General features: G+C 46.6%; 3 protein-coding genes and 1 pseudogene across 15 annotated transcripts in view; 3 read left to right on the forward strand and 1 right to left on the reverse strand.

Annotated features, from left to right (window-relative positions):
- Positions 1 to 3929: 3929 nt before the first annotated feature.
- LOC142586053 (ankyrin repeat domain-containing protein 16-like) lies at positions 3930 to 115524 on the forward strand. Of its 6 annotated transcripts, none has more exons than XM_075697303.1 (9): positions 3931 to 4239; positions 4301 to 4459; positions 4855 to 4977; positions 5041 to 5192; positions 43642 to 43793; positions 55941 to 56099; positions 56163 to 56241; positions 57885 to 58088; positions 62521 to 67602. In XM_075697303.1, exons 1-8 carry the CDS (start codon positions 4034 to 4036, stop codon positions 58040 to 58042), a joined length of 1188 nt encoding a protein of 395 aa, XP_075553418.1. In that variant the 5' UTR covers positions 3931 to 4033; the 3' UTR covers positions 58043 to 58088; positions 62521 to 67602. The 6 variants fall into 6 exon arrangements, with proteins under 6 accessions (XP_075553422.1, XP_075553418.1, XP_075553423.1 ...); XM_075697304.1 differs by having other exon boundaries at positions 3933 to 4239; positions 5041 to 5138; XM_075697307.1 differs by lacking the exon at positions 55941 to 56099 and having other exon boundaries at positions 3930 to 4239.
- LOC142586056 (INO80 complex subunit B) lies at positions 4963 to 78493 on the reverse strand. Of its 4 annotated transcripts, XM_075697317.1 has the most exons (5): positions 77355 to 78488; positions 62866 to 63054; positions 37563 to 37645; positions 9898 to 10025; positions 4963 to 5099 (listed from the first exon to the last, which is right to left on the reverse strand). In XM_075697317.1, the coding sequence occupies exons 1-4, from the start codon at positions 77781 to 77783 to the stop codon at positions 9917 to 9919; spliced, it is 810 nt and encodes a 269-aa protein (XP_075553432.1). In that variant the 5' UTR covers positions 77784 to 78488; the 3' UTR covers positions 4963 to 5099; positions 9898 to 9916. The 4 variants fall into 4 exon arrangements, with proteins under 4 accessions (XP_075553432.1, XP_075553430.1, XP_075553433.1 ...); XM_075697315.1 differs by lacking the exons at positions 4963 to 5099; positions 9898 to 10025 and adding an exon at positions 17128 to 17383 and having other exon boundaries at positions 77355 to 78493; XM_075697318.1 differs by lacking the exons at positions 4963 to 5099; positions 9898 to 10025 and adding an exon at positions 36542 to 36946 and having other exon boundaries at positions 77355 to 78487.
- Positions 88087 to 88204, forward strand: LOC142586411 (5S ribosomal RNA; annotated as a pseudogene).
- A 17608-nt stretch (positions 115525 to 133132) lies between the features above and the next one.
- The window catches only part of LOC142586060 (uncharacterized), a 4271-nt gene continuing 336 nt past the window's right edge, over positions 133133 to 137067 (forward strand). Inside the window, exons 1-6 of one of the 5 annotated variants that reach the window (XM_075697321.1) lie at positions 133178 to 133701; positions 133791 to 133893; positions 133959 to 134092; positions 134343 to 134837; positions 135570 to 135900; positions 136075 to 137067. The exon at positions 136075 to 137067 is cut by the window's right edge and continues 336 nt beyond it. In XM_075697321.1, coding sequence (XP_075553436.1) covers positions 135572 to 135900; positions 136075 to 136774 — 1029 coding nt within the window. In that variant the 5' untranslated portion in view covers positions 133178 to 133701; positions 133791 to 133893; positions 133959 to 134092; positions 134343 to 134837; positions 135570 to 135571 and the 3' untranslated portion in view covers positions 136775 to 137067. Of the gene's footprint in view, positions 133702 to 133790; positions 134093 to 134342; positions 134838 to 135569; positions 135901 to 136074 lie in introns of those variants that run through there. The other 4 variants (XM_075697320.1, XM_075697322.1, XM_075697323.1 and 1 more) reach the window with 4 other exon arrangements.

A 137067-nucleotide genomic window follows, 5' to 3' on the forward strand; every position in this document is an offset into this window, starting at 1 on the left:
GCCGGCGGAGAGGAGGTTGCGCTGCACCTTCTGTCAATAACTTTCTATTTTTTGCGTGTGAACGCCCGTGATAGTTCGTGAGGTCGTGCGGGACGAGCTGCTGGCGCGACCCCCACTCGGCGGCCCCGGGAGGATCGTGCAAATTGATGAATGCCTCCTTCGCGGTAAGCGAAAGTACAATCGAGGCCGCCTGATGACAACGTTCAGCCGAGCCGCCAAAATCACGGCGCCATTGCAGGTCGTGTACCATGGGTATTCGGCATGATCTGCGTGACTACCGGGCAGCTCCGCCTATTCAAGGTCGACAGACGAGACGCGGCGACGCTAGGCCCCATTATTGCAGCCAACGTTGAACCGGGGAGCACCATCCACAGTGATGAATGGGCCGCATACAACTGCATTTCGAACTTGGCGGATGCTAACGGAGCGAGCCTCAATCTGCAATGGGAAACTAAACCACACCGTGAACTTTGTGGACCCGATCACGGGCGTTCACACGCAAAAAATGCAAAGTTATTGGCATGCAGAAAGGGAAGCGCCACCTCCTTTCCACATGCGCTGCAAACATTCATTGCTGCGTTTGTTAGAAGCGATCGCTCGGCGCAACCCAGTGTAATGGAAAACAAAGCGCAATTTTCTGACCCTTTGATTTTGTATGAATGTTTCCCTGCATTGCTGCACACTTACATACACGGTACGCCCGCGGCGCAGCACTTCCTTATATATAAGCGCGACTAGCGAGCGATGTGTTCAAAGACCAGTGCACAAATGCAGGTGCACACGAAGTCTGTGCGCCTGCACCAAGCCGCGCCGAATCAAACCAGAGGAAATGAAAACAGCGACAAGCGATCGTATATAAGCCTAAAAACCAGACGCACACCAATCTGCTCTCGGAAAAGCGATTGTGCAAAAGCCTAGTGCAGAAACCAGGCGCACATCAATCTGGACTCGCCATAGAGTTTCTAATATACTAATATGAAACTCTATGGGACTCGCAAAAGCGCGCGCAAGCACGTAGCGACCCGCGCCAATCCAATCCAGAAGCCAAAGAAGAGGGGGGGGGGGGGGGGGAGTAATGTGTGACCACACCAGAAGGCACAAAGGTAGAGGGAGAGGAAGCTCAGGAATATATTAGGTTAACAATAGAGGCAGCATTTGCAGAGCCAGTGGGTAGCAAAATGGAGAACAATGACCACAGCAGGACAGAATTAGAGGAGGAGCACAGAGGGATGACAAGTAAGGAATGGGACCGAATTGAACACAAGGTCCCCGTGGGAACAGCGACAGGACCTGATGGCATACCTACGAAATTGATAAGCATATTAGGCCAGAAAAGTAAATTAAAATTACGACAACTTATTGAACAAATACACTCTAAGAACAGTTTACACCCTTTGGCTTGCCCCTTCTGCCACACAAAAATAATCGTTATCTGCCTTGATGCGTTTCCTTTCTTTATCGCTGCGAGCGCAGAACTTTCCAGTAACGAATGGCACGCAACTTATCAGCATAGAACAGTTTACACCCTTTGGAGTGCGCCTTCTGATAACGCGCGTGCCGTTCGTCACAGGAAAGTTCCGGGCTTGCAGCGATAAGGAAAGGAAACGCATTAAGGCAGATGACGATTATTGTTGTGTGGCAGAAGGGGCAAGCCAAAGGGTGTAAACTGTTCTTAGAGTGTAGTGGAGATGTTCCACAGGACTGGAAATCAAGCAGAATGATATTAGTTTACAAAGGTAAGGGAAGCAAGGACAACATTAAATCCTACAGGCCAATAACTGTCGCATCAGTCATATACAGAGTAGCAATGCAGATGGTGAAAAAGAGAATGGAGGAATGGGCAGAACGTGAAGAGATCTTGGGAGAACTGCAGAATGGATTTAGAAGGAACAGAATGCTAGATGATAATTTATTTGTTATAACACAGTGCATAGAGATAGCGGCAGCCAGGCAGAAACCACTGTGGATAGCTTTTTTAGACATTAGAGGAGCCTATGATAATGTAAACTGAGAAAAGTTATGGAGCCAGTTGAGGGAATATGGTCTAGATAGAAAGATGATTGGGTTCCTACAACAAGTTTATACAGATCGATAATGAAGTAGAGATAACATGGGAGGGGAAAACTACAAAGCCAGCTAAAATAAGAAGAGGTCTCGGGCAGGGCTGTCCATTGTCGCCTCTGCTTTTTATGATTTACATGAGCCAAATGGAAATGAGACTAGAACAGAGCACAATAGGAACCGACATAAGCTATATGCTGGAAGGGCAGAATAACGTAGCTCAAGTACTAGCCGGACTGATGTATGCAGATGATATTGTACTGCTTGCTGACACCCGAGTAGGGCTACAGGAACTAATGAGCATATGTGGAGAGGAGGGAGAAAAATTGGGACTGCAATTCAGTAGAGAGAAGTCTGGGATAATAGTATACAATGAAGAAAGGGGGGAACCATTGGAAATACAAAGCACTAAGATTGATCATGTTGTAAAATACAAGTATTTGGACATATGGCTAAACGAGGGCAAAAAGTACTTGGAAGAACAGAAAAAAAATATGATTGAAAAAGTGAAAAGGAACTCAGCTGTAATGAAACACAAGGCACTATGGAACTATAATAGGTACGAGGTGGTTAGGGGCGTATGGAAAGGGGTTATGGTACCTGGCCTCACATTCGGAAATTCAGTACTGTGCATGAAATCGGAAGTTCAGGCATGCGTGGAAACGAGACAGAGAAGTGTAGGCAGGTTGGCCTTAGGAGCGCACGGGAACACCCCTAATGAGGGAGTGCAGGGGGACATGGGATGGACATCATTCGAAGGTAGAGAGGCAATAAGTAAGCTAAAATATGAACAGAGACTCCCAGCACTGGAGGAAAAAAAGTGGGCAGGTAAAGTGTACAAATATCTATACATGAAAAGTTTGAACACAAAGTGGACACTCAGAACGAGGAAGCTGAGGGATAGATACCTACAGCCGAGGGAGAAGGAGATTCTTGAATATGGGAAGGAAAGGTTGGGGTAAAGTGCAGCGCAGTAACTGTCTCTCAGCAGAGGACACCTCAACCGCGCTGCACAGGGGGTAGGGAATGAAAGTAGGGGGAGAGAAAGAGCACCAGAAACAGCAGCACGCCGCGGTAAAGTGATGGAGCTAAAGGCGGTCGGCGAGGCCGACAGCCTCGGCGAATGTCAGGAGCGCACGTAGAAGTGTCCTGTGGCGTGAAGGGCAGCCCGAGGGGTGCAGGAGTTCAGTCACGGTGTTGCACGGCAGGCCGTGCCCGTGCCGGCAGCCGAGGGAGGGTGCCCAACGTGGTTCTAGTGTGGGAAAGGAGGTGAAGGAGGCGAAAAGAAAAATGTGGGAAGAAAGAATGCTCGGAAAGCCAGCGCTATCTATGTATAGGTCACAAAAACAGGAGATTAAGAGAGAGCTCTTATTTGATAACTCGCGGGGCAGCTCACTATCATTCGAAGGTAGGACGGGGGTTTTCAGAACTAAAACATACAGGGCTAAATTTGAAGACGTGGACCTTTGGTGCACAGCTTGCGGAGCCGAAATGGAGACCACAGAGCATATAGTGCTGAGATGCACAGACCTTCGCCCGACTCTGGCAGAGGGAACACGTGGTAGATATGGAAGGGGCATTGGGTTTTCCCGGGGAACGAGGGCAAATAGACGAGAAAAGAGTGGCAGTAACGAAGGGGAGGCTAGAGGATTGGTGGAGGAAGTCAAGGGAGAGATAATACCATAAATCGGGGAGATAATGTTTCGTATACTTTTTTAGATAGTTATTTTGGGGGGAGGAGGGGAGTAAACACTAGTTTAAGGAGAAGAGGATATAAAGAAAAAAAAAAAAATAGGAGGGGGAGCAAAAGGCTAGGTGGCGCCAGCCGCCGCCCGTTACAAAGGGTATAGCCGCCATCCATCCATCCATCCATCCACTAAGCTCAGTGTTACCGGGCGTTGGGCGGTTGGGCCTTCTAGGTTTGGTCGTGCTGTGCATATTACATGATATTACACCCGCTGTCGTATTCGATATGCTGTACTGCAGCACAGATCAAACAAAAAGGCTTATGGAGCATGCACAGCGTGATAGCATAAGTGATATGAGGCTCATTCTCAGCAAAGAATGCGGGGACAGTGTCGAACAGATTGCGCAGTACTTGCAAAAAATCACCTACGAGAAGTCTGGCGACACGTTGGCTCACGTTGCATCTCGATGCGGATCCCTGAAAGTACTTCGGTAAGGCAGGGGCGGCCGGGGTTGCGAGCTACGACTAGAAAACAAATTCCTTCTGTTGCAGATTCATCTGCAAGGAAGTCAATTGCCTGACGCTCCTTGAAAGCCAAAACCACGACGGCAAAAGGCCGTTACACGAAGCTGCTCAGTCATCTCGACTTGATGTGGTGCAGTTTCTTATTCATCAAGGATGCCAGATAGATCCTCTAAAGAGGGCTGACTGGTGAGATATGGTTCTCAACGAGAAGTTCTGTGGTGTCCATGCCACCACATCGCTCTGTGTCGTTTAGACTTTATTGTTCCAGCTAACACATGCACTATTTACTCAATGACTACACCGTGTATGACCTCATACGCGCTTTTCGTTGTCAAACGATACGGCAGCGCTTTTCGTTGTCAAACGATACGGCACTGTAAATTCTAAAGTTTTTACTGTTACAACTTATATCATTTTCGCTCCGCCACTGTACTCTGAATAAATGTAATGTTAAATAATGCTGCAGACTATATATATATATATATATATATATATATATATATAGAGAGAGAGAGAGAGTGTGTGTGTGTTTTTCTTCAAATGCCCTCGGAAAACAGTACCTTATTTTTATTTGCCTGCAGGACGCCACTTATGTTGGCATGTACAAAGAATCACTTGGAAGTGGTTCAAACACTAGTTGCAAGGGGTGCCAATACAAACCTTCGAAATAAGGACGGTTGGACGCCATTTCACATCTCATGCAGGTGACATTTTAGCCACAGCTTTATTCACTTGGCAGCTCTGATGTGACCCTCTTCTTCTTGCAGGGAAGGCCATGTACGTATAATGTCCTGCCTCTTGGACATGTTTCCAGATGCATGGAACACTAGCAGCAAAAACAAAAGAACGCCGCTTCACACAGCTGGTATGTGTCTGTGCAGAACATGCTGTAAGATTAAACAGGAGTGCCAAGTCAAATGTGAGCATGCATCATGTATTTGAGATCCACTGAGCGTGGTGGCTTTAAATGAGAAACGGATGCCAGCTGGGTATGACTGGTGGGAGATGTGAGTGCTTTTCAGGTTGGCCAAGTGGTCATAGCAAAATGTTTCGCTTAGTCTGCTTGAGAGTTTGCTGCCTGTGTGGTAGTGATTTATTTATTTATTTATTTATTCATTTGTTTGCTTCGTCACAGTACAGTGTAACAGGAGGCGGAGGGAAAAGCCATTCAAATGACGGCTTGAGGGATCCTCCGTCCCCTTTGTGAACAATGGCAGCAGCTGAAGGACGTCACAATATCATAGCAATTTTTCTTTTTAAAGTGACACGTTGTTTTACGTAAAGATCAAGACATAAAGGAAAACTGAAAACATATTTTATACATAGCTTATACAACGAAGAAAACTGCTGCAATCTTCTGCATTTAAATAAATTTCAACATAGTTTATACAACAAAAAGATCTGCTAATTCGGTGACACTTAAATGAGGCACATCTATACCTTTGCTAGTGTAATTATTTAGAATTTGCGGAATAGTACATTGAAGCATCTGAAAGCCATAATTAGTACGAAAGTAAGGAACGTTCCACATTTCTGTATTTCTTGTTTCATAGGCCTCCTTTAAGCAAAAATTTGCCATCTCCACAAATAAAAAGTTTGAGCGTTTGCAGCTAAGACAGTACTCTCTTAGTAGTCTGTATTGATATAGGTCATTCACTTTGATTATCCTATATTTTTTAAATAGTGGGTCGCTAGGTGCTAGAACTATAGCGTTGTCTATCAGCCTCAGTATTTTCTTCTGTATTCTCAGTAATTTCGTTAAGTTTGTTTCTGTAGTTGTTCCCCAAACCAAATAGCAGTAGTTAAGAACTAAACAGTGATTTGTATATCAATAACCTCACTGAGTTGAGGATAAGGTACCGGATATGGCTTAATATTCCAGTTATCTGACTTACATTTATTTGAATATTATTGACGTGGTCATCCCACTGCTAAGAACTGGAGGAATGTACCCCAAGTACTTTCACTGACTTCACTATTTCTATATCTGAGCCTCTAAGTACAAGGTTATTCTGGACGGTCACTTGTTGACCTTTCGAATGAAAAACTACGGCTTTTGTTTTAGTTGCATTTATTTTTAACTTATTGTTACTTGTCTAGTTGTCTAACTTCTGTAAGACGTCTAGTAGACTAGAAAGAATAAGATCTGATGCTGAGGTGACAAATATATTCATCTATATCATCATCTATCATCTGCATAATATATAATCTGCATAGATAATAAACTTCTGGGGAGATATGGACTATGCCATTAATATATAAAGAACCAAGAATGCTCCCCTGTGGTACATTTGAAATTGTCTTCTTATCTGATACGAAATCATTTACAGAAACAAATTGACATCTATGCACCAGATAGCTTTTAAGTAACACGAGTGGGAGCCCACGAATGCCATAATAGTTTAATTTTTCAAATAAAATACCGTGGTGAATGTAGTCAAATGCTTGTGTGAAATCCACAAAAATTCCGACTACATTATTTTTTTGTTCAAACTGTTGTACGATGTATTTTTTTTGATCCAGTAGGGCGAGTTCTGTAGACTTATGTTTTTGATAGCCATATTGCGATTTTGTCAGGACATATTTGGTGCAAAAACAGGATAAGCGACTAAAAATAATTTTTTCGAAACCTTTAGAAAATACGGGGAGAATAGATATCGGTCGATAATTGGCTACGTTATGCTTGTTCCCCTTTTTGTGGAGAGCTATTACGCGTGCCGTTTGCATTTCCGAAGGAAAAACCCCTGTCGAAATACAGAGATTAAATATGTGTTTTAGTGCTGGACTAATCAGATTAATAACATATTTCACTGGTTTTATTTGCATGGCATCTGCGTCACAGCAGCGTCTGTTTCTTAAGTCAAGGAATACCGTGCGGACTTCTAGTTCAATAGTACCTGCCAAGAAAAACGTGTTTGTAGTTTCTGAACCCAGAGTTCGGCAAGCAGCGGGTGATCTGTCGTTGAAGTATGTGTAAACGAAGTAATCATTAAGAACATTGGCCATATCCTCTCCACTGACCAAGTTTCCATCATGGAGCACCTCCTTAAGTTGTTCTCGGATTTCGGCCCATCAAAGAGTTTATTTTAGTCCATAAAACAGCTGCTCATTTTGAGCACGAAGTAAATGCTTGTATGTAATACAGCTCCTTTGATTTCTTCATTTCTTTACTTAAGGCATTTCGGAACTGCTTGAAAGCAATTAGGTTCGCCTCGACGCACGTACGCATGAATTTCCGGAATAATCTGTCTTTTTTGTCAATTTTACGTAGGAGTTCGCACGTCATCCAAGGTTTACGACAACCTTTACGTTTATTCTGTTGTATATAAGGGAAGTGTTTTTGTTTATACAAATAAAGGATTCTACAAAAGCGTAGGCTGTGTTCGCATCATTTGAGTTAGAAACTTTGTCCCAATGCAAAGTGCCAATCTCTGAACGGAAGGCATCTAAAGCGGCTGGCGAGACATGTTGATAACTATAAGGAATGTCACTCTGAATTAACGTAGGTGCACCTGTTTTTACAGAACAACATATCGGCATGTGATCACTAATAGGATACGTAAGGACAGCACAGGTCACACACGACAGATCACAGTTTGTGATAAATAAGTCTGTGGTGGTCTCTGAAGACAGAGTAATTCTAGTGGATCTATTTATGATGTTTTCGCAACCATTGCATGCAATAGTAGTTTCAAAGTCACGCTTTTGCGTGCCGTCATGCCCCATGTCAGTATTGAAATCACCACCCAATATAACGGTGTATTGGTGTTGATTTACAAATGTTAAGAAAACATCTAAAAATGCAAAAAAATCAGACAAGTTACCATCAGGTGGCCGATAACATACAGCAACTATGACACCTTGAAAGTGAACCCACAACATCTCATAATGAGCTGTAACTAAAATAAAATTTTCGAGCAATACGGCTGGTAAAGAATTATCAAGTAACATAGTGACACCACCCCGTCGACGACTTCACCTAAAAACAGAGAATGTTTTCATATTAGGTAGTTCAAATTCTTCTGAAATATCCGATTGCCAGGTTTCTGTTAGCATAACTACATCAAAACAGAAGCCAACAAACACTGACACAAAGGACAACATAGGGGAAATTACTTGTGCTTTTATAAATGAAAGAAAGAAACGATAAATTAATGGAAATGAAAGTGGATGAAAAAACAACTTGCCGCAGGTGGGAACCGAACCCACAACCCGCAGGTGGGTTCGGTTCCCACCTGCGGCAAGTTGTTTTTTCATCCACTTTCATTTCCATTAATTTATCGTTTCTTTCTTTCATTTATTAAAGCACAAGTAATTTCCCCTATGTTGTCCTTGGTGTCAGTGTTTGTTGGCTTCTTCTGATATGACTAATAAAAATCGGGCCCCTCGGTTAACCCCCTTTCTTCTCGTTGATTACATCAAAACAACCTTTCATTTGGTTAAACACGCACTCGAGTTCATTTACTTTGTCTCCCATTGATTGTACATTTAAATGGAGGCATCGAAGAAATCCTCTTTGTACACTTTCAAACTGCTTCACTAACTCACAAAGGGCGATATATCTGACGTCATCCATTTTACAGAGCAGTAAAAGAAAAATCTAAGGAACGCTTCAAAAACAAACATCAATTGCTCAACGCTGACAAGTCATCCTCACACCTGATGACCTGCGCACATTCTCCACTCTTTCTACGCACCAAGACCTTCCCATTTGAATGCCATGCAAAGTCATAGCCAACTCTCCTAGCCCAGGTTTTCGCTGCTACTAAGAGAGCCCGGGAACGCTTGGTCATATTCTCAGTTATGTAAATCATGATCTTGTTTCTGCCTCAAGGATTTTCTTTTTTCAAGCCACGTATCTTGACGGTCCTGGTGCACAAAGCGAAGGATCACTTCACGCTCTCTACCTGGCCTTGATGCCATCCTGTGAATAGTGTAAATATCAGTCGGAATCAAATTCATGGTTTTTGCAAGATCCTTTACCTTATTTAAAAGATTTTCACCTGCAGTCTCAGGAATTCCATGTATTTCAACATTGAGATGTCGGCTGCGCCACTCGAGGTCATCAAAATCAATTTGAAGCTGGGCGAGACCCTTAGCTGTATCCTCCTTCTCAAGTTTGTCGATCTTGCATTTTATGTTCTTTATTTCCCTGTCTTGCCCGCTCAAGCGTTCCTGAATTTTATCAAAGTTATCCGACAGCAACTGAATTGACCTATCTATTCCCTCTACCTTTTCATTCAAAGCAAGTAGAGAAGTTAATTTCTTTTCTATGTCCATGATCGTAATCTTAAGTTGAGCATCTCCGATTTGATCAGCGGGCCGTGTGGTACTCTTCGATACCCTCGGCCTGCAGGCCTCACACTTCCATGCTCTTGTTTTACCCAGCTTTTTCTTTTCAACATACTCCTGTTCACTTATGCCTGAGCATACTGAAGCATGAAAACAGAACTCGCACTCACTGCACACAATAGCACTCGCGACATCTTCAATTTCAGCTCTGCAACTGCAGCACTTAGTCAAGTTTGAGCCCCTAAGTAATTCGTCACCAAAACAAATCGCTTGGCAGCAGCGCAGCGAACTAAAAGTCCAAAAAAAAGAATAGAACGAGAAGTTTAACTAACCTGTAAAACACAGCAGAAGTTAACCGACGAGCTTTCCTCGCCGTCGCCACTGCCAAAGTGCTCTGCCAAAATCACGCCCCTGTGCAAAGTCTCTTTCTGTCGTGGTGCCGCTGCTGTTCGCTGATAATCTGCGCCGCAAAACGACGCAGTTACTTCCAGGCAGACAGGTAGAATGGGTGCGGGAAATTTGAAGTTCAGTCCAGGCGATTGTAGGCAAAGTCTTGGGTCGGGGCGCCACAGGAGATCGAAGTTTTCGAAGTCAGTGCCTCTAAAACACAGCAGAAGTTAACAGACGTGCTTTCCTCGCCGTCGCCACTGCCAAAGTACCGGTTAAGTACCGGTTAAACAATGTATGTCAATATTAATTATAACAATTTTAGATATTTTAGTATCCAGCACGCAAAGAGAGATTACTGCAGTCTGCAAGCATCCAAGCTTAAGTAAGTTGTTAACATTGAATTTTTATGACATTCATATTGCACACACACTAAGAAAATGATGGACAGACAGAGAGTAAAGTCTCTATGCTTCTTATTCCTTTAGCATATGTGCATTGTGAACATTGAAATGAAGGATTGCATTTTTAGTAACTGTCATTCAGCATATAAAACATGGCAGGGTTCTTGGCACATAGCTTCATAAGTGATGACAATCAAGGCAACCACTGCTAGTAGGGCTTGCTGTGTCTCACTGTGGTGACTCCAACATAGTGTTTCCAGTTGCAGTAGGCCTGGATAGCAACCTCACCGCCTGCACATAGCCACTGTCTAGGTTGCACATGTGCACAAGGGGTGCCTGTTTCAGCTGACTATGCATCCCTAGTGCCATGACAGTGTCATAGTTTCACGCCAAACTTACTACAGTTCATATTTAAGTGATAACCATGCTCAAACTATTTTGCTAAATCGAGAGGAACTTTTGTTCCTTTGAAATCTAAAATTGTAACGTAGTGACACACGAAGGCTACTGCGGCATTGTATTTGCCACTAATGTCGCCATCTGTTGCATAAACCATGAAATAACGAAAGTAACCACTGCTGTCCCAACTGAGGTGGTGTTGAGTCAACTGTTCTGTGCGTTGGCGTGGTGTGCAGCCTCGTCAAAATAAAACTAGAGATGTGACCATGACACCTAGATGTTATAATGTGGTAGCTTTAGAGCACACGCTCGAAGAAGAATTTAAATTTCAGCAATATGGAAGTGAAGGTACTCGACCGGCTGATACGCAAGGTGTATAAGCAAGCGCTCGGACTCCCACCCAGAACGGCTACTTCTCACCTCGAGGAGACAGGGTTGTACAACAACGCACAGGAAATTATAGAGGCCCACCTGGTAAACCAGAAGGAAAGGCTACAGTGCACTGCGTCTTGAAATGTCTTGGATATTCTATACGAAAGACCAGCGCACTGACAAAAATCCCAATACATATACAGGAAACTATGCATGTCTCACACCCAGAAACATGCACCCGACCTTCCACATCGGAGAGCAACATGCCCGAGCGCAGGCGCTCGCGAGGAAGTATGAGAACCACCCCAATGTCTTATATGTAGACGCGGCCAGCACCACAAGAAACACTGCACTTGTCACCAGCGTAGTCGACAATCACGGGACCAAAATAAAGGCATCGTCAGTTTCCAGAGCGAGTGCTGCAGAGGCAGAGGAACTAGCGATAGCGTTAGCCATCATGATGAGACTGCACTGGGAGTACGTCATAGTTCGGACGGACTCTCAGATGGCACACCGAAATTTTTCCAGGGCCACACATCGCATCCTGATTGGGGTGCACCAGTTCCCGCCATACATGCAAGTCATGTGGACTCTGGGGCATGAATCAATCCTTACGCGGTAATCAGCAGGCACACGCCTATGCCTTAGTGCATGTACACTGGGAGCCACATGAGGGTCACCCCCAGCAGTTCCACCCCGAGCCCATACCATTAACCTACACGCACATCCTACAACACTATCACCTTTCATGAAGAACACTACCATCACCTCATAATGCTCCGACGCGAGAGGAAACCATAATATGGCAAAAACTCCAAACAAACACATATCCTCTCTCGAGTCTCTATCACGCCATACACCCTGCACTGTATTCCTATAAATGCCCACACTGCAATCAATGCGCAATGCTTTGTCACATGGTATGGGCTTGCGCAAGCACACCGCAGCTCACACCCATAAAACACCCCTCCACACAGCAAGGGGAGGCTGCTCAGACTTGATGGACCAGCTCAACCTAGTCAACCGAGCGAGAAGGGCAGCTAAGGCCGCTGGACTTCTGGACTGAGGGGACCACCCACTGCAGAGCAGAAGAGCTACCTGCGCTCGTGTGCTCTTTGCTGTAAAATTTCGTCTCTCTCTCTCTCTCTCTCTCTCTCTCTCTCTCTCTCTCTCTCGAAGAACATGTACGTGTCAAAATTAGAAAGAAATCACCGCGTTTTTTCTCATTTATTTCACGAAAAACATTGTTAAATTGAGTTCGGCCAAGTTTGTTTTGTTAATTCAGGCTGATGGTAACATTGAACTCTATGGGTACCTGCCGGGGAATGTAAATTCCTTCATTAGATCGGGAACTTCGTAAAATCGGGTTTCGTTAGATTGAGTTCTAACTGTAGATGGTGAAGCATTCTGACTGCATGCCAGGGTGGTGTCCTTGTTATTGTACAGAAAGGCAATGCTGCTAGAAGTATTAGCAGTTTATTAAAGACAAAAAGGAGGAAGGTAATGAAGGACCATGGGCATCACAACTGTCTCACTTCCCAGTGGACACTTAAACTGTTCTGCGATTGTGAGAAAGAAAGAGGCTAAGGTAAAGATAGGGGAACAGAAGGTTACAATAAAATAAACATAAAAAAATACGAAGACATAAGTGAAAAAGGGACATAAAGTAGGTGACTATATATATGTACATATATAACATTTTTAAAGTGAAGGTTTCTTCTACTTTCCTATGTTTGACATGGCTGCCTGGCTATTTGTCACTATCTTGGCAGATATATTTATGGATATATTTGGAGTGATCACAATTAAGCTTCACAAATTTCTTAAAATTAGGCACTAGGTGGTATGTTGAAATCCACCTCTGCAAATAAGTTATGGGGCCAGGGTGACACAAAGTGAGATAATGTATTTTTGTGAATATAAGGCGAGATATTTTTCACAGAATCCTTAGCCTCGAAGTCAACCTCTGACTTATATGTGAGGTTGATAGATTCAGTTAATATTTCATATGGCAGCAGCAGCACCGCATTTCCAGTAATACAGATTTTGGGCGGTAGCGCAAATTGTAGTAACTTGGCAGGTAAGGCAGCATCATATTTTTGTGCATATACTCGCAACAAGAATTTGAAAATATATAACAGTAAAGGTGGGTTGAGGATTATACATAAGGTCCTCCATTTTCGGGTTTTATATTTTTCAAAATTCGGAGGGGGGGGGGGCAAAAATTGGTGTTACTTCTAAAAATGAAAACCGAAAAGAAATCGACAGCTTTATTGTCTCACAGCCTAAAGTTCAAGATTTTTCTAGCGACTTTTACAAATGATTAACACAAGCAATGGTCTTTTGAATGCAGCCATCGTATTTCAACAAGTGAAATCACTCACAGGAACAGGTAATGACAAAGACAGCTGCTGGCAAATAATGTGACAAACTCTTCTCTGCAAGTCCTCGTCAGGCATTGTTAATATATTTAGAAAAAACCACATTAACAAGAACTGCAAATTTAGAGGATTTTGCTATCTCTTCTTTGCTTTGTTCTCAGCACTTTTTAACAAAAGAAAGTAGTATGAAAACTATTGCGCACGGCTGGGAATCCTTTGCAGGAGGTGTGATGTTTTTCCTTAGCAAAGAACCCTTGTTTATGTGCATTGTCCTGTGTGTTCGGAGCATTCCTTTGTCAATCCTATACTTGTTGGGCCTTTTTTTTATGTCTGTTTTTTATGTCTGTTGTCATGTTTTGCTGGTTCCCTATATATGCTCTTCCAACAAAATCAAATAAATTAAGGCTAGACAAATCAGCCACCTTTTCTTAAATGTAACATGGTTGTGTAAAGGCCCTCACAACGTCACAGCTATTATTTGCAGTGCAGAGAAACGTCAAAGCTGCATTAATTCACTTTCTAGCACATTACCAGAGCTTACATGTATGCGGCATGTGGGAAATGCATTGCAATTCACCATTTCCCATAGGTCGGCAGTGTGGGAGAATACTCTCTCACACTCACTCACCATAATTTTTCCAGGCCCCGCACTCACTCGCACTCACCTACGCTCACACTCACTGGCACTCACTCACACTCGCACTCACTCGCACTCACCTCCACTCACACTCGCTGGCTCGCATGCGCACACACATATACTCACACTCACTGGCACCTGCACTCATCTCCACTCACACTCGCTCGCTGTTGCTTGCATTCACCTCCACTCACGCTCGCTGGCACTCACGACCACTCACACTCATTGGCACTCACTCGCACTAATGCCTTTGAAATGAGTGCTAGTGAATGTGAGTGCACTCATGAGTGAGTGTGCCGCTCACAATTCGTGTATATTCATAACGAAGCTTCCAATTTATCATCTGTTACATTTGTAGTGCACCAAGGCAGTGTTTTGGGCCCAGTTTTATTTTTTAGTATACATAAACGATTTGCCTTCCCGATTACATGGTAACATCCTTCTATTCGCTGATTGTTTTCGTACTGCGAAATTGATTGCAATGATGATCGCTATATACAAAATTCTACCTTTTCTTTGTGTCAGGAGTGAAACATCAATAACACTAACAGTAAGCGGAAAGAAACCGATATCTGATTTTACTTACATTATTAATGAAACACCTCTTACTTGTGTATTTCAGGGTAAATATTTAGGTGTCACTTTAACACGCACTCTCCAATGGGAAATCCATGTTAACAACATAACCTCAAGTGGAAATTAATGTACATGCTGGAGCACTAAAGCAACTCATCTTTCTGAGAAGACACCTTCGTCTTGCGTCCGCAGATACAAATCTGCTGGCCTATAACATGCTTGTTCGACCAGTGCTGGAGTACGCCAGTATTGTTTGACTTACGTACAGAAATGAACTCATAAGAGGGGGTGCAGAGGAAGGCAATAAGGTTCATTTATAATAAATACAAGTTAATGGATTCATTGAATGAATTATTTTAAAAAATCTGGTTTATTACCACGGCAAAGTAGGGCAGAATTAGCAGGACTAAAGTTGTTTCAATTTATTCATGATGACAAGACCGTTGACACATCCATTCGAAGTTCTTTTAATCGTTCTAGGTTAACATGCCACAAGCATTCTAGAACACCTAATGAATACATCTTTAACTTAGATTGCTTTAAATATTCATATTTCCTTAAAACGAATAGGGAATGGAATTAACTTAGTCCTTCCATTACTAACGCTTTATGTTTAAATAACTTCATGACTTCAAGTGGCCGCCAACTTGAACAGCGTTCGCTTGAAGCTTGCCCCCTCGTTGATCATCAAGGAGAGACGGCAGGTAGATGAGACGACGTAAAACAAACTGGTTTAATACATCGCTACAAACAACTGAGCATCAAGCAACAGAGCACCGTAGTGTATGCCAGCAACTACAAAAGTTAGAAGCAGAGTTCTTATCTACAGAGCAGCGCTCTCTCTCTTGATATCCTGTATGGGGTCCTGTCTTTACAGCACTGGAGTCTAGAACAAACAATTCCATTGCGTCCTTATGCTTGGAAGGACACATTGCCGCTATTTGTGTACTCGCGCTTGGTGTGCCATCCGTTCGGTGTGTATTTGAACGAAAAAAAAAAAATCTATTTCACGGCATAGCGCACGCACATAAAGAAGAATGCACCGCGGGCACAGGCAAAATAAAAAAAGAAAAGAGCAACTGTGCATGCAGCATGAGTAGGGAGCGGAGTGGGTAGCGAGCCGGACAAATCGGTACAATAATTTTTAAAAAAAGCTACTTTGGAGAAGAGGTGTTGCGTGGCTGCTGTTCCTGTTGCCATGAAGATGTAAACAATCATGTGCGCCACCACTTTCATAAAGTATCGCCCGCCCGCAAGGGCCATAACTGAAGGGCGCCTTGGCGCTAGCGCCGGAAAGAGCGCTTGCATTAACTCGACCAATGGGAGCCATGCAGAGATTCACACGGCGGTCTGGGACACGAGCATGGTTAGAGTCGTAGAGTTTCCTACAATATGCTAGAGGGAACTCTGGCGCTGCAGTCGTCGACCCACCATGGAATTGACGACATGACATGGATTTGTCTGATCTTCGTGCTTGTTGTTTCAGACATTCTCGTAGCTTTGTTTCCTACGCTTTACATGCCTTCATTGTCTTAGATTTCAGAGCAATCTATATTCTTCGAAGTGCAGAAGACGCTGCAAACATGCTCAAGGAGCACTAATTGCAACGATTGAGCTTGTCGAGATGCCAAAATCGAAACGCGCCAAGCATCTCAAGGCAATGGCACACTCGCGATAAATTCATAAGCATGTTACACATGCCTGTAGACGCATGCATCCGTGGATTAATCTTGAGTACATCTCCAATGTAAAAAAAAAAAGTGTCATATAAAGGATTTTATTGAGAGTGTGTTCCCTGTACCATTGTATTGGTTAATGTTTCAAGGAGCTGGGTAAGACATACTTAAAAGGGTTCAAAATATGTGGATACTAGCAAATGTTAAAACATTTTTCTTCAAGCTTCACACGGGAACCTTGCCTGTTAAAACATGTTTAAAGGAAAGGGGGGTTTATGTGCCATGGGGAAGCAAATGCTTTCTGTGCAACAAAGCTGAAACGATCGAACATGTTTTCATTGATTGTAATGATGCCATATTCTTTTGGGTTATATTACAGAGAACTTTAAAGATAGACCTACCCTCAATCATCATGGTATTCGTTTTTTGCCTGCTGAACGCGATTTTGAATGGATGGACGTTATGTTTTTACTCGGGCTGCACGCAGTCTGGCATAGTCTGCTAGCATATAGACACAGTGATGTTAAAGGTAGATCTGTGTATGAATATATCGTGGGAATGGTTGTGAAAGTATGTAACGTGTACAAAACGATCGACTGTGATGAAGATGTGGTGTCAATGCTGTATACCATAACACTGTAATGAAGAAAGGAAGATAATGACATCCCAATCATCATCAAGAGCGGAGGGCACGAGATTGGCGCTCGAACACCACCATCTTGTTCTCCCGACCTACTGTTCAGAGCTACCGCCTGTTTGTTGGACTCGTCCAATAAACCTCCTTACATTTGGTGGATCGTGCTGGGTACGCACATCGCCGATACCCTGGAACTCCGATCCCATACGTTGCACTCGACCATGCAAGCTGATGCTGCCCAACCGCCGTCATCTCTCCCGGCCGCCGTTTGCCCCGGCCAGGTTCGCCAGCAAGACCCCCCGGTATTTTCGGGTACGGAAGACCAGGACGTCGAGGACTGGCTGTCAGCCTACGAAAAAGTTAGTGGACCCAACAAGTGGGATGACGCTGCTAAGCTGAATACCGCGAACTTTTACCTGGCTAGCGTGGTGAAGCTGTGGTATACGAACCACGAATCTGAATTTGAGAACTGGCCCGCTTTAAGAAGGCACTATCTGCCGTTTTCGGTCGCCCTGTTATGCGGAAGTTACGCGCCGAGCAACGGCTGCGCACACGGGCACAGGAACCAAACGAAACTTTGACCACCTATATTGAGGACATAATTGATCTCTACAGGCGCGCCGATGCTTCAATGAGCAAAAGTGCCAAAATTCAGCATATTATGAAGGGCATCGACGACGATGTCTTTCAAATGCTTCTTGCAAAGTCTCCTGGCACAGTGTCTGAAGTGGTAACTCTGTGCCACAGCTATGACGAATTGAGAGGGCAGCAGGCTCTCACCCGACGTTCATCTCACACGTTCAGTCAGCCACTCACTGCACTGGACATCGTGCCTGACCAGTCATACCTTCTCGCACAAATGAAAGAATTTGTGCATGAGGAGGTGGCCGGTCAATTGTCTCTCCTGCCATTTGCTCAGCGTCAGGAGCTCCCACAATAGCAGCAACTGCTGCGACCAATCCCGTTGGCTCCCGTGCTTCGACACGTCATCCAAGAACAGATTTTCGAGGCCATGCCGGTGCCCATTCAGCAGCAACCTGTCGCCGCGCCTCTTAGTTACGCAGAGGTAGTAAAGCGGCAGCAGCTTCAACAGCCCTCACCGTCCCATGGTGTGTCGTATGCTGCAGCCCCGATTCAGCCATCCGTGACATGGGCTGCTCCCAACACTGCAAATCCCTGGCGAATGCACGACAACCGGCCGATCTGTTTTGCATGCGGTGGCCCTGGTGATATTGCCCGATTCTGCCGCCGTCGCGCGCCAGGATACTCAGATGCCCGTTCGCAGAACTACATGGATCGTCCCCGCTCTCGTTATGAAGGTCCGGGTCCCCAAACAAGCACGTCTTCACATGACTATCCGCAACCCACGTCTCGTCGCTCACCTTCACCCTGTCGCCGATCCTTGTCGCCCATGCGTCATCGATCAGCCCCTGAAAATGGGGGAAACTAGCCCCCGCAGTTCGTGAGGCAAGAACTGCGCTGTCGAAATGTTCAAGTCCTCAAACTTTGCCGTCGAATATCATCGAAATTTTTGTAGAAGGCACCCGTGCATATGCTCTTGTCGATACCGGTGCTGCCGTTTCTGTTATAGATGCCACACTTTGCCGCAAGCTTCGGAAGGTGACCACGCCTCTTGAGATGATGCCCTTACGTACAGCGAATGGAGACCCTGTTCGGCCTATAGCTGCCTGCACTGCTCGACTTATTATCGCTAAAGAGCACTACATTGTTGAGTTTATCGTCCTTTCATCCTGCTCGCACGACATCATACTTGGCTGGGACTTTTTATCATATAATCACGCCGTTATTGATTGCGCCAGATCTGAACTTGAGCTCTTCCCGTTGTGTGACCAGTCCTACAAACCCGCTCATCAAGCCGCACACAAACTAGTCGTAACAGAAGATACCGAAATTCCGCTGACAGCAGCTGTTTTGCTCCCCAAGTTCTGCAACAGCATATGTGATGAAGCTGCATTCTTTGAACCATCACGCCTCCTTCTAAGTCGGAAGCCACTTCTTCTGCCTTATTTGACCCTCTCTATTTCTAATGGAACACGCGCTCTCTGCCTCACAAATCCTCTGCCGTATCCCATCAAACTGCTTAAAGGTGAATCCCTTGTATGCGTGCAACCCATTGATATCGGTCAAATTTTTTCCGTGCAGCAAGATTCAGCTCGACGCGACCTCGACGTCGTCAGTGCTCTTAATCCTTCTGATGTACCAGCTGCCGACCTATTCGATTCATCGATCGCAGACAAACTGTCACCATTTGAACGCTCTGCTCTTCTCCAGCTGCTCTACCAGTTCCGCGACTCTTTCAATGTTGCCCAACGTGCCCTTGGCCGAACTTCTACCATTGTTCACTACATCGACACCGGCTCCAACTCGCCAGTGCAACAACGCCCTTACTGTGTCTTCACCGCGGAACGTCAACTTATTACCGACCAGGTTGACGATATGCTTAAACGTGACATTATTCGCCCTTCGCAAAGTCCGTGGGCATCACCTGTGGTTCTCGTTAAAAAAAAGGATGGATCAATTCGCTACTGCGTGGATTACCGGCACCTAAACAAGGTCACTCGAAAAGACATGTACCTGTTACCTAGAATTGACGATGCCCTTGATTGCCTACAAGGTGCCGAGTTTTTTTCATCATTAGATTTGCGTTCTGGGTATTGGCAGGTGCCTTTAGCAGAGGCCGACCGTTCAAAAGACAGCCTTCGTCACGCCTGACGGTGTATATGAATTTAATGTCATGCCCTTTGGCCTCTGCAATGCGCCTGCCACCTTCGAGCGCATGATGGACTCGGTTCTGCGGGGTTTGAAGTGGCACATGTGTCTCTGCTACCTCGACGACATTGTTGTCCTTGCGCCAGATTTCGCAACCCATCTGGATCGCCTCAACCATGTCCTGACGTGTCTGAAGACCGCTCAGCTGCAACTAAATCTCAAGAAGTGCCGCTTTGCTGCGCGAAAACTTACAATTCTCGGTCACGTCGTGTCAAAGGATGGCGTGCTTCCGGACCCAGCTAAACTACGTGCCATGACCGACTTCCCCAAACTGACAACTCTAAAGCAGTTACGAAGCTTCATAGGGTTATGCTCCTACTTTCGTCGGTTTGTGCGCAACTTCGCCTCTATAATTGCGCCTTTGACCCAACTTTTAAGCAGCGCCTCCAATCTTTCGTCATGGTCTTCTGAGTGTGACCAAGCCTTCTCCACCTTTCGCCTCCTCAGTGACCATGGCCGCGTATTTCTCTCTGATGTAATCCAAGCACTTCTCCACCAGTGCAACATTGTACATCGGACGTGTACTGCCTACCATCCTCAGACGAATGGTCTCACTGAGCGGTTTAATCGGACACTGGGCGACATGCTTGCGACACATGTTGCATCTGATCAGTCAAACTGGGAACTGGTTCTTCCATTTGTGACATACGTGTACAACACCGCTACGCAAGTCACAACCGGGTATTCCCTCTTCTTCCTTCTGTACGGTCGCCAGCCAACGCACACTATCGACACGTTGCTGCCATACGCACTAGATGCCTCAGAGTGCACGGCAGTGTCCGAAGTCGCCCGTTACGCTGAAGATTGCCGACAACTAGCCAAGCGCTTTACTACAGCCGACCAACAACGCCAGAAAAACGCTCGCGATGATGACCACTCTCCTGCCGCAACATTCGCTCCTGGAGCACTTGTGTGGCTGCTTGTGTAGCACCCTGCGCCCCTGGCTTGTCGTCCAAACTACTCCCAAATTATCATGGTCCCTACCACGTCGTCGAGCGTACTTCGCCCGTAAACTACGTCATCGAACCTCTTACGCTGCACGGCGACCGTCGTCGACGTGGACGTGATGACGTTCACGTAGACCGCCTCAAGCCGTACTTCGACCCTCTTGTCCCCACCTGTTAGATCGCCACGATGGCTCCACCTTTCTCGACGGGGGCAATTGTAATGAAGAAAGGAAGATAATGACATCACAGTCATCGTCAAGAGCGGAGAGCACGAGATCGGCGCTCGAACACCACCATCTTGTTCTCCCGACCTACTGTTCAGAGCTACCGCCTGTTTGTTGGACTCGTCCAATAAACCTCCTTACAACACATATAAAACAAGTGTGACCTGTGATCACAAACTCCTTTGAGGCTTCTAGCCAAGCTGGAAATAAAGAAAAAGAAAGCATCCGTTGCTTAATGATTTCAGTATCAGGCTTCTCTGCTTAGAGGTCCTGTGTTCGAATCGTGCCATCGGTCAATTTTCATAGTGTTCATTTTATTATTTATTCCACACTACATTGTTGAAAATGACGAGCTTACAAAGTCACAAAGCCGTTTGAAACCAGAATGACGAAGGTTAGGCAAATCTATGTACTTCCCATAATTCGCATGCTGGTACAACCGCTCCCACTGCAGCCCTCCTAAACACTAGCTCCAGAGTTCCCTCTACTAATTATTGTATGAAACTTTATGGTTAGAGTGGCCTATACTCGCGGCCAGCCTTCTGTGGCAGTGAAGGGAAAGCTACGAGCATGTGGCTGCTGCTCATGTGTCAAGGCACCAAGTAGTCCGCCAGCATTTGACAGCACTTTTGGCTGCTCGGAACAGACACTGAAACGACGCAGCTTCACGTGCGACAGTTTCATGGTTGCCCAGACATGGAAGGGAAAAACCACAAAATAAGTAAACTTTTAGATTCAGTGGTATGTTTTATCTTATTTAACTGTTGCTAATAAGGTGTCTCTTCCCCAGCTTAAACTAACGTGGATGAAAACACCGGACTTTTTTCAGAAGCGCTCTCACTTGTGCGTGCTTTGCCTCCGTAGCTTTCCCTTCGTTGCCACACAAATTTGTCAGCGAGCACAGAAGCCTCCTTGCTTGGAATACTGGAAGAGTGTCCAAAGCGCCGGCTCCCGCGTGAGGCTTTTGCGGGGAACTGCTGCGCCGCACCGCTGCTGTGCCGGACCTGTGGGGCTTTCTGCACTCGAGAAGCAAGCGGAAGGCCAGAAACTAATTACACTAATTCACCCTAATTAAATGTGATTACATACATGGGTGTACTTATGCTGACTCATTATTTTCGACTTCCGAGATGTACTGGGTGCATTTTATACCAAATGGGCAACAAGCGGTTCCCCTTCGGTCATCATCATCATCATCAGCCTGGTTACGCCCACTGCAGGGCAAAGGCCTCTTCCATACTTCTCCAACAACCCCGGTCATCTACTAATTGCGCCCATGTTGTCCCTGCAAACTTCTTAATCTCATCCGCCCACCTAACTTTCTGCCGCCCCCTGCTACGCTTCCCTTCCCTTGGAATCCAGTCCGTAACCCTTAATGACCATCGGTTATCTTCCCTCCTCATTACATGTCGTGCCCATGCCCATTTCCTTTTCTTGATTTCAACTAAGATGTCATTAACTCGCGTTTGTTCCCTCACCCAATCTGCTCTTTTCTTATCCCTTAATGTTACACCCATCATTCTTCTTTCCATAGCTCGTTCCATCGTCTTCAATTTAAGCAGAACCCTTTTCGTAAGCCTCCAGGTTTCTGCCCCATAGGTGAGTACTGGTAAGACACAGCTATTATACACTTTTCTCTTGAGGGATAATGGGAACCTGCTGTTCATGAACTGAGAATGCCTGCCAAACGCACCCCAGCCCATTCTTATTCTTCTGATTATTTCCGTCTCATGATCTGGATCCGCCGTCACTACCTGCCCTAAGTAGATGTATTCCCTTACCACTTCCAGTGCCTCTCTACTTATTGTAAATTGCTGTTCTCTTCCGAGACTGTTAAACATTACTTTAGTTTTCTGCAGATTAATTTTTAGACCCACTCTTCTGCTTTGCCTCTCCAGGTCAGTGAGCATGCATTGCAATTAGTCCCGAGTTACTAAGCAAGGCAATATCATCAGCGAATCGCAAGTTACGAAGATATTCTCCATTAATTTTTATCTGCAATTCTTCCCAATCCAGGTCTCTGAATACCTCCTGTAAACAAGCTGTGAATAGCATTGGAGAGATCGTACCTCCCTGCCTGACGCCTTTCTTTATTGGGATTTTGTTGCTTTATTTATGGAGGACTACGGTGGCTGTGGAGCCGCTATAGATATCTTTCAGTATTTTTACATACGGCTCCTCTACACCCTGATCCCGTAATGCCTCCATGACTGCTGAGCTTTCAACAGAATCAAACGCTTTCTCATAATCAATGGAAGCTGTATATAAGGGTTGGTTATATTCCGCACATTTCTCTATCACCTGATCGATAGTGTGAATATGGTCTATTGTTGAGTAGCCTTTACGGAATCCTGCCTGGTCCTTTGGTTGACAGAAGTCTAAGGTGTTCCTGATTCTATTTGCGATTACCGTAGTAAATAGTTTGTAGGCAACTGACAGTAAGCTGATCAGTCTACTTTTTCAAGTCTTTGGCGTCCCCTTTCTTATGGATTAGGATTATGGTAGCGTTCTTCCAAGATTCCGGTATGCTCGAGGTCATGAGGCATTGCGTATACAGGGTGGCCAGTTTCTCTAGAACAATCTGCCCACCATCCTTCAACAAATATGCTGTTACCTGATCCTCCCCAGCTGCCTTTCCCCTTTGCGTAGTTTCCAAGGCTTTCTTTACTTCTTCCGCCGTTACCTGTGGGATTTCGAATTCCTCTAGACTATTCTCTCTTCCATTATCGTCGTGGGGGCCACTGGTACTGTATAAATCTCTATAGAACTCCTCAGCCACTTGAACTATCTCATCCATATTAGTAATGATATTGCCGGCTTTGTCTCTTAACGCATACATTTGATTCTTTCCAATTCCTAGTTTCTTCTTCACTGCTTTTAGGCTTCCTCCATTCCTGAGAGCATGTTCAATTCTATCCATATTATACTTCCTTATGTCAGCTGTCTTACGCTTGTTGATTAACTTCGAAAGTTCTGCGAGTTCTGTTCTAGCTGTAGGGTTAGAGGCTTTCATACCTTCGATACAGCAGCATAAGCAACCACCTTGTTCAGCTGCCAATGGTGTTGGCATTGGCATCAGTGTTTCCGTGAGAAAACTACCTGTTCTCTCAATGAATGATCATAGCTGAAAGTTCTTCATTTATGTCTACTTTATAGAACACATAAATTGTGTGTGAAGAGACTACAAAGAATGACAAGTAGGCAGTATACAGTGTGTACTACATCACCCAATCCCTGTTTTCGAAGGTGTCCGGTCGCTTATATCAGCGTGACTCATAGTGATGTGACAGTGCTTACACATGTAAAATAGAATATTTTGATATGTTCTAACATTATTTGATGTCATCGATGTGCGGCTTGCATTATATTTCAAGCAAACCACAGGTGGTCGCTTTAGGTGCTTGTTTTTTGTAAACAAATGCACAGGTCATTGCTTTGGACTGTCAGCAGCATTCTTCCGGGGTGGAGTCTTGCAAGCCCTCCTCATGTGCAGATCATGCTGCTGCATCGGCATGTTCTTTGCCCATTATGCCACAGTGGCTTGGAATCCACTGTAACGTGATGTCGTGTCCTTGCTCGATGAGATGGTGAAGCAGCAGTCTGATTTCTAGAACTAGTTGTTCGTGGGACCCGCGGCACAAGGCAGAAACCAAACAATGAAGAGCAGCCTTGGAGTCACTGAACACGCTCCATTTATTGGGCAGTTCATTGGAAATTATGTGAACTGCACGACGAATAGCAGTGAGTTCTGTGGAAGTCGATGTAGTCTGGTGAGATAGTCAAATCTTTACGGTGGAGGTTTTTGCAGGAAAGATCACTGATCCTGCAGACCCATTCACCGTGGTTGAAGCGCCAGATGATGACGCTCATTGTATGTCTCGTACAGCAAGAGCAGTGAAAGCTGCTTGAGTGCTGGAGACAAGAGTTGTGCTTTTGTTCATATTCCTGGTACATTAGTTGAACTTTTGCTTCAGCCAAGCACCATGGGGGAAACAGAACTCTCGCTGGAGCTGTATAATGTGATGGAAGGTATGCACAATAGGGCAGGACTGTCTGACAAAAGGAGGCACGTGGTCGATCCTCTGGCAGTGAGGCTTGATGATGGGCAGGGGCTCGAGCAAGATGTCTTACGTGTGCTCTGAGCGCTGCCATGAATATATGGTTCTTGGCTGGGAAATTGTGTGCAATCGCGTTTGTTTCAGCCGTTGACGAGCACCACAGCAATCCAAGACACACTCTAAGTGCCTGGACCTGGACGCTTTTGAATGTACAGATATTAGTTCTGTAGGTGTTGGTCAGCACAGGCAAGCTGTATTGAAAATACCCAAGAAAGAGCGTCTTGTATAGTCGCATCATTGCATGTACCCATGCTCTTCCTCCAAGAAGCTTGAACACATTAGAAACATCCATCAGGCGCTTCTTTAGGTAGGCCACATGAGGATTCCAGCAGAGGTCACAATCAATGATTACACCTAAGAATCGGTGCATCCTGACATAAGGTATGCTTTGACCGTCGATAGAGACATCGTATCCATTCGCAAGAACAGAGGCAGGAGTGAAAATTTGTGTGCTTGCAAATGAAGCCATAAGATCTTTATGGAACACACCAAGCTTGAAGCACACACTTCTACACTGACTGGACCCATCCCTTCGACTTCGACCCCCATCTGGACTCTCACAACTTGAGACAGCAGTACTTTGCTGACTGTGCTTTGGTGTCCCTTTCACAAGATCTTTTGCCTTCCAAGTCTGTATGGACAAGAGCACGGCTTGCAGTCACTGCGATGGTGAGGAGACTATAGAACATGTACTTTGCCACTGTCCTCGATACAGTGTGCACCGGCTGTCACTAGCGGCCGTGTTGGCATGCCTTGATGAGAAGACACTTTCAGAATAGACAGTCTTGGATACTGACATGAACTGTCATGCAACAAACAGTGGTTTACCAAGCACTTAAAACAACTAGAAAACAAAAAGAAACTAGTCTCTCATACCGCCAAACGCAATGACACATCTGCTACATGGTAAAAATACTTCGAAGCCGAAAAATTCTACTTACTTTCTGTTCGTAACGCCAAATACACGTTTTATCACAACGGTTTACCAAACTTACTAATCAAGAATCCCAAGCAATTCTGGCAAGTTTTAAATCCTACGCATCCTCCTGATATTACACTGACGAATGACTCACGCGAGGCAGTTACTGACCATGATTGTGCAGAAATATTTAACAATGCATTCGCATCTGCCTTCACTACTGAACTTGACGCGCCTTCACAGCCACCATCCTTTAACTTAGAAACTTTCACGGCACCTGTCGCCTTATTCAAAGAAGGCATTTCATCCATAATTCAAAATATGAAGCTTTCATAGTTGGCTGGTATGGACCTTATTGATTCGAAGCTCCTGAAAGATGTGGAATCAATTTGTGCAGCATATTTATCTCATTTCTTTCACAGTCACTCTTCTCAGGAATTATGCCGCTTGATTGGAAAAAGGGCGAGGTCGTTCCAGTCTACAAATCGGGTAACAGACTCACTTTTGAATTACCAACCCTTGAATTACCACCCCATTTCATTAACTAGTGTGCCTTGCAAAATCATGGAACACATCATCTACTCTCAAATTATCAACTTCTTGGATTCGACCGAATTTTTTCATCCTTCACAGCACAGGTTTCGTAAGGGCTTCTCTTGCGAACCCAACTAACACTACTCCTTCACGACTTGCATACTAATCTTGACTGTAACATGGAAATTGACTGCTTCTTTCTTGATTTTGCAAAAGCTTTCGACAAAGTTCCTCACCGCTGTCTGTTGCTAAAACTTTCGAAGCTGAACCTACATCCTAATATTCTTATATGGATTAAAGAATTCCCAACTAATCGTTCTCAGTCAGTCTATCTTAACGGCCATCTGTCCAAACCCTTCCCAGTTACCTCAGGCATTCCACAAGGGTCTTTCCTTGGTCCCCTCCTATTCTTAATATATATTAACGACTTACCCCTGCATGTTTCCTGTAGTATTCAAATGTTTGCCAATGATTGTGTCATTTACCACACCAATACTAATTGTCATGACTAACATATCCTCCAGACAGATCTTAACAGCGTACTAAATTGGTGCAATGATTGACTAATGTCCCTCAATCGTACAAATTGTAAACTCGTGTGCTTCTCTCGCCGTCACAATCCCTATCGCTTTGATTATTCAATTTCTAACACATCGATTGAACTAGTACAATCATATAAATACCTAGGAGTCCCCCTCTCTTTCAATTTATCATGGCGCCCCTATATTAGTAACATTATTTCACCATCAAACAAAAGACTCGGTTTTCTAAAGCGCCACCTTTGCATTGCCCCACCACATGTTAAATTGCTTGCGTATAAAGCCCTTGTAAAACCCAAATTAAGATATGCAGCTGCCATCTGAAGCCCGCATCAAGCGTATCTAATCACAGCATTGGAAGCCGTTCAAAATCATGCCGCCCAATTCATTCATTCCTCATAGTCATACAATGTCAGATTTCATCTTTGAAAGCACAATCGGGACTACCGTCCCTCTCCTATCGTCGCTGCATTGCTAGCCTTGCCCTTTCTCACAAGTTTTTTTATTCTTCTCTCAATGAAACACCGTATATTACTGCTGCAGCATGCATATCCTACTGCACAAGTCATCCATTTCAAGTTGCCCATCTGCCACCGCACACTACTATGTTTTCTGCTTCATTATTTTTTACAAACTGGAATGGCCTACCCTATGACATCGTCCCCATCGCTACATCATCTATTCTTCAAGAACGCGTAACTGATCATCTTCAATGTTAAATAATCTTTGCTGTTTGTTTTTTGTTATTCGAAATATAATCCCACCCCTTATGTGACACCCCCTGAAATGGGGGCCTTTAAGAAAATGAACTGAACTGAAACTGAACCAGAGAAGCTACGTATCGCCAGGAAGGAGTTCGAGCATATGTTAGAAATCAGAATTGCTCATCCCTCCAGCCTTCACATGGTGCCCAAGAAGACCGGTGATTGGCACCTTTGCAGAGATTATCGTATGCTGAATACTGCTATAATTCCTGATTGGTGCCCTCCACGGAACATCCAAAACTTCACTGTCATTCCTTATAGTGCCCAGATTTGTTCCAAGATCGATCTAGCCAGAGCCTACCATCAAATTCCTATGGCTCCAAAGGACATAACTGAAGTAATGGATGCAAGAACAGGAATGAACGTACGTTTATTGAGTTAGTCGTTTAAGTAGCCAAACTCTGGCGTGACGTCATGTCACTCAGGCCTTGATGCACGCGCTCTTGGCGTGCGTGAATTGCTGACATCACATCAATAACGAAATTTAGGGTTGATCCCTCTTTCATAGGAATCGGTGGAGCACGAAAGTGAAGCATGTCTTCACAGAAGCTGTTGCATGTTTGATTTGTGAACTCACGGTCTGCTAAAGCGAACGGCGCACGATTTGTGGATCAGCGACCGTGTTGCAGGCTGGCTTGGCATGCAGCACCCAGCTGCCGAGTTGCTTCGGCGACAGTATGAGCATTTTGGTCCGACTATAGTGTCTTGGGCAGTCAGTTAAGTTGCAACGCGCTCAGCTTCAGGAATGCGAGTGGCAGAGTGTGCAGCATGCGCCACGAATGCGGTCTGCTTCATGCTAGCGTGTCTTGCCTGTCCAAAGCGAGATTTGCCCGTCAACACCGTTGTCTTTCTGCGCCGCCTAGCGCAGTAGTTTTCTTAGTTGCTGCCATCACAAGTGAAGCATTAGTTGGCATGTAAGCACTGTTGATGCATGTTGAAGCAGCACTCTGTAGGCAGCATAGAGCCACTGGCTAATCCAACGTGAAAGAGAAACCATGTGCTGCAAGTGCCAGCACCAGGCTATACCGCGTTGGAGTCTCCACTGCGCTGTGACTACCAGCGCTCCCTCTTGGCGCTCGTTCACCACTGCACTCTCTATCTCACAAGCTGGTTGCAGCACTGCCGAAGGTACGAGGCACACACAGGTAATATCGTTGTGCTGCGGTATATAGTTCCTGGTGTAACTGGCTGATTATTGGGTATACACCAGAGAGTTTTATTTTTGATCGCTATGTGATATGGTACAGCGATACATGACATGTTATTACCTGTGCAAATGCACATTGTATAACGACAATTACTGTGGCACTTTCTGCCATTAACCGTAATAGCCACCCTAACCATCATTATGCAGCCAACATGGCAGCACCCATTCAGCCCAGACCGCCCACTACGATCTGAATTCACGCTTGTTACTGGCTTTCTGTCCTGTCAGCAAGAAACAAGTGGCAAAATCCGTCATCTCATCTCTTCTCAAGCTAAGTTCGAATCATTAGACATGTTTTGTCTTAATTATTGAGATCGACTGTTTGTTTTCATGCTGCTAGAACTACAGACAGGGAACCAAGCTGTAAAACTTGTTTGATTTCTAGTTAGATTTTAGATTTTAGAACTTTAGATTTCTAGATGGCGCTACAGCATTAGTATTTGTGATGCGTTGATGGCGCCGAACGCTATAAAAGTGTAATTGTTCACTGCATCATTAATTTACTACCCCGCTCTATCATGGTATGTGGTGACAGTAGCGAGCAAATGCCAAGTAGACGGCGAGCAGATGCTCTGGCGAAAATGAACACTTGTAAGGGCATTCGCCTGTACTACTTGTGAAGGAGGGTGCAAGATAACTGCAGGAAAAGCATACAGGGAAAACAAAGCCTTGCTGTCGCATGCATGTAAACATAGCTTACGTTTATGGTGTCAAAACATTTTTTTTTTTTTTGCCAATCCACCAACCATGGAACATGTAACATGATGACAAGCAGATGCTGAGCAGATGACACAGCACGGATGAGCACATCGCGAGGCGCATTCGGCCTTCTTATTGTCTAAGAATTCGTGTAGCTTCCACAGTGCTACAACCAACCAGCTATTTTACTACTTGGCGCCGACTTTACATTCGATAAAGAAAGTCAAGCGTGGACCCCGACATAACACACTTTCGTGTCAGAACAGCCATCACAATGCTGTTTGATGTCTTCGAGTTCCTGCAGATGTCGTTCGTCCTGAAGAATGCTGCACAAATATTTCAGCGTTTCATTGACGAGGTAGTTTGTGAATGGCTGTTCATTTTCGCCTATGTTGATGACATCCTCGTGGCCAGTGCCTTATTAGAGACACACATTGAGCACCTACGGCTTCTCTTCCATCGCCTTTAGTCTCACAGCCTTGTCATCAACGTCACCAATTGTGACTTTAGTGCTTCTTCTGTCGAGTTCCTCGGCCATCTCCTGAATGACGAAGGCATCAAACCACTTCCTTCTAAGGTCGAGGCCATCACCAACTGTCCTCACCCCACTTCAATGTGGCAGTTACGACATTTCCTCGGTTTGGTGAACTTTTACAGATGTTTTATTCCATCTTGCGCAGCTACAGTCAAACCTTTGGAAGCTCTCAACGCCACCAAGCCCACATCACCTTAGAGCCAAGAGAAAAAGCCTTCATTCAGGTTAAAATGCAACTGGAAAATATGACTTTGCTTGTACACCCAGCACCCGAGGCCCCCACTGCCCTCATGGTGGATGCTTCCAGCATTGCTGTCGATGCAGTGCTTCAGCAATACATGGCTGGCATTTGGCATCCATTCGCTTTCTTCTAAAAAAAAATTATCAGTTAGCAGAGACAAGGTACAGCGCTTTCAGCCGCGGGCTTTTGGCAGCTTACCTATCCATCAAGCTCTTCCGCTACTTCCTCGAAGGCCACTGTTTCACCCTGTTTACAGTCCACAAGCCCCTCATCCATGATTCTGGCTCAAAGAATAACATACTCCCCTCGTGAAATAACAAAACTGGCTTACCTCACCGACTTCTCGGTGCAATTTCAACACGTCAAAGGAGCATTAAATATTCCAGCAGACGCGCTCAGCCGAGTCAAAGCCATTGCAACGATGGGTGCTTTGCATGAATTGGCTGTCGCACAGCAAAAGCACAAAGAACTTCAGCACCTAAGATGAACACCAAACAGGTTAGACCTGCAACATTTTCCATTCAAGGCGACGCTCTTCTCACTTGCAAAGTGTCCACTGGCCACTATCGCCCCTTCATTTCGTATCATCTCAGACGACGCCTCTTTGGACATTTACATTCTCTCACTCACCCTGGAATCGAGCCTTCCGAAAGGCTTGTCACTGTGCGCTACATCTGGCCAGGCATGAATGTCGACAGGCAAGCATGGGCACGCTTTGGTCTGGCTGGCCAAAGAGCTAAGATACATCACCACATCCAAAGTTCCCTAGTCATTCCTCCCACCCACTTATTGTTTCCAAAAGATTCACATTGATATCACTGGACCTGTTCCTTCATCAAAACAAAATTGCTACGCCTTAACTATGGTCAACCGTTTTACTTGGTGTCCTGAAGTCACACCACTTCCAAACATCCTGACAAAAACTGTTGCAGATGCTCTTATAAGCGCATGGGTGTCACAATTTGCTGTTCCATCAGAGATTACAACTGATAGAGGCCGACAGTTCAAGAGTGCACTCTTCTGACAACTTACTAACCGCCTCGGCATACACACATCAAAACGACTGTGGATAATTCGCAAGCCAGCGGACTTGTCAAGCATCTGCACAGGCAACTTAAGGTGGCAGTCATAGCCCATGGCGGCTTGGCAAGCTGGGTTGATGTCCTTCCAGTAGTACTTTTGGGTCTTCCTGTTGCTTTTAAGGACTACTTGCAGAGTTCCCCAAACCAGCTCGGTTGGGGTACCACCCTGCGTCTTCCGGCCAAATTCGCCCAGCCTCTCCCTCTCCACAAACTGGGACACACCTTCATTCCTCCAATGACTGCAACACTCGTTCACTGCACTTCGACCTGTCCAGCCCTGCCACAAGACTGCAAAAGCACCCTTTACCTTCAAGGACATGAATACGACATGCCATGTTTTTCTGCAGACCGACACCATTCGGTGGTGTCTGTCCACATATGGGACCACATCTTATTTTAGACCGCAAACCCAAACACTTCACAATCAACATCGGTGACAAGCCAACAGTCGTTTTCATTGACAGACTCAAACCTGCCTTCATCGACAACACCACCATTCACAATTATGACATTTCCCTGTTTTCTCCACTTCCTACTGCCTCGCCATCACTGTCTCCAGCCTCTCAATGTTACAAGCGCATTCACTGGCAAACAGAGTCCGTCTCTCTAGGCGGGGGCCCCTGTGGTGAAGTCTGGCCACGGAAGTGTGCGGTGCTGAAAAAACAAGAGGCAGCAAAGGTGCGAGCTGTGCGTTCGAAAGAAATAAATATGAGTCTGAAGGGCTAGCCTTGCAAGAAGGTGATGTCTCAGGTCTTTCCTGTTCTCAAGAGAGAGGCATTGAAAGCACACAAAATTGATGTAGTATGCTTTGTACTGAACTGAACAACTTATTTGTGAGTGGGAAATACTTTCTTAAGTATTGTAGGAATTTCATGTAAACTAGACGTTTATATGTCATATTTGTCTGCTTCAGATGCTCTAGCCAGATGCAGCTTACAGAACTGCAATATCTGCTTTTGGCACAGAGTTATTTATTTGTAAGCATTGTGGTTTAATATTTTTAACATACCAATTTCTGGCATTTTTTAAAAAAATTATGTGTGGCTCTGCTATTGCAAACACCTGAGACCAGCAGAGATGGGGGAAGGCCGGTAAAATAGTACCAAACTGCACACTTAGTCTAACTTTTGCTGAGATTCCCCCAGCTCCGCTGGTCTCTGGCGTTTACGATAGCAGAGCCATGCATAGTTTCTTCACGCGACCACTCTTATACACTGGTTTACACATCAGTCGACATTTTAGATGAACATTGATTGCCACGTCATCAGCCACATTTTGGGAAAGACAGTTCACAGTCTCTTGCACATGATTGGCAGATTCACAACTTGGCCATGAACACTATACTGCCCATTGCGAAGGCTGAGACTCCGGATAGACGTGAAGGGCAGATGAGATGAGATTAAATATTCCTCCATATTGTTGAGTTTTGGCAAGTCATTAGGTATTGAAGGGTAGCGATACCCATTTGATACACTCATGGACGGCACTTTTCCCTCCGGTAGACAAGTCTTGAAAATGTTATACACAGGGAGTTCATCGACGTCACGCTCGTCAGCAAAGATCTTATCGAGCATTTCAATTGCTTTGGTTTGGCTATCCTCGTTACGCACACTGTTAATCTTGTAAAGCTTATTACTAAACCATAGTCTGTCACAAACTTTACAGCTGTGGCCAAATCTTATGTTGAGAAACTTGCGTTTAAATCGCCCACTAGCGCCGACAGTCCCTAGTTGTTGCATATTGCGAAAGTTCCTGAGCACACGCAACCCAGGATCTTCCAGCATCTTCCGTTTGCTAGCGCTCAGAATTTTTCACAATGTACTGCGAAGTATCTCACAGAATTCAATCGGCCGCACTCGCAAGCTTCAGAATATTCTCTGCTCTTGCGACGCCTTGCTTCAACTTCCTAAGCGAGTGCGCAGGTTTTTATAGGAGAGCAATGATGTCGCACCACCTGTGTTCCCACCACACCGTTCCTTCTCCCCTGCTAGGCTCCACCCACCCTTGCTGCGTCACTATGCTGCGCGATACTATTTTTATACTCTGCTTTCGCTCTCTCTCAGCTCTCTCTCCCCCAGTTCGGCGAAGCTGCGGATGCCAAGAGAAACCCAGCGAGGTTCTAACAGCTCCACTGTAAAAAACTATGATGACATAAATCAAAATTCTGCTTCCTACTTTCAGTAGAATTTGGCATCCTCTCTTAAATGCAACAATATTCATTTGAATTGGTCCAACGTTTAACTTTCTAATAGGAAAAAATTAGTCCACCCTGACAAAAAGCCTCCTTTTAATGAATGTCTTTGCAGCACCTGCAGTCTTCTAAGAGCCACAAAACTTCTTTGTCTATAGGGTCAATGTCACTAACAGTTGGACAAAGTTTTGCATGGTCATCTGCCCCTATTACTCTCCAGATTCCCAAGTACGTCAATCAAAAGCATGTACATGCATATCCATTTTAGGCAGGTCTTATTCTTAGATGCAGCTTGCCCAATTTGCCAAATTTCATGCGTTTTCTGAGATATGCTCAATTTTATTTCTGAGGTCATTAAAAATATTACAGGCTAGGTGAAAAATAAGTCTAGATACCACATGTGGTGGAAATTGACTTAAGCAGAGCTTTCATTAGTGCCTGTAAGGAACACTGTTTTTGTTTAATGACCACTTGCAAATATAAAGCACATGACCAAGTTGGACACATCTTTATCAGGAAACACCTCACTCAAGATAAACATGTGGTGGTTAATCATGCGTATCTCACACTTGATGATGAAGGAATGATGACGATGCAATGATGACATGATGGTGCCATGATGAAAACTGGACGATGGTATGACGACGTTTGAATGATGATGACTGTATTGAGAAAACAATGATCTTCATCATCCGCCTGGTTACGCCCACTGCAGAGCAAAGGCCTCTCTCATACTTCTCCAACTACCCCGGTCATGTACTAATTGTGGCCATGTGATCCCTGCAAACTTTTTAATCTCATCCGCCCACCTAACTTTCTGCTGCCCCCTGCTACGCTTCCCTTCCCTTGGAACCCACTCTGCAACCCTTAATGACCATCGGTTATCTTCCCTCCTCATTACATGTCCTGCCCATGCCCATTTCATTTTCTTGATTTCAACTAAGATGTCATTAAGTCGCGTTTGTTCCCTCACCCAATCTGCTCTTTTCTTATCCCTTAACGTTACACCCATCATTCTTCTTTCCATAGCTCGTTGCATCGTCCTCAATTTTATAGAACCCTCTTCGTAAGCCTCCAGTTTTCTGCCCCGTACGTGAGTACTGGCAAGACACAGCTGTTATACACTTTTCTCTTGAGGGATAATGGCAACCTGCTGTTCATGATCTGAGATTGCCTGCCAAATGCACCCCCGCCAATTTTTATTCTTCTGATTATTTCAGTCTCATGATCCAGATCCGCGGTCACTACCTGTCCTAAGTAGATGTATTCCCTTACTAATTCCAGTGCCTCGCTACCGATTGTAAACTGCTGTTCTCTTCTGAGACTGTTAAACATTACTTTAGCTTTCTGCAGATTAATTTTCAGACCCACCCTTCTGCTTTGCCTCTCCAGGTCAGTGAGCATGCATTGCAATTGGTCTCCTGAGTTACTAAGCAAGGCAATATCATCAGCGAATCTCAAGTTGCTAAGGTATTCTCCATCTACTTTTATCCCCAATTCTTCCCACTCCAGGTCTCCGAATACCTCCTGTAAACATGCTGTGAATAGCATTGGAGAGATCGTATCTCCCTGCCTGACACCTTTCTTTAATGGGATTTTGTTGCTATATTTATGGAGGACTACGGTTGCTGTGGAGCCACTATAGATGTCTTTCAGAATTTTTACATACGGCTCGTCTACACCCCGATTCCGTAATGCCTCCATGACTGCTGAGTTTTCGACTGAATCAAACGCTTTCTTGTAATCAATGAAAGCTATATATAAGGGTTGGTTATATTCCACACATTTCTCTATCATCTAATTGATAGTGTAAATATGGTCTATTGTTGAGTAGCCTTTACAGAATCCTGCCTGGTCCTTTGGTTGACAGAAGTCTAAGGTGTTCCTGATTCTATTTGCGATTACCTTAGTGAATACTTTGTAGGCAACGGACAGTAAGCTGATCGGTCTATAATTTTTAAAGTCTTTGGTGTTCCCTTTCTTATGGATTAGGATTATGTTAGCGTTCTTCCAAGATTCCGGTACGCTCGAAGTCATGAGGCATTGCGTATGCAGGGTGGCCAGTTCTTCTAGAACAATTTGCCCACCATCTTTCAACTAATATGCTGTTACCTGATCCTCCCCAGCTGCCTTCCCCCTTTGCATATCTCCCAAGGCTTTCTTTACTTCTTGCGACGTTACCTGTGGGATTTCGAATTCCGGTAGACTATTTTCTATTCCATTATCGTCGTGGGTGCCACTGGTACTGCATAAATCTCTATAGAACTCCTCAGCCACTTGAACTACCTCATCCATATTAGTAATGATATTGCCGGCTTTGTCTCTTAACACGAGAAAACAATACAATCATTTAATGATGGCGGTGTGACAATGAGGCCAGGACTACAATGTCATGACGACCCTGAAATCGCTACAACAGAATGTCAGTACTATATAGAAGGATCACGACGGCACAATGACAACTATATGAAAATGACACAATTACGACGGCTCGCCGATGCCGGTGTGGTGCTGATATGACAATGCAGTGGTAACAGAGTGAAGACGGTGGAAGGGTGACAATGACATGACAAGAAAAGAATGATCACAGTGGCATGAAGGCGATGAAGTGACAACGACAGTGTGTCGGTGTTGGAGCTCGCATCCATTCGGGGTAAATTTGACAGTTGTAGGTGAAAGATGAAAAGGAGCCATAAATTCCACAAAAGGAAATTTATTGGACACATGAAAAGGGGACATAAAGATGACAAAGTGAAATTACTCAAAGAAGTCACCCTCAGCATCCATATTTGCTATGAGGTGACTCCGGGATCCGGTGCATGCTACCTTCACATTGTCTCCAGGGAGAGCTGCAAAGGCTGCCCGAAACTTCGCGATAAGCAGGGCCTTGGTGTTACTAGCACGATGATGGTTGGTTATCTGCTTCACCACACCCCACATATAATTCATAGGATTGCAATCAGAGTAGATAGGGGCCTGAAATTCTTGGACAACCACTTTTTCAAGCACTGTATAGACTTTTGCTGCCACACATGGGGTAGTCTGGTAGCTGTCCTCTCCACCAAAAGCTTCACAACAGTGTACAGTAGCTCCACATACTTATTCGAACTGAGCCCAAGTCCCTGTGGCAAGACAAGTGCGGGAATCACATTACCCTCACCGGAAACACATCCAAACACCATCACATTTTGATCGTCATGACATGCAGAACACAGAACATTATCTTCAGCCACAGCTTCATAGTCTTCATTCCACCTCTGCACTTCATGTCGTATCGCTTTTATGGTGTTCAAGGTAGATTGAGCAGCTGTTTTGATTACGCAATTTCACTGCCTGGCGCGAATCATCATAATACAAGTAACTCTTAATATTCCCTCGCTTTCATTGCAGTTCTGTTTTATTTGATGGGTTTATGAGAAACAGTAGATAAAAATTATATGCAAATTAAAGCAAAGTATGTTCACAATGTATATTCCTATTGAGTTATGCTGTCAGATTTACTCGGACTACCCAGTACATCACCAGTCACCACAGGCCACCTCATTTTACACTATATCCAGTACCGGCCAATCATGCAGGACAGTACCCATCAGGCAGCAGCTAGGAGCCAAGGATACGAAAAGTGGGGGAAAGAGGCAAAGAAGGCTTCGCTCAAAAACCTTACATTTTATCGAAAGATTACTGGACGACCTTTTCAAGTAGATTAAATGCCAAAATATGTACATATAGGGTAATTACCTTATGGTTGCCAACAGTGGTGGTGGCCAGGGAGAGGCATTTGCATGTGATCCTACCAAGATCATGCCGACGGCAAGGCCAGCCTATAAACAGAGTAGCGGAAGCCAATGTTTAGCAGAACTGAGTACCCTTTACTTCATTGAAGTCGCATTTAAATGTTGATTAGTAAAGTTAATTTTTAGTGATTTCGTTAGGAGATAACTAGACTTTACATGCTTGTATTTACAGACAGTTATGTACAAGTGAACACTGGATCTGACACATAAACTGTAATTTACTGTGAACTTATTGTCTTTATATTAATGTAACCAAGCTTCAATAGAGAATCAATTAGTCTGCGACGTGAGATTTAAAAAATAAATGGAGATGAACATTCAGATTGTTTGAGAGAAATTGTCATTTTGCAGAAGTGTGCATATTTTGATTTTTATTATATCATTATGTAAATTAAACAAGTGCTTGGTAAAAAATTGACATTTATTTAAAGGGGCCCTGAACCACCTTTCTTTAAAGCCTCAACAACACCTTGGAACAAGTATGGTGCCTCCCAGGAATGCACTAGCGAATTAATTCTTACTGAAATTCGAAACACATTGTCACTTACTTCAGCCAGTTTGGTCAACTGTGTCAATTAACATGCGCGATAACAGTACGAAAAAGTGCACTGATCCAAACTAAAGCCCCTTAAGCTTCGTAAAGTAGCGACACTCTCCTCCACCTTCACTTCTCCTCGTTTCTCCCCTCTTTCATGCTCCCTCCCCGACCGTGGCGCTGCCTACACCGCTTGAGCGTAGCAGACGACCTTTTGCAGAGTGAATGCACGCATGGCAAGGCGGTGGGCTTTAAGTGTTCACGTTGTTTTTCTAGCTCCGAGTAACTTCATGTACAGCATATATTTTCTAAACGGACAGTTATGCAAATTCAGTTACAGCAGCTTTCTTCTGTCTTGATAGCTTTCTTTTTTAAGTATCTGAATGAGCGCTAGTGCTGTGCCATGACGACCCCGAATGTATCGCGTGAGCTACAATTAGGTATGCAACATTTGTCAAATGCGTGTCACAAGATCTTGTTGCGAATGGTTGTAAATGACACATGTACAATCGTATGCCAACATCCTGACCTCCAGCAAGCCCTCAGTAGCCTAAATAATCCGCGCCGTCCTTACCATGTTTATTCGTGGCACGTATCAGCTATGACGTAAAAAGGACGACAGAGGGCACGAACAAACGCTGCTCTGAAGGTTCAAAAGAGTATTAAAAGCTATAGTGCCACCAATGTGTGTGCTTGCTAATCTTCTAAGCCCATGCCAAAGGCTCAGAGGCGGGTGCTTGTGCCATTATGTTTCTCATGCCTCAAAGTCAACAGAAATATGCACGGCCGATTATCGAGTCAGGATTCTACGTATATAGAAAATTAAATCAGCTTTTTTAGTATTCGTTCATGAAGCAGGAATGCGGGAACAGCGCTTCATTCAGGCTCAAACAAGTGCATTGTTTTTTCAGGTTAGTGACTCATCATGAATAACATTTCATAGTGCGTTAGCTCGTCCGTTCACGAAGTGACATACTTGTCGCGAACCGAGTTGCACTAAGGTGCATGCATTGAGGACGGTTGCGCTCACTCCGAAATAACATTTGTAAGATATGAGTTTAGTGAAGTGGTGACTGCGTAAAGAACTGCCATGCTATGACACGGCCGAAATCGCAGTAAGTTAAATGGTGCAGTCGTTCATATTGAGGCACCATTTGTTGTCTCATTACATGTGTCTAGAGGCATAGTGGTCAAATGAGCTAATAGTTGAACGAATGAGTAAGCAAACAACTAAACAAACCAGCGAATGACGACTAAACTAGCCATCGGACGAGCAAGCGACTGCACATTTTCTTTGCGAGTGCTCCACCGCCGCATCTTAACCTACACACACTTTAAAGCTGACAAGAATTAACACGTACATCTCAAAGACTTATGATGCTGTCGTTTGGCGATGAACGCATTTCAGGAGAGCATGCACACTTTTCCTTTGTATCGCAAATCTACCAGGCAACCACCAGTGACGAACACGAACAAAAGAGGTGAATAAAGCTATTTGATCTAAAGAAGGCTAGTGAGTAACCACAAAATGCAGAGTTGCTTTCCTAGGATGAGTTTTCATGCTCGAGCCTCAAATATTGCTGAATCCTAAAGGTTTCATAATCATGTTTTCGCATGCAACCTAGCTGCCCGCAAATTCAAGCCTGCTAGCGCATGCAATATGACTAAGTACGCCAAATGCAACAACGTACTGCTTAAATAAACAAAGTACACATCATGTAGGAATCGTGTTAAAGCGTGCAGACAAATGGCAACCTCCTCAGTGAACTGTGCAATATCTACTACGTTATGGCCCGCAACAAATTACGCAAGCCTGACACATACTATACTATGAGAGACTCGCAACTACTTCGTATAGTCGTGCGGAGAATGTTCGCCTAAAGTTCTCCCTCCCAATTCGATGAATCCATGTCTTTCTTCTTAACCTGTAGCGCCTACTAGACGGTATCGAGAACAGCTTCCTGTTTTTGCTGAAACTACACGAAGGCACAGCAGCTTATGGTGATAGAAAATGCCGTGAAGCGACGTCGCACTTGCGTCAAACTTAGTTCAAGCTGTTCGCAAACCAAAACAACATGGAACAGCAACAGTGCCATCATGCACTTCTTGCCACTCCGTAGACGCTTCTCAAGCGAAAATGGCGCTGATGCATGACTGTAAACAAACGAAGCCGGCGCAAGGGCCCATGTAATGCCATTAGGCCAATAGCGACGCGACGTCGGCCAGAGCGCACGAGGAGGAGGCGGTATTCTTCAAAGCATGGCGCTGCTTTACGAAGTTTAAGGCGCTTTAATCCAAACATCCTGCTTGCTTCATGTCCCATCAGCCAATGGCAACGCTCTGTGGGAATCTGCCCAATGATGTCAAGGGGCACCCACAGGCAGCCTCGAAAAGTGTGAGCAGACGGCCTCTGTTTGAAGAAAATGCAACGTCCTGCTCCACTTGCGAGCTCCACACACCACCCTCGACTGCAAAATTTGGCTTTGTTCACAGCAGCACATGCTATCAGTGGAGTATGTTTCTTCACTAAGTCCAAGGGGTGGTTCAGGGTTATTTTAAGGGCCAACAGCAACGCAATTTAACTTTGACTTAATTGGTTATAAATGAGTATATGCCAATAAACTTTCTGACCCCTGTCATGCAATTCCAGCCGACAGGAGACAGAAAGGGACACAGTAAACACGCATTAGTCATTCAATTGCCTAAACTTAGTACATCAAAGAAACACCTTAACAATATACAAAGTATATATACAACACATTTTTAGTCAAAATCTTGCAACAATGTTATAAAAACAAAACAAGCCTAATGAAGTTCAACACATTTACATCAGTTTGCTGACATCTTCGGTTCGACTCAACATTGCTGGCTTCAACATTGCATCATACTGTTTGCTGATGCATTGAGCATACTGGCATCTCTGCCTCTGATGTCAGCTCAGCTGGTCTTGCCCAAAGGTGAAGAAAGTGCGGGACTGATGCGCCTGAATCGCTCGGCCCTCTTTGCTAGGCCTGTCAAGGCGCTGTCAAGTCCTAGCTGCAGTTATCCTTATTTGTGCCCACTCAGCTCATGGGTCAAAGCCGCGGCAGCTAGGGCACCGCCTCCAACAGACTGCTGCCATCTCCATGAACCACTCCTCTCCTCTAGCCTCCAGCTCGCCCTTCTCTTTGCCATCCTGGATTGTAGCTGGGCTCGTTCCTTCTACATGTCCTTGTCTCCTTTTGGCGAAATAGCTTCCCTGTGCGTTTTCTCTCATTGTGTTTTTTAACAGCTTCGTTTCTTTTCTCTTTCTTTTGCCACTTCATTATTTTATCGCATTTTCTTTCCTTTACAAATTTCTTCCTTTGCCCCTTCGTGGGTTTTTGCCATCCTACTTTTTCCCATTTCATTTCCTTTTTTTTCCACTTTGCACTTATAAGGTAACTAGACCTTATATACACAAATCTATAGACAGTTGTGTGCAAGTGAACACGGTACCTTATGCATAAAACTCTGTAGAACTGGTGGTCCAGAGCACTGCTCCATCCTCCAGAACACTCCCTAGGGGTCAGGAGCTCCTTCCAAACCACCTCACAGCAAATCACGTCATGCCAGCGACCCGATTGGGTCAACTCTGATCTGGCATGCACACAATCGTTTATCTCTCTGCATCTTCTAGAACGCTAGCAAAAAAAAATAGTGGGGCAGGAAAGAAATTTGCCTTAAATGTTGCCACGCGTGTTTTGATGTTCTTAGCATTAGCCCATTGATGAGGAATGTTTGAGAAGGCATGTCTCTTATTCTGTTAACCATGACATATTTTTCCCCGAAACATCCATTGGCAAAGTGGCAACAGACACTGGACATTGCAGAGTCCAGTGCCCCCCCATTGCCGTGCGTGTGACGGAAGATGGTGCGCTTCCTTCCTTGCACACACGTGCGATTGAGCCGCCATCGTTGGATCACTATCGCATGCTTTCACTCACACATTAGCATATGGTGCGTGGCGACGGTATTATCGCCCTTGGGCTTTATACGGAACATCACGGCATGGTGACAGCAGAAATGCACCTGGAGTGTCCATACAATTGTTATTGCAATAAAGACTGAACAAGGCCTTCACACTGGACTGACCTTCCTCGCGCCTTCTAGGATCGCATTGAAAATTTTCCCGTCCAGTGTGATGACTGACGCTTGGTTTCCACATCATCACCGTAAACCCATGTCTCATCCCTAGTAATGATGCTTTCATAAAAATTATATCATCCCGCAAGCTTTTCGCTCACTTTCAGTTGTATTTGCTTGTGTTTGCTTTTGTTCATCTGACAAAAGTCGTGGCACAAACTTCGCTGTGAGGTTGCACATTCCCAGCGTGTGAGTAAGAATCTAATGACACAGTATTTGAGATGCAAACCTCTACACGTACTTCCCGAACTATCAGGCAACACTTGGAACGAATCTCTTCATTCAGATTGTCCACAATGGAATCGATTTTTGAAGTCATAGTTCTCCTGAATGATCATCATCTTCAATAGAAGTGTGGCCTTATTTAAAATGTTTCCACCACTTGTGCGTTGCAGTGCTCCCTAATGCTAAATTTCCAAAAGCTGTTTGTAGCATCTCATATTTATCTGTAAAAGATTTTCCAAGTTACACACAGAATTTCACGTAAACCCACTGCTCCACTGACTTGCTCATTTCGATATGACAGAAATACAGCCTCCAAGATTCACAGCACATTGTGGGTGGTTTGAGGTAGTTCACACCATGATTTTTTCTGTTTTGCAGCTAACCCCGAACCGAACCTGTATGCTCAAATCGTAACCTGATCTGACAGTAAGATTTCTTCTAGAACACTGTCATAAATGCACATTACCACAGAAACAAGAAATGTTTTAGCATCGGTATGCAAGTTTTTAGTATGCAAGTTTTTAGCATCGGTATGCAAGTATGCATCGGTATGCGGCATCCAAACATATTGCTGATGTACCCGCTGTTGCGAAGTAGTGGCTTTGGCACTGCGCTGTTATGCTCAAGGCTGCGGGATCGAATCCCGGCCATGGCGGCCACATTTTCATTTGAGAGAGATGCAAAAACGCCTGTGTACCATGCACTGGGTGTACGTTAAAGAACCCCAAATGGTCAAAATTAATTCAGAGTGCCCCACTGCACCGTGCCTCAAGGTCATATTGCTTTTGTGCATAAAACCCCTGAATTTAATTATTACTGACATTAGGTGGCATCACAGCTGTGCGAAGCGAAAACATTAGTCCATATTTCTGTCTACCGTGGTCATGTGCATAATGTAAATGGTTATAATTGTTCCTACTGGTGTATTTTTTGTCAGGATAACCAGGTGGCTTGATGTGTTCTAATTAGACATCCTTGTGTGAATTTTGGGCAGGGTTGCTGCAGAGTTAATTGATGACCAAGCAGTACACTACATATTGCTTACTGTTTCCCAACTTTACTGAAGGCTGCATTTTACCTCTTTTTTTTATGTTCACAGCCTTACATGGCCATGTGCAGTGTGTAAAGCTGCTTCTGAGCAGGGGCTGCTACCTGCCAGATGTGGCCGACAACTGTGGCACCACACCCTTCATGGATGCTGCACAGGCAGATCAGGTGGCCATCATGGACTGCTTGGCAGAGCTCCAAAAGGTGCATTTTTCTGCACTGCCATGTCATGACTGCTTTTCTATGCTAGTTAGTGCCACCCCAATCTGTTTTCTGAAACAAATTATAGGCCTGATGCGCTGTCCAGGCAGTGCTGCGGAAGCGCTGGTCAACAGATCCCTCCATGCCATACTTATCGGTTTTGGGTATTACAAAATGCGATGTTCTGCTGGTGAATGCATGGCACCGTGGTATATCTGCTCGTCTTAGCTGCACTGCCCCTGGAATTTTGGAGCATTTTGTGTATGAAAGGCTTTGTAGCATGCCTTCCGCCAGCAAGGGTGCAATGCACTGTGCTGAATGCATGCGCTGCACATGAGAAGTCACAGGTGGCATTTCGGTGCGTTGTCACTTTCATGTGTGTACTGCTTAAGTCACACAGTGCCAAGCTGCAACGGCAGACTGTTGCAATATGTGTCTATTCACTTAAGCATGTGTACAATCTCAGAACCGTGGCCCATTAACAATGAATGAATTAAGTAATGAATTAATCAAGCAGTCGCACAGTGTGCTGCAAATTCCAGCGTGTCACGTCCATGAACCTCATGTCAATTCACGCAGCAATAACGGCGGTGACAATGCTTGGGGACCGCGCACTGCTCAGTGTTGTCTGGCGTATACTCGCCTTGAGTTAATGTACACCATGCTACCAACTCACCGGGTCCGCCCACCTTCGGCACGGTTTGTCAGGCAAAAATCGCCCGCATTCCATGGCCTGTGCTGCATTCGGTAGCACAAAATAGACGGCTTACGCATGTATCCAACACTTTTCGAGTGTTAGAACTATGCACAGAACTCAAAACAAAGCACAAAACGAGCAAGACCCTCGTTACTCTACGGGACGGCATGTTTTCTGTACTACCCACCCAACTTTGTCGACCGCTGCCAGGTCATGTCACAGTGCGTTCAACACTTTCAGAACTCTAGCCCGTCAGCCCCATTCATAACAGTGGCACTTTGTGTAGCTTAGAGCTCAGCTATGATGAAGATTCTTGATGCTTAGTGTTCACTCAAGTGATAGACCTTTCAAGTAAAGCAAATTGCTGTTGTCAAAACAGGAATGGGACAGCTGCACCAGTTGTTCCAAAATTTTACCGGCATGGCTACTGCTGGGAGCTTGTGGCAGAGTTCTGCGGAGTGTCACCACCGGTGTCTCACGAAGTTTTGTGGTACTAGCGCAATCAGAGTAATAGGCAAAGCGCACAGTTTGCCATTTTACTTTGTGCTTGCTATTATTTGTGGCAGTGCTGTTGCTTCACCTTGTAGCTCAGTCATGACAAATTGCTTGTGACGAACAATTCGCTGAAGTGAAGAGTTGAACGTCGGCTGTATTTCGCATGTGACACACATTGTGCTTTCTCATGTATGTTTGACAGCACATGCTTGATTGGTCACGTTTCTGTGGTAGCAAGTTGCAAGCAATTGAGTCCTTTAGCACATGTGTGTGATTATGTAGCCCATTTCTTAAAAGAATGTGGACTGTACTGTGTGGGATCTTGACTCCGCAAGTTAGGCTGCAAAAGGAGGGCAGTGGCAGTTTGAATCACTTTGGTTCTCATTCATTCTTGAATACCGGTGCAACATGGGTGCTTTTGATGGCAATGAATCCTGATACAGATCAAAATTTTTGGTTGTGATCAAGAATGGTAGCTCTTGCAAGTTGGTTGAGCTCACTTAGAATTGTGGTGCAGATGACACTCTACGATCGCATTCAGATTCTGCTGTATCCGGATTTTGCAAAACCATAGTCAGAAGTGCCCGTGTAGAAGCACCCGATTCAGATTGGACTCTGCAATGCTCCAGTGTGCCTGAGCGACAAAGGTGTAAATTCATCATGGGTTTAGACACCTCAGGGACATCACAGTGATTGTGTTGCACCGCGATGCTAAAATAGTCTCTTGGTACTTGTGATGTGGCTTTCCACACATTTATTCACACTTTCTTTTGTGTTCCAAAAATCCTTTACCTCTTTCTTCGTTTTCGTTTTTAACAAGCAGTGACACCGCATCATGCCACTCCTGCTGATGCTCAGCGGTAGCACCCAGTGGAGGCTATGAGCCCTAGTTCATGCGAGCCCCCTCGACTGACTGCTTGATACGGATAAAAATTTCGCTTGCAAAAACATCAAAAAAGTGAACCAGTGTGATTTACTTCACTCTACCAAAACAGCAGTGGTACACGCTTGTCTCCTTTCTTTTTTGAGCTACCTGCTTGGAAATATGTAGAATTTCATCAGCGGGTGTCAGCCTTTCATGTTTGCCAGGCTGTTGTGGCACTGAACAGCAGGCTTGTGTGGATATGTGCACGGGAGACACAAACTCGCAGCCTGTACTCCCATACACAACATGCTTATGCAACTGCACTGCCTTGCTACTTATTAGTTTGCTCCCATGAGCGGTGCTGCTGAGCAGCATCCATTTCTTTTTTTCTCCGCAAATGTAATTCTGTGCCTAAAATCGGAGGTATTGTCGAAGTTGGATGTTAACCAAAGATCAGTGGGCCGGTTGGCTTTGGGAGCCCATGGCATACCACAAATGAGGCAGTGCAAGGGGACGTGGGTTGGGCCTCGGTTGAAGTCAGAGAAGCACAGAGCAAAATTAGTTTTGAAGACTGAGGAACATGGATCAAAATAAATGGGCAGCTAAAGTGCACAAGTATCTGTACCTCTAAGAGGTCAAGAAAGTTGGCAAAGAAGTACAGGGTAATTGAAAGTGAGAAAAACAGAGACAGCGAATTGGATGCAGAGAATGGAAATGAAAAAGACCGTGGAGACTTACAAGAATAAGAAAAAAAATTAGAAGGGAAAATCTGTATGTTAACACGAAGGGAAGTGCCTTGCTATTTGAGGCTCGAGCTGGTTGCCCAAGTACAAAAACATACTGAAGCATATATTCGCAATTAGATGAAGCATGTGTATGCTGCATCAAAAATCCGAAAGCCTCAGCACATCCTAATGGAATGCGAAGAGATTTACCCAGCGAGACGAGTACATAACGTACAACTTCCAGAAATGCTTGGATTTAAAGTAGACTGAAGTATCAACCAGTCAGCAGTTGAAATAAGCAAGAGACATTTAGAGTATTGGTGGTAAAAAGCAGGGAAGAGACTGATATGGCCGGATCCATTATAGACATAGGCAGCAGTACAAGGTAGATAGAGAAGGTTAGAGAGGTCTCAACAAGAAAAACTAAGTGCCCTTCCACTCTCTGAAGAAGAATGATCAGTGAAGCTGTGTATGTGGGTCCCTTAATGGTGAAGTGCACCTCCGCCGCGTGTTGGCCCGGCATTGTACTATCTTCAGGATCGGCGCGTATATGGGGAGTGCTTAACACATGCTTCACCTCTGCCACTGGTCGGCCCGGTATTTCACTATCTTCTGGATCGGCCGACATGTGGGGAGTTATGTGTCTACACATGGACACGATCCTGGGGGAACTAGCCTTTCACAGCTTTGCTGTAAAATTGGCTATGTCTTTGTGTTTCTTAATTAATGACGACGATGAACGCGGGAGTAGTGGCACAAGCGCGTTCGCACGGTTGCGCCGAGGGGCATTAACGAGCCAGCTGTGGAAGTGGACGACGCTGGAGCCAATCCTGATGATGACAGTTTTGAGTCTATGCATGGGCACGATCCTGAGAGAACTAGCCCTAAACAGCTTCGCTGTAAATGCTAAAAGGAAAAGCATTAATAGCATACTTGAGTAACTCAAGCAGGCTAGGTGACGATTTGTCCCCACCCTGTTTCAAAGGGATGCCAACAAATCATCATCATCATAGGGCTGCCTAGCAGAGGTCGGGAAGTCTATACAATTATTGCTTATTTGAGTTAAATAAATGAAAGATATCTGTCTGTGATTTCAAAAAAGACAGAAAAACGATTTCATCTTTTTACTGCTGGGTTAAACGTAACAGTTGTGGATTGCTGCATCTGCTGTGCATGGCCTCCGAGATGAAAAACATAGCGTAGGTCTTGCGTTCAACCTTTGGGCGGAGCCAGCGGTGCATTGCTCCCTTGAGGCCCCTTGCAGTCTCCCTCGTGTAACTTCCAGCACGCTAGCAGAAACGAAAGGAGACTGAAAGCAACTGATTGATCCAATAGCATTCCATCTAACTTCACTTGTGCTTAAAGAATTTGACATTTTTTTGCAGCAGGAGATTCGTGAGGCAACCTAATTTAATAGTAATGTCATTCTACGATTTGTTAGAAAATTCTTTCAGGGCCTCTTTAAGGGGGGACATGATGTCTAGAGCTACCTTATTTTTAGATCAAATGCAATTAGAATATGCCTCGCATTGTGCCTACCAAATGCACTTGTTTTTCATTGTTTTGGGTCAAACCTAGAGTGCTGCAGCTTCACTAAGTATGTTTGATAGGTGGACATTCGCATCTGCAGCAGTAAATTAATTTTACTTTTATTAATTTAATTTTAATAATATAACTTATATTTTTATAATATATTAGAATAAAATGTTTGTATAATATATTAATTTAATCATTAATATAATTTAATTGTTTTTGTATATTGCATCATTATTTTGCAATGCATTTTCATGTTCATAGTACACATCATTAGTCATTGCCATAATTTTATTATACGTAGATTGTATGCAATTTACATCAACTCTATTAGGCCCAATGCGTTGGCAGGCTAGTTGGTGCGAATCCACGAATACTTTGTTTAGCGCAAAACGACAGGCCCCTTTACAGCCACGTCACAGTAACTTCACAGAATCCATCAGTCCACTGCGAACTCATTAACACTAGCATGGTGCTATTTGCTGACACCAAACAGGCCACCATTGGAATATGAACCTGGCAGCGTTTAACGCTAGAACGTTATCGAGTGAGGCGAGTCTAACTGTGCTATTGGAGGAATTAGAGGGCAGTAAATGGGATATAATATGGCTTGTGAAGTTAGGAGGCCAAAAGAAGCATAGTATACAGTGCTAAAAAATGGGCACGTCCTATGCTACCGGAGCTTAGCGGAGAGACGAGAACTAGGAGTCGGATTCCTGATTAATAAGAATATACCTGGTAACATACAGTAATTCTATAGCATTAACGAGAGGGTGGCAGGTCTTGTTGTGAAACTTAATAAGAGGTTGTAAACTTAAAATGAAGGTTGTACAGGTCCATGCCCCTACATCCAGTCATGATGACCAGGAAGTCGAAAGCTTCTATGAAGATGTGGAATCGGCGATGAGTAGAGTGAAAACAAAATACACTATACTGATGGGCGACTTCAATGCCAAGGTGGGCAAGAAGCAGGCTGGAGACAAGGCAGTGGGGGAATATGGCATAGGCACTAGGAATAGCAGGGGAGAGTTATTAGTAGAGTTTGCGGAACAGAATAATATGAGGATAATGAATACCTTCTTCCGCAAGCGGGATAGCCAAAAGTGGACGTGGAGGAGCCCGAACGGCGAGACTAGAAATGAAATAGACTTTATACTCTGCGCTAACCCTGGCATCATACAAGATGTGGACGCGCTCAGCAACGTGCGCTGCAGTGACCATAGGATGGTAAGAACTCGAATTAGCCTAGACCTGAGGACAGAACGGAAGAAACTGTTATATAAGAAGCCGATCAATGAGTTAGCGGTAAGAGGGAAAATAGAGGAATTCCAGATAAAGCTACAGAATAAGTATTCTGCTTTAACTCAGGAAGAGGACCTTAGTGTTGAAACAATGAACGACAATCTTGTGGGCATCATTAAGGAGTGTGCAATAGAAGTCGGTGGTAACTCCGTTAGACAGGATACCAGTAAGCTATCGCAGGGGACGAAAGATCTGATCAAGAAACGCCAATGTATGAAAGCCTCTAACCCTACAGCTAGAATAGAACTGGCAGAACTTTCGAAGTTAATCAACAAGCGTAAGACAGCTGACATAAGGAAGTATAATATGGATATAATTGAACATGTTCTTAGGAACGGACGAAGCCTAAAAACAGTGAAGAAGAAACTAGGAATTGGCAAGAATCAGATGTATGCGTTAAGAGACAAAGCCGGCAATATCATTACTAATATGGATGAGATACTTCAAGTGGCTGAGGAGTTCTGTTGAGATTTATACCGTACCAGTGGAACCCACGACGATAATGGAAGAGAGAATAGTCTAGAGGAAGTCGAAATCCCACAGGTAACGCCGGAAGAAGTAAAGAAAGCATTGGGAGCTATGCAAAGGGGGAAGGCACCTGGGGAGGATCAGGTAACAGCAGATTTGTTGAAGGATGGTGGGCAGATTGTTGTAGAGAAACTGGCCACCCTGTATACACAATGCCTCACGACCTCGAGCGTACCAGAATCTTGGAAGAACACTAACATAATCCTAAGCCATAAGAAAGGGGACGCCAAAGACTTGAAAAATTATAGACCGATAAGCTTACTGTCAGTTGCCTACAAACTATTTACTAAGGTAATCACAAATAGAATCAGGAACACCTTAGACTTCTGTCAAGCAAAGGACCAGGCAGGATTCCGTAAAGGCTACTCAACAATAGACCATATTCACACTATCAATCAGGTGATTGAGAAATGTGCGGAATATAACCAACCCTTATATATAGCTTTCATCGATTACGAGAAAGCATTCGATTCTGTCGAAACCTCATCAGTCATGGGGGCATTACGGAATCAGGGTGTAGACAAGCAGCATGTAAAAATACTGAAAGATATCTATAGCGGCTCCACAGCCACCGTAGTCCTCCATAAAGAAAGCAACAAAATCCCAATAAAGAAAGGTGTCAAACAGGGAGATACGATCTCTCCAATGCTATTCACAGCGTGTTTACAGGAGGTATTCAGAGACCTGGATTGGGAAGAATTGGGGATAAAAGTTGATGGAGAATACCTTAGTAACTTGTGATTTGCTGATGATATTGCCTTGCTTAGTAACTCAGGGGACCAATTGCAATGCATGATCACTGACCTGGAGAGGCAAAGCTGAAGAGTGGGTCTAAAAAGTAATGTTTAACAGTCTCTGAAGAGAACAGCAATTTACAATAGGTGGCGAGGCACTGGAAGTGGTAAGGGAATACATCTACTTAGGGCAGGTAGTGACGGCGGATCCGGATCATGAGACGGAAATAATCAGCTCCACAGCCACCGTAGTCCTCCATAAAGAAAGCAACAAAATCCCAATAAAGAAAGGCGTCAGGCAGGGAGATACAATCTCTCCAATGCTATTCACAGCGTGTTTACAGGAGGTATTCAGAGACCTGGATTGGGAAGAATTGGGGATAAAAGTTAATGGAGAATACCTTAGTAACTTGCGATTCGCTGATGATATTGCCTTGCTTAGTAACTCAGGGGACCAATTGCAATGCATGATCACTGACCTGGAGAGGCAAAGCTGTAGAGTGGGTCTAAAAAGTAATGTTTAACAGTCTCTGAAGAGAACAGCAATTTACAATAGGTAGCGAGGCACTGGAAGTGGTAAGGGAATACATCTACTTAGGGCAGGTAGTGACGGCGGATCCGGATCATGAGACAGAAATAATCAGAAGAACAAGAATGGGCTGGAGTGCGTTTGGCAGGCATTCTCAGATCATGAACAGCAGGTTGCCATTATCCCTCCAGAGAAAAGTGTATAATAGCTGTGTCTTACCAGTACTCACGTACGGGGCAGAAAACTGGAGGCTTACGAAAAGGGTTCTATAAAATTGAGGACGACACAACGAGCTATGGAAAGAAGAATGATGGGTGTAACATTAAGGGATAAGAAAAGAGCAGATTGGGTGAGGGAACAAACGCGAGTTAATGACATCTTAGTTGAAATCAAGAAAAGGAAATGGGCATGGGCACGACATGTAATGAGGAGGGAAGATAACCGATGGTCATTAAGGGTTACGGACTGGACTCCAAGGGAAGGGAAGCGTAGCAGGGGGCGGCAGAAAGTTAGGTGGGCGGATGAGATTAAGGAGTTTGCAGGGATGACATGGCTACAATTAGTACATGACCGGGGTTGTTGGAGAAGCACGGGAGAGGCCTTTGCCCTGCAGTGGGCGTAACCAGGCTGATGATGATGATGACGGTGATATTTGGCCATACTTGGCCCTTGCGCCATTAAACATCAAACATTCATTCATTCAAACTGCATCTTCCACTGCACTGCAGTGAGGTGGAATACAGCCTGTAGTGCGAGAACAAAACAGATGCACCAAGCAGCCCAATGTTTTATGTGTTTCTCCTCGTCCTGTTCTTGTGCATCATTCCCCCCTCCCCCTCCCTCTCTCTTGAGCTTGTGCACAAGACGAAAAAATTTGGATAAGTTATTACATTCAAACAGCATACTCGAATAGAAGTGCCATTCCTATGAACAGAGAGGACAATGCATCATGCGCGGCACATATGTGTGCTCGATTGTGGCACATTAGTTCCACAAGAATACTTTACGTCCACGCCCCATTACAATGGATCCACATACAACATATTCTCGAATGTAGCTCACTATTCTTCACACTTAGTTTGGTCTGCCTATATTGTCAATAATTCTGCTTTTAGCAAAACTAGCTATAATGGGTTATCGGCTACAACAGACAAATTTTGGGCAGATTTTGTCTACATAACGTAAATGCAACATACTTTGCTATGGCGATGCGTGTATGTGGCAGTGCACTCCATGCAGCTATTTCTGGCTATTTGTGGAATTTGTGAAAATGCACTAGCAGCAAGCTTCCAGCAACGACTTGCTGTGCAATGCCTCACTGGCAGGGAGCTTTTGTATCGACTATGCAATTTTTCGAAAAATATTTGCAGCACGAGATTCACAAGATAATAAAACCCATATAAATGTTGTGGGTGCAGCGGCAAAAGGCTTTGTTGCAGCACCTTATTGCGGTCGCGGTAGACAAGCTATGCAGTACGCCGCTGCCATCTCTTGGGAGGCCATGCGTAGCAAATGTAGCTATGCACAATTTAATGAGAGCAGCATTCCGGGCAAGTTGGTAATCCATTACTTAAATGATATTGCACGACACTAAAAAACGACGCAGATGTGAGAGAAGACGACACACCAAGCGCAAACTTTCAGCGAAGTTTATTGTGCCACTGCGTCAATTTTATACATGGCAGGCAGCGTAGATCGCGCATGCGCTTACAAGGAAATGAAGAGCGAATTCATGTAACATGGTTACGAGTCATCTGATGCCGCGTCCAAGAAACGTAATTCTTTTTCTGTGAGAGCCAGAGACGGGAAGCTAACACATGTGTCACCCAATTTTGCGATCATCTGCGCTTCAGATATTTCACGGATGAGCTGCGTGCTGCCACGGGAAACAATCGTGCATTGATCCTCAAGACGCTTGCATCCATGATCCCGACAGTGGATCGCCAAGAAACCACCAGAGCCATTTTTTACATTGTTGCTGTGTTCGCGGAGCCGATCATTGAAGCAACGTCCAGTTTGTCCGATATATTTCTTCTCACATGAAAGCGGGAGGTTGTACACCACACGGTGGACACACTCGACAAACTTTTTGCAGTGATGCTTTCTGCACTTATCAGAAGGGACGGCATTTGGATCCGTCAGCCTGCAAAGCCTGCCGAGCTTGTTGGGAGCAGAAAAAACAACTCTTACATTCGCCCTTTGGGCAATCTTTTTCAAGTTGTGGGATATCCCGTGCATGGGGGGGGGGGGGGGGGGTAAGGTATGACACTTACTTTAGGGGGTGTGCCGGGAGGGGCATCGGCAACTGACTTCTGCATACTGGATCGCGCTTCTCTTAAAATGCGTTCCGCAACAGACACTAGCACCACCCTAGGATATCCAGCCAAGGACAAGCGTAAAGTTTGCGCTTCAAAGCTTACGTCCACAACATGACAGCAAGACTTGCTAAGGGCATTCTTGAAGCACAAACTGATAATGGCCCGCTTAACAAGCTTAGAATGTGCGGACGCATACGGCAGAAGTGGCTTGTTGGCTCGCGGCTCATACGACCAACACGTGTGGTTGTCCTGAAAGTTCAGGCGAAGATCAAGAAAATTAAGAGACCTATCTACCGGCACCTCACGAGTGGTTTGAAGGGGGACTAAGCACTTCTGAAACGTTTCTAATGCTTTCTTAGCTTCCATAATGAAGGCATTAGAAGAGCAGTCAATGAAAATTAAGAAGTCATCAACGTATCTGAATGTTTTAAAAACTGCAGTGCCTTGCACTTGTGAAGAAATGTCACGGTCTAAACAGGATAAAAACAATAAAAACAAGTCACTAAGAATGGGAGCAATGCAAGAGCCAATACAAACTCCGCTTTTCTGCAAAAAACATTGGTTATCCCAAGTGATAAAGGTGGAATTAAGATAAATCTGTAAATGTTCTAAAAATTGACTGCAAGACATGCCGACCTCATTCTGGAAGGAAACAGCACCATACTTATCAATACATTGCTCAACACAGGACAGTACGCTTCTATGCGGCAAGGAGTAATAAAAATCCTTTACGTCAATAGAAAACGCCTGAAGACCACGGTCAGAATGTGACTTCAAAAACTCAATCACAGTGTCTGAGCTCTTAATGAGGAAAGGGTCGCTGACAGGCAGAAGGCCCAACTTTTGTTGTAAAAACACCCCCTCTTGGGACCCTTCTGGGACTGCTCTTCTGATGCCTTCATTCTGGAAGCTAAGAAAGCGTTAGAAACGTTTCAGAAGTGCTTAGTCCCCCTTCAAACCACTCGTGAGATGCCGGTAGATAGGTCTCTTGGTTTTCTTGATCTTCGCCTGAACTTTCAGGACAACCACACGTGTTGGTCGTATGAGCCGCAAGCCAACAAGCCACTTCTGCCGTATGCGTCCGCACATTCTAAGCTTGTTAAGCGGGCCATTATCAGTTTGTGCTTCAAGAATGCCCTTAGCAAGTCTTGCTGTCATGTTGTGGACGTAAGCTTTGAAGCGCAAACTTTACGCTTGTCCTTGGCTGGATATCGTAGGGTGGTGCTAGTGTCTGTCGCGGAACGCATTTTAAGAGAAGCGCAATCCAGTACGCAGAAGTCAGTTGCCGATGCCCCTCCCGGCACACCCCCTAAAGTAAGTGTCATACCTTACCCCCCCCCCCGATGCACGGGATATCCCACAACTTGAAAAAAAGATTGCCCAAAGGGCGAATGTAAGAGTTGTTTTTTCTGCTCCCAACAAGCTCGGCAGGCTTTGCAGGCTGACGGATCCAAATGCCGTCCCTTCTGATAAGTGCAGAAAGCATCACCGCAAAAAGTTTGTCGAGTTTGTCCACCGGGTTGTGTACAACCTCCCGCTTTCATGTGGGAAGAAATATATCGGACAAACTGGGCGTTGCCTCAATGATAGGCTCCGCGAACACAGCAATAATGTAAAAAATGGTTCTGGTGGTTTCTTGGCGATCCACTGTCGCGATCATGGATGCAAGCCTCTTGAGGATCAATGCATGATTGTTTCCCGTGGCAGCACGCAGCTCATCTGTGAAATATCTGAAGCGCAGATGATCGCAAAATTGGGTGACACGTGTGTTAGCTTCCCGTCTCTGGCTCTCACAGAAAAAGAATTAAGTTTCTTGGACGCGGCATCACATGACTCGTAACCATGTTACATGAATTCGCTCTTCATTTCCTTGTAAGCGCATGCGCAATCTACGGTGCCTGCCATGTATAAAACTGACACAGTGGCACAATAAACTTAGTTGAAAGTTTGCGCTTGGTGTGTCGTCTTCTCTCACGTCCGTGTCGTTTTTTAGTGTTACGCAATATCATTTAAGTAATGCACAATTGGTGGCTGTAGATGAGCAATGCAAAAATGAAATGATTTTTCTCTCTAAAATTTTAGAGATTGCAGACATATATATGTTTCATTTATTTACCTCAAGATTAGCGATTATTTATTGCTCAGAATGCTCTCGTGATCACAATATCAGCTAATTGCATTGGCGGGTCCAGCTGCTTGCGATGCTGCTGCGAGACGATATTGCAAAAGACAACATTGCGGAATCTCGTAAAAAACTCACCGTTCTTTGACAAGATTCCCGCTGCATGCAGTGCAGCAGGGAAGCTATTTGGCTCACATGTCCACAGCAGCCTATACAACAAATCGGCAACATTTTCTTACTATGTTCAAAAAGCGTTTTATCCAGGTATTTTATGTGTTAACTAAATGCCTCTCTACAAACAGGTTGACATAACCAAGATGGATGTATTGGGCAATAGCAGCCTGCACCTGGCAGCACAGGCAGGTGCCATATCTGCTATTTGGTCACTTATTGAAAAATATGCCCTAGACGTCAACAGCATCAACTCCTGGGGACAGACTCCACTCCATCTGTCTGCCAAGGCAGGTTTATGCTAGAAAAATGTCTTTTACACCAGCCGGCCAATTTGTGCTAATTTTTTTCAGGTGGGCCAACATGACGTGGTTAAACTGCTGATTGGCCTAGGTGCTATATGCAATGCCAGAGATAACAAGGGCCGCACAGGTAAGCATATATGCTGCCAGTACTTTAGTTTCTGCATGAAGCTGTACGTAGTTTGCCACTGCAAAGGCACTTAGGAAAGAAGTTTTAAATTCTGTATGTTAGTTCTACTTTGTCTAAGCATTGTACTGCTTGTTTTCTAAACCTGGACAGTTCTTTTTGAGCCACTAGGCTTTGATGCACTGTTAAGATGGTGAAGACAAGTAACAGCTTTTTGATTCTATCAAGTGGCCGCAGTGATGTCATGTTTAAAGTTTAAAATGTGATCACAGGTTTGTTAAGTAATGTTCGTTATCCCCTTGAGGTGCCGTGTGCACAGTTGTGCATGCCAAGATAGGGCGTCAACTTCAAAAGCAGTGATGAAAGTCATTTTTAAAATGTGTCGCATAACATTTTGGGACAGTTCTGATTGAACTTGTGCTACAAATGTGAATATGTGTGTGTTTTAGTGAAGGAGTTAGAAGGTGCGGGAGTTTGCTTATGGTGCCAATATAGACAACCACACCTCAGCGAGGAGGTGCTGCAGCACAGTCGCAGATGCCACCCGTATCTGTAGTTCAGATGCACAAACATGCACTTAGGTCATTTTTTAAATATTTTGCAGCTTTTTTAGGGCCTATGAAAAAGAAACACATAAAAGATAACATGGTATAAACAACTTATTAGAGTATTTCTTAGAATGCTGTGCACCTTTCCCAATGCAACTTATGCCTTAAAGGGCCCCTCACCAGGCCCCATAGCAAATTTTGGTTATATGCTGGAAGTTGTCACGTGTCCTCTAGGGAGCCTTCTGCCTCAAAAATTTTTGAAATCGGCTCATTAATAGCCAAGATAAAAATATTTCAGTGCCGCGAACCCATGATTTCAGAAGGCGAGCTCCACTGCATAGCGAGACACTCTCTCCACTCGCCCTGTCTAGCCTTCACAAGCGAAATTTCTTTGCTGTCTTTTCCCATGCTGGACCTCGAGGATCGCGTGACGTATAAGTCGCGGGCCCCGCCTTCAATTCCTTCTTTTTTTGTGATGCGGCACACTTCTGCTGACGCCATCACGCGTGAGCTGTTGTGATTGTATTGTTTTGTGCAGCGCAGGATTTTGTGCGCTGTCCGCAGCACGTAGCGATGTAATTGTTTGCAAACACGATCATTAGCATGCATTGTATGCTCTGCGCTTGTCAGCTCAAAATGGCCAGACCTGGTGAGGGGCCCTTTAAAGGCCAACTGCAACAAAATTTCACTTGGACTGAATTGACTGTAAGTGCCTAGCGTATACTCTCAAAGTAATCTTGGCAAAGCTGCAGGGCTGGTAATTGCCTCATTTTGTTATTAGCAGCTATTAAATAGCGCCTATGCAGACAATGTGTGCACCTGGCGGCAAAGTGGTTTGCGGATATGCCAAATATTGAACCGCACATAGCTGCCGATCTCGGAGTTGCGCCACGTTGCATGTACCTAGGCAGCCAGGCACACTGCTCTCATTATTTGTGAGTTGACGTGCGTCTCTCTTGGCGTGCATTCTCCCTGTTGCGAAAATGCCGATGCGTTGCATGGCCATCGGATGCTTGAATATGTACTCGAACACGAGCAATGGCTGTGCAGTACATAATACTGAGTAGAGGAAGGCCGAACACATCTTTCCTGTCCCAGCTTTCAGAGTGAAAGCGTGCACTGCGGCGCAGCAGACAAGTGCGACGCAGACCAACCAACACACACAAAGCATGTTAACTGCAGTTGACGAAGCTTCACAAGCCACATTTCAACAGCACAATCACCCATCAAGATTTGCTTGGCAAACGCTTTCTTGAGGTGACTATGAGTACTATATATCGCGATGGCACACGCAAACCAAAGGTAAGTGGTATTTACTGGCGATATTCTCAAACGATCCTTTCAGTGCAGATCTTCAAGATATTTCGTGCGTCTCTGCATCGGACGCGTCGAAGTAGACGAACGAAATTCTTTCTGCCACAGCACCAGAAACGAGCAGGAACTTCATGCTGCATTTGTCACAAAGAAGAACGTGACATGGCGACCATAGTGTAGATGCGGCAGCAATCCATGCAGGATTGCTATACCACCAGAGCAAAATAAGCAAAGTTTTATCACGGCCGCAGTCCGGCCTGGCTGGCCGTGAGTTTACGCACACTTAGCATTGAGCCGAGCCCCTCTAGGCCGGCCGAGCCCCTCTAGGCCGGCCGAGCCCCTTTAGGCCGGCCGCGCCACGCCTCGGCTACATCATCCTTAGTACAGATGGTAGTAATCCGCCTTTTTCATTTTCCCGTGCTGCCCTCTACCGCACACCGCTGGAAACGTTTTGGAAGGGTGCCAGGGCATTCACCGGTTGGTTTGTGTACCAGCACTCATGTTGAGTGCACATTGGTTGTACGTTTCGTGGATCTCGAATAATTATTAATGGCTTCTCTGGGGCAGCGTTTCGTCCCTGGAAGCCATGTAGCGCTCGCCGACTATTGAGTGAGCAGACCTGAGTGCACTGTTGCGCAAACAGTGCGGCCGATAAAGGCACGCTGAGTTCTGTCTGCAGACACAGCTGCCTTGTAGTTTGTTGTCAGTGATTTCTGCACTTGGAGCTTTCTTTTTACACATCATTCAGACATTTCACATATTCAAAAAGTCTTCACGTGCAGCCTTCCACATGGAATTTATCAAAGTGGTGCACTTGTTTACGTAAACATCGACAAATACAGCCACACATAGTTGTTAGCGTCAAATATTGCAGAAAAGATGCATCGTTCATGTGAAATAATGTCAAAACATAGCAAAGCATACAAATCTGCGTATATCTGCAATGCTGTTCCACCCTGAGATGAGTCAATATGAACGGCCGAACCACTTAAACAATGGCAACTATGACCCAGATACATACTTTACGGGCTGTTAATTGATTACTGATTCTCGCTTTTCTTTAACTCCATCATACTTGCAGTTTGCGCATGCCATAAAGCATTATTAGATCAAACTGTGCTCAGCATATGCGCTCACTTATAGGCTGTGTTCTCTCGCGAAAACGTGGATGACAGCACTGACACTGTTGGTATAACAGAGTGAGACGGTTGTTTATGCTGCTGTATACCGAATTCATCGTCTCTTGTTTCCCGTTTGATGCAGAAGTAAACAGTGAATCTATGGAATTAAGAAATGTCTCAGCATAACAACACGCACAGACTCACCCATCTACGTAGGGAATTTGACCAGCAGCAGGGATCAGTGACGTACATACGTATGTTGGCACAGCACTATGTCGCCGCTTGACGCTTATTGTGTACGCGCTGTGCGAGGTGAAGTGTAGTTGATTTCAAATCGCTAAGGCCAGAACCAAACTATAAAAGCAGTTTCCTTCGTCCTAATTGCTTACATTTCAGTTCAGGACTGCCTGTAGCGGGCACACGAACTTCACTGTGCCAGGCTTAACCTTCGCTGAACAGTATCAACATTGGCTCAAACTTCACATGCGCGGCTTGAGAGAGTTGAAGCTTGTGCATTTCAACTGGGTAGGCATTTCTGACTCATTTTGAGCACGATTAATTATATATACAAACGAAGACGCTGTCGCTATGGTGTTGTCGGTTCGACGGCCAATCGTGCGGGTTCGGTCGAACAATGGTCGGCACGCTGATTTTGTCTGTGCCGTCGACAAGCAAGCCTGTCGCGGTATGACAACTCGCGCTCGTTGGTTAAGTTGTATATGGTTGCTTCGTCAGCCTGTTATGATGGTTTCAGTCACGCACTGTGCTGAAAAGTCGGTCAATCGTTGGCATGAGCGTCTTGTGCGGTCTCGTATCGACCCAGTGTTACCGCGCCTTAAACGAATAGTGAAGGCAGGCACACCCGCACGCTGAGGTAGTGGGTACGGACACCCCATTTGGTGATCGCCTTGTCTAAAGGGGCACGGTTCTGACTGGTGTTGTATAAGTCACGGGTCACTTTTTTTGTCGCGACAATAGCACTGCTCCAGGAGGGCACATGTAACCGACAAATGGAGGCCTCAGGAGAGCACCCAAGGTGTAGTGGGGGGATCAAAGCTGGAAGCAGGCAGCCCGTGGGTTGGGGCCACGGAGGCCGAAGCGTGCCAGGGGGTGTTCACATAAAAAATTGGCATTACCCGCAGCAGCGAGGCAATCAGTTGTTGCCGCAGCGCTAGCAGACAAGTGCGCAGCGAGCGAGCACTTCTTTGTTTGTCGTAACACACTCACTTCAGTGAACCTGAACAGCACCCTGTTCCAGCTGCTCTAGAATGCAATAGGACACATTCTATTCCTGCAAAACAGTTCGAGAATTCACTTTGATGAGGGCTGACACGACTTGGCCCAGTTTGAAGCATGGGCGGCCATTTTCGTCGGTGGGCTCACCAGCCGTCTGGCTCATGACGTCAGTCCAGAGTGCGTGCCCATTGGAGGATGTTCGTGTGCATCTGCCTCAGAGGAGTAAAAGCTCCTTTTTTCTAAAGTTGTACCTGACTAAAGACTGCAGAGCATCCAATTTTTGCCAATGTAGCGTAACTGTGCCCTGCATGGATTGCATCCGTGTTAAGCTAGACTATACCACACCTTTAGCTTGGCCACCCCAATGCAGTCTTGGAGCAGAGGCAGAACACATTGAGGCCCCTGAATGTAGACTACCAGATAGAGAAAACCAGCTGGACTCGGTAAACACTTCGCATTACACCGGAACAGAATACAAGCAAGCAGACAGCATAGGCTGGTTCTCCACATTCTCCACTGTACGTCACTTCTGTCAGGCGATAATGGCAGCTTTCCTTTTTTTTTTTCAATTTCAGTATGAAGAATTGTGACGGATTGACCTGTATTTAAAATGCAAGATTTTTCACAGAGGCTATTGTATGTCTGAATGACCTGAAACTGGGCTTCTTACGTGGTCGAAAATTTCATTGCAATTGGCCTTTAATATGAATATTCAAGCATGCATTTGAGGAAATTACCAATTCCACTTTGAAAAATAGTCCAACTCGAAATGATGACGAAAAATATGCTCTTGGTCTCATTCACCTAAGGTGTACTAGCTTAGTAATTGAACTTTGAAAGTAGTACAAGTAAGTCACAACAATTAAAGAATATGCTGCTGGTCTCATTTGCCTAAGGTGTGCCACTTTCCACTTTATAAAGGGCCCCTCACCAGGTTTGGGCACTGCAAACAAACAAGCGCGACTAGTAGATCACGCGGTGGTGATAATGTCTGCAAAGTATGAAACAGCTGTATGGCCTTCCTCTTGAGGGAGCTGCACATCAAGCAAGAGAGTCAACGTAAGATGCACAGATGCCTCCATGCAAGCCACACTGCTTGGAATGTCACCGACCCTAGCACATGCATTTGGTTAATCATCCAATGCAAGAAGCGAACTGCATTGCCCAGCAATAAAAAAAAGGAGGTAGGTCTTGTCGCATGAACCCTTAGCTCCAATATGGGAGAAGGCAGGAAAAAAACATTGTTTGCAGACACTAGTTGAGGCAAAAGGAGAGCGTCTCTGTTAACAGTGACACTTGTCTCCTGGCAGCATGTTAACAGGAAGTTCAATTTCTTCTAGCTCCTGTAATAATGAATAATTTGAACAATTATTTTGGTGAAACGTTGCCTAGATGCCACTTCACAACTTCTAATGAATAACCAAAATTTGCAATGGGGCTTGGTGGAAGGGTCTTTTAAATGAAATTGCTTTCTTCAGCTCTTTCGCCAGTTTTTGCGGTTGAACTTTCACTGCTGATACAAAGACCACATGCTCTCATCTAGCCAGGTTGCGGGGCATGTATCAGATTAAAATAGGCAATGGGAGACAATGCAAAGGTAGAACTCGGCTCTGTCGGAGACACGCCTCTGCAATGTCGTCTAAAGTTGTGCGCGTAAAGTTGTGCGTGTAAATTGCCGGGCCAGATGGTACATGGCACTTGTGTCGAGCTTTAGGGCATCTGAAGGGTTAGATGCTGTGGTAGAGCACTCAGGAAGGCTGCCCTGTCCCCTTGTGGTGGCTGCAGGAGAATGCCCCAGTACTGCTATAGATGTACTGGTTAATGGAATAGGCATTACATAAATGTCCTCAGTGCAACGAATATATATCTTCAATGAAGCAAACAGCTTTCTAGAAGTGTTTGTCTATTCACTCGCATTGGTTCATTGTCCATGATTTCTTGCAATTATTTTTTTTTGTTTCTTTTATGCAAAACACTCCGTAAATGTAATGAATATGAATACTGTCTCTGGAAATTGCTTACTTTTGCAAATTAACAGTATTGTTCACCCTTCTCTACAACAGCATATGACCTGGCAAAGGATAATGGCCACAACAGCTGCTCTCGGCTCTTGCAGCCTCATAATATAAAGACACAATAAAAATGCTTGTTTTGGACAACACCGTGTTTATCCTTGAGGACACAACTCACACGCACATCTGTAGCATGTTTGCCTTATAGCATTCTAGGCTGCAGAGGGACACTCCTGTTTTGGAGCAGGAGTACTTTTTTGGATTCGGGCAGCCCTTGATGCCACACAGTGCCTTCTGTGGGTACTCGCGGGGAGCCACAGCAGGTGCCAGAGGGAATGGGAGGCCAGCTGGAAACATTAGCAACGTGCCAGCCTCACTGCTCCGCAGCAGCGATACCTTGGGTGTGTCTGCCTTCTTAGCTGGCTTCTTGCTGGCCCGGAGCCGAGATTCTGACTTCTTGAGCAGCCGCTCAATGGTCTGCTTCTTGTCTTTTTCCTTTTTTTCTTCGGCCTGCTGCTTGCGCTTCTTGGCACGCTGCATTCTACGCTGGATCATCTCTTCAGTCATCTCCTTGATGGGCTCCACCTGTAATGCATGTTTGCATGTCTGCAGCAAACCATATCCTTCTAAACATAGTCGAACATGCAATTTATCAACCTTTTTTGTTTACCTTGGGGCTGTTTTATCAGCATTTCTAAATCGCAGCGTTCTTTACTCAGTGAAGTACACCCTTTGTCAATAGTGTACAAGGTATGTTGCCTGCGACTGTCAGGCTAACTGTGGGCTGTTATGAACGGAGTTGCTGAGGAATGCAAGTTCCAGTGCCCCTAGGGAATAAAGAACCCTCGTACTCGAAATACAAAGACTGGAGTGTCGGTCGTTCCACAGGAATCGCACTACACAGCTGAACGGCGTACATAGTGAGGGCAGCAAAGTAACCCGTATATATTTAACAAAGGATGTACTACAGAACAAGCACAGACCTTGTGTGTTCCACTCAGTGCAAAAGGTCCAAAGCATTCTGCTTAAGGGAAAGATTGCCATTTTTATCCCGACTTGAAATTGGTCTGCTGCTTGAAGTTGCCACTTGCCTGCACCAAGGGCATGACATCAAGAAGCTTTTATGCCAAGATATAAGAGGAAGCTTTAACTGAGGGACTCCTATCTCAACACATGCGATAGGAGAAACCATTTTTCTCTGCAGTCGCTGCACTGAATTTGATGAGGTCTGTTACATTTAGCAGGAAAAGTTAAAACCTAGTGAGTGTAGAAAGCGGATTCTTGGTTAAGGTTGTCTTTCCTTAGGAAAAAATTTTAATATCGAAAATTTTCGGAGACTTAAAACTATTATTAATAGTTTTCAACTCTGCTCGGCAATGAAAAATTCTATTGAAATCTGCCAACTGCATTTAACATACCATATTTATTCGTATCTAGGCCGATAGTTTTTTTTTTTTTTTTCAAATCATATTCCAAACTCCAGGGTCGGCTTAGATTCGAGGATTTTAAAAAACGCGCCAGTTTTTCATTGAAATTGCTAAATATGGTGCATAGCTAGCGCCATCTAGAAAAGTCAGTATCGCAGCCGCTACTAGCCGTGCCAGTAGCCAACCGTACACAAGCGAGGTCTCCATTTTGACCTGTGTTATGTCGCCCCGGTGTGCGGCGTGGGGTTATCGCGATGGCACCAAGCAGGAGAGCCACTAAAGTGCCGCTTTCGAGCGAAAAGTTGTGATAGCCGCAGAGGCATCGTCGAACCTTCAAGCCGGGCGGGACTTCGGCGTCGACGAGAAAAACGTCCGTCGTTGGAGGGGACAACGACAGCAGCTCCTTGCGTGCGCCGCAACGAGCATGGCATTTAGCGGACCATAGAAAGGCCGTCACCACGAAGTGGAGACAGTTTTGGCCGACTTTGTTCGGACGCAGAGAGCAGCTGCCCTTCCAGTGACAACAGAAGTGCTCCAAGCGAAAGCTAGGGAACTTTCGAGGGAGCGAGGCCTAACGCCAAAGGATTTCAAAGCCAGCCGGGGCTGGCTTCAGAAATTGATGAAGCGCTTCGGCTTCAGCCTCCGACGTTGCACTTCAATCACCCAGCAGCTGCCAAGCTATTTCGAAGAAAAGGTGATAGCTTTTCTACGCTACGTGCTGCGAAAGAGAGAAGCGGCAGGCTACAACCTTGGGCAAATCGGCAACGCCAACCAGACGGCTGTGTATTTCGATATAGTGCACTGTTTGAAGGTGACAGTGACAAGGAACACAGTGACGAGTCTAGCAGCGACGACGACGTTGAATGAGCTCTGCACGTTCAGATTCAGTAAATGCTGTTTGCATGGACGACCGCACGCCAAGTTTCATCCTAGACGCCAGCGCTCGTTTCTCCCCTGGCGGAACTATTTCATCTCCAACGGGTGTAGGTTTCCGCCGCTGCTTCCCTTGGAGGGAGCGCCCGCGTTCAGTTCGCGCTGCGCGCGCAACGTCTCTTCTTTGCGACGGCGCCTCTTCGGATGACCGGAAATTATTGTGTTAATTGTCACGACCGCAATGTAAACACGAAAGGGTTGATGCCACCAGTGATATATTCTGCCAATTCACAAGAAAATGGCACGAAAAAAAGCAGACGACAGACATGGATCACTGCGGTGCGCCGAGCGAAGTAAGCAACTGGCAAACGAAGCGTTCGACGAGCGCTTGTCCTGTCTTGTTTCTCGTGCTTCGTTTGTGTATGCGCTAGCAGTGGCTGAAGTTCACGCGTGCCGAGAAATTGAATATGTGCACGATGCATTGAACATGACCGGAGTTCATTCCCGCTTCACCACTGCACCGATCGATTGAGTTATTGGACGATAGACGCCCGTGTCTTGGTCGCGCCGGCATTGCAGAAGCAGGAATGATTACTAATACTTTGAACTTCCATCTCTTGAGCACTGTTAAAAAATGGCCAAGCTTCTACATTGCTGCCTCAATTCCATATTGTAGGGGACGTACTAGGTAAAGTTGTGTGCGCATATCGTAAATGTGCTATGCAGCGATATATTTTGTTTATTTCCGCACAGTGTCGATGGAAGTCCGTTGTCTCCATCAGTGACAGCACGGATTTGTAGCAAACATATTGTGAGAATCTGCAAAAATAACTAGCTCGTATGTGCCGTATGTATGTGCCGCATCGTATGTGCTGACGATTTTTCCGGCGGTACATACGATGTCGTTTCCAATTACCTGCTCAGCGTCACTTACATGGTTAAGCAGACGCAGCCCTTTCGCCGCATTGCAGCCATAAAAATAATCGTCAAGTGTACCGATCTTCTTAAAGGCAAATAGAAGTGTATACAGTCTGTTTCACACTTAGGGGAAAACTCGGAACGTATTGCATCGCGATGCGGCAAGCAATGGAGTCGTGCGGCGGCGGCAGCTCAAGCAGGCGCCGACGCTCGAGGGGCGGTGTCGTGATCTGCGTCGTCTGCTGCGGCGGCGCGCGCTGTCCGCATTGTCGGGAAGCGTGCTACTGTCAGGGGCAGTGCACCGATTTCATCGGTACTGCGGGAACTCAGCTGATATTTTTTACTAAACATTGTGCGTCGCCAAACTCTGAGCCTTCGTTGGCGATAATGGAGTTCCACAAACTTCTTTTGACACCATGCTTCGTTTGTTCTTTCGAAAGGCCGGGGTACTGAGCGCGTGCACGTATATTTCTTCACTGTGTGTGCTACCGTAATAAACAGCGGCAAGATGCACCAAGATGTGCGCGCAACGTGCTCAGCCTTTGTTTGACACGAAAAGAAAACAAATCACTCGACAATGATAACTATGGGGGTCGAACACGATGAAACAAACGGATACGATTAAAGGAATGTTTTAGGTTAAGACAATGAGCTGGAAGTGATTTTTCTCGACAATCATTCACTACACCAGACAGACCCTGCCCACCGGCGGGGAATTGGACACGTCACGCTCGGGACTTCAGTTAGTATCTCTCGTATCTCTCTAGTAGCGCTGTCGTCGCTGCCGCTCGGGCAGCGATGACAGCGCTCATCCTAGAAGGCAGAGAAGTGTAGTAGAATGACTTGATCAGGGATGTGTTCATTCGCAGCACGTCTCAGTCGCTGACGATGGTGGATCGAAGCCTATCCTCGGGCTACTGATAGAGGGGCTGGTGCGGCAGCGATACTTTCAACGAGCCCCAGGCATTTTATATGATATTGGCGCCCAGAGATTGAGGCGGCCACTCCAAGAGAGTGACTGCGCGCCCTTCCAGCAGATCTTGCACAACACGAGCAGTGCGGATCGGTGACCTATCGCGTTAGAATATATGGTCGCCTTCCAGAAACTGTCCGTCAAGAATGTATGGAATCAGTATGTCGTCTATGACTGCCCTGCAGCGATGAACTTACCTTCGAGGCGTATCAGTGGGCGTTGCACAACGCTTAGTAAAGAATACCGGCTCATTTCACGCAGTAATGATGAGATCGGCGCTCTGTAACTGACACTAGAACGTTTCCCGACAATGCGACCAGTGCGCGCCGCCGTAGCAGACGACGCCGTTCAAGATCCCGCCCCTCGAGCACCTCGCGAGCTGCTGCAGCTGCTGCCGCCGCCTGACTCAAGGTCTCGCCGCATCGCGATGCAATGCGCTCCGAGTTTCCCCCTATGTGAAACAGATTGTACATCGCCCTTCGAATGAAATGTCCACGCACACACACGTAGGCACACACCGCGCGCGGCACGAAACTTGCCCAAACACGCGCAGTGCAGGAGGCAATCAAGGCGGTGCGAACGAGAGGTGGGAGAGGGGTACCACCCGCTAATAGAATTTTGCTTCGCATGAGGCGCTCTCAACGCCGGCGCAGCAGCGCCGCTCTCGGTGCCGTTCTTGTCCATTTTGTGAACGCTGTCCTCGCTTTTTTTGTTGAGCCTACATTGGAGGTAATATTTTTTTTTTTTTTTTGCTTCGGATTTTGGGGGGTCGGCCTAAATTAGAGTAAATACGGTATATAAAGCAGACAAAAAGCTGTATTATATATGGCTCTCAAATACACCACTATATGCCAGTACAACTTTTGCACACTTTTTAGATGTGCGAACTCTGCCTATATATACAGCTTCGAAACTAATAAAACCAGCTGATAGCTTGCGCTCTTTCTGCCTACTTTGTTTTTTTCCTGTGTTCGTCCTTTTGTACATGCAACTCTTCCTCACATAGCCATGTACCAACTCGCCGAGCAAGAAGTTCTAAACACTTGCAAAACTCTTGTAAACATTATAACGGGAGTCCGGTGCCTTGAATGGGTTCCAAGTGGTACACGACACACCCAAATCTCAGCTGTTGCAAAAACCAACTATTCCTCTGACCCATTACTCCATCCTTCTGCTTGCCCTTCTCTTCCTCTTCTTTCACTTGCAGAACTCTTCGTTACCGTTACATTTGCCGCCCCTTCTCCCCTCGAGTTTGCACAGGAGTTCAGTACAGGTTTCACAAGGGATGTAAAGCTTCATCTCGTGAGTAGGAAGGGTACGTTTGCGACGGTTGTCATCAAGTTCGGGAATTGTAACTAAATGAAATGTCACAGGACCCAGAGCTTCCACAACACTGAAAAGGCCAGACACCCGCCGTGGTTGCTCAGTGGCTATGGTGTTGGGCTGCTGAGCACGAGGTCGCGGGATCGAATCCCGGCCACGGCGGCCGCATTTCGATGGGGGCGAAATGCGAAAACACCCGTGTGCTTAGATTTAGGTGCACGTTAAAGAACCCCAGGTGGTCAAAATTTCTGGAGTCCTCCACTACGGCGTGCCTCATAATCAGAAAGTGGTTTTGGCACGTAAAACCCCAAACATTATTATTAAAAGGCCAGAAAACTCGGGAAAGAATTTTTTTGCAGCACCTAGGTAAACGCAGTGCCTGTTAAACCATGACTAAATCGCCCGTATGGAAAGAGAGAGCAGGATGTTGCTGAGAAGCTGCACTGAATTGTGCTTGACGGTACAGTATTGCTAGCAGAGCTAGGCGGCGAGCCGGCGCAGGATCTTGCTAGAGTCCACTTTTGCAGGGCGTTCTTGCACAGACATGTCAAAGCCAAGGAGGTGTTCTTGCGGTAATCTAGGTGTCCTCCCGTAGAGCAGCTGAAACGGCGTGACGCGAGTGACTTCCTGTTGACACGTGTTTGGAGTGAAAACCGCAACAGCGATGTCATCCCAATCGTCATGTGTGGGACAGACGTAGGAAGAAATTGTCTTTTATGGTGCAATTGGGTAACTCGACCTGTCCATTTGTTTATGGATGCTGAGAGGACACTGCAACGTCTCGTATTCCACATTTGGAAAAGGAAGTATTGAAGGCACGCGACATAAATGCTGTGCCGTGGTCTTAAATTGGCATCTTTGCCAGTTATGCCGGAATATTGTCATGACGTCAAAGAGATGGATGGGCACTTTGCTGAGCTAAACTGCAGTAGGCAAAAGACTTTCTATGACTACCTCTGTTGCTGTTGTCTGAACTACTCTGTTTGATTTCAATGCACTGTGATGTTGATTCAATCATCTATTGGCTTATTCGACTGGTAGATGTAGCCGTTGCTCGTTGAGAAATTTGGAATCTTGGGTTCCTGTAATGATTGGCGACACGTACAGCATACGCTAAGTGCAGTAACGTCTCTGTCAGGGAAATGTTCCTTCAGAAGTTCATAGCTCTGTTGTGGGGCCTTAGCCAAGTCGTTAGTAAACCATAGGCGATCACATACAGAGCATGTAGCACCAAACGTGTCCTGAACGAAATGCTTGTTAAAGTAGTTGGTCGCTACAGCAAACTGCAGTCTCGGAGACAGCACAGTTGTGTGACGGGGCATTTTGGAATGGGTGCCTCCCTTTCCAATGTACTTGGTTGTGCTTCTGATGCCAACCATTGTTGTCACTTGCGTTCTGCCTTTTTAACCTTTGTCCCAGGAGACCGGCTGAGTCGCTTCAGTTGCATCCGTTCATTGGCTTTCAACCTTCTCGTGTTGGGAGACTCTGGGAAACGCTGTTCCTTTCCACTCGAATGTTGTCGCTGAGCCTGCAGTACCTGGCACTTTCGTTTGGCAGCGTGTGCACGCTTGGGTTGCTAGAGAAACGGGAGCGCGCTTCGGAGACATCCGACTGACTCGGCTAGCGAGGAGTCTGCCAACGCAGTTTTGGAGCGCAAGGGTGCTGCCATCTACTGGGCACATGCGCAGTACGCGCGCCACTCTGATTATGTCACGAGCGCCTCCTAGCGGAGTGTGAAATGTTCTGCAAACAGATGCCTCCGTGGCCGCGAGCATGAGCCATTAAAGGCTTTTGCCTTAAAACAGGATGCAGCACCAGGATGCGAGAAACAGACACTAGCTCTGTATTCAGAGACACAAGAGCCGACGCACCAACTTCGTCTTTCAAAAAGAGTGTGGTTGCTGCTCGTTTCCCTCAATTTTTCTTCTATTTTCTTGCTAGCCTTTAGTCGTCACGTTAGCCTCTCTTTCTAGAAAGCGTCGTCCCGATGCTTTATCGTCACGGCAGCAAGACTGCGACATGCTTGCGGTGCAGTGAATTCACTCGGACAAATAGGGCTTCATCCGGATCGCATGCACAACCTCCGATAGATGTCAACGCCTTGAGCAATGCGTACTATCGGGAGAAACCTCATAGTTGACATCAGTGAACCGCTGAAGAGCTTTATATGGCCCGAAGTAGTGCCTTAATAGTTTCTCCGAAAGTCCGCGACGGCGAATGGGAGTCCAAACCCAACCTCTCCCTCCGGGCCCGTAGGAGACTGGTCGGTGACGAAGATTATAGTGTCTCGACTCGTAATCCTGCTGCCTATGAATATGTATGCAAGCAAGTTGTCAGGCTTCTTCAGCATCCATTTCGATGCCATCGCATTCATGTGGCAGCATTGCATCTAGCATAGTTGTGTGACTTCACGACCGTGCAGGAGACAGAACAGTGTCATTTGTATTGTCTCTTGCTGAGCCGTGTTGTATGTGAAGGTGACGTACGGCAAGATTTCATCCCAGTTCTTGTGCTCCACATCTACGTACATGGAGAGCACATCCACGAGCACCTTATTCAGGCATTCTGCCAGTATGTTCATTTGCAGATGGTACACCGTTGTTCGTCGGTGAGCTGTTCCACGAAGTCTTAATACTCTGTCCAATAGCTCGGCTGCAAATGTAGTTCCTCTGTCATTTAATATTACTGCTGAAGCACCATTCCTCTGTACAACATTCTCTAAAAAATCGGGCTGCTTCACTTGCCATGCTCTGCTCCAGAGCCTTGGTTTCAGCGTAGCGAGTGAGGTAGTCTGTGGCTACAATAATCTATCTGTGAGCTGCAGCGGAAGTTGGGAATGGGCCTAGAAGATCCATTCCTACTTGTGCAAATGGAGTTTCAGGTCCTTCAACAGGATGGAGGAAGCCTGCTGGTTTGATCGCTCGCACTTTTCGCCGCTAGCATTCAAGGCATGTCCGGACATATTGTTGAACAGTAGCCGTGAGTCTCGGCCAATAGTATTTTTACCTCACTCTGCACAGTGTTCGTGTGTAGCCCAAATAACCGGATGTTGCATCATCATGGCATGCCTATATTACTCCTAAAAGGTCTTGGGACAATGAGTAAGTAGGTGTGTCCATTCGGAGAGAAGTTCACCTTATACAGGACGTCGTTACACGAGCAAAATGATGGTAGTCCTCTTGCAAAAAGCCTTGGGACAACCGAAGTCTGACCCTCCAAGAAACGTAATAATGGATTGCAATTCCGGTCGTTGAATTGCTTCTGTGCAATTGACAACTCCGACAAATGCTGCATCGTCAGGTTCAAATGGGGCGCAAGAAAGGCAATTGGCATCCCTATGCCGCTTTCCTGATTTATAGACAATAACCATGCCGAATTCCTGAAACTTAAGGCTCCAGCGCGCCAATCGTCCTGATGGATCTTTTAACTTCATCAGCTCTCTCGTTTACTTCTATGTGCCCGTACCAGCTCCTTAAATCCATTGACGAGAAATAATGTGTATGTCACAGTCTGTTGAGGGAATCGTCTATACGAGGTAGCAGGTAAACGTCTTGGTGATCTGATTCAGCTTGCAGTAATCAATGCAGAAATGCAAGCTGCCATCCTTTTATTTTTTACTAACACCACTGGCAATGCCCAAGGACTCTTCGACAGCTGAATAACATCATCTTCAAGCATTCTTTTTACCTGACTTTCTATGGCTTCGCATTCCCGTGCGGCTACATGATACAGGTTCTGCGTTATGGGCCTGGCGGTATCATCAGTGATAATTCGATGTTTGGTCAATGGCATTTGACCAACTCTCGATGTCGACGAGAAGCAGTCCTGAAATTGATGTACAAGCTCCAGGAGGCCTTGTTTCTGCACAGGCAGCAAGCTTGGGCCAACATTGGTGGATAGATTTCAAGGCACAGGAGGGAGGCTGGTGGAATCGCCTTGCTCTACAGTGAAGCAGTCTGTGACCTGAGTGAACTCTCTGACATACGCGACTGTCATACCTCTTGTAAGATGCCGGTGCTTCTGGCTAAAGTTGTTATGAGAACTGTGCGTCCACAGTTAATGTTGACAACGCCTCTTGCAATGGATATGCCATGGCTGAATAGCAATGCCAGAATTTGTTCGACAACAGCGTAGGAGTTGCTCAGTACGTCACACGTCACCAACAGAAGGGTGCATGAGCGCGGTGGGATGGTCACATCATCGGCGATGCGTAAAGGTCTACGTCGCTTCTCTGTACAGAATACAACCGAAGCTAGACCCATGCTAAACGTTACCGACCTGTCTGGAATGTTTACGATGCCGTATTCATGCAGAAACTCCATTCCCAAGGTCAGGTCTTTGCAGCACTCCAGCAAAACAACAAAAGTAGCAACAAAGGTCGAGGCACTGATATTAATTCTAGCAGTAACTTTGCCTGCGGGCGTCATCAACTGGCCTTTTGCAGTTCTTATGTGGGGACCCATTCAGGAAGCCTTGACCTTTAAGGCAGTCAGTGAGTTTTTGGCTTATCATAGAGAAGTCCACGCCAGTATCTACCAACGCTGTCACTTGGCGTCTGCCTATGTAAACGGCGAGGACGCTGCTAACGATTTCTACTGAGGTCGGTGATGTATCGTCCAGTCATACTGATAGCATTGGGGGCGTGGTAGCACTTCGACGGGCTGCAACCTTCCCCCTAGAGGTTGCTGCATTTAGTTTCCCTGACGAGGACTAGGGGGCCTGGCCCGGACTACATCAGCATAATTGCAACGGAGCAATGAAGTACTCGGTGCAGGTGACGGAGAGCGGGGTCAACAATATGGTGGATACGCTGGTGTTGCGTCAGTTGTCACAACGAGCGCGAGGGAAGGTGGTTGCCAAAATCTGGTATCCAAGGCCACGATACGGGCAAAAAGGGTAAATATGGCTAGCTTCCCCGCAATGGAAGCAAAGTGGACGTTGGTCGACGCAGCGTAACAAGTCCGTCTTGCGAACAAGTGGTCAACTGATGGGCGGCCTTTGCAAACAAGTTGGAGTGGTTGGCAGAGAGTAGTAGGATGGCGTTTCCATGGGCACATTAAGCTGCGGGGTCAGCAACGATGGCAGGTGGAATGGAGGGGTCAACGACTCGTAGTAAGGACGAGGCACGGATGACGAGCTATGCGGCGCTGGGGTTGGATGATGGACGGCCAACGCATAGTACATATGCGTTGGCCGTCCACTGGTCTGGTAGCAATTTGGGCAAAGAAAACGCTTGCCTGATTTCTTGCTGTACAACCTCTGCGACAGAAGCCACCACAGCTTCTTGCAGAGTCACCACAAGGTTGCAAAGCTCCTCCCAAATGACCTTGCGGATGAGCTCACGCAGGAAACACTCACTGCCGACAGTCAGTGCAGAGGTGCTGATCGAGGCGTTGCTCAGTCAGTCGCACTGGTGGCACCGTTGTTGAAGTGCTCGCTTGATCATAGTAGCCTCCTTGATGCCTCGCATCAAATGTCAAATTTTCTTTGTTTCAGTCACCGCGGGGTCAGCTCGGCAAAAGAGGAGGGTCATGTCCTCCGCAAACATGGCAACGCTCTCATTCGGTTTTTGTATCCATGATTTGATGAGTTGCTGAGCCGATTCGCGACGATCGTTGTTAACGAAGGTATCCGAAAGTTGCTGCCGAAATTAATTCCAGGAAGACAGTGCATTCGCGGTTCCCGTACCATGCACAAGCGCTTTCTGCCAGGGCGCAGTATGCATGCGAGAGTTTCTGTTCCGAGGTCCCATGATTCGCCTTGGTGACTTTATCATATTGTTCAAGGCAATCCTCAGCACCCTAAAAAACATCACTGTGGAAGGTCTCTGGAATCCAAGGGTGCTCAACAGTCACCTGTGAAGTGCCTGCCATTGCAATTTCTTCAGACAGACTCCTTGGCTGGGGGAGTTCCAAGGGCATTACCTCAGGGCTAAGACCTCGCTGTCGGCGACTGTAGTGGTGGACAGGAGTATCCATAGCCAGAACTGATTGTGGGTTCGGACTGGAAGGGCCGTTCCGCAGAGGAGTCCCGAGCATTAGGTGTTGAAGTCCAGCACCTCCATCAGTGTTGTGACATCAAAAAAACAGGACAAAAACCAGCTCTGTATTCAAAGACCACAAGAGCCGATGCGTCAACTTCGTCTTCTTTCAAAGGGAGCATAGTCACTGCTCGTGTCCCTCAATTTTCTTCTGTTCTCTTGCTAGCCTTTAGTCATGACAATATGAGGCACTCATTAATAGATGTCTTGACATGAGCAGCTGCAGGATCAGGGATGGCTCAAACTTCTACCTACTTAGTCAGGTAGTCCGTGGCCACAATGAGAAATTAGTTGCCATGCTTGCTGCAAGGAACCGGGCCCATGTGATCAATGCCCACGATACTGAATGGTTCATTAGGAAGGGCAATTGGTTGTAAGGGCATAGGTTGTGGGTTTCAACGACCATACGAGCTTGACAAGTGGTGCAGGATGTCACATACAGGTAGACATCGGCGTGCATGCCAGTCTTCTGCTGGCCCAGGTGGCCAGCAGAGGGGGCATCATGATACATGAAAAGTATGGATAGTCACATGGCTACAGGCACCTGTATGTCGATAAAGGATGCCATCTCGGACTGTATAAGGTGACAAAAGTCTCGAGGCGGCGCTTAGGTGTACTGGTATCACCAGCGAGGTGCCAGACGATGTAGCAGATTTCAGTACCCTTTGATTATGCAGCTCGGAGATTGAGTACTGCAAATTAAATTTGTCCCCCATGGATGTTCTAATGGATGCAGCTTATAGAACAGCAATATCTGTTTCTAGTGCAGAATTAGATTTGTAAACTTCATGCTTTTTCAAGCTTTCCCATTTTTAGTAATCTTAGTAGCAAATTACATCCTATATTGAAATTCCGCTTCCAACAGTCACTAGACTTCCCTTTCAAATGCAATGAATCCTATTAAAATTGGTTTAGGGGTTACCTCAGAAAAGCATTCCCGAATTTTACATGTATATCAATAGACGGCATCAAAGTTGGGCCCCATACTAAAACTTCCTCTTAGGGTAGAACGAGAATTTCCATTACAGTATAGCTCACAGCAATATTGTGCCTCTTTATTTTAATTATACAGCACAAGTATAGTTTGCCCACTTCTCAGAATGAGCATCAGAAGTCCATGCTTTTTGTTTCTCATCATACATTCTTGTACCTTAAGAGTATTACATGGAAAGGGTATACCTTCCAGCTTTTACAATTTTATTGTGAAATGCCAGATTTTCTGCACTTGTTTACAATTGTCATAACACCAATAACATTCAACTTTTATCTGTGTCCTTGATTTCAAAAGTACAGCGGTATAGTCACTGACTGGTTTTCCAGAGCTGCCTGATTATTCAGTACTCCCCACAGCATTGCCACTCCCTCAATAGAACCAATATATAAGACCAACAGAAGTTTCAGCCACTGGTAACATAAAATATATGCTTGTCTGTGGCACAGGTGTGTTCACAGCGTTCCTACAGATGGAAGTCTGGAAATGAGTTTTTGATACTCTGCATCTTGAGTAACAAAACAAATTTTTCAAGAAAATTTTACTTTTTGCACAAACTACAATTTTTGGCAGGTCTGTATGAGATTGACAAAGGTTGATGTTCTGGTACGGGAACACTTGAAAAGTCAAGGACAAAGAGGAAGGATACAACATGAGCGCTAACTTTCTCAACAAATGGTTCATTCGAAACCAAGGCACATATGGCATTGCAAATGCCATGCACAGAAATATTAGCTGTTTGTTTTTCATTCACATACATATAGTGTCGAGAAAGACACTATCACAGTGCACACTAATTTACAATCAAAAATAATTCTTTTCCTGACAGAGAGGGATGGGTGCTTACACAGTCAGTGCCCAAATTTCTATTTGCTGTTGCTTCAATTATTAATCTTTTAAGTCCGTCTTTGCGTATCGACATATATGCCTCACCTTCAAATAAACCATTTGTAGAAAGTTATCGGTCGTGCTGTGTCCTCCCATTTTATCTCCATCTTGTTACTAAGTACGTAAAAGGCTGCCTGGCACTCATAATTGGGGACCACCCTGTCATGCAATTTAGTAATGTCATCAAATTTCTGAAATCTGCACAAATGCTACACGAGCTTCAAGTTCATTTTACTTTAACACTCCATAATGAATGACTTCAACAATAATTTTAATCTCTATGAACTTGCTTTTAACCGACACCTTTCGCTTGGTGCAAAATAGCCTTAGTTGCTTTTGCGCCGGAAAATCAGACATAAGTCTGTAAAAGTTGTAGCTGTTCAAACTTGGCGTACTGCTATTCTTTTTCTCTTATGTCCCACATGTTGCCAGGTATTATATGCGGAAAGAAGCACGAATTGTCAACGTCTTGTCTCACATACATGCATGGTGAACTTTATTAAAACAGTAAGAAGCCCAAACTAGTCTTTCCAAAAATATGCTCTACAATGCAGGTATGGCACAAGACATGCACGAACCAACGCCACCTAAATGCCACCGTATCTGGGGCTCAACAGACTTGCCACCGCCTTAATGTAAACACTGCAGTCAACAAAATTAGAGTATGCCTCGGCCATCTGGGATCCCCCTCAAATATCACTAACCCTCTCCCTCGAAGCCATTCAGAACCGCGCGTGCCGCTATATTCTATCTAATTACTCTCGTCATGCTAGCGTAACACTCATGAAGCAAACCCTTAACATACCGGAACTTTCAGTACGTCGTGCATACAGTCGCCTCTGCTTTTTCCACAAGATTTACCACAACCCGGTATTAAAAGCAAAACTTCTTACTCGTCCTTCCTACTTTTCATCCCGCAGCGATCACCTTCATAAAGTTTTGGTGCCATCTTGTCGCACGAACGCATACTATTATCCTTTTTTACCTCGCACCTGCAATGACTGGAACCACCTCCCCGCATCGGTCGCTACTATTATAGACTCATCGGGGTTCAAGACTGCTGTTTTCCATGCCACCTAACAAATGTTTTATTCACTCATCTGCATTTTTTTTCTATGTATATGTACCACTCCTTTCTGTAGCGCCTACGGGCCTTGAAAGTATTTAAAATAAATAAATAAATAAATAAATAAACACTCCAACACAGAACACATGCTCTGGCACTGCTATCCCGCGCCACCACCACTCCTCCTGAGAAACCCAACTCTTATTGATTCTAACGCCGGGTGGCCTATAAGATACAAGATCAGCGGTTCCTTGCTGCGTTCATCGAATCGGCACTGGCGCATGCAACAAGCAATACCCTGGACAGAGGGTCTATAATACACCCCTAAAACTCAATAAAGTTCTCTCTCTCTCTTCAACGGCAACAAAACCTGGGAGATGGAGTACCTGAACGGGGCCGTCTTCGTCCTTGTCCTTCGACTTGCTCTCCAGCAGCGCCCGCTGCCGAGCTGTCATTAGCGTAGGGTCCTTCATCTTGCGGAGCTCGTCGTCTACCTCTTCGAGGCGACCAGACTCCAAGGCCTCGAGCCAGGCCTCTTCTTCGTCCTCGCTGTGACTACTCGGCTCGTCCGCCCTAGTCACGTTCTTCTCCAGCGCCTGCTGGCCGCCGATCTTAATTTTGAGCTTCAATGCAGGCTTGCTGCCGTCTCCACTCTGCGGGCTCGCGGGCGGCGATGGAGCTTCTTCCTCTTGATCCGTGCCGCCGCGCTTGCGCTTGTGCTTCTTGTGCTTGTGCTTCTTGTGCCGCTTGTGCGGTGGAAGCAGACCAAGCACGTCGACGTCTTCATCCTTGGCTTCTCTCTTCTTCGGCATCATTGCGGGCCTTTGTTGGAGCTGCTGAACTCGAAGCAGACGTTAGCGGTTGAGAGCGCTCATAGCCAATGAATTAGATACCTTTAGCATTTGTAGCGTTCCTTCTGTGGCTGTACTCAAACAATGCCCAAATAATATCCCTGCAGCTAACCACAGGTTACTGCATTCCTGGTTGGGCTCACGTGATACTAAACGTGACAGTCACAGTGGTTACGACCACATTACGGCATGCAAAGCAATTGGCAAATCCTGACAGGCGGTTTCGATGATGCACACTTGGGGTCCTAGGTAAAGTGCCTCGATGTGCCCGTCGTCGTTTGGTGCCCAAAGCCACGCCCCGGCGAACCGCAGAACACCTACAGCTCGTACCTCTACGTGCGCCTGTTCGACTTTGCCTGCCTTGCGCGCTCTGGGCAAGAAAAAACGAGTCTCCAAGGCTAACTTCAGATGCTCTAGGCTCTTGCGGACTGCATGCACTTAAAGCCCGTCCATACGGCGGTGACGCGCGGATGGAAGGGTTATACATGCACCGAAGAGCCGAAAACCCCTATCGAAAAAGGGCATGGCCACCTTGTCAAAGAATGAAGAACCACCATAGAACAACTGTCACAGAATCCCTACACAACGCTTTCCCTACACAAACCACGGAACACCATGAACCACCTCGGCGCGCTCACCCCAATAACAAAAATATGATAATTTGGCTTGGCTTCCTTTGGATTTTTCAAAGACGGCGGATGGATGGGCGTGCGTCTATTTGTCGTACAAAAATCCCTCACGTGGCCTGATCCTAGGTGCCTAGGGACAGCATCGTTTAGGGATTTTTGAGAAGCCGCGATGCTGGCGCCGAGCGACGCCGTAGTGGCGTATGGTGGCGTGTTCGTTCTCGGCGTGATCGTTCTCTGGACCGCGCGTTGTTCAATGTTGCTCATGTGATTGTGTGTTGGTTGTAGGGTCTGTGTCACTTGGCGGAAAGCGGCGAGTAGTGGCGGTGCGGCAGTGCGGCTTTGGCCTCGGTGAGCTCTGGCAGTACAGAATCTGCGTTGTGCGACCCGTGCTTTCTTGAGAACCCCGCGCTGGTGACAGTTGAAATATCGAAGTGGCCTAGCACCTTGGCAGCGAAGTTTTGCGAACCGCGATGTGGCGTTGCCGTGTCTGACTTTGCTTAACGGACATCGAGGGATGTGCTGCTCGCTGCAAGTCATGTAAATGCAACTGCGTCGACCGCCCACTGTTCAGCGCTGAATGTGTGTTTGGTGTGCTGTGCTTGAAACGAGAGAGAGAGAGAGAGAGAGAGAGAGAGAGAAGGAGATTCTTGAATATGGGAAGGAAAGGTTGGGGTAAGTGGTGCAGCCGTGCAGCGGGGGCGGCGGAGGAGCAGAGTGGCTTAGGGGCTCCGTTTGCGCGTTCACAGACATGTGCTCCCGTCTTGGTCTCATTAGCCGCTGTCGCGGGATTGTGTGCTAGCTCCTTGCCTAGTATGAAGTTTATGACGCTAACACACAGCATGTTCTCGTTTTTTCGCTCTAAATGTCATTTGCATGACGGCCGTGTGAAAAGCGAGACATATGTCTGTGTTCTTTGCGTTCGTGTGTTGTAAATTACGTTCTATTGTGGAAGTTTTGGGAGTCTTATTACGCAAGGAGTGCGAACGTAAACATGAACAATGTGTCTGAAATTTTGAATTACCCATAATACCCTTTACGACTGATAAGCGGGCTACACGGCCTGTGTGAATCAGCTGCCGTATGTTGCGACGCTCTTCCGTGTGGTAGACTGATGCATGGTGCGCGTTTATTTCTATACTGTTGTAAAAACCATTTGTTTATTCACTCAATGCAAATGTACGGCTTCTTCGCCGCAGTACATTTTAGTTACGCGGTGAAGCATACTAAAAGTGGGAGGGGGCCGCTATCAGCCAGCATAGTATGTCCACTTAGGCGACCTGAGAGGCGGCGGGTGCGCGAGTGTATAATTGAAGAACTCTTATTATGTCCAGTGACAGTGGCCCCTTTTCACTTATAGTATGCTTCACCGCAGTACATTGCTTAGGCTTCACCGCGAAATATTAGTGTATTGCGAGAAAGATAATCGTAAAAAGCCTGATTATGCAACGTTTCTTTTGTAGCTTGCTACACCGCAATACAGGGGTGTAAATAAGCATCGTGCAGTAAAGCATATTAAGAGTGGAAAGGGCACATAGGTTTGCACTGTGCTCATTATTTTCAATTGTGACATAATTTGCAAGTGCATCTGTGCTCGTGGTAAGCTTCGCTGACAATCCTTTGTACATTACAAATTCATATTGCAGGGAAGCTTACTAAAGTACATTCGCCATTTTGTAACATTATTCACCTTCAATGCAGGAGCATAATGCGGATTCATGCCCATGATTTTGGCTCGACTGCGCATGCTCTTTGAGAATTGATTAGTTCATAGTGCACTGGTACTTTACTGTAATCTGGAGGGCTCAAGTTGATATGGAAGCATCAATTTTTATTAAGGGGACAAGATTGCCGAGATGGTTGCAGCACAGCTCTTTTTTTTTTTTTTCCTTCCAGGCACCTTTTCTACTTGAAGCTTCTATTGCAGTGTTTCGAGCCTCTTTGAACCAGCACATAGTGTATGTAAAAATTAGACACTGATTGGGGACATCACCTAAGTTCATGCCTATATATAGTAAAAAGATGTAGCACGACCAGACAAAATAAAAGAAGGGAGTGGGCTGCAGCAATACTAAGTGTTAAATGGTGCTTTGTCCTTTTCCTTGAGTTTTCTGTTTTTATGGATCCTTTGCAGTAACCATGCGAGTGCCGAACATGAGCTTGGTGGTTTCAAGTCTCATGGTTGTTACTAACAGAACAGTGTGATAAACAAACAAGGGCTTGGAGGCATCCGTTCACCCTGCTTGCCTCATGGTGCTGCTTCATAAGCACCGTGAGCATCCAGGCTAACTAGGAAGGGAGGTTTGTTGCAATTCCTTTTGAACTGTATTGCCACCAAACCAACAGTGCTCTCAATGACAGCTTTTGGACAGTAGAATGCTTGCACCCAGCAAAGTCGTAAGGAGGAAGTATTCAGGATGTGCAAAGTGGGCTTTTGAAGCTCGCAGCATTACTGAAGGGGCTTTGCCCATCTGCCCTCTTTATGGATACAAAAAGATGATTTCCTCTTTAAGAGGAATTGTTTCAGAGGTTGTTACATGGCAACAGTGTTGGGTATTTAGTAGGCTTTCTTTGCCCACTGTTAATAATCTGTTCCTTCTCCAGTGACCCTGTGAAATGTCTACTTTTTGGACACAGTGTGCTCTCCATGCATGCATGCATTTTTAGCTTGTAAAGACTTTTATTACCCCTTGCCTCAAGCTGGTCCTTGCTGATGTCACCCAAGAAGCCATTGAGGAGTATGGCAATGTACACTTACAAAACACTGTTGATACCAGTGAAACCAAATTAATGAAGCTGCTGTTCTTTTTTTGTCCACTCTATCCTGGTTAGTTACAATAAGCAATGTCCGAACAGAAGGCATATGTACTTGGTTGTGGACTGCCTGCGCACTGAGACTTGTTAGCATGTTATGACCTTAGCACAGTGCTTATATGTAAAAACCTTCTGATGTGTTGATGACTTCCTTCGCTTTATCATACTTTGCCTGATGGATCCAGCAAGTGCCTTTGCCTGAGCCAGCAAGTGGGTCAACCAGATGTTCAACAGGCTTCCCATTAGTTTTCCCAGAGTCTCGTTTACCTTGGGTGCTGCTCATAGATATCTGTTTTCTTGACCTTGCACTGCACTTCAACCATGGCCACACCTGCTAAACCTATAGCATGCGATCAAAAACGTGCTATACATCATCATCAGCCTGGTTACGCCCACTGCAGGGCAAAGGTCTTTCCCATACTTCTCCAACAACCCCGGTCATGTACTAATTGTGGCCATGTCGTCCCTGCAAACTTCTTAATTTCATCCGCCCACCTAACTTTCTGCCGCCCCCTGCTACACTTTCCTTCCCTTGGAATCCAGTCGGTAACCCTTAATGACCATCGGTTATCTTCCCTCCTCATTACATGTCCTGCCCATGCCCATTTCTTTTTCTTGACTTCAACTAAGATGTCATTAACTCGCGTTTGCTCCCTCACCCAATCTGCCCTTTTCTTATCCCTTAACGTTACACCTATCATTCTTCTTTCCATAGCTCGTTGCGTCGTCCTCAATTTGAGTAGAACCCTTTTCGTAAGCATCCAGGTTTCTGCGCCGTAGGTGAGTACTGGTAAGACACAGTTATCATACACTTTTCTCTTGAGGGATAATGGCAACCTGCTGTTCATGATCTAAGAATGCTGCCAAACGCATCCCAGCCCATCCTTATTCTTCTGATTATTTCTGTCTCATGATCCGGATCCGCCGTCACTACCTGCCCTAAGTAGATGTATTCCCTTACCACTTCCAGTGCCTCGCTACCTATTGTAAATTGCTGTTCTCTTCCAAGACTGTTAAACATTACTTTAGTTTTCTGCAGATTAATTTTTAGACCCACTCTTCTGCTTTGCCTCTCCAGGTCAGTGAGCATGCATTGCAATTAGTCCCGAGTTACTAAGCAAGCCAATATCATCAGCGAATCGCAAGTTACTACGGTATTCTCCATTAACTTTTATCCCCAATTCTTCCTAATCCAGGTCTCTGAATACCTCCTGTAAACACGCTGTGAATAGCATTGGAGAGATCTATCTCCCTGCCGGACGCCTTTCTTTATTGGGATTTTGTTGCTTTCTTTGTGGAGGACTACGGTGGCTGTGGAGCCGCTATAGATATCTTTCAGTATTTTTACATACGGCTCGTCTACACCCTTATTGCGCAATGTCTCCATGACTGCTGAGGTTTCGACAGAATCAATGAAAGCTATATATAAGGGTTGGTTATATTCCACACATTTCTCTATCACCTGATTGATAGTGTGAATATGGTCTATTGTTGAGTAGCCTTTATGAAATCCTGCCTGGTCCTTTGCTTTACAGAAGTCTAAGGTGTTCCTGATTCTATTTGTGATTACCTTTGTAAATAATTTGTAGGCAACTGACAGTAAGCTGATCGGTCTATAATTTTTCAAGTCTTTGGCGTCCCCTTTCTTATGGATTAGGATTATGTTAGCGTTCTTCCAAGATTCCGGTACGCTCGAGGTCATGAGGCATTGCGTATACAGGGTTGCCAGTTTCTCTAGAACAATCCGTCAACCATCCTTCAACAAATCTGCTGTTACCTGATCCTCCCCAGCAGCCTTCCCCCTTTGCATATCTCCCAAGGCTTTCTTTACTTCTTGCGACGTTACCTGTGGGATTTCGAATTCCTCTAGACTATTTTCTATTCCATTATCGTCGTGGGTGCCACTGGTACTGCATAAATCTCTATAGAGCTCAGCCACTTGAACTACCTCACTCATATTAGTAATAATATTGCCGGCTTTGTCTCTTAACGCATACATCTGATTCTTGCCAATTCCTAGTTTCTTCTTCACTGCTTTTAGGCTTTCTCCGCTCCTGAGAGCATGTTCAATTCTATCCATATTATACTTCCTTATGTCAGCTGTCTTACGCTTCTTGATTAACTTTGGAAGTTCTGCCAGTTCTATTCTAGTTGTAGGGTTAGAGGATATCATACATTGGCGTTTCTTGGTCAGATCTTTCGTTTCCTGTGATAGTTTACCGGTATCCTGCCTAACGGAGTTACCACTGACTTCCCTTGCACACTCCTTAAACATGGCCACAAGATTATCGTTCATTGCTTCAACACTAAGGTCCTCTTCCTGAGTTAAAGCCGAATACCTGTTCTGTAGCTTGATCTGGAATTCCTCTATTTTCCCTCTTACCGCTAACTCATTGATCGGCTTCTTATGTACCAGTTTCTTCCGTTCCCTCCTCAGGTCTAGGCTAATTCGAGTTCTTACCATTCTGTGGTCACTGCAGCGCACCTTGCCGAGCACGTCCACATCTTGTATGATGCCAGGGTTAGCGCAGAGTATAAAGTCTTATTTCATTTCTAGTCTCGCCGTTCGGGCTCCTCCACGTCCACTTTCGGCTATCCCGCTTGCGGAAGAAGGTATTCATTATCTGCATATTATTCTGTTCCGCAAACTCTACTAATAACTCTCCCCTGCTATTCCTAGTGCCTATGCCATACTCCCCCACTGCCTTGTCTCCAGCCTGCTTCTTGCCTACCCTGGCATTGAAGTCGCCCATCAGTATAGTGTATTTTGTTTTGACTTTACGCATCGCCGATTCCACGTCTTCATAAAAGCTTTCGACTTCCTGGTCATCATGACTGGATGTAGGGGCGTAGACCTGTACTACCTTCAATTTGTACCTCTTATTAAGTTTCACAACAAGACCTGCCACCCTCTCGTTTATGCTATAGAATTCCTGTATGTTACCAGTTATATTCTTATTAATCAGTTCTCGTCTGTCCGCTAAGCCTCGGTAGCATAGGACGTGCCCGCTTTTGAGCACTGTATATGCTTCTTTTGGCCTCCTAACTTCACTGAGCCCTATTATATCCCATTTACTGCCCTCTAATTCCTCCAATAGCACTGCTAGACTCGCCTCACTAGATAACCTTCTAGCGTTAAACGTTGCCAGGTTCATATTCCAATGGCGGCCTGTGCTCCAAACACGTGACATATGCTACAAGGCCTTGAGGAACACCCTCATTTATTTACGCCCTCATCATACTGTACGGCGCTTCGCATGATAAGTGCAATGATTAACATCTGCTGGTTTTTCAGTGTTATTCCTGTCCAGTCTGCTGAAAGCTATGCCGAGTGTTTCATATGCAATAGACTGCAGCCGGAGAAGTGCATAAAACAAGGGCCGCTATAACCACATATGTCACACAAGATGAAAGAAGGGCACTGAGTGTACAGGCGGTTTACTTCATATCCAACAAGCTTGGTTCTCCCTTTGCTAGTGAGTAAACTCAACTTGCCCCGAATACATGGCATCTGACAAACTATGTGCCAGATGCTGTGTCCCCTGCAAAGCTGAATATGTGTGTGAGATCCTGACACCCTGCAGCGGCTTCTACACTGGGCAAACAGGCTAGTATAAAAACGACTGCCTTTACTAATATGCTAATAACATGAAAACAAGCAGAAATTTGGCTATTCATTAGACCCAACTGCAGGTGCAAGCCACTCTTCCACCAGATGTGTGTTGTTCACAGAAACTGGAGCTATACAAATGCAGATAAAAACAATGATGTTTGAAAGTAGTAGAGTTCAACTATATTCTGCACAAGCAGTGCTACCTGCAGCACTGGTACCTTATAGCCACAATTTATGGCTGCACCACCATGCAAAGGCACTATTCTTGAATTATTAACATCTAATATATTTATGGTGGCCCTATATTGCAATTACATATCATCCACATTGTGTGCAATATGGTTAAATGTCAGTTATGATAGCCATTCCTAATCTGAAATGCAACAAAAGAGCAAATATAGGCAATAAATTGCAATTCAAAGAGACAAAAGACAACCAGTGCACAGGATAAGTGATAGACTTCCTTTTATTGAAAAAGAAATATCACATGTGTCATGCCACCAGCAGTGGGTAGCAATCTTTCAAGCTTGGGCGACAGAGGCAAAACCTAGGAAAATACTACAATCACGCTGTAAAAAGGTCTTGGACACAAAAAACCGACATCATATTGTACAGAATGAAAGGGCAAGACTCCATCTAAGAACAGTCTATGGCACCACATACTTCACATGGTGTAAAAAATGTTGACATGCCCTACCCATAATGAAAAAGCAACAAACACAGAAAACACGCCTTAAAATGCAATGTGCAGAGTCTGAAACCAAGAAAAAACCTGAAAAAGGTTTCGCTGAGTCTTTCAACGCTTAAAATTGTCAAACTGTCTGATCACTTCTTAATGAACCTGCACAGCTGAAAAGGAAAAAAGGAAAGCCGAATAGCAGGGCTGCAGAAAATGTCACCGAATAAATATACTTTGCTTACCAATGATACCTGTGGTTTAGTTGTGGTCTGTGTATAAACTTTTCCTGTTTAGAATGGTTTAGCGGATAGGGAAAAAATGACCATAAGAGCACCAGGTGTATACATAGTCTACGCACAAAAAGCCACTGCTTTCTTACTTTTTTTTCTCTCTACTACTATTCATGAGTGTTTAAGTGCCTTAATAGCACTGCTAACATCCTACTGCAAAACACAAAAGTGGGCAAGTTGCGGCATAAAGAAAATTGCAGTTTCGCTCATAATGTGAAACAATTGTGCAGTAGCTAGTGAAATATGCGCAGGAAGCTTACTTCATGCAGCGTTTGTTGAAGTGAACACTTGCCAATGCAAGTCGGTAATCTACTTAAAAAAGTCAAATAAGTAAGAGTCGTATTTATTTGTGGGAGTTGTGCCTCCCAGTGTTGAAGTGGAAAGACTCGGCTTTTCTTCCTCCTCTGTCATATGCGGCCTTGGCCACTGGTCTACACCAAAACAACCCTTTAGCTTCTTACTGCTGAATTCGTTTTGGTTTTCTCAAATCTATATTTGGGCTACCGATTGCTAGGTCTCGCGCATAATCAAAGAATGAATCAATTCTCAAAGAGCATGTGCAGTCGAGCCAAAATCATGGGCATGAATCCGCATTATGCTCCTGCATTGAAGGTGAATAATGTTACAAAATGGCGAATGTACTTTAGTAAGCTTCCCTGCAATATGAATTTGTAATGTACAAAGGATTGTCAGTGAAGCTTACCACGAGCACAGATGCAATTGCAAATTATGTCACAATTGAAAATAATGAGCACAGTGTAAACCTATGTGCCCTTTCCACTCTTAGTATGCTTTACTACACGATGCTTATTTACACCCCTGTATTGCGGTGTAGCAAGCTACAAAAGAAACGTTGCATAATCAGGCTTTTTACGATTATCTTTCTCGCAATACACTAACATTTCGCGGTGAAGCATACTAAACGTGAAAAGGGGCCACTGTCACTGGAGATAATAAGAGTTCTTCAATTATACACTCGCGCACCCGCCGCCTCTCAGGTCGCCTAAGTGGACATACTATGCTGGCTGATAGCGGCCCCCTCCCACTTTTAGTATGCTTCACCGCGTAACTAAAATGTACTGCGGCGAAGAAGCCGTACATTTGTACTGAGTGAATAAACAAATGGTTTTTACAACAGTACAGAAATAAACGCGCACCATGCATCAGTCTACCACACGGATGAGCGTCGCAACATACGGCAGCTGATTCACACAGGCCGTGTAGCCCGCTTATCAGTCGTAAAGGGTATTATGGGTAATTCAAAATTTCAAACACGTGTTCATGTTTACGTTCGCACTCCTTGCGTAATAAGATTCCCAGAACTTCCACAATAGAACGTAATTTACAACACACAAACGCAAAGAACACAGACATATGTCTCGCTTTCCACTCAGCCGTCATGCAAATGACATTTAGCGCGAAAAAACGAGAACATGCTGTGTGTTAGCCTCATAAACTTCATACTAGGCAAGGAGCTAGCACACAATCCCGCGACAGCGGCTAATGAGACCAAGACGGGAGCACATGTCTGTGAACGCGCAAACGGAGCCCCTAAGCCACTCTGCTCCTCCGCCACCCCCGCTGCACGGCTGCACCACTCGTTTCAAGCACAGCACACCAAACACACATTCAGTGCTGAACAGTGGGCGGTCGACGCAGTTGCATTTACATTAATTGCAGCGAGCAGCACATCCCTCGATGTCCGTTCAGCAAAGTCAGACACGGCGACGCCGCATCGCGGTTCGCAAAACTTCTCTGCCGAGGCGCTAGGCCACTTCGATATTTCAACTGTCACCAGCGCGGGTTTCTCAAGAAAGCACGGGTCACACAACGCAGATTCTGTACTCCCAGAGCTCACCGAGGCCAAAGCCGCACTGCCGCACCGCCACTACTCGCCGCTTTCCGCCAAGTGACACAGACCCTACAACCAACAGACAATCACATGAGCAATATTGAACAACGCGCGGTCCAGAGAACGATCACGCCGAGGACGAACACGCCACCATAGAATAACGCCACTACGGCGTCGCTCGGCGCCAGCATCGCGGCTTCTCAAAAATCCCTAAACGATGCTGTCCGTAGGCAACTAGGATCAGGCCACGTGAGGGATTTTTGTACGACAAATCACGGCCGGACTCTAGCGGCAGCGGCGCGCGTTCTTGCTACGGCCTGAGCATTCGCCCGGCGAGCAAGGGAAAAATTTCTCAGCGCCTCGCGCTGCCGCTCGCCGCGTGAGGGCGCGGCGGCCATCGGCCATACCATGCTGAATACGCCGGTTCAGTCCGATCCCCGAAGCTAAGCAGCATTGGGCTCGGTCAGTACTTGGGAGGGAGACCACCTGGGAACACCGAGTGCTGATGGCACCTTTCTTGGGGTACCAAAGATCCTTGGTTGGGAACGGTCGTGGCTCGCGGACGCTCCTGTGGACGAGGCTTCAGCGACTTCGTTCGTAGCTAAGTACTCTTTTATCTTTATTAGCTAGTGTTTTGAAGTGTTTTCTTTTGCATGGAGTAGGGGCGCAAATTTTGAATTTTTGGTAGGAGTAGGAAACGTACCGGCTTTGTCTAGGTCTGGCGGCTCCCCCGTTAGGCCTAGGGGGTAGTTCTTTCAGCTAGCTCTTCGGATTCTCACATGGAGTAGGGAGTGATAATTCTTTGTTTTTGTTTGGGATAGCGGTCGAGGTCGGGTTTGCGTGAGTGATTTGGCGAACTTGCTCGTTGGGCCTAGGGACGTAGGCCTAGCGATGAAATCGAAAAACGTGAAGGCCGCGGGGCACGGGGAGCAAGTGCAGTGCGACGAGTGCCTGCGCTGGTGCTTCCTCAACGAGACTAAATTCCAGAATTTAGCAGACGCGGTGGGGTCTAGCTTCACGTGCAGGTCGTGCGAGGGCGTCAGGGAAGCCGTCCAAAAACTGGAAGAGAATTGGGCGGCTAAGTTTGAAGAGCTTAAGGCAAACCTGAGCGAGGAGCAGGAGAAGCGGGTAGCACTGCAGGCGAAGGTTGAAAATTTCGTCAAGGTGGAGGCGGCCCAGGCCGCGCAGTTGGTGAGGACTGTGGCCGAGCTTGGGGAGGCGAAAGAAAGGAGCGCCGAACTGCAAAGGCGGCTCGACGCTCTTGAGACTCGGGCAGCGGATAATGTCGGGTCAGGACATCAAAGCGACGGCGAAGTGGGAGGCAGGGAGCCAAAGCAAGCGGTCGCCAGCTCGCCGCCGGTGAATCGGCGTAGCTATAGCGAAGCAGCGCAACACGCCCCGAGTGAGGCGACGCTGCAGCCACAGGACGCCGGGAAGCAGGGAGAGGTAGGAGAGAGTGAAAGGGTGATTATCGCTGGCGACTCAAACATGGCCGGGTGCTCAAAAGCAATTGTGGAGAGGGTGAAAGGCGACAAAAGAGTGGCGGTAGGGACATTTCCAGGACAGACACTGGGTTCTGTCATGGAGCGATCAAAAGAAAAGCTCACGGAAAATGCCCACGTGCGCAACCTTGTCGTAGTAGCAGGTGGGCTAAATGACGTCCTGAACAGGAAAGGGCCAGGACTAGCCCAGCGCTTGGCGAAAGGGGTGGACGACTTGCGCGAGCTATCCCCTCAGGTGCAGATCGTGGTGTGCACGGTGCCGGAGGTGCCTGTGCGTGACAGTCACGTACAAAGACCCGTAATGGCTGCCAATGAGACAATATGGAAAATGAGCCGAGAGAAAGGCTTCGAGGTTGTCGAAGTAAACAGGGAAGTGAGAAGTTGTGGTTGTTTTAAACGAGATGGGATCCACTTCAATTACAGGCTAGCACGAGAAGTGGGCTGGCGACTTGGGGGTCGCGCTGTTGCTTTTTTAGGGGGCCCGCGGGCGCTCAGGAGGTCAGAGTAGGTAGTAATAAAGAAGGTCCCCTAGGGGAACATCAGAAGAGCATCGCCGTCGATAACAGAAAAAGGAGGAAAGCAAGAACAAGAGCTCGCCATGCAATAGGCTACATAAACATGCAGGGCGGTAGAAGAAAGGAAAAGTGGGCAGAGATTGAGGAGCAGTTACATAGAGAACAAATAGGGGTGTATGCGGTTACAGAAACGCACCTTAGAGACTCAGAAGAACCGCCAGTTATTGAGAATTATGTATGGGAAGGGTGCAACAGAACTAAGTCGGAAAGAAAGGGAGGGGGAGTGGGAATGCTCATCCATCAGGGAGCCAAATGTAAAAGAGTAAATTCACAATGTCAAGAGCATCTTTGGTTATCAGGTACAATGAGTGGGAAAGAAACTTGGCTTGGAGTTACGTATTTGTGGACCGGAATAAATTGCACAGAGAAGAATAAAGAGTTAGTGGAATGTATAAGCGCTGATATTAGGGTTTTCGGGAATGGTGCTGAGATAGTCCTATTAGGTGACATGAATGCCCACATACAGGATTTAGATGGCTATACCGACAATAACGGGAAGTCAATGCTAGACCTTTGCGAGCAACATAACCTCGTGATCGTGAATACAGGGCCTAAGTGTGAAGGACAGATCACGTGGGAAGTGGGAAACCGGCAATCGACCATTGATTACTGTCTGATGACAGAAGGAATTCATGATAAGTTGAGAGAAATGGTCATCGATGAGGAAGGGTTTAGCAGCATAGGGAGTGACCATAAACGCATCATTTTGAAAATGGGATATGTAGTTGGGAAAGAGCAACGAAAGCAAAATGGCCAGTCCAAATTTGAACGCTGAACAAATAGCAAATATAGTCACTAGAGTGGAGGAAGAAATTGGCAAGTTGCCAAGTAAGGGGTGGGAATATGGTGAGCTTCTAAGTGTAGTAACGACAGAAATACGGAAAGAGAAACAACATGTTCATTGGAAAGGAAAAAAGAAACCGAAAAGCTGGTGGAACAAGGAGATACGAGAAGCGATCGCCGAACGACAGAAGGCATCTCGAGAGCACAGGCAGGCAAAGAAGGCGCAGTTGCCACAGGATGAAGTAACCAGTAAATGGGAAATATACCGGGAGAAAAAGTCTATGGTTCAAATACTGGTGCAAGCAAAATTAAAAGGTGAAAGTGAAAGTTGGTTGTCAGAAATACGTGAGAAAAAGAAGGCCGCACCTAGAATATTTTGGAATCACATAAAATTATTAGGCAGGAAGTCAACAACAATACAACATATCCTAGACGAAGATGAAAACAGACTGGAAGGAGAAGCAGCAATAAATTACATCCAAAAAGTAACAGCCGAATCTTTCAAAGGCAAGGACGAGGTTGTATTTGAAGAAAAAAAGAGCATGAAAGAGACCCAAGGGGGAAAGGAGCTAGTGCTTACAAATTTAAACTGGAAGAAAGCGGAAGAGAAAATTCCTAAGCGCACAGCCACAAGGCTAGACGAGGTTCCCGTTAGGCTGATAAATGAACTGGGACCAAAAAGTAAGCAAGCTCTCGTGAAATCAGTTGAAAAAACTTTAAAAGATAGACGAATACCAGACAGTTGGCGACAAAGTAGAATGAATTTAATTTATAAAGGTAAGGGGGAGAAAGACAGAATTCACTCGTATAGACCGTTGACCATTACATCGGTAATATACAGGCTAGCAATGCAGGCAATCAAAGCTTCAAGCATGGGCAGAAAATAATGGCATTTTGGGAGAGCTTCAGAATGGCTTTAGAATAGGTAGGCGTTTGGATGATAACTTGTTCTTACTCAGTGTATTGAAATATCAAAAGCAGAAAGCAGACCGTTGTATGTGGCCTTTTTGGACGTTACAGGAGCATACGACAACGTAGACCGCAGCATTTTGTGGGATATTCTGGAAGGGGAAGGCTTAGGTAACGATTGTATACAGCTTTTGAGAGAGATTTACCTAGAAAATACTGTTTGCGTTGAATGGGAAGCGATGAGGAGCGCGGAGAAAGTTCATATCAACAAGGGACTGAGGCAGGGGTGGCCTTTATCCCCGCTGCTGTTTATGATGTACATGGTGAGGATGGAGAGGGCGCTAGAAGGAAGTAATATCGGGTTTAATCTATCATACAAACAGGCAGGTACAGTAATAGAGCAGCAACTCCCAGGTTTATTTTATGCGGACGACATTGTGTTGCTCGCAAACAAGCAAAGTGATTTGCAACGTCTGGCTAATATCTGTGGACAGGAAGCCAACAATTTAGGTTTGAAATTTAGTGTTAGAAAATCAGGTGTTATTGTATACAATGAAAACAGTGAACAGACAGTGGAGATACAGGGCCAAGAAATACCTCGGGTAACAGAATATAAATACCTTGGTATATGGATAAACGAAGGCAACGGATATATGGAAACACAGGAAAAAACCATAACAGTCAAGGGGAAGAGAAATGCAGCCATAATGAAGCACAGAGCGCTATGGGGATACAATAGGTACGAGGTCCTCCGAGGTATGTGGAAAGGGGTAATGGTTCCAGGACTTACTTTTGGAAATGCGGTTGTTTGCTTTAAATCAGGGGTAAAATCAGGACTCGACGGGAACCAAAGGTCAGTGGGTCGCCTCGCATTGGGCGCTCACGGGAAGACTACAAATGAAGCTGTGCAGGGGGATATGGGCTGGACTAGTTTTGAAGTGAGGGAAGCTCGCAGTAAAATTGAGTATGAAGAACGGCTGAGGAATATGGAAGAAAGTAAATGGGCTGGGAGAGTGTTCAGGTATCTGTACAGGCAAAACATTGATTCACAGTGGAGGAAAAGAACTAGGAAGCTTACCAGCAAGTATGCGACCTGTGGGGTGGGCAACACAGCAACAAAGAAGGTCAAGCGGAAAGTCAGAGAGGCTGAATTAATCTCATGGGTGGCGGCAATGGAAAAGAAACCTGCCATGAGTAACTACTTAAGGGGAAAAAACGAAATTAGGAAAGAAACCATTTATGATAACTCAAAGGGAAGCTCATTCCTTTTCGAAGCGAGATCGGGATGCCTTAGAACACGCACCTATAAAGCGAGATATAAGAAGGAAGAAGAAGCATGTGCTTGCTGCGGTAAAGCTAGGGAAACGACGGAGCATATTTTATTAGAATGTGAAGACGTCTATCCAGCGGTCGATTTAGGCACCACTGGCCTCCTTGAAGCCCTTGGGTTCAGCGGGAGCAATGGTAAAGCAAACAGGTCCGCAATAGACATCAGTAAGAGGCGATTGGAGGATTGGTGGAAGAAAAGTAGGGAAACGACAAAAGACGGAGACGTACAAAAGCACAGTTCGCAATAGGGTATCAGAAAATTTGGACGTGGTAGTTCATAGTGGCTTTTTTTTGTTTCTCATTGGTTAACCTAGGTAGGATATTAGGCAGCATAGTAGCAAGAGCTTGGTGGCGCAAGCCACCGCCCCGTTCCAAAGGGGACGCTCATAACATCCATCCATCCATCCTAAAGTCACGACCCCTCTCTTTCCTGCGCGCTGCCCCGTAGCGCCGGTAGCACGTTGAATCACGGCTGGACTACAGGCAGCAGCGTGCTCTTTTTTCTTGAATTTGCGAGTTTTGGGGCACTCCGGCGTCGATAATTTATTCGTCACGGACTTCGTGCACTTTGACCTTTCTCTTGCCAGCCAGCGAATCGTCGGAGAAAAGAAACCTGCGGCTCCGCGGACGTCATGGTGCCCTTGCCTGTATGTGAGTGCTCTTTGTCCTGCATACCGTGAATCGTACATCGCACCATGGTGTACTGTTGTGTTCCATTTTGCAAATCTCGGTTCCGGGAAGAGTCCCGGTGTTTCTTTCCATCAGTTTCCTAGTGATGCAGAACTGTGCGCTAAATGGCTGAAGAACATTTCGAGAAGAAATCTCGTCATCAATGACAAGTCTGCATCGACTGTAGTATGCAGCAAGCACTTTCGTGACAGTGATTATGCTCCCGGATGTCGCATCAAAAAACTCCTCCCAGGGGCTGTTCCGACCGTTTTTGAAGCGTACCCCTCTTATCTGGCACCTTGCTCTAAGAAAGCTCGGAAATATCCCACAGATCGAGACCGTGTTCCCCCTCGGATACCAGTCAAGCGGAAAGCAGACGCAGCAGAATGTGAGCATGATGTTCCCAGCACAGCCAACGATGTCCCTGAAAAGCGCACGATGCTTGATATCAGCACGCAAACGACAAACAACGCCACTCAGCGCGCCAGTCGATACCTTGCAGTGATCGGAAGACTTCGCTCGCAGGTTACGTATCACCGTTCTAGGTATACGAAGGTCCTGCAAGATCTCACAGCCGAAAAGAAAGTGGTCGAGTACTGCCGTAACAGCAAAAGCCATGCTTCGATCAAGAAGATTGTTGCGGATTCGCAGGAAGGAAACAAGAAGGCAGTATTCCTCCTTCATCAGATTGAAAGCTATGGACTGCAACGACCATGCTACCCAGAGGAAATCATTCGAGAGTGCGTCATATGGAGATTTCTATCGCCAAAAGGCTATGACCACGCCCGAACATCCGGTCTTCTAACACTGCCAGCCAAGTGCACGATCCAGAGATACATGGGCCCAACTCCAACGTCATCGGGGATGAGCTCCGCGATGCAAGAGAGGCTGATTCATGAATCTTCGATGCTTAGCAGCAAGCAGCACATGGCTTCGCTAATAATAGACGAGGCTGCTATAAAGTCTAAATGTCTTTATGACAGAAAAGCCGACACAGTATTTGGCTTCAAAGACAGACCGAACGACAATGTGCCATCCTGCTCAAAGGCCACTCTAGCAAACAGAGTCTTGTGCTTTGTGTTCCACGGTATCACTAGCCAGTACAAAATACCGTGCGCTTACTATTTTACAAGGCAGCTGAGTGGGAGGGACTTGCTAGCATGGACGAAAGAGGTCATAGCAGCTGTGGAGTCATGTGGCTTCATTATTGTACGCATTGTTACGGATAATTACTCTGCCAACACGACAATGTTCAAGCACTTGGGTAACGGGTGCCTCTCGACGGTAGTGGAACACCCCCATGATAAGGACCGAATAATCTTCTTAAGTTTCGACCCATGCCACGTACTCAAGAATATCCGAAGCCAATTTCTAGAGCGTGAACTGACGGACGGCGCAGGTGTCATCAGTGGTATGTTGGTGCAAAAACTATATGAGTACCAAAAAGACATGACGGTGAAATTGGCAAGGAATTTAACGAGGAAGCATGTGTATCCGTCAAACCTGGAGAAGATGAACGTGCTGCGAGCTGTGCAGGTATTCTCTCCCCCAGTGATCGCAGCGCTGGAGCACCTTCAAGAAAACTCGCACAGTGACCGTGCTCTCTTCGTTTTCAAGGAGGCAAGCTCTTCAATTCACTTCATGACAGCAATGAAGAAATGGTTTGACATTCGCGATACAACTTACAACGGAAGTGGACAAAAGGTGCCGATTTCTGAAGAAGATGACGTTCGTTTGCTGTGGCTTGAAGGCGAATTTCGCAGCTACATAAAGAACATCCAGAACGTTTCACTTGCCACGGGAAAGGATGCCTTCACGAGTGAAACATTCCAAGCCCTACTATTCACGTCAAAGTCAACTGTGGAGACAGTGCGCTACCTGATAAGGAGAGGTGTGAACTACGTGCTCACAAAAAAATTGAACAGTGACCCCATTGAAGCACTTTTCGGCAGGCTAAGATCGATGTGTGGTGGAAACGATATGCTGGACGCAAGAGCTGTTATGGCTGCACTGGATCATATCGTGAAAGAAAAAGTCTTACGTCCAAAAGACGTCAAGGTACTTGAAGTTGACGCTCAGGAACTGGCTGCAACACTGTCGCCAGCTCTGTTAGAAGACCTCAAAAACGTGACAGAGGATTCGGCTGCTCCGGCGCCCTCCGTAACATGCTCGGGCCTCGCATATGTAGGCGGTTATATTGCAAAGCTAATCGCTGAATTTGGATGCGATGCCTGCACTCTGCTTGTCACGACTAGTAATCGGAGTGATCCAGTTTTCAAGCTTCTGCAGGGCCAAGACAGAAGTGGGCTCTATTATCCAAAGCCAGAACTCTTAGCCCTTTTGGATAAAATAGTGATTTTCTTTGAAAAGGCTGTGGAGCAGTTGCCGCGGACAAATGTTCTTGAGGTGTTTCAAACAATACTCGAACCGCAGCTTGAAAGGTCGTGCCTACTCAGATGTCCAGAAGGGGTGGATAATAGCCATGCTAGGAGGTCGGCCTGCTTAATTGCTGAGAAATTCGTAAGAATACTCCTCATTAATTACACGAAAACGGTCACTGATAAAAATGATAAGTCATGTACCTATGTACACAAGCCTTCAAGGAAACATTTCAGGCTCTAATGTTCCGTAAGTTCGAGTTACCGCTGCGTGTGTGCTTGAGATTTCATAATCAAGTCATTTGTAACAGAAAGGCGCGTTTCATCATTCGAACTTATTTTCATGACAAAGGCGTGAATCCATATCTTAGTGTTTACATAGTAAAAGCAGTTATGTATTAGTGATGTTTTGCCATTTATATTATTTTAAGGAAGCTTGCTCATAGTATCAGATATCATTGATGTGCACTGCTCTGATAAATTCATCATCATCATCATCAGCCTAGTTACGCCCACTGCAGGGCAAAGGCCTCTCCCATACTTCTCCAACTACCCCGGTCATGTACTCTGATAAATTAGTTTATTGTAAATAAAATATCTGTTAAACATTTTATTCTGTGTTCTTTAGTAAGGGGAGCGTTAGCGCTTCCCTTCCTTTATTACAAAGTTTGAGCAGAGTGTTACCGTTTACCGGTATCGTTGCCGTATGGCGGTGCACGTGCCGCTCACATCCGCAGTACCTGAGGGCAGCTAGAGCCTGACGTAACGGTAACTGCTGCAGAATCCAGTTCCGCTCTGCATTACATCCCACGTATGGCGGAATGCACAAAAAAGCATTTTCTAAGTGGTGATAGACATTACATTTAAGTCCCCCAGTTACTGAAACAGAAGAATTAAGTTGTATCAGCCAGAACTGCGTCGCGGGGTGATAGTGCTGCTATTTCGCAGCTTATCAGCACAGCAGCTGGGTATGGGCTGATTTCCTGATACTAGAAAGAAAAAGTCAAGCATGAAGCATTTCTGCACACTGCTGCCTGATGCTGCGCAATAGTAACAAGCCCCAAAAGCCCGAAAACCTTCCAAATTGATGCTGCAGCGAACGCGCGCATACATTCCGCGCCGGTGGAGGGGCTAAAGGGGCTTTAGGAGGGGCTAGAGTGACTGTATATGCTACCGCAGGTAGCAGAGTTGCGCGTCTGTTTTATCACGCCGCTAGCGCTTCTATTGGCAGAGCGTCATCACGTGGTAGTCAAGCAACCGTGCATTGCGGAGAAGCAGATGCTCGGGCCAATTTTTGTATTTCCCGACGCCGCCGCTGCAGCGAACTGGATTGACACAAGTTATCGCCAGTCAAATTGAAAGCGAATCCGGCCGACCTTGGCGTTCGCTGTTCGCGTGCGGGCTAGCTGCGGAGAGCTAGCTATATAGCTATGTAGCTATGTCAATCCTGTGAGAGAAAAACCTTCACTACACTCCCACAGAAGGTTACTTTTGGAATCCCTGCAGTGAAAAGGCACATAATGAAGTGGTACTTGCAGGTGTGGCTGATATCCAGTGTGGCTGATATCCAGTGCCTGCTAGTAGGTGGGTACGTTTCTACAGCGCGTCTAATGGGGTACCAGTGTCGAAATACTAATGGTTAGTCGTTGATTCACCAGTAATGTTTTAGACTGCCTACACGTTGAGAGCTTTGGCACATAAGCAGGTATCTCTAATGCAAAACCGAGTACCCATTATCCAGTGTTCAGTGCAGCGCCGGATTATCGGCCCAGTGCCGCGCGCTGGATGCTGGGCCGGCGCGGCGTACTCAGAGGCACTGGGTACTGGTGCGAAAAATAACTCTGGCGCGTTAAATACGCGGTGCCTGGACACCGTATATATTTTGTTGGAATACAAAAAGCAACAGAGAGCGATTTGGTGCAATAAAATAATAAAAAAAGCTCCGACCAGGATGCGATCGTCGGACCTACAGATCCCAAGCCCGGTACTTTACCACTGCGCCACGCACGCCAGGAGGAGAACATGAGTGGATAATATGGCATGTCAAGGATCGAGAAGCAGTTTTAGTTTCAGAGATGTCTCGCTCAGTCATGGTAGGTGCGCTATCGCCCTGCATATAAAACTCACGCCTGTACCACAAAGAAAATTTTCCTGTCCGTATTCAGTAGCATGCTCGGAAGTGCCACAACATCTATTTTCACTTGCGACTGGCATTTTACCTTTGAAAAAAGTCCTAAATGAACCGCCGACCCGAGACGCTGTATGGGCTGTTACTATTGATTTGGATAGCTGTTTCTTGTTCTTCACGCGAAGGATATGCAACGTTTTCTTAGTTCAGTGATGCCTTTCAGTCGACGCGTCTGTCTAGTCATATCTTCGTCAGAGAAGCGCAGGCTAGTGTCGGGAGCTTTCCGCGACAGCACATATATACCTGTGTTTATGACGCGTCACATCGGCGCTCATCGCTACTTGTGCTGGCACTGTAAACATGAAAAAATGGTTTATTTAAGAACACCGATGCGAAAGCTGAAATACAGAGTGATTTATCCGTGTTAGACTTGTTGATTCCTGAGCCTAGGCGCGCCGAGAGCGTGCAGACGAACTCGGCGAATACGCTAAGCCGAAGCTTCGGTGGCGACCGATCTCGGCGCCATTTTCTTGACGATCTTACGCAGTCAGCTGTTTCGATGCGCTTTATTTGCGATTAGGCGGACAAGCAGTCCAAAAGCGATGCAAAACCACCACCGGTCGATCGACGATACGGTAGGCATGCCGCCTGCAAAAACGGAGTGCGGCTTCGCCGCATAGATTTGGTTGCTTCCCAGGCAAGATGGCGGACCTACGCGCGACTCTGCTACCTGTGCTAGCATATGCAGTAACTCTAGGAGGGGCAGGGCTGCAGCGCCCCGTCAAAGCTGCGGCCGCAGGCGGCAACTACCCCCATTGCGCAGGCCGTAACAAGAACGCGCGCCGCTGCCGCTCGAGTCCGGCCGTGGACAAATCATGAAGTTTCTCACTATAACACCTAGAGGGTAATCTGGCGCCACCGTCTATGGGAGTTTCTTAAGGGGGCACCGTGCCGTCATGGGAATGACGGTATATGTGTCTGCGAGGCTCGTGTTGGCTGGTGTTGTAAGAGGCTTCGTCTGAAACGTGGATATGGCTACGCAAATAACGCGTCTCAAAGTAAAATCTTCATAAAATGTTTCCATTCACGCATATTACATCTTTACTCACCCTCGATGCATGACCAAGCGAAGGAAAGCAAGAACACACGACCAACTGTTTCAAAGCGAGCGCGAACCTTGTCGTCTGTCCTCCAACTTTAGCGGCCCGCTGATACTTTTTACGTAACATGTAGTCGTACACACAATAACAAGGGGCCGAATCTTATAACGGTTCGGAATACGAACCGTCCGCTTCGCCGTTTACGTCATTAGATGTGCCACTCCCAAGCCGGCGGTGGAAGAAGGGGAGTACGCGACCAATAGATGAGAGGGTGCCACCTCTGAAGTGTACGTCATTATATGACGAGCTAATCGAGGAATTGCAGAATGTTTCTGCTTGCTAAATGAATGTAAAATATAAATTAAATATTATACGCCAAGTTTTGAAATATAAACTTGTGGTGTCGGGCGTTTACGCAATGCAGAAGTAATTTATTAATGTCATTCTTTTTCATTCGCAGCCCACAGGCGGTATCGTAAGCGTAAATGAGTTACGGAGTTGGCAGAGCGCAGGGCTATGTCGTCTGCTACCAGGAGCTCGCACGATGCATGCAACAGGAACGCACTACCAGCACTTCTCAAGTAGCTAGCACGACAAAACCGTGAACTGGTTCTTAGGGACACCTTTACTAGCCGACTATATCAATTTTCCTTCTTTTTTCGCCCTTCGTCATCGGCTCGGACATGACTCGCTCGCCGCCGCGCTGCCGCTATCCCTGCGATCTGCCCCACGGCGCGTCGCGTGATAGAAGCAGTGGAACTTAAATAGAACATTACGGTATACGGGCCCTGCATTGCCTGCGCGAAGTCAAATCGAAGAGTGTGGTGCTGACGGTGCGCGCTGTGCCGTGAAATTGAGAAACAAAGTATGGCACTCCCAAACTAGAGAAAAAAGGGCAGCCATATAAGAGAGCTCCACAATACCTTCCCGTCCTGACTGTATAGTTTTATCAGCCGAACGAAGGAAGCGCTGAACCAGCCTAGGTTGAACCCTTCTGACTGCTGAACGGCGATCTGCGAGCTATTCACACTGGCAATAGCACTGGGAATTCGATCTCACCATGCAAATATCGCCTTGGCATTGACTTTGAAGCTGAAGTCACGGCAAAGCTGACCCAGCCCTTCAACCGGCCAACACAGTAATTGCGAGAGCAACTTTGTGGACAATGCCGGCAGCAGAGATCTAGACAATTCCGATTAATGCTTCGCGTCCGACTGAGCTCTGGGAGCTGCAGGCCGGCGGCGATGAACCGCAGCGCGCAATATCCCTTTCTCTGCGTGAAATGGCCACTCGTACGCTTGCAGCCGAGTCTCCTCCATTTTATAGCGTAGCTTGCAAAAGGTCTACTTAGAAAGCCAGCAAGGGCGGTGCAACTCAATATCCGTCACTTCTTCGAAAGCGTATCGCATTTCCAGCCGTGGTCGACACCGAAAGAGCAACGCCAAGCAGACGACGAAGGCAAGTAATAGCCTCCGAAGCAACCAACGCACGCGCGCGCGACGCCCGCACGTCTCCGCGGTCGCGCGACCGGCGCGCGCGGCCAGGGTCACAAGCCACAGCAACGGAACCCAAAGCGGACTACCCCTTCTCCGGTTCTTACGACCGGTTCGCTTTGAAGATGATTGACAGATGCGTGACGTATTCGAAAATTGCGATACCGCCCCGCTGCCTCTGACGACCTTTGACGTAATCAAAATTTTGGCCAATCAGGTGAGGCCAAAAGAACGGTTTCCCAACCGAACCGTTATAAGATTCGGCCCAAGTTCTCATAGTTAAACAAAACATGTTTTCGCGTAATAATAAAGCTAAAACAGCTTTTCACGTGCTGTTTTAGTAGAAAATGAATCATTGTGACAGACGGAACGGTACTTGCCAAGCGCGTCTTCAAGGTGTCCTGTCTCTACGACAACGATGCCAATCCGAAGTCACAATATACCGGCATTCCCATGCATACCACAGCGCAGCAGCGCCAGATTTCCCTCTAGGTGTAGATAATGTAGTGAGAAATTATGCGACAAATAGACGCACGCGATGGATGGATGGGAGGTAGGAGCGTCCCCTTTGAAACGGGGTGATGGCAGTTGCCACCATGCTCAGCTTTTTATTTTTGTTTAAGCTGTGTTGGAATTTATTAAAATTCGCCGTTTTCTTTAAATACGTCGGTAACACTGAGCTTAGTGTCACATTACTATGGTGTTCTAGAAGGGGTCTACCAATACGTCTTCCTACACATTCAACCCTATGTCACCTCTCTGCTTTTGATCAAAGCCACCAATCCTCCTATCGCTTTTTGCTAATTTCCACCCATAGAGTTTCTCACTATAACACCTAGAGGGAAATCTGGCGCCACCGTCTATGGGAGTTTCTTAAGGGGGCACCATGCCGCCGTGGCCATAGAGTTTGAAACTCTAAGGCCATGGCGTGCCGTCATGGGAATGACGGTATTGGGTGCTATTCTCGACACGGGGCGTTATTCTGGACACGCATGGCGGCTGCACGGCCGCCATTATCCGCCATGTTTACTCTCTGATTGGCTGTGGAGAGCTCACGTGCCTTGAAATTTGTGCCGGGAAACAAAAGTTTCGCGAAATGTCATTTTGCGTTTTCATCAAGATGACCAAACGTGACGTGGAGCTGCAAATTTTATGGACTAATACATTTATTTGGTCCTTGGCAGATATACTGTGATGTTAGCGCTTCAAAAAGAATGTGAGCGGTAGCGTGCAGAAGCCAGTGCAATGCATCTGCAATTGCGCGAATATGTGGTGGCGATCCAAGATATGTGCCATGCCAGCTTGCTGATTAGCTGAAAGAATATCTCGTGAGGAGCGTCACAGGAAGGGCTGTTTCGTAAACGTCATTTTGACGATGCGTGACGTTGCGCTGGGCCGCCATTGCTGAGATTTTCCGCCATAATTTTTGCTGCGACGAGCCGCGCGAATTATGCTAATGAGCAGCCATATGCAATGGCAGCCGAGAGGAATGCGTATCGCCACATTTTCCCCGTCCTTTGGCGCCACGAAAATCTTTTGTTCATGACGCATGCTCATAGTGTTTGCATCGCTCTCGGGTGATGTTGGCATTTGTGTTTGGGGCCATCCTTTTTTAAAAGAACGCGTTTATACGAAATAATATTGATTGAACATAGCAAACTTTCGGCAATGTTGTCCACATTTCACTGCTGCATTTGTATTGTAATCAAGATAATAGCCTTTTCGCTCAACCAGAAGTTATGACAACGGCCTCTTTCTAATTTATAAAAAGAAATGTACGCAAGGCGGCGCCTTGAAGTTTCCTTCCGCGGTGCGAGTAACCAGCGAAACGAACAAGAGATGGCAGCGCCGGCGCTAGCGTCGCACTAGTGGATATCTCTGGCGCGCGCAACGCTATCGGTGATATTCGGCCGTTTCTCAGCCAGCGAGTCGGGCTGAGTCGCTTGCGTTTCACGAGATAGCGATAACGTTGCCTAGGACGTGCGCGCATCACCACTGGTAGGTCGCGTATGCTGTCTCAAGCAAGAAAACAAGCGTGTTTGCGCCAACATGCGATGACTCATTCCATTTTCCGGGGACACGCGTCCTAGCTATTGAAGCAGACGGCGGTTTGTACGCAGCAGACGACGGAAGCGAGAAGCATTTTCGACGGAAAAATCATACGCTTTGAGATAGCTGCTTTATTTTTACGGCGGCGGAAAACTGTTTTGCTTCACCGATAACGCTATATTCAGTGCCTTCATTTCAGTTTCTTAGGCGAAACGTCAAGTTGGCGTCACGTTACGTAAGCAAAACGGGGCCACCAGCGCCATTTTGTTTGCGTCGCGCCTACGTCACGCATCGAAGAAAATGGCGGAATGTCCAGAATCACAGAGTTTCTCACTATAACACCTAGAGGGTAATCTGGCGCCACTGTCTATGGGAGTTTCTCAAGGGGGCACCGTGCCGTCGTGGTAGGGTGGCTAGAATTGGGAGGTGTGAAGACCGCGGCGCCGCCGCCATTGCCTAGGTAGGCCCCGCTACGCGTTCCTCCCACTGGGGTAAAATTTGGCGCTTCCATCGGGGGCGCGGGTAGGGTGGCTAGCGCGGGGGCGCCGTGAGCTTGTCGGTCTCGTAGGCCACGGTGCAGTGCAAAGTAACTCTCGTGGTCGGTATAGTGCAGCTGTATTTTTCTCGTGTTTCCTATATTTCGATCGCTTCACAACACAGCGAATCTGAGTGGCACAGAATGTGATGACTTGAAGGTCAGAGTGCGTGAGTGCTTCAGGTCTTGGGGCAAGCTTCGAGCGCACGAGGAGCGTGGGGAGATTAAAATTGTCTCCGACGCTATCCTCCTGCTCTGGAGGCCACTGTCCGGCGGGCCTGGTGTTGCTTCGGCTCTGGCCTCACTCTGAAAGGAACTTCGGATTCTCCTGCAGCGACGCTGGGACGACTTGAGGGCCACAGCCTGAGCAGAGCTCAGGCTGTGGCCTGGAAATGGAAGTGTGGTGCAGCAGAAACATCCTACGTAAGCATCTTTCAAGGAAGAACACAACTCTCTTTTCCCTAATATATCCAGGTGATGGTAGCATAGGCGACTCACCAGGTGGAGTTCATGCACTGGCGAGGCAGTTTTACATAACGTTGTGTGCCTCTCCGGTTGCCTCTCCAGCTGTCTTTCCGTTTGCTTCACGAGCTGAGCCGCCACAAGCGTGCGACTCAGCCATAGATGAGGACGAGCTATTTTCGGCCTTGAAGTCTATGAAGCGTAATCTCAGTCCAGGATCCGATGGTCTGACAGTCGAATTTTATGTTAAATTTTGGACACTGTTAGTGAAGCCGTTCACATCACTGGTGAACAGGCTACTCGGCGAAGGGACTTTGTCAGCGTCTCAACGAGAGGGGCTAATCACTCTCCTTTGTAAGGAAGAGTCGAGGAGCTCCGATCTGAGAGCATGGCGTCGAATCACGCTTCTGAACTGCGATTATAAGCTCATAGCAAAGTGCCTGTGTGCGCGACTCACACCAGTGCTCAGCACTGTTTTGGGTCCATACCAGGCATGTAGTGTCCAGGGGCGCTCTATTCAGCTTCACGGTTTAGCAGTGAAGGACCTTCTCCTGGAGGGAAATACCAGGAAACTTCCCGGTATTCTTTGCTCCTTCGATCAGGAGAAGGCTTTCGACATCATGAGCCATAGGTACCTTTTCCGTGTTCTGGAAAAGGCTGGTTTTAGTGTGGGTTTTCGGCAGATGGTCCAAGCTTTGTATTCTCGACCGACTTCTGCTGCTGAAATACGGGACCGCGTCTCGGAGGGGGGGGGGGGGGGGCTTCTGTATCCCTCAGCATGTCTATACAACCTCATTCAGACACTCGAGGACAGGTTCACTCGTGCATTTAGCACTACGCGACTGCACGCAAAAGTTGTCAAAAATTTCTCACTTCTAGCAGCCAATGTGCCACAGATTGGCTGCAGGAGGCATTCCGCTGGTCTAACAGGATCGGTGTCTAGGTTTTTATTTTATAGCACGTATTCACTTTTTCCTCAAAAGCTTAAATCAGTACGTGCGTCATCCACAACAAAGCCAAGAAGGTTAACCCTGCGTTTTGTAAAAATGTGATGTTATGCAATAACTGTGTTATTTCCAATAAACATGTATTAAGTCGGAAGCGTTTCGTACTTTCTAGAATTTCTTGACCACAATGCTGATATATTGCATGAACTTCCTCCATTTAAAGTAATGTTACAATCCCAAAAATGTGACTTATGTGCGGGCGACACATTCAAGGTTATTCCAATGCGCTGGCCTTGCGCGGCAATTCCTATGAACTATATTTTCGGTAAGGCATAAGCGCGCTAATCTCGGCAAGAGGTGGTCGCAAAAACCGTTGCTTTGTCGGCTGCGTAGTCGGTGCTCGCTGTTTCCATGTGAAATGAGAGCAGCGAAACATCATTAAATTCCCTCAGCATCTACCATGTAGAAAAAAAAGGTCTGGTCAGATTTTAACGCATTCAAACGCAAAAACTAAGCGCTACCAAATCATTTTCCCGCGCGGAGGTATGCAGACGTCCCGAGAAACTACGGCGCCCTAAACGGCGCCCCGGCCGGCAGCGCCGTCACGTGGCAGGAACGCGTTTTGGGGCCAGCTTCCGGAGGCCGGTCTTCACACCTCCCCATTCTAGCCACCCTAGTCGTGGGAATCTGCGAGGCTCGTGTTGGCTGGTGTTGTAAGAGGCTTCGTCTAAAACGTGGATATGGCTACGCAAATAACGCGTCTCAAAGTAAAATCTTCATGAAATGTTTCCATTCACGCATATTACATCTTTACTCACCCTCGATGCATGACCAAGCGAAGGAAAGCAAGAACACACGACCAACTGTTTCAAAGCGAGCGCGAACCTTGTCGTCTGTCCTCCAACTTTAGCGGCCCGCTGATACTTTTTACGTAACATGTAGTCGTACACACAATAACAAGTTCTCATAGTTAAACAAAACATGTTTTCGCGTAATAATAAGGCTAAAACAGCTTTTCACGTGCTGTTCTAGTAGAAAATGAATCATTGTGACAGGCGGAACGGTATTTGCCAAGCGCGTCTTCAAGGTGTCCTGTCTCTACGAGAACGATGCCAATCCGAATCCACAATATTGGCCTCGAGCTCCACCACTGGAAAAGCTGGCGCCGCCGTCGGCGTGACGTGCTAGGAGGGATCACGTGGACATAGCGGCCGCGTCGGCTGCTTCGGGAGCGCCGAAGCGAGCTGAAAACGAGTTTGAATTCCCTCGTACGCTGCGGTCCTCATTTAGTAGCGAAATTTTTCCCGCTTCGAGTGTCTCCTTTACAACGCTTGAAAGCACTACAATAGGTAGTGGCTGCCTTTGCAGGCGCGCAACATGGTAGGCTACTGCTCGGTGCCGCAGGGCCGGACGCACGTAACGGAGGCCGGTGTCAGCCTTATTCACACGTAGCCGCAGGACAAGAAGCTGCGTGAAGCTTGGCTCGCGAAACATAAAACCGGCAAACAGTCATCGGCTACAACTCGGGTATGCAGCAAGCACAGACGCGAGGAAGATTTCTGGACGGCGCCCGGTCTGCGATGTTCTGAAAACGCGCACTGAGACGCTCGCCCGAGTCCGCTGCCCGACTAATGTCATGACGGTTTGATCTATGAACTTGTCGATGCTATAGATACTGGCAAGTTCACTGGAGTGGAAAGGGAGCGGTAAGAAACCCATCAAAAAAAAAAGAAGCGTGGCATATGGTCATGTTTGTGTTGTGAATTAATGCACTGGATTACCAAAAAAGGAGCAGCGGGAAATTGCGCGGTGAGAACACCGATAAATATACAGTGCGACGCAACTCGAAAAATAATATTGAAAAGTCAAAGAATTTAGAAGAAGAAAAAAGATTGAATCGTCGCGACGGCACATCATAGTCCCTGTAGGCGTCGAAGTCTCTACAATGAAGTTATTTTTGAACAGCTCTGATAGCTCCCACGCAACAATGGTTGCTTGTATACTGTGAAATGCTCATATTCTGCGGCCTAAAGCTCATGGCACGGTGCGAGAACGCGCGCGCGGAGAAAGCGAAACAGTGCGCGGACAAGCATGCAGACGCGCAGTCGGTCGCTGCGAATCTGCGCGATCGCTGCATTGAGGCTTCATTCTGTTACGCTCCATTTAGTTATACAAACATTATAAGAACATATTTCACATAGTTTACTCTCAGTGTTTGGCTACCTTTCATGCAAGAAGCCGGTTCGGGAGACTCCATCGCGGCGACCGCGCGCAGTGGCGTTCACTGTACATATTCGGTAAAGAGATAGCGTCTGTAAAGGATTGTGCGCTTTCAGTTTGCCCAAGATTATTATTTAGACAGTAAACAACTTCTCTCGTTTCGAAAGTACTTACAGAAATGTCCGGGAGAGCTCGCGTGTGGTGTTTTCAGTGAGCGCTGACAGCAAAACCTATGAGGAGCGCGCCGCGTGATCCCTCATACTACATCAGCGAGGTGCTTCCGATAGATGGCGACTCCGTAACTCCTCGCCGCCAATACCGGCATTCCCATGCATACCACAGTGCAGCAGCGCCAGATTTCCCTCTAGATAAAACTCTATGCGTGGAGGAGGACGCGCCAGGGTGAGCGGGGTAGCGGAAAGATCTAAGAATGGCGCTGCTTTTGAAAAATTGAGGGGTTTTATCAACCATCATGGGAATGATCGAAAGTACAGGCTTCGGATTGGCGTTCTGTTGACTGGCGAACAAGTCTACAAGTATATTTTGGCAGTTTAGGTTTCGCTCCAAGCGCAATTGCTGTAACCTGCAGTGCGACAGTGCAACGCAAAGCTCTCTGCCTTTGTTATGTTGCTCGAAGTGGCGATAGCGCGCTGGGCCAGCGGCTGAGATGATGTTTGTGTCGCGGTGTGGTGTCGAATCCCTGACGAGAAAGCCACGGCATCGTAAACGTTGAAAGAACATGTTTTGACAGTTTGGACCTTGATTTGTTAAGTGTATTAATTAGGTTGGCGCTGTAGCGTTACGTGCTTTATGAAACTTCAGAATAGGAAAAAGAAGGCACTACTGATACAGGACATAGACAGTTGTACTTCTAGTGGCTTGACAATGAAATTTTTTTGCGGGGTTCATTATGCATTGCTCGTTTATGTGTTCATTGAAATGCGTGTTTTAGGACTTTGAGAACACAAACTTACTTGTGATAGGAAAGGTTGCTGCTTCATGGCTGTATTCTAGTGTCGCAAAATGGGTAAGTGCAAAGCCACGCCGTAGCGCTTCGGAAGCGGTACGTCAATATAATATATAATGAAGCATACTCGTAGGAAGCCACAAGCGTCCTAGCTAGCATTGCAGCAGATATGCTTAAAGTACTTGATGACGTTCAGCAATCGTGACAGCCGACGCAGCTTTTCGAAAGAGCGAGAGAGTTCGCAAGCGCCTGTCGTCTGCGAGAAAAGTCTTGCGTTTGCAGCGAGCAGGCGTCGTAGCAGACGACACTTGTAGCATTCCGCTCAAGGGCGCAACACTTTCTCACAATACATGTTTATTTCCATAAGTACTTGATAAGTATTTTATACAAGTACATGCACGGTTGTTACTGCTGTTGCAAAAATAAATAAATAATTAGTCTTTGTCGTTAAATCCGGAATGTAATGGTACAAAAATGCATACCTGGTGTGTCCTGGCGATAAACCATGGTAAACCGTGCTTCCATCTCAAAGTGATACAAAGCTTATGCAGCGTGTTGTACATTATATAACATACTGCAGAAATAAAATTAGATTTTACTCGATAATATTTAAGTATAGCTTTGTTTACTGCGCCGCAAGCAAACGCCATTCGTCTGAAAATCGAAGTCGATCCGAAACCTGTACTTCCCATCATTCCCATGTAGGTTGAGGCAACGCTCATGAGAGCCCCCGTAGACACTAGCGGCACATTTCGCTCTATGGTAGTTATTTAGAAACTCTATGATTGTGACAGACGGAACGGTGCTTGCCAAGCGCGTCTTCAAGGTGTCCTGTCTCTCCGAGAACGATGCCAATCCGAAGTCACAACATGCCGGCATTCCCATGCATACCAGAGCGCAGCAGCGCCAGATTCCCCTCTAGGTAATGTAGTGAGAAACTCTATGTTTCCACCGCATATTTATTTACATGAATTTTGTTATCTCCACGGAGGTTATCTCTGAACCCTATGGGTACAGTGTACTAGAATAGGGACAGTGTGCTCACTGCCGCATCGCTGCGCCGCGTCGCCGTGGCGCACTCAGCGTCGACTGCTCTGGCGCCCGCCAGAGGCGCTGCCGCCTGTTTCTCCTGGCCTAGTTGGTAGGAGGCATAGAGTTTCCTACAAGAATTACTAGGGGGAACTCTGGCGCTAGTGTCTACGGGAGCTGCAATGGGAGCGGTTGTCCCAGCATGGGAATTATGGGAAGTACATGGATTTGCCTAAACTTCGTCCTTTTGGCTTCAAACGGCATTGTGACTTTGTTAACTCGTCATTTTCAACAGTATATTGCGGAATAAATAAGTAAAAAAACATCATTAAAATTGCCCGACAGCACGATTCGAACGCAGGGACTCTAGCACAGAAGCCTGATATTGAAACCATTAAGCCACGGACGCACGTATCGACAAGGAAATGAAACGCCCTTATGAATTTATCGCGGGCATGCCAGTGCCTTGAGACGCTTGGCGCGTTTCGATTTGGCCACCTGGACAAACTCAATCGTTGCAATTAATAGAAACTGTACGCGTTCCCGGCGTCTTGTGCACTTCGAAGAATATAGTTTGCGCCCAAATATACGACAATAATATTTATATAGCGTAATATACAAAGCCACAAGAACGTCTGAATCCACAAGCACGAAGATCAGACAAATCCATGTACTTCCCATCATTCCCATGGTAGGACAACGACTGCAGCGCCAGAGTTCCCTCTAGTAATTTTGTAGCAAACTCTATGGTAGGAGGGACCTATTGATAGGCTTAGTTAATTCTTTCAGCTAGCTCCTCGGATTCTTACATGGGGTAGGGAGTGATAATTCTTTATTTTAGTTTGGGATAGCGGTCGAGGTCGGCTTTGTTTGAGTGATTTGGCGAACTTCCTCGTTGGGGCCTAGGGACGTAGGCCCAGCGATGAAATCGAAGAACGTGAAGGCCGCGGGGAACGGGGAGCCAGTGCCGTGCGACGAGTGCCTGCGATGGTGCTTCCTCGACAAAACTAAGTTCCAGAATTTAGCAGACGCGGAGGGGTCTAGCTTCACGTGCAGGTCGTGCGAGGGCGTCAGGGAAGCCGTCCAAAAACTGGAAGGGAATTGGGCGGCTAAGTTCGACGAGCTTAAGGCAGACCTGATGGAGGAACAGGAGAAGCGGGTAGCACTGCAGGCGAAAGTTGACAATTTCGTCAAGGTGGAGGCGGCCCAGGCCGCGCAGTTAGTAAGGACCGTGGCCGAGCTTGAGAAAGAAAAAAATTGGAGGACGCTTAAACTTCGCCTTCAAGAGTGGAATGCGACAACGTTCCCGTCGACCCGCCAAGGGGTGTAAGACGCTACGGCTACGGCGCAGCGACTACGCGCCCCGCATCGGACGCGGTGAGCGTCGAGCAACGCAGCGTTCGGCGCGACAACGAAATGTGCGCCTGAGCAAGCGACGCACGCCTGAGCCTTAGAAACAGCTCGTTTCTAAGGCAACACCGCGTTCACTAGAGGCGCTTTTGTACCGCTTTGAAGTATCGAACTCGTGGCTCAGTGGTAACGTCTCCGTCCCACACTCCGGAGACCCTGGTTCGATTCCCACCCAGCCTATCTTGCAAGTTGTTTTAACGCGATAGCGTTAAGGAGCTCGTGTCGCAGAAAAGCCGGTGTCGTCGGTGTCGGCGTTGGCCGTGAGCGATAAATCACGGCAGGCACTTCATAAATAAAAAAAGCAACTTCCAAGATGGGCTGGGTGGGAATCGAACCAGGGTCTCCGGAGTGTGAGACGGAGACGCTACCACTCAGCCACGAGTTCGATGCTTCCAAGCGGTACAAACGCGCCTCTAGTGAATGCGGTGTTGCCTTCGAAACGAGCTGTGGAAAGTTATACTGCGGTGTATATCGGTAATTATGAACATGTAACTTACAGAAGTCGCAATTACACGAGTAGCGAAGTGCGTTTCCGCTGCATTTCTTCTGGGCTTTCCGCACACGCAGAGCCATCTTGCGGCAAACATAGAAGACCCCCTCCTCTCCATGTACGGCGCTGCCCGACAGATGGCGCGCCACGCGCGCATTGGAGCTGTACGAGGACCGGTGCGAGGCGGGTCGCGGCATGGACTCTCTCTCCCCTGACAACGCTTCGCCTTGCTCCCTCTGCAGAATCATACGGCCTTCCTTTCTTTAGATCACTATCTGTCTATCTTTCGGCCCGTGCCGATCACGACGTTTGGCTGGCGTGCATCATTTCCCCCTCCGAGATACCGAGTTCTTTGGTTCGTTCCGCTTGCTCAGGCGCACGTTTCGTTGCTGCGCCGAGCGCTGCGTTGCTCGACCATATGGCTCGATACCACATCACATGGGAGTGCGAACGAAATAAAGCATTCCACCAACACGAATTCCCGAGTGCGGAGCAATGGGAGAGCCGGCTCACCAGCAGCGAGCTCGCGGCCCAAAGGGCCTTAGTGCGGCACGCTGCTGATGCAGCGCGACTCAGTGGAGCCCTGGACTAGGGGCCCAACCTTGCTGAAGAGAAGCCTCAAGTCGCCGGCGCCAAGAAAGACGACGGAGGCTTCGAATCCGCGAATCTCTTAAACGATCTCATTAAAAGTTTTCTACTACTACTACATATGGCTCGACGCTCACCGCGTCCGATGCGGGGCGCCTCGTAAGTGATGGCTGCCCTGTAGCCCATTGTCTTACACCCCTTGGCGGGTCGACAGGAACGCTGTCGCGTTCCACTCTTGAAGGCGAAGCTTAAGCGTCCTCCAATTTTTTTATTCATGAAGTGCCTGCTGGGATTTATCGCTCACGGCCAACGCCGCCGACGACACCGGCTTTTCTGCGACACGAGCTCCTTAACGCTGTCGCGTTAAAAGAAAGTAGCGCCGAACTGGAAAGGCGGCTCGACGCGCTGGAGACGCGGGCAGCGGAGAAGGTCGGGTCAGGACAACAAAGTGCTGACAAAAACTCAGAAAGTAGGGTAGAAACTACAGGCGAAGTGGGCGGCAGGGAGCCAGAGCAAGCCGTCCTGAGCTCGCCGCCGGTGAAACGGCGTAGTTATAGTGAAGCTGCACAACGCGCCCCGAGTGAGGCGACGCTGCAGCCACAGGGGCGCCAGCGGGCGCAAAGGGAGGGGCAGCGGACACAGGCTGCAGTCGAACGGTTTGCACGTAGAAGTGTCCTGGTGATAGGGGACTCCAATGTGGGGAGGGCCGAACAGGGCGTGATGGCGAGAGTGAAGGCGGACGGGCGAGTACAGGTGGAGGCGCAAGCGGACAAGGGCATGGCGGAAGCAACGACCAAGGCGCGGGAAGTAGTTGGGCTCAGCACGGAGAGCGACAGCTTGGTCATTATGCATTCTGGGCTCAATGACGTGCTTAAGGGGGAGAAGCCAGGACCTTGAGAGGCACATTGAGACTGGGCTGAGTAAGCTTAGAGAGGCCTCCCTCCGACCATATGCACTATCCCAGAGGTCCAGGGCCAGGCTTACCAGGTAGAAAGGAGGGTGGTTGAGGCCAATCGGGTCATTAGGAGTCTGAGCGGACGACTCGGGTACAACGTGATGGAGGTCCACAGGGACGTGTACGGAACCGGCTTCCGGCCTTTTGTGCAGGATGGCATCCACTGCAGTGGTGCCACTGGCAAAAGGATAGGGAGCAGGATGGGTCGCCAGGCAACAGCTTTTTTAGGGGAACCCAGAGCCCTGAAAGAAGCAGTGTAGGCGTGGACGATTCGAGGCAGGAGCCACAAACACGCAAACATCGGTACTGTAGGAGAGGTGACAGGAATAAGCGCAAGAGCCAAATTAAGTCAGACATAGGGTTCATTAACATGCAAGGTGGCAGAAATAGGCTAAAATGGAAGGAAATCGAAGAACAACTAAGACAGGAGAACTTAATGGTTTATGGGTTTGTAGAGACACATCCTAGGGACATGGAACAACCGCCCTGTAACCCTGATTATGTATGGGAATACTGCAACAGAGTGCAGGGTAGCAGAAAGGGTGGGGGAATTGGAGCACTCATTCATAAAAATACAAATTGGCAAAGGGTCAAACAGGAATGCAAGGAGCATTTATGGCTAAAAGGAAAAGTAGCAGGGGCGAAAACACTTCTAGGCTTTGTGTACCTTTGGACAGGATCAAATGCTAAAGAGGAAAACAAAAAAATGTTGGACTGTATAGCAGCAGACATCAATGAGCTAGGAAAAGGATGTGAAGTAATTGTATTAGGAGACATGAATGCGCATGTTGAAGATATGGATGGGTACACAGACTCCACAGGTAAGATGCTGCTGGATATGTGTGAGAGGCTTAACTTAGTTGTCTGTAACTCTACTGAAAAGTGTGACGGGATCATAACATGGGAGGTAGGGAGTCGACACTCGACAATAGATTATGCGTTAATGTAATGTCGCACGAGGTCGCGGGATCGAATCCCGGCCACGGCGGCCGCATTTCGATGGGGGCGAAATGCGAAAACACCCGTGTGCTTAGATTTAGGTGCACGTTAAAGAACCCCAGGTGGTCAAAATTTCCGGAGTCCTCCACTACGGCGTGCCTCATAATCAGAAAGTGGTTTTGGCACGTAAAACCCCAAATATTATTATTTCCCCGCAGGGGCGTCTGCGTAAGCAGGCGTTTGGTGTGTTGCGACACCACGTACCCGAGCACACGAGGGTTGGACCCTCCCGCGTGTAGCCGTGCGCGGCTTAGCCGTGTCTGGGGAAAGGGGGATCCGTGAATCACGTGCATCCTGCGGATAGGTCACAAGGGTCCCCTTCTGCTGCTACTTATATGGGTTGCGCTGTGTTCTCCCGGTCATTTGGCAGCAGCGGCAGCGGAATACAGACGGCAATCTAACGTGGCTCCGCAACCTTTTACAGATTTTTCTCTGCTGCGCGCCTACCGTCTTGGGGCCATCTTTTTGATCCGAAGACAGGATTGCCGGACCACGTGGATGGAAAGAGCATGCGCAGGATAATCTGCTACTCCTCGTGCCTAAAGACTAGTTCATCTACCTGGCGCCTGGCTTGTCCTTCACCGTGAATCACGTGCATCCTGCGGATAGGTCACAAGGGTCCCCTTCTGCTGCTACTTATATGGGTTGCGCTGTGTTCTCCCGGTAATTTGGCAGCAGCGGCAGCGGAATACAGACGGCAATCTAACGTGGCTCCGCAACCTTTTACAGGTTTGTGCTTCTTACACATGGTCTTTTTCTGTTAATTGTGTACACGTTCGGTCGTACTTTTTCTTGTTGCTGCTGCTGCTGCTGCTGCCATTGAACAATCTCTGTGATTGAAACTTGTGCCTTATTTTCCTGCATCTATATAATCACTGATTGCTATTTGTCGTCATGGGTCCTTCAAATGAATCGGAGTGTAGCAAGTGTCGCAGTGCCTTTAAGGACGATGACCAATTTATGGAATGCTCGGAGTGTTCAGCCTATTATCATATCGGAACTGAATGCTCCGGAGTTTCTGAGAGTACGTACCGGTGTAAAGGGGAAGACTATACGAAATCTTGGCGTTACCCGTCATGTCGTAAGGGCAAAGTAGGACAGAGCTCGTCTGTGCCAAAGGAAACTGATGGAAAAATAGCCACGATGCTGGTCGAGATAAGCAGGAAACTTGAATTACTGCCCCTCAAGCAAACGGTAAACGATATTGAGGAATCGGTGAGTCTATTATCAACCAAGTATGACAAAATTCTTGAGGCCGGAAGTTCGAGGCCGTTGCGAAGCATGACAATGACCTAAAGGCGCTCAAGAACAAAGTTTGCAAACTAGAGGAGCAAAACATGAGCGCAGAATTGCTTTCAGTGCGCTCCTCGATAAATGAACTTGAGTACCACAGCAGGAAACTAAATATTGAGGTTCACGGTGTTAATCAAGACAACAACGAGTGTCTTATAGATAAAATGAATGTCATTGCCTCAAAACTGCAACTTGCCCCTTTGACTGAACAAACTGTTACCTCGATTCACCGGCTTCAGACCAGAGGCGACAGGCCTCCCGGCATTATCGTACGCTTTTCCAACCAGTCAACAAGGGAGCAATGGCTGAACAAAAGGAGAGTTTTGTCAGGTGCTCAGCATGGAATGTTTATCACGGAAAACCTGACTGCGCAGAATCGAATGCTCCTAAGAGCTGCGAAAGAATGGGCGCGTGTAAATAATTTCCGCTTTGCATGGCACCGCGCTGGAAAAGTGTTCCTAAGAAAGAGTGAGGGCGATCGCGCACACTTGATAAAGTCGCCTGCTGATCTGGATAAGATCGTTTTTTGAGCATAGGAGTGAAAGTAAGTTGCAGTTTAAATGATGTTGGGACACTCGAATAAAATGCGTTCGTCGGATCTTCATGATAATACAAGCTCGCAGAATGGTGGATTGATTAGATGCATACATATTAACTGCCAGTCAGTGAAAAATAAAAAGGATGAACTTGACATTTTTTTCAGCAGCCTAAACTTACGTTTTCATTTCATAATGCTTTCTGAAACGTGGTACAGTGATTGTACGGTCCCCTGGTGTCCGCCAAAGTACGAGTGCTTTGCAAGATCAAGAATGAACTCACGCGGTGGCGGGGTTAGCCTAATCGTGTTGCGATTCATTTAATGTAAACTGTGTTCAAGAGTTTTCTTGTGTTAACGATGACTACGAGGTATTGTCTGTGTTACATGCGCGCACTGTTTATTCTGTTATCTACAGACCACCGCGAGGTAATCTCCAAGGCTTTTTTTCTCTTTTTTGAGAAATTATTAAAATACATTGTTGAATTACAGTATAAATTGATTTGTGGTGGCGATTTCAATATAAACATGATGGTTGACTGCAATATCACACGTGATTTTGAATTGCTTTTAAAAACGTATGGGTGTTCCAATGTTATCAGTACTCCTACCAGAATTACCTGTGATACATCCACATGCCTTGACTAGTTCATTACTAACTACGGATCAAACAGTGTTCAATGTGGCACTATTTCATACAGCTTGAGTGATCACATGCCTGTATTCCTCACTGTCAAACGGAAAGATAAAAGATCACCAGAACGAGTTTGCTTTTCGCAAATTATAACTGAAGAACGGCTAGAGTGTTTTCGCGATGACTTAAGTCACGTAGTGTGGGACAGTGTTGTTGCTGCTACAAGTGCTGATCGTGCTTACGGGGCTTTTCTGGAAACGTTCATTTCTTATTATGTTAAACATTTTCCTTCCGTTCCTAAAGTGTCCGCTCCATCAAGGATACGTAAACCCTGGGTTACTGTTCAATTATTTAAAAAGATAAAAGAAAAGGCTAGGTTATTCAATAAATTCATCATATCTCGGGATCCTGATGATTTAAGAGTGTTTAAATCATTTCGAAATGGCTTAACTAAGGAATTACGTGCTGCGAAAACTGCATTTTATAATCAATCCTTCGCATCTTGCAGCCATGACAGCAATAAGATATGGCATTGGCTTAATTCTTTTCTGAATAGAGTGCCAAACTCAGCGGCAGGGTTGCGTATAATTTCCGATGCGGACATACTCAGCGGACATACCTGACGAGAAGTTGGCCGACTGTTTTAATAATTATTTCACCAATCTACCTAAACGCAATGTGAATGAAAACGCCTGCCGTTTCATTACAACGAACTGTGTGCATTCAATTCTTTTGCGTCCCACAAACACTTCAGAAGTAATTTTACTGCTCTCCGCACTAAACAATAGCAATTTCTGCGATGCTGATAACATTAAAATCAAGCCTGTGAAATTTGTAATAGATATTATCGCTCCAGTACTAGCCCATATTTATAATATATGCCTTTCTACCGGTGTGTTCCCGTATAAAATGCAGATGGCAAAAGTAGTTGCATTGTTCAAGAAAGGTGACAAAACTGCCCTACCTAATTATAGGCCTGTGTCTATTCTCCCTATATTTTCGAAGTGCTTGGAAAAAATAATTTTTTGCAGAATATCAGACTTTCTGGACAAGCACAACTTGATATCTAAGCATCAGTACGCTTTCCGGAAAAATATGTCAACACAGCTAGCTTTGCTTGAACAGAAAGAACTAATTCTAAATAATTTTGAGAAACGTTTGCTAACATTGGGAGTATTTGTCGATTTTTCAAAAGCCTTCGATTCTATAAATCATGATCTCTTGCTTAGTAAGTTAAACCACTACGGTATACGCGGCAATGCACTTGACTTGATTAGGTCGTATCTTGGTCATAGAAAGCAGTTTGTACAAGTAAATAGCTTTAAATCTGAAGTTCGATCGGTCAATGTAGGTGTACCCCAGGGCAGTATTTTAGGGCCCCTCCTCTTTAATATCTTTATTAATGATTTAGTAAACATTGATGTTGATACGCGTTACGTAATCTATGCTGATGACACTACGTTATTCTTTTCATCTAACCGCCCTGCCGAATTGATTATAAGAGCTAATGCAGTTTTGAATAAACTATACACATGGTCATCTGACAACGGTTTGACTATCAATTCACAAAAAACTAAGGCGGTGTTATTTCGCGCTAAGAACACGCAAATTACTCTAGAGGAAGATTTGCTAATGAACAATTCTAAAATTGAACTTGTACACTCGGTAAAATCGCTAGGTGTGTTTTTTGATCATACTATGACGTGGCAGAGCCATATAGATTTTCTTGCTAGTAAGCTTTCACAAATCACTGGAATATTTTATTCCTTGAACTATCTTCCTCGCTTTATTAAGTGCTTGTTATATAATTCACTTTTTCTCAGCCATTTAAATTATTGTTGTTCGGTCTGGGCTACCACTTCTGACACAAATATCAACAGGCTGTACATACTGCAAAAGAAGGCTCTTCGCGCTATTTGCAATAAACCATACGATTTCCCTTCAGCTTATTTATTTCATAAACTTAACACACCGAAAGTACAGGCCCTTTTAAAGTATCGTTTAGTGCTTGCGTATAAAAATGAACAGAAAAAGAACATCAACTACATTACTTCTATGGCTAACTTAAAACTACACGAAACTCCATACAGCACAAGAAAGCCAGAGTACTGGCACATACCAAAATCGCGCACAAACTATGGATCACAAATGCTGTGCTCCAGACTACCTCGGTTATTAAACGATCTTATTGTTAATAAAATTGATATTGCAACTTGTTCTCCACCTGATATTCTTGATTTTTTCTCTCATATGTGAGTTGTACAATGCCTGTGTGCTTTTGAAGTGCAGTGAGATTTCGTGTTTTTGCTCACATCTTGCTTTTGTTGTATTTTTTTTTCCTCGCCTGATTTGCGATGCGTGTGCATGATATGTTGTAATGCTTGAATATGTGTGTACTTGGGAAAACTGTATTTCCGCGCTGCTGCTCCTTTATTTTCTTTTTGTATTTTTAAGGGTATTTGGGGCTAGTCAAGCTGCTACGAGCAGCTTTTTTCCCCACTTTACGCCCGCAAAGCTGTATTTAGTTTTTGTGGAAATAAAGCATACATACATACATACATAGGATGTACGATAGATTAGGAGCCATGATTATAGATGAACAGGGCTCCAGAAGTATAGGTAGCGACCACAAACGTATCAAGTTTAGTTTTAAGAGGGAAACTAAAGCACGAACGACGCGCGAGGAAACGCCAGATGTGATTTTTTACTCAGAAGACCAAGTGGAAATAGCGGCCAAACAAATTGAAGAGGAAGTATCAGAGGGTACTGAAACTGATTGGACTTACCCAAAGTTAATGAGACTATTTGAGCCTGAGCTAGGTAAGGCGCGAGTCAGGAAAACAAGGCAAGGGATACGAAAACTCAAGAGCTGGTGGGATGAAGAGGTTAAGAAGGCCATAAAGAAACGTCAGGAAGCCTCCAGGGAACACAGGTATTCCAAAAGTAAGGGAGAACCTGAAGCAGAAGTAGAGAGGAAATGGGTAAACTACATATAATGCAAAAGGGAAGCATCCTATTTGATCAACGACAAAATCAAGACAAAAGGGTCCCAATGGCTGTCAAAAATAAGCAATAAAAAAGATAGACAGGCAGCTAGAAAATTCTGGCAACATCTGAACTCCTTGGGTAATAGGACAAGCCTAGAGCAGAGGTATATAGTAACAGCTCAAGGTACTCGGTTAGAAGGAGAGGAGGCAATGGAGCATATAGGAACCATAATGAGGGAAAAATTTACAAAACAGAGAAATGGTACATGCAGTACGTCGGAGAGGGATAGCCCGGTCAACCCACTACTTTCGCTTGGACAAAAAGAGTGGGAAAGGGCTGAGAAGAGGGTACCAAGTAGCACATCGGCAGGTCCCGATGGTATTCCAATTACGTTAATAAAGAAATTGGGCCCGAAATCTAAGAAAGCATTAAGTGAGGTGGTGAGCAAAATGCTAATGGATGTTAAAGTACCTGACGAATGGAGGCTAAGTAGGATGAGAATGATATATAAGGGAAAGGGGGGCAAAGCTGACATAAATAACTACCAGCCTATAACAGTGACGTCAGTGGTTTACAGGGTGGTTATGCAGATTATAAAGGACAGACTGCAGGCATGGGTAGAGAATGAGGGGGTGCTTGGAGAGCTAGAAAATAGGTTCCGGAAGCATAGGAGGCTGGAAGTCAATCTGTTGTCACTAACACAGTGCATTGAAATAGCTGAAAAGGAACACAGACCCCTATGGCTGGCTTTTTTGGATATCAAGGGAGCCTATGACAGTGTACTTCAAGAGGGCTTGTGGGGCGTTCTGTAAACTTTAGGAGTGCAAGATGGAGAAACCAATTTCTTAAAAGATATCTATAAAGGTAACCGGGTGATTATACAATGGGAAAAGCAGGTTTCGGAGCCTGTAATGATTCGGCGGGGGCTTAGGCAGGGGTGCCCATTGTCACCTCTGATGTTTATGCTGTACCTACAAGGTTTAGAGGCCAAAATACAGCAAAGCGGACTCGGCTTCAACCTATCATTTTTCAAACAAGGAAAATCGATTGAGCAGTCATTACCAGGACTGATGTAGGCGGATGATATTGTATTAATGGCTGACAATACAGAAGATCTGCAGGGATTAATGGACATATGTGGTACAGAAGGAGACAGATTAGGCTTGAAGTTTAGCAAAGAAAAATCAGCAGTCATGATTTTTAATGATAACATTTGCGGCGAGCATAAGATACAGGAGGCCACGCTGGAGATAGTCGATAAATACAAGTACCTTGGGGTGTGGATAAATAATGGCATTGAGTATCTGACAGAGTACGAAAAATATCTAACGACTAAAGGTAACAGAAGTGCAGCGATTATGAAGAGTAGGGCACTGTGGAACTACAATAGGTACGAGGTAGTACGAGGGATATAGAAGGGGGTAATGGTACCAGGCCGGACTTTTGCCAATGCAGTTCTATGTATTAGAACAGAGACCCGGCAACAGTTGGAAATTAGGCAACGTGGTGTGGGTAGGCTCGCTCTGGGAGCACATGGCAAGACACCAAATCTTGGAGTGCAGGGGGATCTGGGATGGTCTTCTTTCGAGGGCAGAGAGGCTAGTAGCAAGATAGCATTTGAGGAGCGATTGAGGAAAATGGGGAAAATTCGGTGGGCTAGGAAGGTTTTCAGTTACTTATACATGAGGAATGTTGACACGAGGTGGAGGAAGCGAACTAGAAAATTGACACGCAAATACTTGGGCAGTAGCGGGGGCACAAGTAAGGAATCATCTGTCAAGAAAAAGGTTAAGGAGACAGAGAGGGGTATATGTGGAGTACAGAGATGCAAACCAAATCGGCATTGCAGACATACAGGACGTTTAAGCAAGAAATAGCCAAAGAAAATATTTACGATAACTCTAAGGCAAGCTCATTGTTGTTTGAAGCCAGGACAGGTGTACTGCGGACTAATACGTACCGAGCCAGATATCAGGAGATAGATTTGGTGTGCGAGGCGTGTGGAGAGGAGGAGGAAACGGCTGAACACCTGATACTTGCTTGTAAACAACTTCACCCTGCAGTTGAATCTAACGGGGAACTATTCAAAGCTTTGGGTTTTAAAGACAGTGAAAGTAGAATAGACTTTGAACAGGTAGAAATAACTAAACGGAGACTATCTGATTGGTGGATAATATCAACGCAAAAGTAAAGGAGTAAATACATAGGTATGCACGCATATAGAACCATTAAAGGCTAGGTGGCGCGCGCCGCCGCCGCCCGATTCAAAGGGTTGAGCCTCAATCATCCATCCACCCATCGATCCATCCATCCTGAAAACTTCCCCTCGCTTCGTGTGTTCTGTTGGATCAACGTGCTGTCGACTGCAAGTTGTGGGGTCTCTCACACCCGTGCTCTTGGGACAAAGGAACGACAACACAGTAGTGCAAACAATCACAAGGGCATTTATTGCACCTTTCATAGATCAGTGCCTGCTAGCCGAGTTGCTATCCACAAAACATGCCGCTGGGCGCGCGACAAATCTAGAAGTCTGACTCACCGCGACCGGAAGCGAGCGAATATGTTCGCCCCATGCTGGACCCCAACGCCTGGTCCTTCGCGTGTATGGTCACGCGAATCGTGGCGCGTTCGAAGGCGGCCACGCGAGGCGGTCTCGCAGAAGCATCGGTCGCCGCGCGCCGACCCGCCGGGGAAGAGTGTCGCTGCACGTGCGGCACGGCACGTCCGTCCCGCTTGCTGTCTCGAACCCAACTGAGCAAGCGCCTTCCCTTCGGCGCCCAGGTAACCTCGCCTGTCGGCGGCGTTAGCAGCGCAACACTCGCGCCATCTCTCGCACTGCGCTTCAACCACATCGGTCGGCGCAGGCGTCACGCAGGCCACGCGGCGAAGCGGGAGTACAGGAGACGCGCTATGCGGGAAAAACATCAGGGGACGCGCATCCCCACATCCCCCAACCTTAAATCACTACATATTCCGGCGAAACATGTCACTCGGTCTCACATCAACGCGTGCTTCGCGACAAGGTAGTACATGTAACAATGGCCGCGCCGAAGAAATGTCCACACGCTGTCCATAGCATGCGAGTCGACATTGTCCTTGGGTGCACCGCTGGCGTCCGCCGGTCACAGCGGCAGCTTTGCAGACTCGACGGCACGATGCCAGGCCAGGACTCCGGAGACGACGACGCAGTAGTCGGTACGAACAAGCGTCGCTCGCGCCGACGCGCCCTGCTGGGAAGAGCCGCCGTAGCTGTCGGTGACCGCCGCCGAGGGTTGCGAGCTGGATGCAGGAGGCCGCCGAAGTCGCTGCGCCGAAGTGGCCACAGCATCACCATCGCCCGGGGTGGCTCGATCGTAGTCCGGGTCAGCAGCGCAGACGATGTGCAGGTGACGGCAGACCAGAGGTGACCCCGTTCACACTGCGTACACTCAACACACTCGGCAAACACTAAAGTAGTGCAAGGGAGAGGAATTCTGCATGCGCATCGCCCACGTGGTACGATGTTCAACTCGGGCTAGCAAAAGATCGGGCAGCTACTCAGATGCGAAGTTCACGTGAACGAAGCTCGCTTCCTTGAGTCGAACGAGTAATTTCAATTCGTGCGAGGCTAAATAGAATGAGGGAAGCAAATTGCAACACCTCAACGCCACGTTCCACCAGGTTGTGTCCCTCCACGTGCGACAGGCAGCTTCGTAAAGCCTTAGGCCTAAAGCGTCGCTACCCTGACAACAACCGGCACCCAAAAACAACACCCAAAATGGGCGCAAAACAGGCAGCCGCGAGGAGACGTTAGCTCTGTGAGGTGGTCCTACTCTGCTCGGTGCACGCAGCATCCGAGTTGACGGCGCCCACCGTCCCAGACGGTGTCGGAGCGCCCGGTGCCAGGCCGCAATACCAGTCAGCCCGTAGTGGCACCCGTGGCCCGCGGCCACCCGGCTCCCAGAGCCGCGACTTCATCCGAGTCAAAGAGATAGAAGAAGCTATTTACATAATAAATTCGGACCACCCACGATGCTTCCGTACTCACTCGCTTCAGGCTTGCCACTGCTCCGCGGGCGCTCAGCCTCGCTCTCCCAGAATGCAGACCACGTGGCTCTCGTACTGACGAATGTCATTAAAAAAACACTTGCGAAAAGGCTTAGCATGTTGATATGTTCAAACACACTACAGCCACCATCACCTCGCTCAAGAAAGCACGCCGCCGACGCTAGCGATCAAAATTCACGCTAGGCCTACGCTTCGGTTCAAACAAAGGTCTCGAACGAAGTAAACTGTTAAAACTATCGTCCGATGCCCCAAGAGTCCCACGTTGGGCAGCCAGATGTAGGGGCCCCTCACACCCGTGCTCTTGGGACAAAGGAACGACAACACAGTAGTGCAAACAATCACAAGGGCATTTATTGCACCTTTCATAGATCAGTGCCTGCTAGCCGAGTTGCTATCCACAAAACATGCCGATGGGCGCGCGACAAATCTAGAAGTCCGACTTACCGCGACCGCATATAGCGAGCGAATATGTTCGCCCCATGCTGGATCCCAACGCCTGGTCGTTCGCGTGTACGGTCACGCGAATCGTGGCGCGTTCGAAGGCGGCCACGCGAGGCGGTCTCGCAAAAGCATCGGTCGCCGCGCGTGCGGAATGTCCACGCCGCGCGCCGACCCGCCGGGGAAGCGGGTCGCTCCACGCGCGGCACGGTACGTCCGTGCTGCTTGCTGTCTCGAACCCAAGCGAGCAAGCGCCTTCCCTTCGGCGCCCAGGTAACCTCGCCTGTCGGCGGCGTTAGCAGCGCAACACTCGCGCCATCTCTCGCACTGCGCTTCAACCACATCGGTCGGCGCAGGCGTCACGCAGGCCACGCGGCGAAGCGGGAGTACAGGAGACGCGCTATGCGGGAAAAACATCAGGGGACGCGCGAGAGTCGCGCATCCCCACAAAGTCCAGCCGGCGTTTTCAGCACTATCCTCTGTGCTTGCTCTGTGCTTGACGCTTCACTGCACTGTGAGTGAGATTGGCAAGCCGCCGTCGAAATCACTACTTTGCACCCAGGTGCAGAACTAGCCACAGTCGCGTGAAAGATGCACTAAAGGCGTCTTTTTTCAGCGTTCCACGTGATGAAGAACAGCGAAAGGCATGGGAGAGGAACCTCCATCGTGCAGATAAGACACTGGATGAATCTTGCACCGTTTGTGAGTTGCACTTCCAACCGCGATTCATAATTAGGGACCTCTTGCACCTTATAGGGAGTATGCACTGAAACTCGGCCGCAATGTGGCGCTGCGGTTCCCCGAGCGCTAAAGCCCCTCAATTTTTCAAAAGTAGCGCCATTCTTAGATCTTTCCGCCACCCCGCTCACCCTGGCGCGTCCTCCTCCACGCTTCCTGTCGCCCCGGCCTCCTCCGCTCCCCCATTGGCCAATCTGTGTCACGTGGAAGCAGGCGCCGCGCTTTTGTATATTTTTTCTTTCCAGCGCGGAGCAGGCGCCGTGCTTTTGCATATTTTTTTACTTTTCAGCGCGCGCCGACCTCCATTGTTGGGCCTGCGCGACGAAAGTACAGCAGGCGGACTGACGGAGTGCGTTAGCTTAATAGAATGTGTAGGGCCGAGAACGTAATTGCGATGCCATGCTGCTGCGCGTTCGGTTGCCGCAACAGACACAGCGAGGGCAAAAAGCTTTTTGCTTTGCCGTCCGGTGGGCGCAACGCAAAATGAAGTGTGGAATCGCGATCTTATACCCCCTTCTGGTCAGGTGGGCTGACTTCGAGGAAGTGGCAAAGAACGCACGGCTTAGTGAAGTAAGGGCCATGGCTACTCACAACCTCTTATTTCGAGCCTAGATCACGCCTTCCGTTTCGAAAAAGCGTGTGTTCATGCTCTGTGTGGTTTTTAGCGCGTTGTCTGACTTTTTTTTTTCGAATGTGCTCTCTTTGTTTCATGTAGTTTCGTCTTGCGGTGAAATGCACGCATCTGCAGCTGGCCTGTGACATAAAAGCGACTTTATTCAGGGTGTGTTTTGAGCTCCACCAGAAGTTAGCACATTCTCGACGCTTTTGCAAGGCTCAGTATGACTTACGATGCAGTCTTTTAGCTTCGAATGTACGCCCGCATGTATTGATTTGGTTTGTGGTGATTAACGTTTTTAACGTTCCGAAGCGACTAAAGCTAGAATGCAGGACGTAGTGGATGGCTCCGGATAACTTCATCTAGCTCGCCTGGGGATGTTTAACGTGCACTTTGATCGTAGAGTCGTACGTGGGCCGGTAAATTCCTCGATGGCGTTTCAGAATACTCGCGCGTGCGCGCTAGCGCTGCTTTAGAAGTTGGCGCCTCGGCGCGATTGTATTTCTTCAGTAAATTTTATTTACTAGTTGTAACACCTTGTCATTCTTTCGTATTATTGACGGCGCCTCCAGGGCACCAAAGCGGCAACGGGAACACCAAAGCTAGAAGCAGGGCTGGATGGGGCTCGCCGTAGCCTGTGCATGCCAAGGGGTTATAAGATCGCGGACAGCCAACACCTTGTCATTTTTTCGTATTATTGACGGCGCCTCCAGGACACCAAAGCGGCAACGGGAACACCAAAGCTAGAAGCAGGGCTGGATGCGGCTCGCCGTAGCCTGTGCATGCCAAGGGGGTATAAGATCGCGGACAGCCAATTTTGCATGTGAACGCTCCCTGCGACGCCTGCATTATTGTAATGTCACGTGCTCTTCAGAGGCCTCCGTTAGCCATTACATGTGCCCTCCTGGAGCAGTACTTGTTCACACAGCCGCACACAGCCATTCCGGCTGTGTGCGGTCAGCAATCTCTCACGCACCGGCCGAGCAAAAGTATCCTGCAGGTACGTAAATGAACCTACGAAACCACGTACACATACTTTCACGCTGTCAACACCTGAAACTTTGGTAATTACGCGCGTGTTTGAGTACACCGCGAGCTTGCGTATTGTTTCAGCAACACGAACTCTCAACGTTGCGCGCTTTACGCCTTAAATACGCCTTGAATAATGGTCCTTTTCTCTAGTTCTTCCGCAATTCCAACACTAAATTCTAAAGGCCAGTTACCGACTGACGAAGAAAGATCTCGATTGAAAAAACTGCTCCGCAGGGCTCGAACGAACTTTTCTACGGATTTCCTCCCGTAGCGCGTTAGCCGTCGTCTGCTACGGCAGGCCCACCACCGGCGGCGCCACCGTCGAGGCCGCGCCGAGCGGAGGAGCAGGGAAGCGAATGGCGCTACTTTGGGAGATTCAGGGGCTTTACCGAGCGCATCATCGACGCATCATCGTTGCGCAGTCATCATTGTGCGCATCATTGTGCGCATTGTCATCATTGTCATCATTGTGCGCATCATCAGTGCGCACATCGTTACGCAGCATTGGAGTGGCCTGCGGGTGTGGTTGGTCGTGGCTCGCGGACGCTCCTGTGGCCGAGGCTTCAGCGACCTCGTTCGTAGCTAAGTACTCTTTTATCTTTATTAGCTAGTGTTTTGAAGTGTTTTCTTTTGCATAAAGTAGGGGCGCAAATTTTGAATTCTTGGTAGGAGTAGTAAACGTACCGGCTTTGTCTAGGCCTGGCGGCTCCCCCGTTAGGCCTAGGTGGTAGGAGGGACCTATTTGATAGGCTTATTTGATTCTTTCAGGTAGCTCTTCGGACTCTTACATGGAGTAGGGAGTGATAATCCTTTATTTTTTGTTTGGGATAGCGGTCGAGGTCGGCTTTGCGTGAGTGATTTGGCGAACTTGCTCTTTGGGCCTAGGGACGTAGGCCTGGCGATGAAATCGAAGAACGTGAAGGCCGCGGGGGACGGGGAGCAAGTGCAGTGCGACGAGTGCCTGCGATGGTGCTTCCTCGACGAGACTAAATTCCAGAATTTAGAAGACGCGGAGGGGTCTAGCTTCACGTGCAGGTCGTGCGAGGGCGTCAGGGAAGCCGTCCAAAAACTGGAAGGGAATTGGGCGGCTAAGTTCGAAGAGCTTAAGGCAAACCTGAGGGAGGAGCAGGAGAAGCGGGTAGCACTGCACGCGAAAGTTGAAAATTTCGTCAAGGTGGAGGCGGCCCAGGCCGCGCAGTTAGTAAGGACTGTGGCCGAGCTTGAGGAAGAGAAAGAAAGGAGCGCCGAACTGAAAAAGCGGCTCGACGCGCTTGAGACGCGGGCAGTGGAGAATGTCGGGTCAGGACACCAGGTCTCCTCGATTTGGCTGCACTTTCTGCACTAGTTCAGGGAGTGCAGCACTCTAGCACTCGATTTGCCAGTGCAGCTAGCGCCACCTGCACTTCGGCACTCGATTTGACGTCGTGCTGCACGAGTTCATGTACACTTCGGCACTAGATTCTCCGCAAGTTCTTTTCTCGTGCACGTAGTGCAAGGCTTTTGATAGCAGACGACACATGCGCCTCCGTGGCCATGCGGGTGTTGGTAGAAGGCATCGACGGCGCCTGTTATTAGTAACGCAGCACGGACGCCAGTTTTCTTCAGGATGTGTAGGCAGCATCTTGTTAAGGGCGCTTTCCGGGTTCAGCTGCTGCTAAGTGCACTGAAGGTCGGGATTTTCCCTCAGGTCACAGTCGTTTGTATTAATTTTCACGAGCTTACCGCTACCTCGACGTTAAAAACCACATCGGTCAGTCGTTTGAAACGTTGTGCCATATATGATTCAGAAATGTGTGGAAACTGCGCTCGGTCATGCTTTCTGAATAATGATGCCGAAGTTGAACTAATTTCTAGGTACTAATACACAAATTCTTTCCACAGGACCAAAAAGGCCATTGCGCACACGTTTAAGCTAGCGGCACACACCAACAAAAGCAAAGCCACAGCCGCCCAGTCGGAGCAGACGAAGGCCTGTACGTTCTTGCACTTTTGTCCTCGATTTGACCGCTGCACTGAGAGCGCTAGTGTCGCGCTACGCTTACACTTGAAAAACTGGCGCTGCACTGGCACGACACTTTTCTGAACTAGTGCAAAAAGTGCAGCCAAATCGAGGAGACCTACCAAAGCGGTGGCAAAGACTCAGAAAGTAGGGTAGACCCTACAGGCGAAGTGGGAGGCAGGGAGCCTAAGCAAGCGGTCGCCAGCTCGCCGCCGGTAAATCGGCGTAGCTATGGGGAACCAGCGCTGGAGTTTTCACGGCGCCTGCAGCGCCGCCCTGGCGGTCAGAACGTGCACAATGCAGCCTCCCCCGCGGACGAAAGTTGCGTTGCGTGCCCTTAAAGTCGAAGGAAAACAAAAGGGCGCCGACGATACTGTTGCGTATACAAGTGCCACAACTAAGTCGGGATGAGGGAGGATGTATCCTTCTGCGTCTTTCCATCTAAACCCTACGAACAAGAACGGAGGCGGCGTTGGATCCAAGCAGTCAGGCGAGCGGAGTAAGCTCCCGTCTTGTCGCCCTGTCAAGCGGTGTCGGGCTGGTTTCTAAATCAAATTTTGCGTGTATCCTTGGTTTATTCGATAGTGAAGACGGTCAGCCATGGCAGACAGTACCAAACAGCAGAATCTGCTGTCGGTATTTCGTCGGAAACAAAATGAGCCATAGCATGCACCATCCGGCATATGTACTATTTTTCCTTCGCAATGCCACCGCCAAGCCCCTTCCAACGCCACCGCACCAAGTGAACGATACGAAAGGTAAAAATTATCCATTCATTGCCAAGAATTATGTAGGAGGGAAGCTGCCTTGTAATACGAGTTGTATGCGCATAGTGCCGGCGCACGCGCGACTAAGCCACCTATGTGTTTATAAATATGCGCATGCGGATGAGGACTCGGCGCTGAGATGCATCCGGCAAATTAATGTAATTAGTGCTAAATGTAGCCAGAATTGTTACGGATCAAGCAGCCGAGCACTCAAACCTTTGCTTGCGCGAGTCAGCTGATGCGATAAAGCTTTCTTCTCCATTGACTGCTGTGGCGAAGTAACATCAGAATTTTTAATGTCTAGCCAGAGAAATATGGAATATCTTTAGGCCAACTAATACTTCCGAAACCATAGCGCAGCACGACCGGAGCCATAACTGCTAGATTTGCGAGGCAGGCAGCCACGCAAGCATGGCATCGATACACGACGCAACCGTTAAAGAAACACACGTGCTCGCCGCGACGCACTGTGAAAAATGTATAAAGCTTAAAAAGCTTCTTTCGTCATTTCTTCACTTGATGGCGCTAGCTTCTTTACAAAAACTCCACTTGAAGGGGCGCGAAAACGGAAACATACGAACTATAATACGGCTGCGTATGCGTGTGTCGTCTGGTTGTGTGGCTGGAATATGCCGCGTTTCGTCGCCAGGGCGGCGTGCAACGCACTCTTTTCGACGCGCCGCCTATCCAGCGCTGGTTCCCCATAGTGAAGCAGCGCAACACGCCCCGAGTGAGGCGACGCTGCAGCCACAGGAAGCTGGAAAGAGTGGCACCTACCTTGAGGCCGCCACGCGGAAAAAGCAGGAGCCCAGGGGACAATGCCCTTTGTCGAGTCCGAATCACGCGGAAAAGGACACAGGGAAGCTGACAGAGGTAGGAGAGAGTGAAAGGGTGATTATCGCTGGCGACTCAAACATGGCTGGGTGCTCAAAAGCAATTGTGGAGAGGGTGAAAGGCGACATAAGAGTGGCGGTAGGGACATTTCCAGGGCGGACACTGAGTTCTGTCATGGAGCGAGCAAAAGAAAAGCTCACGGAAAATGCCCACGTGCGCAACCTTGTCGTAGTAGCAGGTGGGCTAAATGACGTCCTAAACAGGAAAGGGCCAGGACTAGCCCAGTGCTTGGCGAAGGGGATGGACGACTTGCGCGAGCTATCCCCTCAGGTGCAGATCGTGGTGTGCAGGGTGCCGGAGGTGCCTGTGCGTGACAGTCACGTACAAAGAGCAGTAATGGCTGCCAATGAGGCAATATGGAAAATGAGCCTAGAGAAGGGCTTCGAGGTTGTCGAAGTAATCAGGGAAGTGAGAAGTTGTGGTGGTTTTAAACGAGATGGGTTCCACTTCAATTACAGGCTAGCACGAGAAGTGGGCTGGCGACTTGGGGGTCGCGCTGTTGCTTTTTTAGGGGGCCCGCAGGCGCTCAGGAGGTCAGAGTAGGTAGTAATGAAGAAGGTCCCCTAGGGGAACATCAGAAGAGCATCGGCGTCGATAATAGAAAAAGGAGGAAAGCAAGAACAGGAGCTCGCCATGCAATAGGCTACATAAACATGCAGGGCGGCAGAAGAAAGCAAAAGTGGGCAGAGATTGAGGAGCAGTTACATAGAGAACAAATAGAGGTGTATGCGGTTACAGAAACGCACCTTAGAGACGCAGAAGAGCCGCCAGTTATTGAGAATTATGTATGGGAAGAGTGCAACAGAACTAAATCGGAAAGAAAGGGAGGGGGAGTCGGAATGCTCATCCATCAGGGAGCCAAATGGAAAAGAGTAAATTCACAATGTCAAGAGCATCTTTGGTTGTCAGGTACAATGAGTGGAAAAGAAACTGGGCTGGGAGTTACGTATTTGTGGACCGGAAATAATTGCACAGAGAAGAATAAAGAGTTAGTGGAGTGCATAAGCGCTGATATTAAGGGTTTCGGGAATAGTGCTGAGATTGTCCTATTAGGTGACATGAATGCCCACATACAGGATTTATATGGCTATACCGACAATAACGGGAAGTCAATGCTAGACCTTTGCGAGCAACATAACCTCGTGATCGTGAATACAGGGCCTAAGTGTGAAGGACAGATCACGTGGGAAGTGGGAAACCGGCAATCGACCATTGATTACTGTATGATGACAGAAGGAATTCATGATAAGTTGAGAGAAATGGTCATCGATGAGGAAGGGTTTAGCAGCATAGGGAGTGACCATAAACGCATCATTTTGAAAATCGGATATGTAGTTGGGAAAGAGAGCAAGGAAAGCACAATGGCCAGTCCAAATTTGAACGCTGAACAAATAGCAAATATAGTCACTAGAGTTGAGGAAGAACCTGACAAGTGGCCTAGTAAGGAGTGGGAATATGGTGAGCTTCTAAGTGTAATAACGAAAGAAATACGGAAAGAGAAACAACGTGTTCGTTGGAAAGGAAAAAAGAAACCGAAAAGCTGGTGGAACAAGGAGATACGAGAAGCGATCGCCGAACGACAGAAAGCCTCTCGAGAGCACAGGCAGGCAAAGAAGGCGCAGTTGCCACAGGATGAAGTAACCAGTAAATGGGAAATATACCGGAAGAAAAAGTCTATGGTTCAACTACTGGTGCAAGCAAAATTAAAAGGTGAAAGTGGACGTTGGTTGTCAGAAATACGCAAGAAAAAGAAGGCCGCACCTAGAATATTTTGTAATCACATAAAATTATTAGGCAGGAAGTCAACAACAATACAACAACATATCCTAGACAAAGATGAAAACAGACTGGAAGGAGAAGCGGCAGTAAATTACATCCAAAAAGTAACAGCCGAATCTTTCCAAGGCAAGGACGAAGTTGTATTTGCAGAAAAAAGAGCATGAAAGAGACCCAAGTGGAAAAGGAGCTGGTGCTGACAAATTTAGACTGGAAGAAAGCGGAAGAGAAAATTCCTAAGCGCACAGCCACAAGGCTAGACGAGGTTCCCGTTAGGCTGATAAATGAACTGGGACCAAAAAGTAAGTAAGCTGTGGTGAAAGCAGTGGAAAAAACTTTAAATGATATACGAATACCAGACAGTTGGCGACAAAGTAGAATGAATTTAATTTATAAAGGTAAGGGGGAGAAAGACAATTCACTCGTACAGACCGTTGACCATTACATCGGTAATTATATACAGGCTAGCAATGCAGGCAATCAAATTAAAGCTTCAAGCATGGGCAGAGAATAATGGCATTTTGGGAGAGCTTCAGAATGGCTTTAGAATAGGTAGGCGTTTGGATGATAACTTGTTTGTTCTTACTCAGTGTATTGAAATATCATTAGCAGAAAGCAGACCGTTGTATGTGGCCTTTTTGGACATTACACGAGCTTACGACAACGTAGACCGCAACATCTTGTGGGATATTCTGGAAGGGGAAGGCTTAGGTAACGATTGTCTACAACTTTTTAGAGACATTTACCTAGAAAATACCGTCTGCGTTGAATGGGAAGGGATGAGGAGCGCGGAGAAAGTTCATATCAACAAGGGACTGAGGCAGGGGTGCCCTTTATCCCCGCTGCTGTTTATGACGTACATGGTGAGGATGGAGCGCTAGAAGGAAGTAATATCGGGTTTAATCTCTCATACAAACAGGCAGGTACAGTAATACAGCAGCAACTCCCAGGTTTATTTTATGCGGACGACATTGTGTTGCTCGCTAACAAGCAAAGTGATTTGCAACGTCTGGCAAGTATCTGTGGACAGGAAGGCAACAATTTAGGTTTGAAATTTAGTGTTAGAAAATCAGGTGTTGTGGTATTCAATGAAAACAGTGAACAGACAGTCGAGATACAGGGCCAAGAAATACCTCGGGTAACAGGATATAAATACCTTGGTATATGGATAAACGAAGGCAATGGATATATGGAAACACAGGAAAAAAACCATAACAGTCAAGGGGGAAGAGAAATGCAGCCATAATGAAGCACAGAGCGCTATATATATGGGGATACAATAGGTACGAGGTCCTCCGAGGTATGTGGAAAAGGGTAATGGTTCCAGGACTTACTTTTGGAAATGCGGTTGTTTGTTTTAAATCAGGGGTACAATCAGGACTCGACGGGAACCAAAGGTGAGTGGGTCGCCTCGCATTGGGCGCTCACGGGAAGACTACAAATGAAGCTATGCAGGGGGATATGGGCTGGACTAGTTTTGAAGTGAGGGAAGCTCGCAGTAAAATTGAGTATGAAGAAAGGCTGAGGAATATGGAAGAAAGTAAATGGGCTGGGAGAGTGTTCAGGTATCTGTACAGGCAAAACATTGATTCACAGTGGAGGAAAAGAACTAGGAAGTTTACCAGCAAGTATGCGGCCTGTGGGGTGAGCAATACAGCAACAAAGAAGGTCAAGCGGAAAGTCATAGAGGTTGAATTAATCTCATGGGTGGCGGCAATGGAAAAGAAACCTGCCATGACTAACTACTTAAGAGGAAAAAACGAAATCAGGAAAGAAACCATTTATGATAACTCAAAGGGAAGCTCATTACTTTTCGAAGCGCGAGATCGGGATGCCTTAGAACACGCACCTATAAAGCGAGATATAAGAAGGAAGAAGAAGCATGTGCTTGCTGCGGTAAAGCTTGGGAAACGACGGAGCATATTTTATTAGAATGTGAAGACGTCTACCCAGCGGTCGATTTAGGCACCACTGGCCTCCTTGAAGCCCTTGGGTTCTGCGGGAGCAGTGGTAAAGCAAACAGGTCCGCAATAGACATTAGTAAGAGGCGATTGGAGGATTGGTGGAAGAAAAGTAGGGAAACGACAAAAGACGGAGACGTACAAAAGCACAGTTCGCAATAGGGGATCAGAAAATTGGGACGTCGTAGCTTATAGGGTTTTTTTTTTTTTTTTCATTGGTTAACCTAGGTAGGATATTAGGCAGCATAGTAGCAAGAGCTTGGTGGCGCAACCCACCGCCCCGTTCCAAAGGGGACGCTCATAACGTCCATCCATCCATCCAGGCGCCATGCTTGTGGTTGTGCCGCAGCAGCCGACGCATGCTAGCAGCTGTGTTCCGTAAGTGTTGTGTGGTGTTCCCTAGCCTTTAGGTTTCTCGTGTGTTGCATGTGGCGTTGGTTGTTTGCAATACTGCTGCGTTGGAAGCTTCCTCTACGGATACACGCTGTAAAGACTTGGAAAAGTGCCCACACCGGAGCACGTTGTTGCGCGTCGAGCCGCAATGGTGAACTGCGCCGTCTACGGTTGTTCCAACCGGTAAAAAAACAAACCCAACGATGAGAACTTTCAACCGCTGGGCTTCTATGTCGTGCCCAGAGTCAAAGAAGGACAGTGTCTTGAAACAGCTGAGATGTCGTCAAGGCGCAGAGCTCTGTGGCTGAGCAGAATTCGTCGCAAAGACCTGGACGAATTGGCGACGCATTACCGAGTTTGCGGGGCGCATTTCATCACAGGTAAGCACGGCAGAGGCATTAAAGCTTAGATTTTTTGCGCAATTCTTTGCATGCAGCTCTGTAACGTACCAGTGGGCTATATTTTTCAGGACGACCAGCTTATTTGATGGATGAGGCGAATCCCGACTGGGCGCCGAGCCTCAATATCGGCTACAAGTCCACGACGCACGCTGGAAGAAGCTCGAGCGACAGGTGCAAATTAATTTTGCACGCAGTCAAACAAGTGATTATGAACTAATCGAACTAATTTTTTACAGGTATATGCGGCTCGAGCAACGGAGGCGTGCGAGTTCTGCAGCCAACGCCTTTGAATTAAGGCAGCTACCGGGGAGCGCGAGCACGAACGCGGCGCCCATCGCTGCAGGAACGGCGGCCGAGGAGATTTCTTTCTGTACGAAGGCGTCACTTCACACTTACATTCTTCTACTTTAATTGGCATATTACACTAGACCAACCCTAAGCTGTCCATTATGGAACCTTGTGTACTGCGTCTGCGTAATTTAATATACGCGGGCCAGCACGCATTTACTGCAGTGCACAACATTTAAAAAAAAGGGGGAGGGGGGGGCGAAGGTGCCGGGGACAACGTCCAGTTTATGCTCTTGCTTTCACATAAATTACAGTGTTCATTTCTTGTGCAGGTGACGAAGAATCCCCCTCATCAGAAGAAACTGCAATGCAGCACCTTGTAGGCCATGCATATAAGCTAAGTAAACATTTATGCATTCGTACTTAAGCGAGTATGGATCTCTGGAGCATGGCATTTTCTCATTTAGGCTTCTGTGTTATGTGTGCAAGGACGTTTGAACTTTTGTCTATGAATTCTCACAGCTGATCGAATACTGCGTTTGAAGCTGTTAACAGTAACGGTGCATGCAGATGCAACACAAAATAATTTACAAATGGAGAAACCATTTAGTCAAGCCGTTAAGACTTGCGCACGCAAGCAAAGTGTTTTGTTGCGAAGGTTCCACTGAAGACTGCTTTTTTTCAACTAGTTTGTTTCCTTTCTGCGTGCTTTCATTTTGCAGCTCCCGAGGAGCCTTCATGCTTGGAATGTCCAGTTCTACAAGACAATGTAGCGACAGCTCAGTGCCACCTGCAAGCGGATCTGCAGAATAACCAAGCTTCTGCATGCAAGTATCGCACTTTTGTTTCTAGGGCTTGCAAATCCTGTATTCCTGCATGTCCTTTTGATTTTGGCCGAAGTGGTGTGAACAGACGTAAAGTCTTTAATGTACTTGTTTAAAACACAATCCTTTAAGCTGGAAATGTTTCACATATTTAACAAAAATTATATTGTTGGTGTGGAAAAAACACGGGGACTGCGGGAGATGGAAATTCAACACGATGAACAAAACAAGATGAAAGCAGGAGCCATTTCGACAAGTGGACTTGTCTTCTTCAAGGCAACATGTCACTTTTAGAAAGACAAGTCCACATGTCAACACATTGGCTCCGGCTTTCATCTTGTTCTCGTTTTGCTTATTGTTGGTGTAGGTGCGATACGTGCAGTACAATCTGACCATTATGGGTGTGAAAATTAAGGACGTGGTTTCTTTTGCACTGAAAGCTAATTGTATAACAAACAGTTCAGTCTGACAGGCCTCGTCGCATGCCACTATCTTGTTCTGGATTAGCTAGGCATTCGTCTTGGTCAACCTTGACTTGTAAAACTCTTATGATAAAAATATTTATTTTTGTTTTTTGTTGCGCAAATATACATTAAGATTGTTCAAGGTCACTATTTATTAGAATAATAAAAATCCTCATGTAAAGGTACTGAAACAAGTAACATCATTGTACATTTTGTTGACACCAGTGCTTTCCCTTCAATATGGTCATTACACATTCAATTTATCATGCAGGCATGATAGACATAGAGGTGACAGCTGACCTGCTGTCAGCCCACATCTCTTCACTGGAGGAAAAAAACCACCGTCTTCAGCATGACCTGGATATTGCGCGCAGTCGCCTGGCAAAGGCAGCCCCTGGAGACAGGGATGTGCTCCGCAGCAACCCAGACATGGTTGTTTTTTACACAGGGCTGCCAAATTATGCAGTTTTGGAGGCTGTTTACATCTTAGTTGAGCCTCATGTAAAGCATACATTACGAAACCGCCTGAGCAAATTTCAGGAAATGGTCGTTTTCCTAATGAGGTTGCGGCTTAACGTCCCGTTACAAGATCTTGCACACAGGTATTTTATTCTGGGCAACAGCCATACCTATATTCATTTGTAACATTAAGGTTCCTGCACTACGCAGAACTGCAGTTGAGCATGCAATAGCAATTTTGTGCTGGTGAACTTTATTGCATTAGCTTCAATAACACTTATTGAAGCACATAACAAATCGGCAGTTTTATCTTACAGGTTTGGCATTCACCAGTCAACCGTAACGAGGACAGTAGAAAGGTGGCTTGATGCTGCTTACATTAGGCTCAGCAGTCTGATCAAATGGCCAGAACGTGAAGATCTTCAAAGAACGATGCCAATGGCATTCCAAGAAACATTTGGCAAGAAAGTAGCTGTGATTCTGGATTGTTTTGAAGTCTTTGTGGACAGACCTTCAGCCATGGAACCTAGATCATTAACATGGTCTACGTACAAGCATGCGAACACCGCGAAGTACTTAATTGGCATCGCTCCACAAGGTGTAATTACGTACATATCAAGAGGGTGGGGTGGACGTACCAGTGCCAAAATGCTGACAGAATCGTGTGGAATTCTTAGCAACCTGCTACCTGGCGACTCTGTGCTGGCTGACAGGGGTTTCTTGATCTCTGATGCCGTGGGCATGTGTGGAGCGAAGCTGGAAATCCCAGCCTTCACTAAAGGGAAGCCGCAGCTTACTGCATACTCTGTTGAGGCAACACGTAGGCTAGCAAATGTTAGGATTCATGTTGAAAGAGTTATTGGGTTAGTCAGGGACAAGTACTCCATTCTCAAAAGCACTCTTCCCACTGAATTTTTGGAGCCGAAGGTGCTTAACGGCATAAAAGTCAGCGCACTTGACAAGGTTGTATTTGTGTGTGCCGCACTTACCAACCTGTGCAACTGTTGTACCATTTGACTGACATGTGTCCTTAGTGCAAAGCATCTAGTAAATGTACAGTACCTTTTTTACGACTTCTTGCAGTCATTACAAAACCATTTCCGCGATTTAGGTGCCCTCTTCAAATTAACACACTGGAAGTGAAACCATTGTCGACTGCAATGCTTCCCATCACACCTAATCATGTCTCCATATTCTGGCTGCTGACAGTGGCAATATTTATCATCCTGACTGCCTGCACTTTGCTCCACTACTACTTCTTCAGCAGCAGTGGTCCAATAATGGAAACAAAGTTCAGGCAGGAGAACTCG

Source organism: Dermacentor variabilis, chromosome 6, assembly GCF_050947875.1.
Source record: "Dermacentor variabilis isolate Ectoservices chromosome 6, ASM5094787v1, whole genome shotgun sequence".
NCBI lineage: Eukaryota > Metazoa > Arthropoda > Arachnida > Ixodida > Ixodidae > Dermacentor > Dermacentor variabilis.

Coding starts and splice junctions, on each gene's coding strand:
- LOC142586056 (XM_075697315.1), bottom strand. CDS start 77,783: ATGATGCCGAAGAAGAGAGAAGCCAAGGATGAAGACGTCGACGTGCTT. Junction 63,055..77,354: donor ACGAAGACGGCCCCGTTCAG/GTACTCCATCTC, acceptor CATGCATTACAG/GTGGAGCCCATCAAGGAGAT. Junction 37,646..62,865: donor AGAAGGCAGACACACCCAAG/GTATCGCTGCTG, acceptor CTCTGTTTATAG/GCTGGCCTTGCCGTCGGCAT.
- LOC142586053 (XM_075697303.1), top strand. CDS start 4,034: ATGCTGTACTGCAGCACAGATCAAACAAAAAGGCTTATGGAGCATGCA. Junction 4,240..4,300: donor GGATCCCTGAAAGTACTTCG/GTAAGGCAGGGG, acceptor CTTCTGTTGCAG/ATTCATCTGCAAGGAAGTCA. Junction 56,242..57,884: donor AGATAACAAGGGCCGCACAG/GTAAGCATATAT, acceptor TTCCTGTCCCAG/CTTTCAGAGTGAAAGCGTGC.